The sequence below is a fragment of the Heterodontus francisci genome, chromosome 20, assembly GCF_036365525.1.
Source record: "Heterodontus francisci isolate sHetFra1 chromosome 20, sHetFra1.hap1, whole genome shotgun sequence".
Lineage (NCBI taxonomy): Eukaryota > Metazoa > Chordata > Chondrichthyes > Heterodontiformes > Heterodontidae > Heterodontus > Heterodontus francisci.
In genome coordinates, this window is record NC_090390.1 from 35,318,657 (window position 1) to 35,453,308 (window position 134,652).

General features: G+C 43.9%; 1 protein-coding gene across 6 annotated transcripts; it reads right to left on the minus strand.

The window, feature by feature from the left end:
• Positions 1–38,001: 38,001 nt before the first annotated feature.
• ppp1r3cb (protein phosphatase 1, regulatory subunit 3Cb) lies at positions 38,002–114,285 on the minus strand. Of its 6 annotated transcripts, none has more exons than XM_068052595.1 (4): positions 114,173–114,285; positions 113,829–113,979; positions 108,771–108,958; positions 38,002–39,008 (listed from the first exon to the last, which is right to left on the minus strand). In XM_068052595.1, coding segments are annotated over exons 3-4 (939 nt in total). In that variant the 5' UTR covers positions 108,773–108,958; positions 113,829–113,979; positions 114,173–114,285; the 3' UTR covers positions 38,002–38,071. The 6 variants fall into 6 exon arrangements, 4 of the variants coding, with proteins under 4 accessions (XP_067908696.1, XP_067908697.1, XP_067908695.1 ...); XR_010977051.1 differs by lacking the exon at positions 38,002–39,008 and adding an exon at positions 53,972–54,352; XR_010977050.1 differs by lacking the exon at positions 38,002–39,008 and adding an exon at positions 99,217–100,269.
• Between the last annotated feature and the right edge of the window lie 20,367 nt (positions 114,286–134,652).

The following is a 134,652-nucleotide window of genomic DNA, read 5'->3' on the forward strand; positions in this document are numbered from 1 at the left end:
CCAATCTGTCAGACTCGTAACTTTGTTTATAATTTAGTTCAAACTCAGCGAGGCTATTCAAAGTAACTTGAAATAGCACTACAACCGAGTCCCTGTTCGGGCGCCGATTATGTTGTGCCTAACACGCAGGCTACTCTTAAAGAATCCACGGAATCCGATTGGCGAAAGGTATATCAATATTTTATTCACACACTAAATCATCAAGTACAAGCTCTCACTACTTGTACAGTATACTACCCGTCAAGACACGAGGTGATCAGTCTCAGACTTGCGGCTGCTCTTCTGTTCTCTGAGCCCCTGGCTCAGGGTATCTTCTCGAATGTTATTCCTTGGGGTTCTCGTACCTTCCTCAGTTTCAGTCAGGGGTTAAATCTTGTTTCTAAGACCCGCCCCTCTTACTTACTCATCGCGGTCTGGTATAATGACAATGAGAATTCCTTATTTGGCTCAGTGAGAACCTGTTCAAAACTTCACAGTTTCCCATTGTCTATTATGAATTTAATCATATCTAGTGTCCATGACAACTCCCTAGTTTCTGGGATCCTTGTCAATACCTTTTCTATAATCATATCTACAATTCCTCGGCTATCTGTGTGCTGTGCCCCTTTGTACTCATCCCACTTCAACACACTGTTCATTGTTGTGTGCCTAGCCCCTTTGTTTTAATTAGGTTCTTATGTGTTTTTACTATATGTGTTTTTACTGGGTCTACAACGTGTGTGGCTGGCATTTAGCAGGAATCAAGGTTCCTCTCATCTTCATCCCCCATCCCACCAGCATCCACATTTGCTGGGTCATATTTTTCCATTTCTACTACCTACAACATGATTGCATCATCAAAAATCTCTTATCCCTCCTAGATATGTTTTCTGAAGGGACTGTTCCCTCTGCAATACCCAAGCTCACTTTTCCACCACCTTTAACTCCAGTTGCACTTCCCATGCAAATGCAGGAAATGCAATCCCTGCCCAGTGATCTCCTCCACTGCAGTCTTTAGGGCCCCAAAATTCCTTTGTCCTGAAATTGACCGCATATGTTGAGGTGTTAAATTTTAAAAGGTCCTCTGACAAACGTTCCAGCATTTCGTGCACCCAGTGCTGCTAGGACATGTGACAGGAAACATATTCCCATGATTTACATACTGTTGCATAACACTGCCCATATTAAGGCACTTTGCTCCCAATTTCCTGATTGTGGCCAAAGCAGAAACTCTATCCTCGTATATCCAACATCACATCCAGCAGGAAATTCTGGAAGCAGTGGGAGTGAATGGGAAGCTAGAAGAGCATCTGCCAGATAATTTCCTGCCTCAGTCGAATAATACTGGAGAGTCAGTGCAATTCCAGTGTAAAACCTAAGCCTACGAAGTAAGGAAGTAATTCCATGTAGGTGATATTTACTTTCTAAAATACTACCAGCAGTTGTTCAGGAAGAAAGCAATACCAACAGCATACAAATCTAGCAAAGTTTGCACCTGTTCAGGTAGCTGAAAATGTTACCAGCTGGTTCAGGACTGGGTTATTGCTAACATATCAGTAGTTTGAAGTTTGTATGATATTTAACTACTTAATTCAAAACAATTGTCATATATTAAGTTCAGACAAAGCGTTATTGAGGTTGTAAAGGTTGTCAAGCTTTCTGTGTTGTGTCACAGGACTAGTACTAAGTGTTCTATGTTGCCAAAACCACAAACTTATGGGACACACCCGAGTCAAGATAAAAATCAAATGTTGTCATGCCTATTATGGCTGCAAGTTCAATACTTGTCTCCATGATATTTAACTGTGCATGCTCATACAATCCTCATCACAGGTACATACTGCAACTGAAAATAATTTATTACAGAACATAAGCAGACACATGAAACAAAAGCAAATAAATTACTTAAAATAAAAACAAAGCATATAGACATAACTAATAATGAATTAAAAACAAGAAATTCTGGAAATACTCAGCAGGTCAGGCAGCATCTGTGGAGAGAGAAGCAGAGTTAACGTTTCAGGTCAGTGACCTTACATCAGAACTGGCAAAGGCTAGAAATGTATAGGTTTTAAGCAAATAAAGCAGGGTGGGGCAACAGATACAAAAGTGAAGGTGTTGATAGGACAGGGTCACAGAGAATAACTGACCAGAAGGTCATGGAGCAAAGGCAAACGGTATGTTAATGGTGTGTTGAAAGACAAAGTGTTAGTGCAGAGAGGGTGTTAATGGACAGAAAAATGAACAGCCCTGTCCCAAAGCACAAACATGAAAAAAAACAGTGGGCAGGCACATGGTAAGAAAAATGAATGATGAAATAAACTAAAATAAGGTTTCAATTTTAATCTTGAACTTCATCAATTGAAACAACCACACTAGCTAGCTACTTGTCTAAAACTACAATTACTTCAAAATGGAGCAGCCACCAATACCAACCTGGAACACCTTTTCCCCACAATAAAATCAAAGGGTGTCAGTTCTGCTTCTCAGCAAATAACTATTTCTAATGAATAATGGGGTAAGAAAACAATCCAAGAACAAAATATAACGTACTGAAACACAAGGGTGATAATTTAATTCCAGGAAAGATTTAACAGTCTGCATATCAAATCATTCAACTGAAGAGTAGAAGTTAGCAATATTGCAATATACAGTCCAGTGTTTTGAAGGACCAACAGTGTGGAAAGTGTCAGCATTCAACTGTATTGCACAAATTCTTCTGCAATAACACGAAAGCCAATTAAAGTAATTTAAACAACAGTAAATAAAAAGTCGATGCATTTATAAAAATTCGAGTATTTTACAGTACATTCACCAGTTCCAATGGATTGGAACCACAGTGCTGTAGTCCAACATCGGACCCACACTCCATTCGAGTGTGGCATCCAGCTAGGAGCACAAGATTGGTAGAATTTACCTTTATATGAAGGAAAACTAACTGGTGCACTCATTCCACAAGCCTTAAACTGGCCAATGTCATCTTCCTTGGTATGCACATGACCAAAAATTACAGTCTCAAATGAATTAATATAGAAGCAAAACTATACACAGAAGGAAATACTTAAATCTGTAAAAGCAAGATATAATTGAAGCCAGCAGCTACCCAGTGACAATAATTCAACAGTGGACACAACACAGGATAGTCACAAATCATTTGGAAATCATATAGTCTGAAAATTATACAATCAGCCTGAAACTTGCGACTGGGCAGAATCCAGGACCCAATGTCAGATCCATTTCCGGGTCCCAAACCTGCGATTTTGCCCAAGGTTTGCAGCTAATTGGATGGAGGGCGGATTTGGTGGCCAATTAGCTGCAGTGGGCATGGGATGGAGGCGGGATTCTGACAGTGCGGACCTGATTTAAAGGCATAACAGCAACCATTACTGTGGCAGCTGTCTTGCACATTAATGGAAAACCGAGGTCAGCAGGAGGAGAGGCAAGGGCCTGCACGCATGGCAGGGCTTCCCCTTGGTTTCCTGATGGAGCCCTTGAGGTTGTGTTGGAGGCTGTACACGAGAGGCGAGGAGACTTGTTCCTAGAGGGTGACTGGAGAAGGCCACCCAGCCAAACTAAGCAGGCATGGCTGGAGGTGGCAGAGCATGACAGCAGCCACAGTGTCATCCAGAGGACCTGGGTGGAATGCCGCAAAAGGTTTAATGGCCTTCTTTGTCTGGCAAGGCGGGTGCAGCGTGACACCCAGATGACAGGTCTCCAGGCCTGGAGCCAAAAGCAAACACACCAGCTGAGCAGCCTGAAGGAGCATGGTGCTCCTATACATGGGAGTGTTGTGTGCCCAGAGTAATTACTGACCTGTCAGCAAGGTTCAAAATCTAACACTGTTGAGGACCTGGCAGCACTGAGACATGCAGCTTCTTATTTAAATGAGCCACTGGCATCAGTGAGAGGGGCCAGCATGATCTTATCTCTCTCTCTTGACCTTGCAGGAGAAGAGAGCACAGAATGCAAGGGAGAGGGTGTGCACAGCAGGAGGATTGCCCAAGCTCGCCATTCTCACAGCTATGGAGGAGATGGTGATGGACATTGCAAGGGTGTCGCTGCATGACCAATTGGGTGACGGAGAGATGGGAATACCTGCAGGAGAGGGTGAAAAGATACTGACATCTGTAGATGAAGGGGATGGAGTGCACTCCTCCCCATCCAACAGCATGCAAAACCTTCAGCTGCATTGAGAAGCCATAAGTGAGTTCTCATGATCTCCTTTGGTCTCCCACAGGAGCAGTCATGTAGGTTCAGCTGCAGCATCACTGGGCAGCCTCAAAGGAGATGGAACCAAAGACCCAGCTACGGGGCAGATACACTCACATACTGGGTCCTCGCGCGTGATTAAAAATGGTAGCACTGAGTGACCATCACGAGTGAGCAGGAGCTGGTGATGGAGGCAGAGGCAGCTGTGGGCAGTCCCCCTTGGAGGATGGAGGACAGATACAGCCATGCTTTGCTGGGTTCAGATGCAGGGCCTCAGGAATCACAAGCAAGGCGGCTCCACTTTGACCAGCAGAGTGAGATGTGTGCCCACATGTCAGAGTTCCCTGAGGCAGTGTGGAGTCATGGGCTGAGAATGCAGGAGTCCATTCAGCTCATGTACACCACCACTACTCAGGGCTTTGTACGCATGAGCTCCTCCATTGAGAGAGTGGCCATCTGCAGCAGGTACTACACACTGACATGCACAGAATGCATGCAACGCTCTGTAGCATTGACCAGTTAGTGGTGCCGATGGCACAAAGAGGAAAAGAGTGAATGTTACTTGCAACCCAGCTGGTGGTCCTCTCCAGCAATCCAGATTTCCATCCAAGGGCTAAGGCAGTCACTGAAGAGGATGAGTGTGCTACCCCTCATGGGGCATCATCATCATCGGTCTCGTTGGCCCCTCTGACTCAGGGACTATCTATGCAGCCCAGCCCTGTGACAGAGACTGCCCCTGCATTGATACCAGTGCAGCAACCTCTGGAGGTGGCCCCAATGGCACTCTTCACAATGAGAGCGACTGCCATGTGCATCTCAGCTTCGAGGGGACACACATGAGCAGACTGCCTCCATCTTATCCGAGGTCACAAGTGGAGCACCGCACAGAGGCGACCACGAGCAAAGGCCAACACATCGGTGAAAGCACTAAGTGATTCACTAGGGTTTATTTCACTTGTGATTGTGCATATTGTAATTTATTAACAACATTGGAAATGCTGAGCCATGATCTCAGACATATGAGTTTCCATTCTCTAATTCTCATCTACGTGTTGTCCCTTACCGACATCATCCAAAAGCACAGCATTAGTTTTCACTTAGAGCGGAGTGTCATCAGTCTACATCTCACCACCACCTCTCTCAACTCCTCCAATGTTGCTAAATTATCAGACTGCTTATCCAACATTTCGTACTGGATGAGCAGAAATTTTCTCCAATTAAATATTGGGAAGACTGAAGCCATTGCTTCCGATCCCCACTCCAAAATCCATTCCCTAGCTACTGACTCCATCCCTCTCCCTGACAACAGTCTGAGATTAAACCAGTCTGTTCACAACCTTGGTGTCACATTTGACCTCAAGATGAGCTTTTCACCTCAAAATTGTGCCATCACTAAGACCACCTATTTCCACCTCCTTAACATTGCCCGACTGCTCCTGTCTCAGCTCATCTGCTGCTGAAACCCTCATTCATGCCTATGTTACCTCTAGATTTGACTATTCCTGGCTTCTCTCCCTCTTTCTACTCTCCATAGAGTTGAGGTCATTCATAACTCTGCTAAGCCCGTATCTTAACTCACGCCAAGTCCCATTCTCCTATCACCCCTATGCTCGTTGACCTACATTGGCTCCCCGTCAAACAACGTCTTGATTTTAAAATTCTCATCCTGTTTTCAAATCCATCCATGGCCTTGCCCCTCCCTAGCTCTGTGATCTCCTCCAGCCCACAAACCTCCACGATATCTGTGCTCCTCTATTTCTGGCCTCTTGAGCATCCCTGATTTGAATTGCTCCCTCATTCTTGGCTGTGCCTTCAGCTGCCTCGGCCCCAAGATCTGGAATCCCCTCCCTATCGCCGCTTCCCAACCTCAATTTCCTTCTTTAAGGCACTCCTTAAAACTTACCTCTTTGACCAAGCATTTGGTCATCTGGTATCTCATTTTGTGGCTCGGTGTCGTACTTTGCTTTATTATGCCCCTGTGAAGCGCCTTCCAAAATCTTATTATGTTAAAGATGCTATATAAATATAAATTGTTATTTTTGTTGCTGCTGCTGCAAGACTTGAAAAGAGGGAAGTGGTGGCGAAGGGAAGCAGTGGTCTTTGAACAGGGACAGAGATTACTGCAGGAATGTGGACTATGCATTGCTGGTAAGAGTGGATCTATCAAGGTTGTATGTTTAATGGATGTGTTCACAAAGGCAGAGCATAGAGAGTGGCAGTACATACAGTCCTGCTGGATGAGAAGCGCTCAGGTGAAACGCGCCTGGATCAGTCATTCACGCGATCCTGACGAGCGCTTTAACTTCCAAGATGTGTCGATCTAGCGCTTCACCCTCTTCAAGGTCCATTTCTCTCTGGAGGGTCATGTTATGGAGAGTGCAGGAGACCACCACAATGCGTTAGACCCTTGCAGGAGTGTATGGCAGGGTGCCACCCAGTCGAGGCACCGGAACCACATCTTCAGAAGCCTGCTGGCCTGTTCAGTGGTGGTCCTTGTGAACAGGTAGCTTCAGTTGTAGCGCCCCTGTGCTTCCATCTTGGGGTCACATAAAGGGGTGAATAGCTATCGCTTCAAGGGATATCCCTTGTCCCATAGAATCCATCCACAGAGTTTCAGTTGTGACCTGATAAGCTGCGGCACCCTGGAATGCCGGAGGATGAAAGCGTCATGGCAGCTGCCAGGATAGCGAGTGCACACATGTTTAAAGCACTTCTTGTGATCGCATACCAGCTGAACATTCAGGGAGTGGAAGCCCTTCCTGTTGGTGAATCTCACTGGCTGCTCACTCAGTTCCTTGATGGCCACATGGGCGGAATCGATGCTGCCCGCACCTGTGGGAACTGAGCAACGGAAGCGAATCCCACTGCCCTTTGTGCCTGCGAGGCTCCATCTGTTTGAAATTGTATATATTGCCTCGTTCTCGCAAATAGAGCATCAGTGATCTGCAAGATGCAATGATGTGCTGCCTCTTGCGAGATGTGAACAAGGTCCGCTGCTGATCCTTGGAAGGAGCCAGAGGTGAAGGAGTCTAACCCACAGTAACTTTAGCAGCTACTGGCGGGCATGGCGCACAGTACTGTGAGGTCTGAGGTTTTCCTCAATGAGAGTATGAATCTCAGTTACCATCTGCCTAGATAGGCACAGACTCCTGTGGCCCTGATTCTCTGACAGGTAGCTGCTTCATTGACGGTACACTCGATGCCAAGGGTATGGCTGTTGTTGTCTTCCTGATGCTCAACCCTCTCCTTTGCCCTCCTCATACCCAGGGCTCTGCATCTGCTCCTGAGGATGTTGCTCCTCATTGCTACTCATCCCTATCCGAGTACATTAATCTCATATCCAGCTGTTGCCTTGCTTGCCGTCAAATGCACTTACAATGATTACTGCACACCCCATGATGGCCCCGCGCTCCCGGCAGGCTCACGATCCCCTCCACAGACCAAGCGCACACAGACCACTTTCTCTGCTAACTCTGCTCACCCGATGGCACCTGTTTGCTAATGGATGAAGCCCCTCTCAGCCATGCAACCTTTTATGGGTCCACCTAACTGAATGGTGTGGCCATGACTGGCTCCTCCCTGTGCTGCCTTCTTCTTTTACCTGAACTGTTCTAGTTCCATCGTGGAACCCGTGCTTCCTCACAAAAATATTAAGCTAGCCCTTAGAGAGCTGACAAGCTCATGAACAAGTTTATATTGGCCTTTGGCCCAAATCGCTGAGTTAACATGTCCTGTCTCCCCACCCCCAACCCTGAACAAAATCGCTGACATTCAGAACAGCAACAGCAAACCAGCACCTCGACTGGTGGCACCAATCTGTGTGCCTCCCCACCTCTGCTCCCGTCCCCATATCAGGGCAAAAATTCTGCCCCCAGTGTCTAACATTATTTAGGAATATATTTAAATGAACCTAAACTGGATCACAACTGGTTTAATTCAGTAACCTTGGTTCAATAGTAAAAAGAAGAATTATTACTCGAATGTTTATAGCCTTGAAATTATGCTGTGGTATGGTATCCGACAGATGTTCAATGGTTTGATACAAAATTCCTTTCTCAGCTATTTTAGCAGAAGTCTTAACCTCTTTAAAATAAGTGTTTCTGTGCCACTATCCCACAGTGTAATTTCAAAGTGGTGTATACCCAGCCAGTACTGAATTATTTAAAGACATCTTTGTATTGACATAAAGAAACAAAAAGAATAGTAATTGCACTGTACAATGAGCAGACTCAGCTAACAGAGTGCCCATTAGTGGAACACATCTGTCGGTTTCACCTGACTAAAAGTGCTTCCCCATAAATTTAGACTTCTATTTTTTTTTGAAGTATCCAATAGAATAATTTTTCATTGTAGGTACTTGCTAACAATATATTTTCCTTTTAGTAAATATTTATAAAATTAATAAGGCAGATAAGCTGGATGTTTGCCTACATATCCACTATTTTTGTGTTGATATATAGTCAGAATGATATTACATGTGGTCTGTTAGTTTAACTGAGCATTCTACGGGCTGAATTTTATCTGGCCAGCAGGAGTGGCATTGGCGGCTTGAGGGGGGCCGAGAAATTGGAGTGGACACGCTCACCTGGAAACCCAACGTCGTGATGTCGGTTCCAGATTTTGTCAGCAGTGGGACAACTCCAAGGCAGCGTTGCTGCCACGAAGCAGGGGGACAGCAATTTGAATTGGTAAACAGCTAGTTAGAATACATTTGCATTGCATTGAAGCCAATTTTATTAGGAGGTTTCCAATTTAGTGAATGGTGCATGGGGATCACGTGCCTTCAGATTCCCAGCTGTTTAAAGGTGGCAGCACTGAGGCAAAGCCTCAGTGCTGCCCTGGGAAGGCATCCATGGTGAACTATGGAAAAGGGAAATTGGGTGGGGGGGGGGGGGGGTGCGAGTGGAAGCCACTGTCACCCTGCGGTGCTGGACTTTCTGCAAGGGTGGGCGCAGTTTTAGGTGCTGGTATCGCTGCAAGGCTGGGCACTGAGGGGCATTAGCACATCTTCAGAGGGGAGTAGCAATAGGAAGGTCATCTCTCCAAGAGCAGCACACGGAAAGGGCAAAGACCAGCTGGCATGGATCTCACACACCCAGTCTTTGCGGATCCCCATGCCATGCAGCAGTGGCTCAGAGGGAGGGAGGGAGGGCCAGGATCTGGATGGGTACAACTGGGTCCAATAGGCGAGCAACAACAGCCAGCCACACCAAGAAGGGCCTATCCATGATAGAGAGTGTATTGGACTTACCTCAATTACCTACAGATGTCTGAGTGGCAGTGTCACTGAAGACTACAGCTCTCCAAGGAGGCTGTCACCGATTTCTGTGCCATGCTGCAGGACGAGCAGTGGCCCATGGGCTTCAGTGGTCACCCAATGCCTGTGGCCCTGAAGATCACTGTGACATTCAATTTCTATGCATCTGGCTCTTTCCAGGGGTATGCCAGGCAGCAGCCCATCAGTGCACCAAGGAGATGACTATTGCCATGTTAAAGAGGGCCGGTAACTGTGTGCTACCGGACTGATCCTGACAGTTAGGCAGAGAGGGCCATTGATTTTGGAGCCATCGCTGGATTCCCCCAGGTGCAAGGTGTGATCGATTGCACGCATGTGGCCTTCAAGGTTCCCGCAGAGCAACCAGCAGCCTTCATCAGCAGGAAGGGCTTCCATTCCATCAACGTCCAAATGGTCTGCGATCACCGGAAGCACATCCTGCAGGTGTGTGCCCACTTCCTGGGAGGCTGCCATGATGCCTACCTACTTCGACAGTCCCAGATGTCACAGCTTTTCAGGATGCCCGTTCGCCTTCAGGGATGGATTCTCGGGCACAAAGGCTACCCATTTGAAGACATGGCTACTGACACCAGTGAGGAACCCTCGCACTGCAGCAGAAGAGAAACATAGAAACATGGAAAATAGGAGCAGGAGTAGGCCATTCGGCCCTTCGGGAAAGGGGGAGGTGCAACGAGACCTGGGTGTCCTTATACACCAGTCACTGAAAGCAAGCATTCAGGTGCAGCAAGCAGTTAGGAAGGCGAATAGTTTGTTGGCTTTCATTGCAAGAGGATTTGAGTACAGGAGCAAGGATGTCTTACTGCAGCTACACAGGGCCTTGGTGAGACCACATCTGGAGTATTAGGTGCAGTTTTGGTCTCCTTATCTGAGGAAGGATATTCTTGCCAGGGAGTGAGTGCAAAGAAGATTTACTAGGCTGATTCCTGGGATGGCAGGATTAACATATGAGGAGAGATTGGGTCGACTAGGCCTATATTCACTAGAGTTTAGAAGAATGAGAGGGGACCGCATAGAAACCTATAAAATTCTAACACGACTAGACAGGCTAGATGCAGGGAGGATGTTCCTGATGGCTGGGGAGTTCAGAACCAGGGGACACAGTCTCAGGATACAGGGTATGCCATTTAGAACCGAGATGAGGAGAACTTTCTTCACTCAGAGGGTGGTGAACCTGTGGAATTCTCTACCGCAGAAGGCAGTGGAAGTCAAGTCATTAAATACATTCAAGAAGTAGCTAGATATATTTCTTAATGCCAAAGGGATCAAGGGATATGGGGAGAAAGCGGAAACAGGGTACTGAATTAGATGATCAGCCATGATATTTTTTGAATGGCGGAGCAGGCCCGAAGGGCCGAATGGCCTACTCCTGCTCCAATTTTCTATGTTTCTAAGTTAGGTGCTCTTCTTTATACGCTTTCATATGCTTCTATGCGGTGCGACCCCTGCACTGGCAGCTGAGGTAGAGTCAGGCTGCTGACTGGGCTGTCCCTTGGCCTGGGATAACTTTGCCAGATGCCCTCTGGCTGCCTGAAGCCATGATAGAATATAGGTATAATAAGGCTTGATTAGGCAGAGTTTAGAAATAGTTCGTGTATTATGCCTTTAGAGTTAAAGATTGAATAAATGGTTAGTTTTCAGAGGTCACTGAAGTTCCCTTTTAAGATGGGTAGAGTTAAATATTTCACGGTACCTGTTAGAATAGAATCTCTGTTGTAAGGGGCTTGGAAGATAAACACACACATTGAAATATCCTGTCAGTAAGTGGTAGCAACAAACTTAATTGGTTTGTTCAGACAGGTCAACTCCGGAGGTTGCTGTGAGGTACCATGGAAAGGGCAATTAACAATAAATGGAATGTACTCATAGGAAGAAGAGAGGTCAAGTAAACACAATTATAAACATTTTGACCAGATAAAAGCTCACAATTTCAAATTCCAGTAAAACATTAAATTAAAGATATGGATTTTAAAAGGAACACAGGAAGGTCACATCTAATGCAAAAGTCATATGGCATCTTAGAAATAGTATAAAATACAAGGTTTTCAAGCAAACACTTAGGGGTGTTGTATCCTCAAATAACACTTCTCATTCCATGCCTTATTTGGGGATTTAAGGTACAAGATTACTTTAAATTTTGATGGATATTCTAAGATAATTTTGCAGTAACATTAGCAAGGTTAAACTTTTGGATTCTGTGTTAGAAATAAGAATGTGTGTTACATCTCAGTAATATTTGATATTGTGATATACTTATCCACTTAAGAAGTTTATTGCATGTTAAATTCTTTAATAAATGTATAGTTAATAAATCATCTCATGTAGTACTCTTAACAACAACAAGAACCCCCCTCTCTGTGTCACTTTAAGTGGAAAGATACGTATTGAAGAGAGTTTCCCAGACCCTTATAATATCTGGGATATTTATGACTTAGCCATAATATTAAAAATAGGCCATCCGAAAAATGGTAATATTCTGTTGGTTTTCTTTCTTTGAGGGAAAGCTAGTACAATTCTCTGGACCCAAATAGGTGTCTGAGAATTTGTCTGGTTTGAACTTGATTAAAGGAGATTTATAGGGATGTACTCCTGATTTGGTTTAGTCCCTATAAGGGGTTAAAGTCATAAATTAGTTCAAAGCCTGGACAGCCCTGGATAGCTGTGGAATTTCTGCACAGGTACAGGAGCCTCCTCAGTTGTTGCAGCTACTGGAGCTGGGCTCACTAGTGGAGGGGCTGAGGAGCCACTGTACACATTTGGAACGCCCTGAGAGGAGCCTCCAGATGTGGAGGGCAGACTCTCTTCCTCCTGTTCAAGGCTCAGTTGAGCCTCCCTACTAACTTGAGACAGGCAAGGACCTGCTGGAGAATCCAGGTGCCTCATCCTTCTCTTGCTTTGCCACTGCTGTGTTGGGCTCACAACCAAGGCAAACATGTGCAGGTCTGTGTGCATCTGTGAGATCTGGCTCTCCATGAAGATCACCAACCTCTCGATGGAGGACTCACATACCTGAGACACAGTGGCATTCATGGTACGGATAGGCTTCTCCATGGTCCGCTCATGGCCACATATTGCCTCTTGCAGCTCTGCCAAATGTTCTGCTACCTCTCTTTGCAACTTCAGATGGTCTGTGCTGCTGACACCAGAGGCTTGTCATCAGCCTGGGCACAGCATGGGCCTGGTCTCCCACAATCCTCCGACTGTCAGCGGCCACGGCTGTCACAACCTCCATCAGCTGCTCAGGCACATGTGGTGCTCTCACCAGCTTGTGACCACGTATCTAAGCCTGAGTGCATACCCAGTGATGTTAGAGTATCTGTGCTGGTGAAGGGGTGTTTGAAAATGATGTAATTGTGCATCCTCTGTCTGTTTCTCCTCCTCAGAGGTCGACAGCAGGGCCCCTGTCTCAGCACGGAGCTTGCCTCCGATGTGCTATGACTTGCATAAGAGAACAAAGATTTGTGAGTTAGGTTGTCTCCTCATGCCTACCATGCGTGATGTGGTTCTCCAGAAGTGTGGTGGAGGACACATGAACACAATGTCTCCTCACTCTCTTGTGCGGACACTCCAGTCTCACCATCCACAATTGCTCCAGCCGCGCTGGGCTCCTGCTAGTTTCAGAGCCTCCTCCTCTGCCAGCGTCAGAGGACGCACATCAGCGATCCCACTGCCAGTCCTTGATGTCTCCCTGGTGTTACGGGCCCATTTCTCCTGCAAGTGAAAAGATGGACATCGTTAGACCTTGCAAGAAGAACAACAGGACACTTATGCTCGTGGCATCCCCTCATCCCCTTATGGGATTTCCTGCATGCCTCTTCCCCATATCTGGTCTCAGGCGATGTAGTGAGGGTGAGCTCTGAAAGAAGGCAGCTGGTCACCGAGATACAGCCATGCATCTGACAGGATGTACTGATGCCTCACCCCCTTGCCACTACCTTTGCGGTCACTCCCTCCCCACGTAGTGCTCCCTCCCACGTAGCCACATGCAAGCCTCAAAGGGGAGATGGGTAAGGAGGGCTCACCTTAGCAGGAGATCATTGACCCTCTTGCGGCACTGGACCCAGTTCCGGGGGTAACCCCATAGCTGCTGACCTGCTCTGCGATCTCCATCCAGGCTTGCTTGGGCAGGCGAGAGGGTCTCTTCTTGCCATCCCTTGAGAAGAGGACCTCCCACCTTTCCCTTGTAGCCTGGAAGAGAATCTTCAGGCAGACATTGTTAAACCATGGGGCCATCCAGTGTCTTGCCTTGAACATGGTCACAGTTAGCTCCCATTCCCTCCATTCGGTTTGCAGTCCTGTGCAGGGGCACAGGGGGATCCAGCAGCAACAGCAGCAGTAGTGGGCATTGTGGTCAGCAGCAATAGCAACAGTAGAGGTGTGGATCCAAGAGTAACTGCAGCAGTCTGAGGGGTGGGGGAGTGAACGGGGAAATCCAGCAGCACTCCAGGCTCACTGCATTAGTGAAAGACAGCAGTACAAGTAGGGCTGACAGTGCTTTAAAAGATGGCACCAGCGTCTACATTTTTGTCAGCTGACACCGCCATCAACGCCATGTAGCCCCCACCCTGCCTCCATCCTACAAAAGGACGGGCTCTGCACCTCAGTTATGTTAATTGGCTGGCGGCTGCGAGATCACGGTTGGCCAGACATGTGACAAGCGGTGATGGCCCTCACTTCCGGATCTGCCACTGGGACCCGCGACGAGCTGATAGCATTCAGCCCTATGTGTTACAAAAGTTGTTATAGCATATGATCAACTATAACAAAATAGTTATATCTCCCAAGCTCCCAGCAAATGTTGGTGGGGAAATATTTGGTTTCTGTCCCTTGATAAACAGCTATAATAACTTAATTATCAGATTTCTGCTCTCTTTCAGTTTTGCAAATTGAGCTTGTTCACCCATTAGTGTGAATTTTAGTGAAATTGAAGGGACTAATTAAATAATTTTCAGTTATTACTGCACACTGAGGGCTGAGTTTTCGTTTGTAGGTTTTGATCCCGCTATCAGGAGGAAATGCGGGTCAGGAACCCACAAATGCCGGTGCCGGGTCCCAGAGTGCAATTTTTGAGCAGGCAGCCAATTAAGTGGCCATCTCTGGAAGCTCTGTCCAATTAAGGTTGGAGGGCAGGCTCTGAAGACTGGAGGGCCAATAGGAGGCACTCTAGCACTGACTCATCAGCAGCCCCACCATCAGAGGTGGAAGCTGCCAATGTAGGTAGGTGAAAGAAAGGTCGCTTGAAGATGAAGGCGACCTCTGAAGACATTTTAAAAACAGCTGCCAGGCCGTCATCATGGAGGGGGAGCCCCTCCACAGGGCGGCCTGTGGCCACAGCTGTGGTCATCTTGCAATTGCAGCCACAGTGAGGGGTTACAAATGGTAGATGCAGCGCTGGGCCCCCAGTCTGCCACTGGGAGACTACCTCCATTTGTCAGCCAGGATTTAGCCTTTGGTCGGTGTGGGGGGTGCTAACCGCCGAATGGACACTGACCTTTGTAGGCTCATTAAGGGCTTAATTGGCTACCCGCCACTTGTGGATGGGTAGCTGTCACCACCGCGCCCCACCCTCCCCCCAAACCAGGTTCTTCAAAAATGGTCCTGAAGCAGGAGCATGCTGGGAAACCAGCAAGCTGTTGGTGGCGGGAAATTGCAGCCCTGTCTACCTCCGTGGCCATTTAAAAATTCAGCCCTGAGAGTGTTTGACAAGACTATTGCGTGTATACACATGGGTTCTCCTTTGTCCAATATTCTACTTAAGTGTATAATTACCATGGGTGACAAGCTTGTTCTGCATTTCTAACTGTACTTGCAATGCAATTTACTGGTGACCCATGCCAAGTACTGAAACAACCTTACAGCTCCTTCATTGCTTATCCTGCATACCAAATACTTCAGCAGGGTACACATTTAAGCTGCAACTTACAACTGACACCCTTGACGTATACATGTTTTAAAAAGGATTTACACATAAGATCATTGTAACATAACTCACCTATATGATGTGTGATCACATAATGACACAAAAGTGGATGCCAATATTAATTTCTCTACTTTGGCAAATGCATGGCTGCAGTAACATTGGACAGTCGTTTTAGGCTGCTGTTACTAGTCTGCAGAAAGGTTGAGGAGAATGTTGATCTGTACATCAGTTACCTCTTTAAAAATATATATTCAACACATTGGGAGGATACTGCACTTTCTTTGCTAGCGTGCAATAAGGCAGGGAAAAAATTGCTGAGAGAGATGAGGAACTTGACCATCACAGGCAATGCCATTCATATGGTGCAAGTTGGCAGCAAGTATCCTTGCAGCAAATGGCACAGATCTACAACTAGCTCTGGAGCCAGGAGAACCAGTTCTTTGTGATGAATGATAATTAAGTGTGCCAGATATGGCTGATGACAAAATAGTGAGTGCAGGCTCTGGTTCCAACAGATATCATTGACATGCTTTACCTTCTCTTGTACCATTTCAGCTAGTGTTACGACCGAGGTGGGAGGAGTGGACTATTTATTTTAGTTCCACTTCTCCACAGGTCACAATATATATTTTAATTTTCCCACTTACCGATACGTTCAATCATATACTCTATTTTCCCCAGAATAAAACACACCAACCAGGTTTCTTTAATAAACAACAAAATTATCAGTTTATTATAAAACAAGTCTTAACCTGTAATGAAGTAAAGCATAAGCACACAGATTGAAATATTAAAGTTCCCTTTTAACCTTAGCCCCTCACACTCACACGCATACACATAGACCAGTTAACCAGAAAAAAAGGGATTTTTGTTTGGAGTTACAGACAAAAAAAAACACTTAGGCTGAATACTTGCTCATTGTTGAAGAAACAGCAGATGAGATATGTTGTGTTCGAAAACTGGCACAGTCTTTTAGAGAGGTGCTGGAAAGCTGAGCTGGGTTGTGGTCTTCTAACCTTCCTTGTGAATTTTCTTCTCTCCTGGGATGATCTCTCCCTTTTTATACAGTTCTCTGTTGTTTATTGAGCTGGAAGTTAGGTGGCTTCCAGGAAAAGCTTGTTGTTGTTGCTGGAAGTCAGGTGGTTTCCCAGAAAGGCTCGTTTTCCTCACAAGACCTCTCAGTGACCCTTGTAAAAAACATTTCCAGGGACTGTTTTTCAAAGTCAAGTGTCCTTTACAAGACCCCCTTTGAAAACCCCAAAATTTAACATTTCTTCAATCTTTCAAAAAGGAATCCTCAAAAAATATATTTAACAAAACACAGAGGCATTTTCGTAACCGTACGAAATGTGCTGTGGTGTTTCAAAACTAATCCCCATCATTCATTTTAACAGTAACTTGTTAATTGCCAAGAGCCACTTTATTTAAATGCCTCATTATTCCCTGAACTCTCATGAAAGCTTGTATTGTTAAGAGTTATTTTTCAAAACTCTTCCTGTTCTGCTCACATCTTACTAAAACATTCTATAAAACTGGAAAATTAATTTTATAAAAAAGGAGAAATTCCTGAACACATGAAGTGTTCCATCACAAATGGAGCTTTCTTTTGGCCCAATTCAAAGGGTTGATAGGAGCACCCAGCCCATTGCAGTCCAAAGCAGATGGAAAAAAGAAAGCACACTTGAAAGATGCTATGGTTCTCTATGCCAAAACCACTTTAGAGAAGTCTAAAAAGCATACAAGGAAACGGTGTACAGCTTTAAAGTGGTGCAAGTCTGGTTACACTGATTGGAGTCAATCCCCCAGTACATGTTCTGTTCCTGTACTTTAGTGACCAAATATACTGTGTAGCGATTACTAATAGTGGTTGCTTACAATGGGCGCGTTAGTCCTCGATGCTCATTAATTTGTTAATATGATTGGGAAAGGAGTTATTCTTCTGAACAGAATCTTACTGCATATCATGCAATGAGATGCAAAGTCTCATGTTTGGTTGTGGAGATTAAAATGAAACAACCAGGAAAATCTCACCATCGGAAATCCCAAGTGCAAGCTGCAGGTCTAAGTCCTTAAGTACCATATGATTCTAAACTTAGTTACGTCAGCACTGAAATAACATTTTAAATTATACACATAATGTGGAAAGAGAAGCAGAGTTAACGTTTCAGGTCACTGACCTGAAACGTTAACTCTGCTTCTCTTTCCACAGATGCTGCCAGACCTGCTGAGTGATTCCAGCATTTCTTGTTTTTATTTCAGATTTCCAGCATCCGCAGTATTTTGCTTTTATTTTAAATTATACACTTTATTTTTCCAGGCATCGCAATGTTAGTTTTGTTGCTATTTTTCATCAGAGCAAGCTCAATTTAAATAGTAAGGAAACCTTGAATTCCCTGAGAGCTTTTTTTGAAAAAATAAATAAGTTTCTATTACAGTGTGTTTTAAATCTGATCCCAATACAGTTGTGAGAAAGACTTATCCATTGGGAATTGTATGCAACATCTGGTGAATCCCAGAAAGCAGTTCTTAAACTTTGACATGGTCAGAAAATACCACACTCATTAGGGTTTTTTGTATAAAGTGCACATTTTCTATATTTACAAATGAAAGCATTGACTCATTAGAAGAATAATTACAGGGCCATTACAGATAAATAATTAAAGTGCTGAAAATGAGTGCACACACAATAATTGGTCCAAATTATTTTCAGTGAAGTAAATAAAGAAAAGAATTTTAATTGGAAGCTCCCATATAATTGATAAACAAACAAAACACAGCACAATGCAAATCTCTAAATACCATATCATCGAATTAGTTTAGTTCATTTGTTTGAGAGTGTGGGAAACATTTTTTTCTTTTCCAATTTTTGTCCCTCCTATGGTAATGTTCACAGATGCCAGCAGCTGTGCAAAACCACACCCAAGTGGCCATTTTCATGAGCAAGCCTGCATGGTACGTGTTGCTGTACTATTTGACCATACATTTCTAATCCTCTTTCCCCCCCCCCCCCCACCCCAAGGTCTATGTGTACCCTTCCCAGCAATGAACAGTATATAGGAGTCAAAAGTGGAAACAATGGCATTTGTTTCTTCCTCCTCCATAAACCAGTGGCATTGAGGCCATTTGTACTGCACCTCTCATCTCCCAAGCTCAGAACATCTAATAACGCTCAGACCAGGGATCAAATGTAAGACTTGTATGGCTCAACATAAGACAAGGCAGTGCACTTATTCACAAAGCTTTGATCAAATGTTCTTCAATAAAATATTGGGTTTCAATAAACAGTTCTGGAGAAAAAAAATTAAAAGGTAATCCTACTATTCATTCTTACAGGCTGTATGCAGTAGAACAGATCAATAAGGCAGCTCCCCACCACCTTCTCAAGGGCAATTAGGGATGGGCAGTAAATGCTGGCCTTGCCAGCAATACCCACATCTTGTGAATAACCAAATGGAAATGATAGCACTGATGTGATTAGGTAGTGACTCAGTTATGAAGGCGTTTGCTGTGGTCCAGAGATGCTGAATTACACATACATCCTCAGCCAAGATTTTGTTGAGCTTTATGAACTCAATGATTGGAATTTTGCTGTCTTTGAAGATTTTCTGAGATCAGGGCCAAAAATGGGTCCCAATCCTGCTGGTGATGCCTGGCTGCCTGCCTGTGCAATATTACTGGAGGCGGCCAGTAAAGAGGCCATCTCTGGGCATGCTGTTCAATTAAGGATGTGGGCAGCTGGCCTAAAGGGATGGCTTGCAGCGATATCCTGATGGCAGGCCTACTGGAAGAGGTAGGTGCTGCTGTGGCAGGCAGGCAGAACATGAGGGCAGCTCCATTTTGAGGTGCACGCAGATGTTTGAAATTCTGAAAATTATTTGTGGCCACAGCTGTCAGGCCATCATTTTTGGAGGACACTAACCCCCACCCCTCCCCCTGCCTCCACAGGATGGCCCGGGGCCTCAGATATGACCCTGTGGCACAAGGGACTCCAGGTGTGGTTGTGGGAGGTGGGGAAGATAAATAAAGTGCCGCTGGGAGGCTGCCTCCAGGGACCTGCTGGGCTTCATCCGCTGCTGGTAAGATCCTGTCAGCATCCCCACTTGGGTCTCAAATGGCCAGTTAATTGCCACTAACTGGCTACACGCTGCTGCGGGGCAGGTACCTTCTTCCATTGCTCACCCACCTCCAGCAAGATTACCTGGAGGCAGAAACGCTTTGGTCCACCGACCTGAGGGCGACTTTTCACATTTCCCTCCCGGTCCCAATTTCATGAGTCTCATAAGATTCCACCCAATGAGCTCCACACATGAATTCCCTCCCTTAAACCCCCCTTTGCTACACCTCCTCATCTTTAAAAGCATTCTTATAAAACCTAAATTTTCACCACCACCACCGGTCATCTCCTCTCATTTCTGTGCAGCTCGGGGCTGAAACTTTGAAGTGATTTGGGGCATTTTGCTGCTAAAATTTGTTGTATAATTGTGAGTAGTCATTTAACTTTCATGATGCATCTCCTTCAATGATTGACAGCCAATCTTACAAACCCAAAGTAAACAAGCAGTCAAGTCATGGTTAAAAACATTGAAATTTAATTTCAAAAATAAGTTTGTTTTCAGAACCATGATTTTGTTTGGCTGGAGATTTTTATTCCTGGTTTTCTCCCCCTTTTCCCTTGCTTTCTTTGCTGCAACCATTAAGTTTTTACTGGTATCAGTAACTCAGCACAAAACTCACTCAATAATTCACAAATGGGAGGAGCCCATGCATTATGACAATTGCAACTTTAAAAAAATTACAGGTTTAAAATCACCACAAGTAATTTCAGCAGACAGATGTTTAAGCCACTACTACGACATTCCTTTTCTTTTAGGCCAGTGTTACCTACATGGGTCATGGGAAAGAGGATTACATAATATTACTTTCAATGGAATATGAAAGCACTTATTGAATGTATTTAGATAAGTAAAAATATAATTTTGCCCCACAGCCACAAAAACATTCTAAAATACAACATTTTGCAAGAATGGGTGGCACAGTGGCAAGCACCGCAGCCTCACAGCTCCAGCGACCCGGGTTCAATTCTGGGTACTGCCTGTGTGGAGTTTGCAAGTTCTCCCTGTGTCTGCGTGGGTTTCCTCCGGGTGCTCCGGTTTCCTCCCACAGCCAAAAGACTTGCAGGTTGATTGGTAAATTGACCATTATAAATTGCCCCTAGTATAGGTAGGTGGTAGGGGAATTATGGGGATGTGGTAGGAATATGGGATTAGTATAAATGGGTGGTTAATGGTCGGCACAGACTCGGTGGGCCGAAGGGCCTGTTTCAGTGCTGTATCTCTAAATAAAAAAAATAAAATAAATAATAAAACAAGGACTATGTCCTTCACTTAATTGAGTGACTTCAATCGTTCCTCCATTGTGAAGTATATAAAATGATGGCTTTTTTGCAGCTTTTGGTGGCAAATTGAGGTCTACATCAGAACTTAGTGCCCACCTATTCATACACAATTATATGAATCATTTTGTGTCATCACATATTAGCTCATATGGATTGCACAATAGTGTCAGGTACCAAATTAGGATACAAATACTTCCTTGTCACAATGGGACCAACATTATGCACAACTCCAGCAACAGAAAATTACAATAAAAGGCTGTGGATGCTGGAAATCTGAAATAAAGAGAACATTCTGAAAACACTCAGCAGGTCAAGCAGCATCTGTGGAGAGACAGAGGGAATCAGCTTCTCTCTGCACAGATGTTGCCTGACTTGCTTCTTGAACTATGATTTTCAAACAACTAACCAGGATCCACATTTCTGCTACCAAGGAGAGAAGTTTCTTACACTGGAATAAGGGAGTCGCATTTTATTGTAAACATAGGGCGATGCCTCAAGGGCACTGCTGCTTCAATACCCAGATCATAAAGTGCTGGCATACACATACTTTTGGATTGATTAGTGAGCATGAATACAGTAGGAGCAAGCCAAGTCAGATGAATGAGCAAAAACCAGTTTCCAAGGTGGTGTTCTTTTTCACAATCGAACTGAATATTATGATTTATCTTTACAACTCAGGACCGAAAAAAAGGTTAATGATGTGGCCTCTGTTACCTTGATGCTGGCTCGCAACACTCCAAAGCTAGACAAGGAAAAACTGTTCCTATTACCTGATGGTACAAGGATGAGGGAACACGGATTGAAGGTTTTGGTTAAGAGATGCATGGGAATACGAGGAAGAATTTGTTTGTTTTTTTACGCAGCTGGTGGTAATGACTTGGAACTCGCTGCCCACAAGGGTGGTGGAAGTGGAAACAATCAATGATTCCAAGAGGAAATTGGATGGGCAGTTGGAGGAAATAGACTTGCATGGCTGCAGGGGAGTGCGACTGACTGAATAGCTCCGTGGAGCATTAGCATAGACTCGATGGGCCGAATGGCCTCCTTCTGAGCTGTAAATGACTCTGTCACAATCACTAGTTAAGAATAAGTGACAAATCAAAGTCTAAACAGGTGTCCTGAACTGGGCTATTTCAGTTTAATTCTCAAATACTAAACTTTATCCAAGTTGAATCATTCTGAAAGAGGGTAGGGGAGAGAAGAGTCTGCATCCAGTGTGCAAGGCTTATAACTGATGAGTGATTGCTTCAAAATATGGTACATTGAGGGCTGAAGTTTTGAAATACACCTTTTAAGAATGATTAATTATGTTTTCAGTGTTTTCCTGATCAAGAGCTCTTGGACTGTTGCAAATGCTGCCCAAAGGAATGATGCCAAATGTGCACCCAGTCAGTATCACTGGTCATGTATTTAGACCATTATATTTTGAGTGGCTAAGTTTAGTATATTTGGCATTGGAATCATGAGCCACAGCTTCCAGACATGCCTCTGTTATCTGAGAAAGAGCGAATGGCATTATTACACAGAACAGAAATCCCCAGAGACATTAATCACCTACTAGCAATGCACCAAACAGTTCTCTTTGCTGGGTTTGAAATAAAGGCAGTCTCTGGTTTAAGTAAGACAAGTAACGTTAATTTTATTTGTTCTTTTTTGAATTAACTTGGATCAGGATTAATTAAACTTTCCTGTGTACAGAGTTCCTGAGGATGCAAACTTACTATAGACTTAGGCTAGCCTTAAAAGCACTTTTTAAAAGCCATTTCTAATACCATACTTTCAAATGTCTAAATACCAAGGATTGCACGTGAGGCCCCCCAAAAATCCCCCACCCCGAATTTGGTGAGGCCAAGAAACCACACTCCTTTTGTAAAATTTTTCTTTATATATCACTTCGTTTATTCTTCTGTGTTTATTATAAATATACCTTCCGTTAGCTTTTTCTCTTAAAAGGTCAATTCACAACCAAACCCTCCCCCCACCCCCATAGAGACAATGGACCAGTGGAGATAGACAAACTGTGCCTGAAGTAGCAACTTTATCACTTCTTTATGCTACTCCAATCAATAAACAGTGTCTCTTCTGTTTTTCTTTTGTCTCAGACAAATATTACATCACCACCCAACTCCCTTTCGGATGAATGCAACAAATTTTGGCAACCACAAAAGGGACAGGTGTGCACATTCCTGAATGACACAGGCAGGGATGAGCCACAGTTCCTGTCCAGTGACAGGTAACAGCCCTCTCTGAAGCACTTGTCAAGGCAAAGCAGAGCATAAGTGGTAGTGGCAAAGAATGGTAGGTTCTGGGGTGATAAGGCTGTGGGTGAAAGGGATCAGTGGCAGAGTAGAAAGGGACCCCCGCCCCCTCCCCCTCCCCCACCACTGACCACGGCAGACTGGATGTTAGGAACCGGGAAGTTGGACAGCCGTAAACGCCATGGCTGATACAAAAGGTGAAGTCACATGGGATCAGAAGGGAGCTGGCAAGATGGATACAGAACTGGCTCAGTCATAGAAGACAGAGGGTAGCAGTGGAAGGGTGCTTTTCTGAATGGAGGGATGTGACTAGTGGTGTTCCGCAGGGATCAGTGCTGGGACCTTTGCTGTTTGTAGTATATATAAATGATTTGGAGGAAAATGTAGCTAGTCTGATTAGTAAGTTTGCGGACGACACAAAGGTTGGGGGGAGTTGCGGGCAGTGATGAGGATTGTCAGAGGATACAGATCGGTTGGCGACTTGGGCGGAGAAATGGCAGATGGAGTTTAATCCGGACAAATGTGAGGTAATGCATTTTGGAAGGTCTAATGCAGGTGGGAAGTATACAGTAAATGGCAGAACCCTTAGGAGTATTGACAGGCAGAGAGATCTGGGCGCACAGGTCCACAGGTCACTGAAAGTGGCAACGCAGGTGGATAAAGGTAGACAAGAAGGCATACGGCATGCTTGCCTTCATCGGTCGGGGCATAGAGTATAAAAATTGGCAAGTCATGCTGCAGCTGTACAGAATTTTAGTTAGGCCACACTTAGAATATTGCGTGCAATTCTAGTCGCCACACTACCAGAAGGACATGGAGGCTTTGGAGAGGGTACAGAAGAGGTTTACCAGGATGTTGCCTCGTCTGGAGGGCATTAGCTATGAGGAGAGGTTGGATAAACTCGGATTGTTTTCACTGGAACGACGGAGGTGGAGGGGTGACATGATAGAGGTTTACAAAGTTATAAGCAGCATGGACAGAGTAGATAGTCAGAAGCTTTTTCCCAGGGTGGAAGAGTCAGTTACTAGGGGACATAGGTTTAAGGTGAGAGGGGCAAAGTTTAGAGGGGATTTGCGAGGCAAGTTCTTTACACAGAGGGTGGTGAGTGCCTGGAACTTGTTGCCGGGGGAGGTGGTGGAAGCAGGTACCATAGAGACGTTTAAGAGGCATCTTGACAAATACATGAATAGGATGGGAATAGAGGGATATGGACCCCGGAAGTGCAGAAGGTTTTAGTTTAGGCAGGCATCAAGATCGGCGTAGGCTTGGAGGGCCGAATGGCCTGTTCCTGTGCTGTTCTTTGTTCTTTGATTCACTTTTGGAGATATACCAGAAGGTCATTACTCTGGTAAGTTATGCAGAGCTGAAGGAATTGTTTCGAGCATGCCAGCACTTTGAGCTACCTGATGGGTGACAAAACCGAGGGACAGATAGATCACTTAGAGTAAGGAGAATCTTGCGGTATCTGAATGGAGAGGAAATGGAGAAAAGGGAAGATTGGGGGTTGCTGGTTTTCAAGGAGCTAAAGGGTTTCTTGGGTGGACTCGAAGCTAAGAAGCAAACATCTGTGGAAGTGGAGGAAAAACCTTCATCTCTCCCTCCCCAACCAGTCCTAGCCCAAGCAAACTTAGTCCAAATCTCTCGACGAGTCTGCAAGATCTCAGGACAGATAAGAGGAACCTGGACAGAGAGAGATAGACTGACATTCTCCAGCCCATCAGATTGAAAGCAGCATTAACCAGGGTCACTCTGATTAAGAAATCATAGAGGCAGTGATTCATGTAGTTCCAGAGTCTTCTCTCAGAAGCTACCTTGAAGGTAGAGTTAGATTGACCCTACCTAGCCTACGTCGCATACTGATGGACTGTTCTCCTGGAAGTGGGACATCAGAATTATATAGTCTGCCTGGACTACCGCAAGGAAGTAGGGAATCAACCCAGACCTTCCTTGTTCGAGCGCTTGATCTTGGACACAGTCGCTTTTGCCAGCCAGGAGATGGGATCTGGGCCCAAGTATGACCCTATCCTTGTTCAAAGCATGTTTGTTCAAAGCATGTTTGTGCATGCTCTCTGGACAGGATTAAGGAGTGAATCAGTTAGGAATGAACTTCGTCCCTATTTGGAAGATCCTGGAATGATGGATGAAGTACTGTTTTAGAAACTGAGTGCTGCAGCTAGTCATGAGGCAGGGCGACACGAGAAGCTGGGAAGAGCAAAAAGTGCTATGATCCATGAGACCGAAGAAACGAAACAGTCAGGAGGAACAAAAAGATCAAGGGAAAAGGAAACCTCACAAGGACACTCTGATGTCTGAGATTGTGGAGTTGACAGCAGGTATGGCAGAGATCACCATTATGAAGAGGCAGCTCACAGACCTGCAGAAAGTGCTGGTCCCAGAAAAGGGTACCCCAGACATCAATCCCACAGATCAGCAAGTAATACAAGGCGAAGAGCATGTCCTGACTGCCAGCGTCGAAATAATGATAATGGTTGTGACTGTTGCTTTGTGTGCGGCTCAGCTGAGCATTATGCTAGGGAGGTGCCAACAAGAGAGTCCAGGTAATCCTGCGGGAAATGGGGTAGGGTCGCTGCCACAGAACGGGCAGTAACCACAAGCAATTCCCTACTGAAGTCCAAGATTTGTAGCATCTCCCCATGAAAGCAGGCAAACATCACCTGTTTGGCTGGGAAGAGATGTCTGCCGAGCTGTAGCATTGGGGGAGTGAAGACAAGAGCACTTTGGGATTCAGAAGCCCAAGTCTCCAATATACCATGAGGATGGAAAGATATCCAATTAGCAAATGTTCCCTTGAGGCCATTGAGGGAGCTCATAGGACCAAGCAATCTCAACCTTACTGCAGCAAATGGATGGATTGATGTCCTCTTCCAGTTGTCATCGAAACCAAATACCAAGATCTCCATTCCAATTCTTGTGACTCAAGCCAAAGACATTCCCATCATCAGCTACAATGTAATAGAAGTGGTAAAAGGACAGACTCCTGCGAGTTACACCCAGTTCAGGTAGTCCTAGCAGCATTTCCCAGAGATGAGAAAGAAAGTAGTGAATGCCTTCACCCACTTTATCCAAGAAGATGGATACAATCTACAGATCTTGGATGTGTACGAGTTGGGAGGAAAGATGTCACCCATCAAAAATGCAGTTCTGTTGCTGTGCCTTGTAGAGTTCACCCAGTCCTCCCAATTCAAGATCTCTCAACCATGTTCGAACCGACTGTACCCATGCAGTTACATGAAGACCTACATGTTGACCCTTCAGTTGTGCAGTTGCGGCAAAGGAAAGGCCCATCCGCGTACGTCTGTGTCCTGGTGTCAAACACTACCAATCGTGATGTCGTTTTGAAGATGAGCATGCCATTAGGCTCCCTTCAAATGGTTGATGCAGTCAAAGTTTTGCAGTGCACAACAGCACCAAAGACCAGTACAGGAGGACAGGGCTGAAAGTTGGGTGCCTCCTGTGGATCTTCGTTCTTTAAGAAAAGATCAACATCAGGCTGCCACCCAGTTGCTGACAAAAGGCAGGAGCAGTTGCAAGAGATTAGAATGACCTAAGATGCATCAATGACCTTCAGATGCTTATTCGCCTGTGCAGAAGACGTACATGTCTATCCCCCGATCACTGTACAGTGAGGTCAGAACCTACCTTCAAGACTTGATAAATTGAGGCTGGATCACCAAGTCCGAGTCATCCTATTCATCCCCAGTCGTATGTGTATGGAAGAAAGATGGGACGCTTTGTCTCTGTACAGACTATCATGAACTCGGTAACAAAACACCAAAAACTGGCAGCCAATACATCAGATTCAGGATGTCCTGGACAACCTTGGGGGAAGTTCATGGTTTTCCACCTTAGACCAGGGAAAGCCTACCACCAAGGTTTTGCTGCAGAAGAAAGTAAAGCAGCAACTGCCTTCATCACCCCATGGGGCTTATAGGAATAGCACCGCATTCCCTTGGGTTTAACAAATGAACCCATGATTTTTCAAAGCTGCATGTAGTCACGCCTTGATGACCCAACAGGGAAAGCTGCGGTGTATACCTGGACAATGTTCTAGTGTACAAAAACTCCTTTAAGACACACATCGTGGATCTCAAGCAAGTTCGGAGACGTCTTCAGGAACGAGGAATTAAGCTAGAGCCCAGCAAATGTTCTTCGTTCAAACGGGAGGTTAAGTACTTGGGTCAAAATATTTCAGGTGAGGACTATAAGATGGATCCTTCAGAGATAGCTGCAGTTGAGGGCCTCTGTCACAAGAAACCGACAACTGAGGCTGACATAAGGAAGCTTCTTGGTTTGTTTGGATACTACTATCAATACATCTCTAACTTTTCAAGCATTACTAAGCCTCTGTACCAACCACTACAAAAGCCCTGTGACAGCACTGAAGAGGAACCCCCACCAATGAAAACAAAGTAATTTCAGGAAAAGGCAGCAAACACAAACAATGGTCAAGTCCCATCAGGTCAACACATCAATTGGATGGAGGACCATCAAAAAGTCTTAGACGCCTTGCTGAACTACCTTACAACCCCACCAGTTGTGGGTTTTCCGGACTATAATGAGCCTTTCATCCTGTACACAGATGCTTTGAACTCTGGCCTTGATGCGGAACTATACCAAGAGCAAAAGGGGAAGAGGCAATTCATAGGCTACTGATCCCGAACACACAGTCCTTGAGAGGAACTACAACTTACACTCAAGAAAGCTAGAATTTCCAGTTTTGAAGTAGGCAGAGACTGAAAAATTAAGAGACTACCTCTACTAAACACCCACCTCAGCGTATCTTGGCATTTCTTTGTGGGCAAAAATTTTGGGAAGGTTGTCCTCATCGGTTGCAGGCCCACTGGTGGCTAATCAGGCCTATCCGTGACTGCCAGATTCTCCCACAGTGGGTGCAAATGAAGGTGTAGTCACTGCTGGGGCCAAATGGATCTATCCTTCTTCTCCTTTTCTCTTTCATGCTGGTTCTTCGCTCAAAGAGGTCTGTAGTCCTCCTGATGTAGCATCTCCAGGCATCATGATCGATGGCCTGTGCTTCCCACTGGCAGTGGTCAATGTGGCACACAGAGGGACTGCTTCAGGGAGTCCTTGAAACATTTGCATTGGGCCCCTCTGTTCCTTTTACCCGTGGCCAGCTCTCCATACAACACGATCTAGGGCAGGCGACTGTCGTCCATCAGGGCAACATGACCCACCCGTACAGTTGGCTTTGCAGGAGGATGGCCTCGATGCTGGTGATGTTAGCTGTTTCCAGGACTTCAATATTTGAGATGCGGTCATGCCAGCAGATCTTGAGGATGCTGCGGAGGCAGCGCTGTAGCAGGCGTACATGACAGCGGTATAGGACCCATGACTCAGCGCCATACAGAAGGGTAGCAAGGACTATGGCTTTGTACATTTTGAGTTTGGTCTGTGCTCTGAGACTGTGGTCACTCCACACACATTTGTAGAGTCTGCCGACTGTACGGTTTGCTTTTGAGAGCCTACGGTCCACTTCCTTGTCTATGGTGGCATCAAAACAAGATGACGCTCCCCAAATAAGTAAAGTGCTTGACGGCATTCAGCTCGGTTCCCTCGATGACAATGCTTGGTGGTCTATATTTGTGCAGGCTGATGCAAGACTTCAGTTTTCTTTAAACTTATTTTTAGTCCAAAGAGTTGTGCCGCCTCAGAAAAACGTGTTGTTATACGTTGCAGGTCTGACTGCCTGTGGGGCAGGACAGCGCAGTCATCGGTGAAAAGAAGTTCACTGATGAGTTTTTTGTGCGTCTTCGTGTGAGGGTGAAGGGTTTCAGACCTGAAACGTTAAATCAGTTTCTCTCCACACAGAAGCTGCCAGACCTGAATATTTTTGGCATTTTCTGTTCAAGGAATATTAATTCATTCATTGGTTGGAAACTTACATTCATCTTTTAATGGGAAAAATCCTGCAGTTAACTTCTAAAAAAAACTGGCCACCAAGATGGCCACCACAATTTGCATCTGAAACACCTTTTCACATTCCAAGGCCCCAACTGGAGACTTAGGTCTGAGGAGCATGGACCCAGAACAATGGCTTTCTCTAAGTACCTAATATTGCTTCATTAGCAGAGCATTCAAGGCAATCCCAACACCTTCAAGTGTAAATATTGGCACCCTGGGGAGCCAATTCCGAACCTGGAATCTCATTAGAAGGTTCCAGAGAATACACTGAGGCAGTGATGTGACCATCTGTCTATCGCTGTGAAAGTTGGGAGCTTCCTTGAACAAGGAGTCAAGTCAGTAATTCAGACTGTGCAGCAGTAGAAAAGGGTGTGTGCCTCTCTCTCTCTCCCCAGATAACACCACAAGTTTGAAAACCGTCTATGACAAGCCTACAGATTGCTACAGATAAAGACTAGAGGAAGAGAACCACCTGCAAGTCTGCCTCCAAGAAAGCCCTGAGCCAAGCGGGCCAACCACAAAGTGCACTTTGACCAGCCAAGGACTTCAAGAAAACAACTTCAGCCGATCACCAAATCATCCAACCTCACAGACAGTATGTAATTTCCATTTATTCTGGCCTCTAATCCAACCGCTAAATCTACTTTTCACTCTGTAATCCGTTTGCGTGTGTGATTCTCGTGTGAATGTGTGTGTGAACGTGTAGCTTTTTTTTTAATAAAAAGATCGGGTTTAGATGGTTAAGTATAATAAACTCACCTCTTTCTTGTTTAAACTCAAGAAAACCTGTCCGATTGGTTCTTTCACGATAACATTAGGAGGAAAAAGGTAAAACATGCAGGAGGTGGTAAGCACAGCCACTGTTTAAAAAAAAAAAAACTCTGCTGCGGTCAGATTTTTAAAATTTATTCATGGGATGTGGGCGTCATTGGCTAGGCCAGCATTTATTGCCCATCCCTAATTGCCCTTGAGAAGGTGGTGGTGAGCTGCCTTCTTGAACCGCTGCAGTCCATGTGAGGTAGGTACACCCACAGTGCCATTAGGAAGGGAGTTCCAGGATTTTGACCCAGCAACAGTGATATTGTTCCAAGTCTGGATGATGTGTGACTTGGGAGGGAACTTGCAGGTGGTGGTGTTCCCATGCATTTGCTGCCCTTGTCCTTCTACTTGGTAGATATCACGGGTCTGGAAGGTGCTGTCGAAGGAGCCTTGGTGCATTGCTGCAGTGCATCTTGTAAATGGTACACACTGCTTCCACTGTGCGTCAGTGATGGAGGGAGTGAATGTCACCCCATCCACAATCAATAAAGCGGGCTGCTTTGTCCTGGATGGTGGCGAGCTTCCAGAGTCTTGTTGGAGCTACACCCATCCAGGCAAGTGGAGAGTATTCCATCACACTCCTGACTTGTGCCTTGTAGATGGTGGACAGACTTTGGGGAGTCAGGAGATGAGTTACACGCCACAGGATTCCTAGCCCCTGACCTGCTCTTTAGCCACGGTATTTATATGGCTACTCCAGTTCAGTTTCTGGTCAATAGTAGACCCTAGGATATTGATAGTGGGAGATTCAGCGATGTTAATGCCATTGAATGTAAAGGGGAGATGGTTAGATTCTCTCTTGTTGGAGATGGTCATTGCCTGGCACTTGTGTGGCACAAATGTTACTTGCCACTTATCAGCCCAAGCCTGGATATTGATCAGGTCTTGCTGCATTTATACACAGACTGCTTCAGTATCCGAGGAGTCACGAATGTGCAATGTTCAGCACCAATCAGCAAACATCCCCACTTCTGACCATATGATGGAAGGAAGGTCATTGATGAAGCAGCTGAAGATGGTTGGGCCTAGGACACTACCCTGAGAAACTCCTGCAGTGACGTCCTGGACCTCAGATGATTTGACCTGCAACAACCACAGCCATCTTCCTTTGTGCTAGGTATGACTCCAACCAGCAGAGAGTTTTCCCCCTGATACCCATTGACTTCAGTTTTGCTCGGGCTCCTTGATGCCATACTCTGTCAAATGCTGCCTTGATGTCAAGGGCAGTTACTCTCGCCTCACCTCTGGAGTTCAGCTCTTTTATCCATATTTGAACCAAGGCTGTAATGTGGTCAGGAGCTGAGTGGCCCTGGCAGAACTCAAACTGAGCGTCACTGAGCAGGTTATTGCTCATCAAGCGCTGCTTCATGGCACTGTTGATGACACCTTCCATCATTTCACTGATGATTGAGAGTAGACTGATGGGGCAGTAATTGGCTGGGTTGGACTTGTCCTGCTTTTTCTGTACAAGGAAGGGGAAGGGCCTATGACCCCCCCCCCTTGGTCTTAACAGAAATTTGGAGGCTCTAGTCAGTAATCATAACCCAATGACAAACAAGAAATTGGAAGTGGGAAACCAAATTGAATATGAAAATGTCCACATTCGAGGCCAGTGTGAAGAAACTTGGGACAGGTTAAAGGCACTATCTATTGAAGAATTGAGGAATGTAGCTGGGCAGTTAGGGATTACCTTCCCTTCAAATGCTAGAAAATCCGAAATCCTAAAAAACTTGTGCCCAACCATTTTTCACTTGAACCTGAAGATTCAGAAACAGGCAGGATAATGTCAGATAAAATACAGTTAGAACAGAGCAGACTAGAATTAGAATTAAGAAAAACAGAGAACTTTCCAGAGACAGAGAGGGAGAAAAAGGAGAGTGTCAGGAAAGGGAGTTAAGACGGCTTGAGCTAAATAAGGGAAGATGCAGTGCACCCAGTGAAGGCACGGCTAGTGAGGAAGCTACCCCTACCCCTAGGGTGCTCAGCTCTTCAAGTTGTCCCAGTTGATTCCAAAGTTCAATTAGAGGGACATGGAAGCAGTTTTCGTCACTTTTGAAAAGCTTGCAAAACAGCTGAAATGGCCAGCTGAGAGTTGGGCGCTGTTGTTACAAAGCAAGCCAACAGGAAAAGCCCGTGAGGTTTATTCACTTTTGCCAGATGAAAGTTCAACAATTATGAGATGACTAAAAATGTTATCCTGGGCACCTATGAGCTAGTACCAGGAGTGTGCTGCCAGAAATTCCAAACCTTCTGAAAGCAGCTTCCTTTCGACCAGTGGATACGGGCATTTAAGATACAGCCCACATATGAAAACCTCAGAAAGGTGACCCTACAAGTTTAAAAACTCACTTCCCTTTTCTCTTAAAGCCCTTGTAGCGGAACAATAAGTTCAAAGAGCCAGGCATGCTGCAATTCTGGCTGATGAATTTACCCTTGTAGACAAGCCCTTACCCAAGGGAAACCCTTCCCTAGTCACCCCCACAAATCTGAAAAAGGATGAAAGGTGGGAGAGTGATAGGAACCTGAACGGCCATGGGCGATAAAGGGAAAGCTGGACACTCAGGGGGTCCTCAGGCCAAAAAGGACGGTGACAAGAACAGGAGTGAGACCCGAAGACCTGTGTACAGTTTGTTCCCACTGTAACAAGGCAGGTCACCTTCGAGCTGACTGCTGGAAATTCCTAAAGTATCCAGGGAAAAATCACCCAAGATGTATCAAAGGCCTCTAATTTTTTATGCACCCTCATCACTTTATGCTCCTAATTCCTTGCTACCCTATACAGCCCAAGAGCCTTCACACAATATAAAAAGGAGTACGTACAATTTATAGAATTGAATATAGCTAAACAAGCATCTTCTAAAGGGATTGCTGAAGGCTGCTGAAAGCTACAACAGGCTTCTTGGAGAAATTTCTGGGACCAGGACGAGCATTATCTTCTTGCGTTACCAAAAAGAAAATGCTCCTCCCTGTTTACTCACCTTCCACTATTGCCACCTCCTCCAACATTGATTTTAAAAGGGAGGAGCAGCACCAAAGAGAGTTCAGCTCAGTGAGCTGCCCATCAGCAGCGCTGTGATTGCTGATATGGTGTTGAGGCTCGGGACCCAGATATGTCCTGCCCATCCACTGGAGCGGTGTAAGCGGACCCAATGCTGTAGCTGCACAAGTTTTTAAAAAGAGCTGCCCATAAATAGAGAAGTTTAGATGTAAAGTGCTATGAAATGAATAATTTTGCAAAAGTAGCATGCTTTGTACAGTTTTGCAATGAGTGCTGATACAAGAGTACATCGATATCTAAAACATAGTAACGTGCAACAAAGTTCTACATTGCTTAAATGCAAAACTAGTAGTTACATACTTATCTGGAGTACAAACAGAATGTGCAAATAGGTAATAATGGAAACAAATGCTAATTTATTAGACATTTCCATTCAAGGATTTAACTGCATGCTGTTGACTTGTTCTGCAACTCCAGCCACACCTCCCATTTGACAGGTTTGAATTCTTGATAAGAATTTAGCAGTCAATTGCAGTTATTGGATTGGAGCACAGGCATATTCAAGTAATGGAAAATAAGTACAAGGACTATTAAACAAACTTCCAAAAGCTGCAGCTATACCACATGTACTGATCAGAGACAGGTGCACACCAGATTATTTCTGCACATAAGTGAATGGGTTGCACTCTGAAAGGGTTGGCTCCCTGGAAATGTAGATATTGCTGCGAATCTGATTACCTTTCAGTAAGCGTGCTCGGTAAGAATAGGTGTGGTCAGAAAACAGCACTGAACTCTTGAGGCACATACCTGATAAAATAAACATACTATAGTTTGTATAATGCATAGGAGCTTTAACAGACTGCTTGGGCATTTTTAAATCTGGCTGGAGACTACACTCCATTCAGCATTACAAGATGTGCCAGTCAACATATGTAAAAGAGGTGCTCACCTTAGGAGATATAACACATTATATGTCGCCAATATTATTGCGGACATATGGTAGATGTGTTTGCAAATGGTGGAAACATTTAGAATTCTAGGAATCCTGCACGGTATTGTTATTTTTTACAAATAGGTGGCAGCATAAGTACTGCAGCAAGTCATTAAATCGGCAAATTATTTTGGCCAAGTCTAAAGTTAGTAGTATGATTAAATAATCCTCCATCTAGTCTCTCATGTGGAAAGCTGCCATTTTGGGAGTTGTTGCAGAATGAACTATACCTCAAAGTGAGTCAGCAACTTTGAAGAGTTTGGTGGTGGTGGGGGAGAAGTGGGGGAGAAATGTTTGCTTTGATTAATGAACAATCTTATGAATATTTTTATCTAATCCAAGTGATCACTTAGTTGGTATTATTAGTTATATCTCAATTGCATGTCCAGTTCCACAAGAATTGATCTGTTATATAAACATATAGTACATTTTAATCGGCTGGCGTGGAATATTTTTTAGTCACTAGGTCTTGCAACTGTTGATTTTCACTGCATGACATCTTGGATTTTTGACAATGGCTGGAATGTTATCCACGTGTTTGCATTTTTGTCCATACAAATTGCTAGAACAAAGAAGTCGTACAATATAAAAGCATTTATTTTTCTTTATACAACATTTTCTTAAGGGAAAGTCTGTAGAAGGTACTTTTTACTCAAAGTATTTCTCTTTTAAAGAAATGGAATTAGTCTCAGGAGAATTTATCAAATTAAAAATTCTTATTGCCAATTGCCATGGAAACCATCAAGTAGGTTTGAAGTTATCCCTCCTGCCGATTCTAAGGTCACTGGAACAGTTGATCAACAGGGAGATCTGACTAGAGAAGGAGCAAAGAAAATGGGTGGGTTTTTTTTAAAGTTATAATTTTCTTTGTATTTTCTTCTATTAAATGACAAAGTACTTTGAATAAGATGTACTCCACTTAGACTTTTCCTCTCCCTTAAAAGAATCCTACTTTACACCAACAAATCTTAAGTACAAAAATATTTCAGCAATTAGAGTCTGTTAACCATTCTGGACACCCTTTCACATTTCACTTCAATCTACAGCAAACACAGTCAGAACAGAATTCACACTCACATTTCAAACACCACCACAAATCACATAACAAAAACTGCAATGTCAGTTGATGTAGAGACTAAACTCCAAAGAGCTCAAAAGGAAAAAAGTTACATAATGCCAAAGCAGACAATAAAGGCAATGGAGATGCTCTTCGTCATACTCAACTCAGATATAATAAAAGCAGAAGTGTTGATATTGGTTAATTGATCAGCACTCTGAAGTAAAGAACTATGATCTTAAAGGAAGTCCAGCAACTTACAGTGGAAGATAAATGTGAGTGGCTAGGAGGATTACTGTAGGCCAATGAAATGGAAGGGCTAGTACTGGATTCAGAGGGAAAGCCAAAGCTTGAAGAGGTTATCAATATAACCAAATACAGTGTCAGCAAAAAGTTGGGCATAGGGATGGGTCAAGGTAGGAACAGAAGATAAATAATGTGAGATGCTAAGTCAGGAAGTTATTTTCACAAGCAACTACCAGGGGAATTCAAAAACCAGAGGAAGAGGTAGTCAAGGTTGTCAACAAGGGTAGTTGAGCCAAGGGTGCAGACTCTCTGGATCTATCCCAGGAAATCTACTGCCCAGAAAGAATGAATAGCCACATACAACAAAGAAAACAATAATATGAAGAGTTGATTATTTGCAGCTTAAGTAGTCAGAAGGCCTATTAAAGAAAGCAGAGTTGTTGGTGTTAACAGTCCAGTAAGGGATTAATGATGTTATCTTATATTTGTTCTTGGGATTGGACACTGCTGGTAAGACCAGCATCTACTGTCTATTCCTAGTCGCTCTGATACAACAGAGTTGCCTGATGGTCTCTGAAGTAGCCTGTTTAGAGTCAAGTAGACCAACCAAAAAACAAAGTCAGTGACATGAAATTGGTCTTTTCTTTACACCAGCTTGTCAGACATTTATTCACATCCTCCATTTTCCTGGTAACCTAAATCTTTACCAAGTAGCTTTTCAATCCTCTTTACTTTAGCAACACAGTAGTATAATGGTTATATTACCAGACTCACAATCTAGCAGCGTAGTGGGAGTGTAAATCCCCCATGGCAGTTTGAGAATTTGAATTGGATGCACTGCCTTAAAGATAAAAATAAAAGCTACATCCCCTAGCACACTTCATGCATTTAGTAAAAATAGATGAGGTTAACCAAGAAAACAAAGGATGCAAATGAATGGGGCACGCTGGTGTAAGTAGTATGTCAATTGCATATCACTGATCATTTTGGGATCAAAAAGGGGTAGTATAAGGGAAGGCACTGTGCCTAAAGAGTGGGAACCACAAGACTTGAGGAGCATACATACCTTTGAAGGAGTACAGGGAACCACCATGAGACTGATTCTAGTGTCAGAGACTTGGTTCATGAAAGATTGGTGAAACTTGGGTACTACAGTCTTGAAGAGGACTTCAAGAGGGAACCTGACCTAATTAAATAGTATACAAAAGTCATTTTGTTTCAGGGTTAAGTTGTAAAAGTAGGACAAGGGGACACATGCTCAAATTGACAAAAATGGAAATTTAGGACTGATATCAGTACATGAAAAGATTTATCAATTAGAATAGACTTCCAGGTTGGTCTTTTGTTTCCACTAATCTGTCATTTACAATACAGTTGCCACTGTGTTGCATAGGGGAGCAGAAGGAATAACAAGCTTTTTCTAGATGGATGAGCCAAATGGCCTTTCTTGTCTGAGTTTACGTTGTGATCTGGTGTTGCATTACTGATCAAGAGGCTATATAAATTACTTGAAAACTTAAAACACAGATAGTAGCAAAGTTTGACTCTGCTGCTCAGTTGTAAAATTACACTTCCTGCACACCGGCAAATGTCAATACCAGAAAGCTAGAACATTAGGAGAATACTAAAAGCGTGAAGGATCCAATGGGTCCCTTCAAAATCGAGTTATTGCAGCCTCCAGAAATTTCTTATATAGTTATGCACCCATTTGTAGCCAGATACAAGTTAACTTTCTAACCTTCAATATGAAGGATCACTTCTAAGGAATACCTCAGCTATATATGTACATATTGTTAGGAAAAAATAGTGCCAATCACATTTTAAAAACAGCAGTGCAACAGGTTATAATGTTGGCTGTTTAAAAGCATTGCTACAAAAGCATTTTATCATTTAGAAATAGGCCTTCTGATGGGCAGGGTGGGGAAACCTGTCAATTTGGATACAAAAATAACAAAATGAGGTCAGCTAAAAGCACATAGAACTGAATGTTCATAAAAATGAGGGAAAACCTTTAGGTTTAACTAGTTAAACATTTCAGAAAAAATATGAACACTTCCAAAGTACAGTTCTAAATGCATCAATTGCATTCTGAGGACCTCATCCTTGTGGATCTCTTTCAACACATGATATAGGCAACTGAAGGTGAACTGAGTCAATGGTGTAGGGAGTCAATTAAACCCCAATTTTCAAATTCACCTTTTAGGAAATAATCAGCTGCCTCAAAAAAATAGCCCAATTATAAACTCAGCCAAAACAATGTATACTTATTTCGAATAAATTTCAGCTTCTCCTTGCTGCAAATTTGATTTGGTAACCTGCATATTAGCATCCAATCACTATTCAGTCAACAAAAGGCATTCATCTGATATACAATGTGCAATGGGTTTCTGGCTACTACCTACTTTCATCTGCCATGGACCTATGGCTAATCACAGCATATATGATCACTGAGATAGTATTGCAAGTTGCCTACTTCACTAACAGACTGAAAGTGAAATAAAAAGTTTACAATTCATCTTCATGTACAGTGCATTAAGTGCTCTAGTTTATCCTATGCGATTCTTTACACTCAATTTTGTACAGTTTTTAAAAATCAACATGGTCAAAAATATAGTAAGCATGGCACAAAATACCACAATTTCAGAATGCAGTATCTTCACCAGAGTCTCAAGGATCAATATGAATTTTAATCTTTTGCATATTAATTATCTATATAGGTAACTGGAGTTACACGTTAAGTGCATGATGCAGTTAGCCACTAATCTATTGAGAATGTTTTGCTCCTGTGTACTGTAGGACCAGAGAAAAATTAATAGTTGCAAAAAAGGAGCTCTTCGAAAAAAAATGTAAAGCTAGTGATTATTCACTAAGCAGGGGACTTTACAGATCCACAACATGGTTTTCATAAGTTTAATATGGAAATTGAGGCAACTCTCCACCAAACAATACAGCAACACTAACATTTGTCACCAATACGGCAAAGCCGTCTCGATCTTGCCCCAGCTATGCCATTCAGGAAACAATCCACTCGACGATCGGGGACTTCCATACTGGTCGCATTCAATCGTCTGCATCTTCCCGGGGACCTTGGTCACCTCGTCCTTGAAGGTGATCGGGGCCTGAATCCCGTCAGGCTTCCATTCGGCATGAACAATGCCGTAATTCTTCCCTTCGTTGTTGTCCCAATAGATTTGATCTCCACTCTTAAAGGAGGCGCAGAACTCGATTCTTTCCTGTGGCGGTATGGATGATGGCAGGTCAATAGCGAAAGAAAATGTGTCTGTGTCAGAACAGCCATAAATATTGTTTAGAAATGTACAGTCCACATCCTTATAACTCTTCCAAGTGTCGAATGTTATCCGGATTTGAACGACTTTGTGGTAACTTAGATTCCTCACTGTGACAGTGCCCGCGATGAATTTCTCTTGCAGCGTGCAATTTTCAAGACAGACGAAATTCTTCTTCAGGCGATTTCTGAATTCCAGGTAGTCTGCAGATGGCGGAGAGAAGTCCAGGACCAGGGGCTTTCTTTCGTTTAGTTTCAGTCCACATGTGTTGTCGAGATCTGTCAGGTCAAACTGTAGTTCAGCAAGCGAGTCTTCACATTCAGAGAAAAAGTGTACTGCCGTAAGAGAAAAACCTTTATCATCTGCGAAAGCCACTGTTTTCTTCCTTTTGCCTCTGGACTGAGCCCAGCCTTCATTACACGAGTCAGTCCCACCCCTCATGCTGATACAGGGCCGCAGGGGCTTTAGCCTGTTGAAGGTTAGCCCTCTGCAAGCTTCATAGGGGCCAAGGAAATTCCTCATAGGTGGAGAATGTGCCAAACAGAGTCTCATGGCTAAATCAACTGGCATAATAGACACAGCTGGTAACGATCTGGAATCCAAGATATGGTAGACCCTGAAACACGAAGTTCAACATGGTCATGTTTTGCTGATCTAATCTCAAAAATGCACCTAAGTGCTTCAACATCTGGAACCGGTTCCCAGACAAGTTAGTGGTTGTCAGAAATAGTTTGACAACTTTTATTACGAAGGACGCAATACACCAAACTCGTGTTATTATATTAAAATTAAATACTAAATTAAATGCAATATTAATACTGGCTATTTTAGCCACTTCCACTGCTTGCAATATTTTGCTATTGTTTCCAAAGACACTTAGACCTTGTATTTTAAAAAAACACAATTATCTTGGTTGTTTTAAAGGCACGGGACAGATTTTCCCTATCCGTCCAGTGTCGCCAAATCCCAAAGGCGAAAGCACAAGATTTCGCTCAATTCTGCAAGTCGAAAAAAATTCTAAATCTCAAGTAAAATGTGATTCCACATTGCATTTTCTGACAGCAAAATCAGTAGGAAAGTCCAACTCAACATACTTTACAAACAAGTTTCCCACCGTATGAGAGTAAGCAGACAAGGGAAGGACTTGCACCATTCCAAGCCTGCGAAGCTTTGTTAAAAGATTTGCGGTGCTGAGTATGCGATCGTTATCACTGTGACTCTCAGAAACACTTGCAATAACGTAGTGGGCTGCGAAGCTCCGACTGCCCCAGGTTCACCCTCACTCTGCTCGAGGAACACTCCCCCCAGCGGGATCTCCCGCCCCGCACAGTGACAAGAGATCCCCAGAACCTGCAGATGGCACAATTACCTGGTGCAGTTCATCGGCCTGATTAAAAGAGCTTCACCACTACAGAGATCATAGCGAAGTTACAGCGAGCTTCAGGTACAAGTCCTTCTTGCACGTGCCTCTCAGCTGTCGCTCAGAGCCACACGCGCCGCTCCCGGACACTTATAGGCGGCTCCGCCTCATTAACTCACGTGACAGACGCCGCAACCAATCGCCAGCCTCCCTCTGATCAGCCGCCGCCTATCACAGTGATGCGTGGCCTCGGCACTATGACGTGGGGAACCGCCAGGGGGCGCCACAGGTGGGTTTGAGGCGGCTGAGAGTTGCTTTAAAGTTGGAAGGCAAGTTATTTACATATAGCAGTATAAAATGTGCAAAGGGTGGGGGACGACTATCATTTATTTAGAGATACAGCACTGAAACAGGCCCTTCGGCCCACCAAGTCTGTGCCGACCATCAACCACCCATTTATACTAATCCTACATTAATATTCCCGACCACATCCCCACAATTCTCCTATCACCTACCTACACTAGGGGCAATTTACAATGGCCAATTTACTTATCAACCTGCAAGTCCTTGGCTGTGGGAGGAACCCAGAGCACCTAGCAGAAACCCACACAGTCACAGGGAGAACTGGCAAACTCCACACAGGCATTGCCCAGAACTGAACCCGGGTCACTGGAGCTGTAAGGCTGCAGTGCTAACCACTGCGCCACTGTGTTTTCATAGGGAAAACAATCATCCAGTTTTGAATATAGGATAGTTTTGAATTCTAATCGTACTTAAAAATTTGGTTTTTGTGTGATGGTCATATTTTCCAAATCAAATACAGGGACACACAGGGTGGGAGCACAGCAAAGTATCCAGGATGGAAAATGTAGGTTGCACCACAGCGGCAGCATGGATACGAAGTTGGCTGAGTGACAGGAAATAGGTCAGTAGTGGTGAACAGTTGGTTTCGGACTGGAGGTAGGTATATAGTGGGGTTCCCTAGAGGTCACTATTAGAAGCACTGCTTTTCTTGATCTATATTAATGACAGACTTGGGTGTGCAAGGAACAATTTCAAAATTTGCAGATGACACAAAACTTGGAAGTATTTTCAACTGTGAGGAGGGTAGTGATAAATTTCAAGAGGACAAGAACAGCCTGGTGGAATAGACAGGCACATGGCAGATGAAATTTAATGCAGAGAAGTGTGTAGTGATATATTTTGGGAGGAGGAACGAGGAGATGCAATATAAAATAAAGGATAGGATTCTAAAGGGGATGCAGAAGCGGAGGGGCCTGGTGGCTATATATGTGCAAAGCATTGAAGGTGGCAGGGCAGGTTGAGAAAGCAGTTAATATAGGATCATAGGTTCATAGGAAATAGGAGCAGGAGTAGGCCTACTCTGCCATTCAAACAGATCATGGCTGATCATCTACCTCTACATCATTTTTCCCCACTATCCCCATATCCCTTCTTGTCATTAGTATCCAGATATCTATCGATTTCCGTCTGAACATGCTCAATGATTGAGCTTCCACAGCCCTCTGGGTACAGAATTCCACAGATTCAACACCCTCTAAGTGAAGAAATTACTCCTCATCTCAGTCTTAACTGGCCTACGCCTTATTCTGAGACTGTGTCCTCTTGTTCTAGACTCACCAGCCAGAGGAAACATCTATCCACATCCACCCTGTCACGGCCTGTAAGAATTTTGTAAGTTTCAATGAGATCACCTCTCATTCTTTGAAATTCTAGGGAATTCTAGAGGGCAAATGATGGTGTGTGGTAATATCACTGGGCTAGTAATCTAGTGGCTCAGGCTAATCCCCTGGGGACACAGGTTCAAATCCCAGCATGGGAGCTGATGGAATTTAAATTTTATTATGGGCAGCACAGTGGTGCAGTGGTTAGCACCGCAGCCTCACAGCTCCAGCGACCCGGGTTCAGTTCTGGGTACTGCCTGTGCAGAGTCTGCACGTTCTCCCTGTGTCTGTGTGGGTTTCTGCCGGGTGCTCTGGTTTCCTCCCACCTCCAAAGACCTGCAGGTTGATAGGTAAATTGACCATTGCAAATTACCCCTAGTGTAGGTAGGTGGTGAGAGAATGGTGGGGATGTGGTAGCGAATATGGGGTTAATGTAGGATTAGTATAAATGGGTGGTTGTTGGTCAGCACAGACTCGGTGGGCCGAAGGACCTGTTTCAGTGCTGTATCTCTAAAATAACAAAAAATGAAATAAAATACAGGCCCAATTTCTGCAATCTCTCCTCATAAGACAATCCTGCTATCCCAGGGATTAGTCTTGTGAACCTCCATTGCACTTCCTCTATGGCAGTATATCCTTCCTTCGATAAGGAGACCAAGTACACAATACTCCATGTGTGGTCTCACCAATGCTTTATACAATTGAAGCAATACATCTTTATTCCTGTATTCAAATCCCCTTGCAATGAAGGCCAACATACCATTTACCTTCTTAATTGCTTGCTGTACCTGCATACTAGCTTTTATTGACTCATGAACAAGGACATCCAGGTCTCTTTGGACATCAACACTTCCCAACCTCTCACCATTTAAGAAATACTCTACCTTTTTGTTTTTTCTACCAAATTGGATCACTTCACATTTATTCACATTATATTCCATCTACCATGTTCTTGTCCATCCACTTACTCTTTCCAAATCTCCTTGAAGCCTCCTTGCATTCTCCTCACAACCTACACTCCTTCCTAGTCTTGTGTCATCTGCAAATTTGGAAATGTTACAATTGGTCCCCATATCCAAGTCATTTACATAGATTGTAAACAGCTGTGGTCCACTAGTAACAGCCTGCCATCCTGAGAATGACCCATTTATTCCTACTCTTTTCTTTCTGTCTGTTAAGCAATTCTCAATCCATTACAGTATATTACCCCCAATCCTATGTGTTCTAATTTTGTTTAATAACCTCCTGTGTGGGACCTTATCAAAAGTCTTCTGAAAATCCAAATACACCACATTCACTGGTTTTCTTTTATCTATGTTACAAGTAACATCCCCAAAAACTCGAACAGGTTTGTGAAACATGATTTCCCTTTCACAAATCCATGTTGACTCTGCCCAATCATATCATTATTTTCGAAGTGTCTAGTTATCTCATCCTTTATAATAGATTCCAACATTTTCCCTACTACTGACGTCAAACTAACAGGTCTGTAGTTCTCAGTTTTCTCTCTTGCTCCCTTCTTAAATAGTGGGATTACATTTGCCACTTTCCAGTCTGCAGGAACCCTTCCAGAATCTATAGAATTTTGAAAGTTGACCACAAACGCATCTACTATTTCTACAGCTACCTCCTTCAATACTCTGGGATGTAGCTCATCTGGTCCAGGGGATTTATCAGTTTTCAATATGGCATATGGAATCCTGGCATTTATAAATAGAGGCATAGAGTACAAAAGTAAAGACTTTATGGTGAACCTTTATAAAATACTGGTTCAGCCTCAGCTGGAGTATTATGTACAATTCTGGACACTGGATTTTAGGAAGGACGTGAAGGCATTCGAGAAGATGCAGAAAAGATTTCTGAGAATGGTTCCAGGGATAAGGGACTTCAGTTTGTGGATTGTAGTATAAGGGTTTGAAAGGTTTAATGTCTGGGACAGTGTGAGTAGCACCTCCCACTATGATGATGTAAGAGATCACCTGAAGAGAGACTTGAGAAGAAGCATGGCATCAAAGGAGTTAGACATACTTAAGTAAAGCTGTATATAGTTCTTCAATATGTAATAAATTAGTTATTGTTAAAACTTAGCAAAGACTCAGTAATCTCTCCTAGCTAGACTAACCAAATATGGTGAACAGCACTGGTTCTAGCCATACAACACGCAGTAAGCTTTGGAAAAAAAAGGTTGGAAAGTCAGACCTGAAAAAAGTGGCGCCAAAACTACAGTGGGCAGCACAGTGGCGCAGTGGTTAGCACCGCAGCCTCACAGCTCCAGTGACCCGGGTTCAATTCTGGGTACTGCCTGTGTGGAGTTTGCAAGTTCTCCCTGTGACTGCGTGGGTTTTCGCTGGGTGCTCCGGTTTCCTCCCACAGCCAAAGACTTGCAGGTTGATAGGTAAATTGGCCATTATAAATTGCTCCTAGTATTGGTAGGTGGTAGGGGAATTATGGGGATGTGGTAGGAATATGGGATTAATGTAGGATTAGTATAAATGGGTGGTTGATGGTCGGCACAGACTCGGTGGGCCGAAGGGCCTGTTTCAGTGCTGTATCTCCAAAGTAAAGAACTCGAGAACATTTGAGTTCAACAATTTCAGACCATTACCTCTGCTCCCATTTTGTTTCCTTTTTCTTTGCAAGTTTCGGTTTATCTAATTTTTCTCTTGTTTTTGCTTTTGGACAACAGCTGTTCATCATTCTGCCATTCACACCTCCTTTAGACACACTTTTTGTTTCTTTACTTGTCCCAATTACCACTCCCTTTGCCCTTGCACCACCAACACATTTGTCATTTAATCTCTCCTGTCTTCCACCCTATCACAGACCTTCCCTTTTGTTCTTTTGTCCACCCTCCCGTCTTTCACTTGCTTGAAACTTATTACATTTTTAACTTTTCCCAGTTCTGAAGAAAGGTCATTGACCTGAAACGTTAACTCTGTTTCTCTCTTCACAGATGCTGCCAGACCACTGAGTATTTCCAGCATTTTCTGTTTAACTGAATTCCCTATGCATTTTAAAGGCCTAGTTCAGCAAACAGCAGCAGCTTATGTACCCTGCGCTCATTTGAGGGAACCTAAGCCTCATTATCTGCCAACTTACACTTAAGTTTGGTGAATAGTGTATCCCTTCTTACTTTTAAGTGCAGAGATAGTGTGCACACCTTATTAAGCAAACAGGAACCCTATCTATTTGCTTGACTGAGTTGGTACCATTCTTGCTTCCAAGTCAGAAGGTTTTGCATGAAGCCCAACTCCAAGTTTTTAGCACATACTCCTATCTGACTTTTCAGTTACATGCTGAAGGAGTATTGCACTGTTAGGAGTGCTGTAGATGATACATTGGGAATATTTTTCTGAGCATGCAGTGGTAGCAGTGTACTTGCAATTTTCCAATATACATAGCTGGCGGGTGAGCTATCCCATCACAAAAGTGCACTCAGAAAATGATCTCCATTTAACCAAGACTCCATCAGCCAGTTGCAGTGGTTCTGTTGGATATGCATTAAAGATTCCTCTGCACTATTCAAAGAATGGCATGGTGCTGCCCTGACCAGCATTCCTCCTTCAATCAATACCAACAAAAAGTAGATTAACTGCTTATTCATTTTTTGCTATTTCTGGGACTTTATGTACAAATTGGCTGCTATATGTCTCAGCCCAGCATAAATTGCACAATGTGATTCATTCTAAATGAAGCACTTTGGAATGATGTGATAAGATGCCAAATAAATATGAATTATTTCTTTCCTGTATGGAAAGTCGTTTGATTTGGAGACTCATAAGCACAAGGGCTCCTATGTATGTAAGACAATTCAGCAAACCAAAGTAAAAATGGATACAAGTCATATCCAGCTAATTATATGAATTTAATTGCTACATTTTTGAATAATCATTTGGCTTACTCGTATGCTAAAACTTTTGAGTCTTTGTTGGTTTGAAGTTCAATGGGCATCAGGCACACTCTGATCCTTCTCTCAAGAGATCGTTCTTCATGTGTTAGCTTTGACATTGTGTGTTGGAAAGCTATTCAACTGAGTTGGGCCCAAGCTCAATCCTGTTCACACTTTGTACAGTTGCAACAGTACTCAGTGGATAGTAATCAAGAGCAGGAATCATGTCCAGCTTTTGCTTCCCTAACTCAGGGTGTTGAGGCCAACTGTAGCACCTTATTATCACTCTGCTTGAAACAGTTCATTCACTGTTTTGTTTGCCTTAGATATTCACTATATAAACTAATTGAGCCATTGGAAGAACACATATCATGTTTAAAACACAATCAGATTGGACCTAATGACATACGTAAAGTAAAAACATTTTCCTTCATGTCCTGGCCATTGGAAGCATTAGATAGTAGGTTTGACCACACAGAAGAAGGAGTATTAACGGAAGATAATATCCCATAGGAAAGGTGTACAGAGCCAGCATAGACAATCAAGGCTTACTGGGAGAGCAATGTATAAGGAGGTTCAAGCTTTCCAGGGAGGTACTTCCTGTTACGACCTCAGTGAGACCGTTAACATTAAAATACGAGATACGAACCTCCAGACCAATATAAAGAATTACATGGTAAGATTTCATGTTTTAAGACGTTTGTTATAACAACTACACTAAAAGAAATCCCCATTAACTAAATAGTACTTTGTAAGTAGCTGATACAACAAATTACAAATTTTCTTTACTTAGTAAAACACTTGAAAACCTCACACCACACTTATATGCTACAATATAGTCTTCCTTGATGGCAAAATCTTTGTAGTTAAAAGTTCCATACTCTTCCCAGTTGCAATAGGTTGGATCTCTCAAACCTTTTTCCAAGTAAATGCCCTCTTCGCTCACTTCTCCGAGCACTTTTGACCCGGACTTCCAGGAATTAGCCTTTTCCTATTCCACAAACTTCAACTTTCAAAGCACAGGTTCGTGTCTTCGTAGCCTTTTGCTGTATCAGTATTCTCTGAGAGCAGGTGTCCCTCTCTCTCCCTTGAGGCTGCTATCGCTGGTTATCTTCCTTCCTTACAGCCTGCTCTGAGGCTGAAACCACTGGGCTCCCTTCTTTCTTACAGCCTGTCTACCTTCAGAAAATCTGTTAAATTTATCTGAAATCAGAAGTCAATAGCTCATTGTCCTTTTCCAATATGCAAAGTTTATATGTCTGACTTTCCACTGTTTCCAGGTGTCAGCAGGTGCCATGCATATTTGCATTTTCAGAATCACTGAATTGGATTTAGTCGGGCTGGCAGGGCTCCCGGTGCCGGGCTGAAAAGGCAGTGGGAACCCGCCTCGGCCTTTTGGAGCCCCCATCCCACCCACGCAATTATACAGCGCTGAGGCACTTAAGTGCCCGGCACCGGGGTCTCTGTCCCTTTAAAACAGGGATCCCGCTTCCAAGAGCTGGCAGCCAATCAAGGGCCAGACACTTAGAAGTATCGGCAGCACCACCAGGAGCAGTAGCCACTGCCGGTAGTTACTACAGGAGGCTTGGGAGCAGGCCCAGAGAAGGTAAGTGAGGTAGGGTCGCTGGGGCCAGTCTGGCAGGCCCCGATGATGGGTGGAAGGCTGGGCGATGAGTGCAGGGAGATGGTGTTACTGGAAGTTGGTTATTTTCTGCTGCGGGCCTTCTGTGGCCACAGATTGCCGATGGAGGAGGCTCCGCCCAAGCCTGCAGGGAGGTTGCCATGTTTCACTGGACGACCTCCCTGCATGGGGGAGGCCTCTGCACCCCACCACTGGCTTAATTCCAACAGAACAGGAAGAGACCCTTAAGTGGCTACTAATAGGCCATGTAAGGGCCTCAATTGGCCTCTGGGCAGTAAGGCGGTCTTTCCCGCCCCCAACATATTCGCATTGTGACAGGAAGGTGATGGGCACTCCACCCCTGGCCTCCTGTCACAATTCTATGGCACCACCTCTCCCACCCCACCTCCTAGCCCATGTCCTGGGGCCATCAACTCCAGCTCACTGACTTCTTGTTTATGATCCGAAAGTCTGGGAGGGTGAAACCATTTGTTCTTCAGGTGTTATATCCCTGCAGTCTTTGTTTTTCAAAAAAGTCTTTGATCTTGGATCTTTGTTGTCCTGCTAACCAAGATTTCTGTTTTGCCTTTAAGCAGAGTTCATGTGACGTCACCTGACCTCTCTCCATCTTAAAAATTTTAAAAATATCAGTTTTTAACACTTACAAATGCTTGTGAAATAATAGCAGCTGACATGATGGTGTCCTTTGTATTTCAAACTGGACTGTTGTGAAAAGTCACAGCTGTTCTCATTTTCTTTAATTGCTAGTTCACTTCAGTCTATATTTATATATATTATCATCTTTTTATCCAAAATTGTTTATGGAATGTCAGTTCCCTTCTTTCTAAATCCTATTCTTCCTTGTTGTGTATGTACCATCAGTGGAGTTCATAAATAAACTATGCTCTGGTCAATCGTGGTAGCTATTATAGAACTGGTAAAGTTACCAATCATTAGGAATGGGTTTCAAGACATTAAGATTTTTCACGATCAACTTGTGTTTATAAATTCATTATTGGTCACCATGAAACATCTAGAAACTTTTTTTCACAAATTCTTCAATCAAAATAAAAAATAATCCAAATTCCAAAGGCTCAGATTGCAGCAGATATTAGTACGAACTTTTATACAGAGGAAGTGATGCCTGTTGACCAGCAAGGTGATTGGGAACTAAGGTTACTCAAAAACTCTCTAATGCGGTATCAATGTCTCCATAATCCATAAGCAAAATGACAACATTTTAGAAATATAGTTAGTTGATATAGTTAAATTATGAATTAAATACTTTTTGTTGGTAATTTTTTAAAATTTTGTTCCCCATGTCTATGTGAAACGCTAAGATTAAAGAGTCAATGTAACAAATGCAATGTAATTAATTTATCAGTACACTATAGCTCAGTAACTGCTTAAGATGGCATTTGACATCACTGCCAGTTTAGTACAGTGTAGAAGACACCTTATGGTCTTTTCTACACTGTGAGGTGTGAATGTGGCTGTAACTATAGCAAGATAAGATATGGTGATCTGTTCATTTTTTTTGTGAAGTTAAGTCTAAAAGATGAAGCCAAACAAAGATAATTTCTGCCTGTACATACTGTACTGGAAATATTCAGCAAAAACAAAGCACCTGGATGCATTCAATGAGGACTGAAATGTTCAAGTATACAAAGATAAAATAAGATGTGGATAGGGTCCCTGCAATCTAAATAGAACTGCTGCAGAGGATTTGGAGCTGAAGTTTCTCAAAGTCCTGCCAATTATTCCCTGTGAAAGGGAAATCATGTTTAACCAATTTATTGGAGTTCTTTGAGAGTGTTACATGTGCTGTGGAAAAAGGGGAACCGATGGATGTTTTGTACTTTAATTTCCAGAAGCATTTGATAAGGTGCCACTTCAAAGGTTATTGCAGAAAATAAAAGCTCATGGTGTATGGGGTAACATATTGGCATGGATAGAAGATTGGTTAGCTAACAGGAAACAGAGAGTAGGCATAAATGGGTCATTTTCTGGTTGGCAAGATGTAATGAGTAGTGTGCCACAGGGATCAGTGCTGGGGCCTCAACTTTTTACAATTTATATAAATGACTTGCATGAAGGGACCGAAGGTATGGTTGCTAAATTTGCTGATGACACAAAGATAGATAGGAAAGTAACTTGTGAAGAGGACATAAGGGGGCTACAAAGGGATATAGACAGGTTAAGTGAGTGGGCAAAGACCTGGCAAATGGAGTATAATGTGGGAAAATGTGAAATTGTCCACTTTGGCAGGAAAAATAAAAAAGAAGCATATTATCTAAATGGTGAAAGATTGCAGAGCTCTGAGATGCAGAGGGATCTGAGTGTCCTAGTGCATGAATCGCAAAAGGTTAGTATGCAGGTACAGCATGTAATTAGGAAAGCTAATAGAATGTTATCGTTTATCTCGAGGGGAATTGAATACAAAAGTAGGGAGGTTATGCTTTGCTATACAAGGCATTGGTGAGATCACATCTGGAGTACTGTGTCAAGTACTGGTCTTCTTATTTAAGGAAGGATGTAACTGCTTTGGAGGCAGTACAGAGAAGGTTTACTAGATTAATACCTGGAATGGGCGGGCTGTCTTATGAGGAAAGATTGGACAGGCTAGGCTTGTATCGGCTGAAATTTAGGAGAGTAAAAGGTGACTTGATTGAAACATATAAGATCCTGAGGGGTCTTGACAGGGTGGATGTGAAAAGGATGTTTCCCCTTGTGGGATAATCTAGAACTAGGGGTCACTGTTTAAAAATTAGGGGTTACCCATTTAAGACAGAGATGAGGAGAAATTTTTTCTCTCAGAGGGTCGTGAGTCTTTGGAATTTCCTTCCTCAAAAGGTGGTGGAAGCAGAGTCTTTGAATATTTTTAAGGCAGAGGTAGATAGATTCTTGATAAGCAAGGGTGTGGAAGGTTATTGGGGATAAGTGGAAATGGGGAGTAATCTGTTCAGCCATGAACTTATTGAATGGCGGAGCAGGCTCGAAGGGCCGAGTAGCCTACTCCTGCTTCTAATTTGTATGTTCGTACGTATGTATGTAATTTGGATGAATTGTGGTCTTGGTGTATGTCATGCATATTGTTGCTTCATTATAAAATACTTACCTCCCATTTAGCTCCTCCTTAGACATTGCAGGTTGAGATCAGAAAGTCATCCCATTTCTGAACTGTCCTAATTTTAGAGCAACAATTGCAATTTTAATATGTTTCTGGGAAAATTGCAACTTTTAGAAATTACTTTTAAGTCACAGGAGTTGGAGAGTATAGGCAATATGTTTGGTCTGTTCTTTTTTAACATTTCTCAGTCAATTAACATTTTACAGTATTTTGGATGATACTTAAGGGTAAATTCATTGAGTCTGCAATCCAGAAGAGCCATAGAACCATAGAACAATTATGGCACAGAAGAAGGCCATTCAGCCCATCGAGTCCATGCCTGCCGAGAAGAAGAAAAAATAGAAACTCGCCGCCCAATCTAATCCCACCTTCCAGCACCTGGTCGCTAGCCTTGCAGCTTGCAGCACTGCAGGTGCATGTCCAGGTACCTTTTAAAAGAATTGAGGGTTTCTGCCTCCACCACTGTTCCTGGCAGTGAATTCCAGACCCACCATCCTCTGGGTGAAAAAGTTTTTCCTCATGGTCCTAATCCTTTTATCAATCACCTTAAATCTGTACCCCCTGGGAATTGAGCTCTCCACTAAGGGAAACAGGTCCTTCCTGTCTACTCTATCTAGGCCCCTCATAATTTTGTACACCTCAATTAACTCAACCCTCCACCTCCTCTGTTCTAAGGAAACAACTCTAGCCTATCCAAGCTTTCTTCATAGCTGCAACTTTCGAGCCCTGGCAACAATCTTGCAAATCTCCTCTGTACTCTCTCCAGTGCAATTATGTCCTTTCTGTAATGTGCTGACCAGAACTGGACACAATACTCCAACTATGGCCAAACCAGCGTTTTATACAGTTCCAGCATTACATCCCTGCTTTTGAATTCTACACCTCGGCCAATAAAGGAAAGCATTCCATATGCCTTCTTCACCACTATATCTACCTGTCCTGCCACCTTCAGGGACCTGTGGACATACACTCCAAGGTCTCTCACTTCTTCTACCTCTCTCAGTATCTTCCCATTTATTGTGTATTCCCTCGCTTTATTTGTCTTCCCCAAAGGATTGAATTCCATTTGCCACTTTTTCGCCCAGTCAACCACACCATTGATGTCATTCTGGAGTCTATGGCTATCCTCTTCACTATCAACTACACAACCAATTTTTGTGTCATCAGCAAATTTGCCAATCATGCCTCCCACAGTTAAGTCCAAATCATTAATATATACCACAAACAGTAAGGGACCCAACACTGAGCCCTGTGGAATGCCACTGGAAACTGCTTTCCATTCACAAAAACATCCATCGACTACTACCCTTTGTTTCCTGTCCCTGATCCAATTCCGGATCCAACCTGCCACATTCCCCTGTATCCCATGGGCTTTCATTTTACTGACCAGTCTGCCATGTGGGACCTTGTCAAATGCCTTACTAAGAAGTACAAGTCAGAGAATCAAAGCAACAAGCTATCTCTGCTGTGTATTCCCATCAAATGTGGTTCCCTGGTGATTGATGTATTTACTTCATAGTTTATGACTTAAGTATCATCAAAAATTCAATAGCGTGATCATTATCTGATTTAATTTGATTGATGATAATGTTGGGGAGAATTATATCAGAAGTCCCTTAATTTATATCTGTAGAAACCATAACAAAGAATTAAACTTATTCATAGTACATTAACAATGATACTAAAATTAAAATCTTAGGTTATTTGAATCTTCATTGTACTACACATATTTGTAAAATAAATTGGCGGGCGGTTGGGGGGGGAGGTGGTGAAATGTAGGCACTACGTAGACTACATTGTTTCCCCAGGGGCAGAGAGTGCTGCAGGCCATTACCTGCAGCAGGCCTGCCTGGAGATCATCAATGATATCAATGAGGAAACCTGCGGGAGCCTTGCAGGTACTGGCCATGGTGCTGTCTGCCCCCAGGAAATCAATGTAGTCTCTGTCACACCACTTTGAAACAACGCTATGTGAACAAATGTTACCTGCAGGGTGTTTGATTTTTGACCATTTGTCCCTGATATAGGAATTGTAACACAAATCTTTACATTCGAAAATTAAGAGATATGGCAAGTGAAATTCATGTTCCACATAGATAGCACAAAATGGGTGATAGTGAATTGGCAGCCCGTTTTACACAACATTCCCATTCACTTCTGCCAAAGATCAATTTCACAGGAGAGTGCAGTACAGGTGTGTTAACTTTATCAATGAGAAATTGTTCGCAAAAAATTATATAATAGAATCTTACAGCACATAAGGAGGCCATGTGGCCTTTCACACCTGTGCTGACTCCCTGAAAGAGTTATTCCCTTTATCCCATATTCTTACTCTTTCCATATACCATTTTAAATGTTTTCTTTTTAAAGCTTTTATCCTTCTAAAAGGTATAATGGCTTTTCTTTCAACCACTTTTTCTGGCAGAATGTTCCAGAGAGTATTTTGATGAGGTTTCTTGGGTTGGGGTTCATCCTGTATGCTTGACACACTTCCAGCAGGGTTCTTGTCATCAAGAGGGAGTTGACCACAATCCAACTTCGGAATCTCAGTGGTTCTGCAGTGGAACTGCAATGTAATATCACAGGAAGTGGCTGGACAGTTAAAGGGCCAGAAACAGTCCACAGCTGGAAGGATCAGCTGCCCTATAGGCCTCCCAGTCACTGAAGCCTACATAAGAGGATAAGTGAGATCTGAATTGGACAGAGGGGAGTCTGCTGATGGGTTGGGGAAACGGGAGGGAAATGTCAGTCGATCACGGATGACGGTAAGCCACACAACCTGCATTTTCCACTATTCTCTCCTATAAGCCCACCTGATTTTGTGCAGGATCACAGAGAATAATCCCAGTTTCCGTGTATTAACAAACCTCTGCTTTTCTTTTGGTGATGATCTAACATTTATGCCCTTTAGATATTGAAGTACTTCCCAACTTACTTTATCAAAACCCCTCACAATTGTGAACATTTCTATCAGATTTTCTCTTAACCTTATCTGTTATAATGAAATTGAACCACAATTTTGCTAATCTCTCCTTATCGTTAAACAATCATCTTGATGAATCTCTTTTGCATCCTCTCTATGACCCTGTCATGTTTTCTAAAGTAAGGAGCTGAAAACTGGGCACAATGTTCAAATGGTATTCTCAAGTTAGAGCTGGTAATATTACTACTATTCAAGGCTGCAATACCTGCATGTTGATTTGGTACAATTTATGTTCCTGTATAAAATGTTATTAAATAAGAAACTAAGATGACACTCTACTTATACTTTCTTACCTTTGTTTAAAACAACAAACATAAAATTCTAGTCATTCATATCAATAACACATGTTTATTGTATTTGCAATGTGACCCAGACATTATTTTACCCAAGAATATTGTTTTTATGCTAGGTATTTTGGTCATTTAACTTAGTTGTTTGGCTAATTTAGTTTCAATAAAGTGTCATTTTCTGATTAATTGCTTATCTGTGAATTCCCAAATATCTTGGACGTTTGGAAACTGAATTAAAAATCACACTCGGGCGATGGGTCTAATTTCAAAATTAGTCAAAAGATTATCGGAATGACTGCCCATTTATATTTGTGCCTATGCTGTAATAGCATAAAACGATTTTAACAGGCAAGTGTGAAATTTACCAAAACATTACATCAACCTAAGGAAACACTGATTATGGATTAGCACTAGACCAAATTGCTGCAGAATAAAAGAACAAGATTATATGAAGATAGTCAGTGTAACCTTGAATTTGGTCGGATATTTTTACTATATTAGCTGACGTACTTACAGAGTTATAGGGCACAAGCTGGAATTCATGTCAGCACCTATGATTTTCTGCCTATTGACCTTAATGAATGGCAGATCACAAACTGGGGAGTGCACAATTTCCTGCAAGAAAGTGCATGATCTGTAAAATATTTGTGATTACTAAGATTAATTGACAGTTGACAACATTGGGATACCAGAAAACTCAAAAATTCCCCTTTTGAGATCAAATAGCAATGACCTTTTCATTGCATGACAACGTCGACTTGGAGAAAAGGTTCTGAAGTAAGTTGTTAGATTGGATATTTTTACAATATACGCTGATGCACTGACAGAGTTATAATGGGAGATTTTCCACTTCAACATCCTGGAATTCATGTCAGCACCCATGATTTTCTGTCTGTTAATTTTAATGGATGGCAGATCACAGGCCGTAGGGTGCACACTTTCCTGATGAGCGGCCCAGGCATGTCCAGAACAGTTGTGGAAAATAAAACTTTAGGCATGTTCCTAGAGGTAAGAAGGGAGGCTGATTAAACATTTCTACATCTGTTGTGCAACTCACAGCAATGAAAATCCCATCTGTGCCATGTGATTCAAGATTGACCTGTGTTTTTTTTTAAACACCAGCATTATCATTAAAATAATGGAGACAAAGAGGCTGTATATCTTAGCTTTATTGCTCTAAACTGCCTGAACCCATGAAGGAAATGGGAATGTAATTACCAGTGATTTATTATTGTCTTTTGAATGGTGCATGTATAACAGACAATTCCAGTGAGAAATGTGAACAGAGAAGTCCTCACTCATGTAATTCTGGGAGTGGTTCCCACACATACAGCTGGAATATTTCTCAGTAGGATCTGTTTGTCAAATAATTGTCTTAAATAAATCCCATCTAATAAATGCATTATGAAGACCATAGGACTGGTTGAAAGGAGTGTCAGCCAACTATGTCAGAATTCTGGGTGAAGATTACAGAAGCAGACGGGGGAAACAGCAAGTAAGAAAGGAACGGTACTTGGTTCAGTGGGTCAACTGCCTGCTAGCTTGACTGGATGTCTCATGACTACTTTTATGCTGTTTTACAAGAATTTCTAGTCCAGGACTACATGCTGAGGGATGCAGTAAAGCTTGGGGCAGCCACCGCAAAGGCTCAATGGGGAAAGACTGCTGTGTAAGGTCCTCCTGCCATAGTATACCGAGGGGCTGGAACCCGAGTAAAATTCCTCAGGCTGTATGCACCAAAAATGTTTTTGCTATGTACTGCAAATGTACATTGCATATAAAATGGAATGGCAAGAGTTGTGAGGCACCTCATGTTCTGTATCGAAGGAATCTGATCTCTATTGCACTTTCTGAAATGTCAAATTTGAACTGTTTTGTAATTTCTTTTTACACATTTTTAGAAATAAAGTATATTTTTGGGGAAGAAAAGGAATTTCTTGCACACTAGAACCTGGCAGAGGCAGCCAAAAAAAGGACAATGGGTCAATGATACAGAGGCAAAGAAGATGATACCACAATTTCACTGAGTCTAAACTGCAAACTTGCATTCATGCCATGTAGAAAGTGGTGACATTGTCACTGAATGCCAATTCTTTCACTGCACAGGACCACAGACCAATGCCACAAAAGGTTGAATGACATGATTAAAGTGGATAAGGTAATAAATCAACTGTTTTTCCTTTTCTTCCTTGGGCAATCTGGGCATCAGTACATTCCTCAACTTTTAAAGGTAATAGCTGTACAACTAACCCTTCACAATGCACTTTGATTGAGGGGAGCACTAGATGAGGATCTCGCAATATGATTACCCATCTCCCTTCACAGCAGTTACTTGCAAGAATACCCTAAAACCCACTTTAACAGGCTGATACCACCACATCTCTTATTTCAGCTTTCCTGTGCCACTTGGCACACACCCCTCAACTGATAGTCTTCATGTTATTTACTCAGTCTTGTTGCAGGAGAAAATGTGCACAACAGACATGAGAAGCACGTCAGTGGAAGGAATATCCCCAATGACAAGCACCTCATGGTCTATAAGGAGAAGGTCATAGAGGTACTCTGCTCTTTCAAGGGGAGATGCCAAAGTTGGGGGCATGTGACCAGTGCTAGGTTAGTGATTAAACACCTACACTTACATGCTTGTAAAGAACCATATAACCACAACCATCCACACAACCCTCCATCCTGTGAGTTGCAAAGGGGAAATGTTCACCCATTTCTAGCTTGAGCCATCATTTCCTGCAAATTGTGAGATTCCACCAAGCTGTTTACTGAATAGCCTAACTTTATGTAAATGTTAAACTACCATGTTGGAGTGTGAAATGTAGCATTCTTACAGCTCAGCAATAATTATGTTAAGTTCATTCACAGCTGTCACCTTTACATTGACACAAAGGAGAACTCAGCCCAATTTTAAAATTAACGGATAGAAAATTACTTGGGCACATTGGCCTCCACAGATGAATTTGAAGAGCTCAATAGTAAAATCTACCCATAATTTACAAATTATGGTAGAAACAGCATTTGTGATTTTCCCCAAATAGCTTCCTGCTATGTTTACAATGCAGTTAATGCATGGTAGCGACTGTCATAATCTGAGAGGGTTGAGGACATAGTACGGAAGAGTGAAGCCATTGGTTTCCCCAGAAGCTCAGGGCTGGTGTCATTCTCTTCCTGTCATTCTTCCTGCTCTATTCACTTACCCACTCACTCACATAGACCTAATCTGAAGTATGACAGAGTAATGCACATTGCTATGTAAATATCATTTGGTGGGTTATTTTTCTAACCAGCATTCTAATGTATGTTGCTCTTCTATTTCTGTTGTGCCCTTCAAATACTAGTTAGAGCTCCAAATCAGATAAGGCGGTAACACCTCACACTACTCTGCATCACCTCTGCCAAACCATCCATAACTCTAGGATAATGCAGAAGAGAAAAAATAATCCCAAATTCATGGTCTCCACGAACAACTGTCTTCTTAAACCCCTCTTCCCTGACCCCTTTACTCTCACTTGCAATAACAAGTGCGAGGAGCTCATGGATTTCTTAGTCACCAAGAGATAGATCATTAATTCAGCTGCCTCTGCTGCTTCTTCCCCTTTCCTTTGCTCACCAAGCCAATTCTCATTTTAATCCTCAACCTACCTCATCTCTGGACTCTCATCTTTCTCTAATTCTCTCCCATCTCCCCAAATGCCCTGACCCAACTCATCTCATCCATTAAAGCTATTTCCTGCTGTCTTGATCCCATTCCAGACTCCTGAGTACTCAACTCCCCTTCTTAGCCTGATGTTGGTGAACATTGTCAATAGTTTCCTCTCCTCTGCATTTGTCACTGTCCTTTCAAAGCCACCGCCATCACCTCTCTCCTCAAACCCACCTTCGACAATTCTGCCCTTGCTAACTACCGCCCCATCCCCAACCTCCCGTTCATCTCCAAAGTCCTTGAATGTGTTGTCACCTTCCAGGTTCTTGCTCATCTTTCCCACAAGTCCCTATCTGAATCCATCCAATCAGGGTTCCGCTCTTCCAATGGCACCAAAAGAGCCCTAACCAAAGCCACAAATTATATGCTGGAATTTTATGCACCCACCCCCCCCCCCACCCCTCAAAGAGCGGGCTGGTGGCAGGGTGGGGAAGGTGTAAAATGGTGGGAGGCTCGGGGGCCCTTCCCGACATGCTCCCGCTGCCATTTTACAGAGGGCGGTAGCAGCGACAAAGGGCCCGCACGGCCCGGGCCAATCAAGGCCCTTAAATGGCCAATTAACGGTCACTTAAGGGCCTCCGCCCACTGCCACGGGGATTTTACTGTTGGCAGGCGGGCAGCCCAGGCCTGAGAAAAGTTGCCTGATAGAAGTAGGCGGCCAATTGATGGCCAGGGGGTGGCTCCTCCTGATCGGGCACGCTGTGCCCGACAGAGGGCCGCCCTTGATGCCCCAGTCACCCCATTGCCCAACAGGCCCACTGCCCCTCAATCCACCCCCCTTGGCTCGCCGGGGCCCAACCAATCACCCCCAGCAAGGCCCCAAAAATTCACCTCTTTTGCAGGGCCATCCTTCCTCTTCATCTTGAAGCTGGGTGTAGTCCTGGTGGTGCTGCTGGGACTAAGAGCTGCCAGCCTGCTCATTGGCTGTCAGCTGTATTAGGTGGGACTTCCTGCCTCGATGAGGTGGAAGACACACCTTAGACTAATTAAGGGCCTAGGGCCCATAAAATCTGGTCTGGATCCCCAGACCTGGCAGAGGCGGGATCGCCACCGATTTGTTGGTCGGTGGACGGCACCTGTCTGGCAAGGCTAAAATTCCAGCCATATTTTCTGTGACTTTGGTACATTATCCCATCTTGCTCTCTTTGACCTCTTTGTGGATTTTGACAATTCAGATCTTTCTGAATTGCTGCTTCAGGAGATCTGTAGTATGCTCAGTAATTATCTTGGTGGCTGCATGTCCCTATGTATCTATGTTCAGGTGAGGTTCCTGGCTGTCACAGAGAAATCATGAGCCAGGGCTGAAGTGGGTAGCTTTTACCTCCTAGAAGGCTTTCTTCCAGTTTGACTTTCTTTTCAAATATCCCAGGTATGGAGGATTTAAGACAAAGGAATCCTGACTATTGAGACCAGTTCAGGGTGGTAGTCAGCTTCATTGCTGCTGGCAGTGCCACCCTTTTCTTTTTGGCATGGTCTGCAGGTCAGATTCCAGCAGGTGGCACAAGTCAAGTCACTTGTTCAGATTTTCTAACAATGGCAAGATCGGCAATGTACACCGTAAATTTTGATGCTTAGCTGCTTGCCAATCTCGCCGTTGATAATTTACTCCTTATTTTCCAGCATTCATAATTATAATTGCCACAGCAAGCACAGTGGCTAATTGGAAGCAATGCAACCATTTTCTACTAGTGATATGACAAACAGGTTCGACACAAAGTATTTCACCTGTATGGTGGGAGTGTGGTGGCGGACAGGGTCAGGGATTACTTGCTAGAAATAGTGACAGGAATTTGCCAAAGCATCTTCAACATTCCCAATTGATGATTGAAAAAGCATGTTAGACTGAAGCACCTTAATGGTTCAATTGATTCCAGAACTTTTCTAATGCTGAGCAGAAGTGAACCAAATTTTACTAAATTAACTAGCCCATAAAACAAATGGCAATACAGAATATTTTAATCTAAATGTGAGGGAAGTGCTCGGGCCAGCGTCATCTAAGAGTCCTTCAACTTCTTGACTTTAGGCAATCGATATTCTTTATAACGTTTTTTGCTGCACCCTCCAGGCCACTTATTGTTTGCGTAAGTGCTTCTGCTGCTGTTTTTAAATAATCCTACCCTTCACAGCAACAAGCAATGCTTCAAAAGAATCATAGTTTTAAAGAGTACTTAAAAGTAACAAATTCTGACCAGCAAACACATTAGCACATCGTTTAAAAGCAATCAGAGAATGCATTTAAAGTCATCTTGCTGCCAGGATACCAGCATCATTATTTTTTAGACTAAGTGTCAATGGCGTGAAAATTGGCTTAAATGTACAAAAATCACGATCACCACTGATTTTAATGGAGGTGGTGCTATGATAATTACAGCAAAACTTGTATTTCTTTAGTGTTTTCAATGTAGCAAAAAGTCCCTAGGTGTTTCACAGGAGCGTTATGAAACAGAATTAAACAACGAGCCACATAAGCTTGGTCAAAGAGGTAAGTTTTAAGGAGCATCCTAAAAAAGGAGAAAGAGAAGTCCCAGGAAAATGTGGAGCTGCATAATTAATACTGTGTAAGACACAGATCAAAATTTCCTCTCTTCTGCACTGTTAAGAGTTCCCACACCTGAGTTGCGCCTTCAGCAACCAAGTTCCTAAGTTCTGAACATACAAACATATGTAAGGACATATGAATTAGGAGCAAGAGTAGGCCACTCTGCCCCTCAGGCCTGCTCCACCATTCAACAAGATCATGGCTGATCTGATTGTAACCTACTCCCATCTACCCCCAATAACCTTTCACCCCCTTGCTTATCAAGAATCTACTTCTGCCTTAAAAATATTCAAAGACTCTGCTTCCACCATCTTTTGAGGAAGAGAGTTCCAAAGACTCACGACCCTCTTAGAGAAAAAATTTCTCCGCATCTCTGTCTTAAATGGGTGACCCATTATTTTTAAACAGTAACCCCTAGTTCTAGTTTCTCCCACAAGAGGAAACATCCTTTCCACATCCACCCTGTCAAGACTCCTCAGAATCTTTTATGTTTCAATCAAGTCACCTCTTACTCTTCTAAATTCCAGCGGATACAAGCCTAATCTATCCAACCTTTCTTCATAAGACAGTCCGTCCATTCCAGGTATTAGTCTAGTAGACCTGAATTGCTTCCCATGCATTTACATCTTCCTTAAATAAGGAGAGCAATACTGCACACAGTACTCCAGATGCGGTTTCACCAATGCCCTGTATAACTGAAGTATGACCTCCCTACTTTTGTATTCAGTTCCCCTCACAATAAATGATAACATTCTATTAGCTTTCCTAATTACTTGTTGTACCTGCATACTAAACTTTTGTGATTCATGCACTAGGACACCGAGATCCCTCTGCATCTCAGAGTTCTGCAATCTCTCACCATTCAGATAATATGATTTTTTTTTTTATTCTTCCTGCCCAAATGTACAATTTCACATTTTCCCACATTATACTCCATTTGCCAGATCTTTTCCCACTCACTTAGCCTATCTATATCCCTTTGTAGCCCCCTTATGTCCTCTTCACAAGTTACTTTCCTACCTATCTTTGTGTCATCAGCAAATTTAGCAACCATACCTTCGGTCCCTTCATGCAAGTCATTTATATAAATTGTAAAAAGTTGAGGCCCCAGCACTGATCCCTGTGGCACACCACTCATTACATCTTGCCAACCAGAAAGTGACCCATTTATGCCTACTCTCTGTTTCCTGTTAGTTAGCTAATCTTCCATCCATGCCAATATGTTACCCTCTACACCATGAGCTTTTATTTTCTGCAATAATCTTTGATGTGGCACCTTATCAAATGCCTTCTGGAAATCTAAGCACAATACATCCACTGGTTCCCCTTTATCCACAGCATATGTTCACATGTTACTTCTTCAAAGAACTCCAGTAAATTGGCTAAACATGATTTCCCTTCCACAAAACCATGTTGACTCTGCCTGATTACCTTGAATTTTTCTAAATGCCCTGCTATAACGTCTTTAATTATAGCTTCCAACATTTTCCCTCAGACAGATGTTAAGCTAACTGGCCTGTAATTTCCTGCTTTCTGTCTCCCTCCCTTTTTGAATAAAGGAGTTACATTGGCTATTTTCCAATCTAATGGAACCTTCCCCGAATCTTGGGAATTTTAGAAAATTAAAAACAGTGCATCAACTATCTCACTAGCCACTTCTTTTAAGACCCTGGGATGATGTCCTTCAGGACCCAGGGACTTGTCAGCCCACAGCTCCAACAATTTGCTCAGTACCACTTCCCTGGTAATTGTAATTTTCTTGAGTTCCTCCCTCCATTCCATTTCCTGATTTACAGCTATTTCTGAGATGTTACTTGTATCCTTTATAGTGAAGACTGTTGTAAAATACCTGTTCAATTCATCTGCCATATCCTATTTTCCCTTATTAATTCCTCAGACTCACTTTCGATAGGACCAACACTCACTTTGTTAACTCTTCTTTCTTAAATAACTATGAAAACTCTTACTATCTGTTTTCATATTTCTAGCCAGCTATCTCTCATACTCTAATTTTTCCCTCCTTATTTATCTTTTACTCATTCTTTGCTGCTTTTTATATTCTGTTAAATCTTCTGACCTGCCACCTATCTTTGCGTTCTCTTTAAATTTGATATTATCTTTAATTTTTTTAGTTAACCATAGATGGTGGGTCCTCCCCTTGGAATCTTTCTTTCTCATTGGAATGTATTCTGTGTATTCTGAAATATCCCCTTAAATGTCTGCCACTGCATCTCTATTACCTATCCCTTAACCTACTTTGCCAATTCACTTTTCCTAGCTCTGCTTTCATGCCCTCATAATTGTCTTTATTTAAATTTGAAAGATTAGTCTTAGACCCACTCTTCTCTCCCTCAAACTGAATGTAAAATTCAATCATATTATGATTGCTGATGCCAAGGGGCATCTTCACTATGAGGTCATTAATTAATCCTATCTCGCTGCAGAATACCACGTCTAGTATAGCCTGCTGTCTGGTTGGCTCCAGAATGTGCTGTTCTCAGAAACTATCCTGAAAACATCCAATGAACTCCTCATCTAGGCTACCTTTGTGCATCTGATTTTTCCAGTCTATATGTAGGTTAAAATCCCCCATGATTATCGCGTTACCTTTCTGAAAAGCACCCATTATTTCTTCCTTTATACCCTGTCCTACCATGTGATTACTGTTAGGGGGCCTGTACACCACTCCCACAAGTGCCTTCTTGGCCTTTATAATTTCTCATCTTGACCCAAATCGCTTCTACATCCTGGTTTCCTAAACTTAGGCCATCCCTCTCTATTGTGCTAATACTATCATTAATTACTAGAGATGCCCCTCCACATTTTCCTAGCTTCCTGTCCTTCTTAAATGTCATGTACCCTTCAAAATTCAGGTTCCAATCTGTGTCATCCTGCAGCCATGTCTCTGTAATGGCTATCAGATCGTACATATTTATTTCTATTTGCGCTATCAGTTCATCTGTTTTGTTTTGAATGCTACGTGCATTCAGATACAGAGTCTTTAGTTTTGCCCTTTTATTATTTTTGTAACCTCAAGCCTTGTCTGCTGATTTACTCTTAGATTTGTACTCACTGTCCCTTCCTGTCACGGTCTGTTTATCTTTCCCCAGATTAATACCTTTCTCTCGTGCCTTGTCTCTACTCTTTGATTTACCACATCTTCCCAGATTTGATCTTTTGCCCCACTGTTTAGTTTAAAACCCTCTCTACTTCCCTAGTTATGCGGCTCGCTGGAACACTGGGCCCAGCATGGTTTATGTGTAGATTGTCCCAACGGTACAGCCCCCACATTCCCCAGTACTGGTGCCAGTGCCCCCACAAACCAGAACCCACGTCTACCACACCATTTTTTGCGCCGCGCATTCATTTCTCTAATTTTATTTGCCCTACTCCAATTTGCATCTGGCGCAAGTAATAATCCAGAGTTAATTACCGTTGAGGTTCTGCTTCTTAATTTGGTGCCTAGCTCCTCATACTGAACATGCAGAACCTCTTTCCTTGTTCTGCCTATGTCATTGGTACCTATATGGACCATGACGACTGGATCCTCCCCCTCCCACTGAAAGTTTCTCTCCAGCCCTGAGCAGATGTCCTGAACCCTGGCACTGGGCAGGCAATACAGCCTTCAGACTCTCTCTCTTTGCTGCACAGTGGCACAGTGGTTAGCACTGCAGCCTCACAGCTCCAGGGACCCGGGTTCGATTCTGGGTACTGCCTGTGTGGAGTTTGCAAGTTCTCCCTGTGTCTGCGTGGGTTTTCTCCGGGTGCTCCGGTTTCCTCCCACAAGCCAAAAAGACTTGCAGGTAAATTGGCCATTATAAATTGTCACTAGTATAGGTAGGTGGTAGGGAAATATAGGGACAGGTGGGGATGTTTGGTAGGAATATGGGATTAGTGTAGGATTAGTATAAATGGGTGGTTGATGGTCGGCACTGACTCTGTGGGCCGAAGGGCCTGTTTCAGTGCTGTATCTCTAATCTAATCTAATCTAATCTAAACAGTGTCTATCCCCCTCACTATACTGTCCCCTACTACCACTACTTTTCTTTTTGCTCCCTCCACTTGTATAGCTTCCTGTACCATGGTGCCATGGTCAGTCTGCTCATCAATACTACAGCCCTCGTTCTTGGCCATACAAGCTGCAAAAACCTTGAACTTGGTGCTCAATTGCAAGGGCTGAGGCTCCTCCACTCCCACCTTCTCAAACCCCTTACCTGCCTGACTCACATTTACATCTTCCTGTCCCTGATCACTGACCAAAACAGATGACCCTATCCTAAGAAGTGTGACTGCCTTCTGGAACAAAGTGTCCAGGTAACTTTCCCCCTCCCTGATGCATCACAGTGTCTGCAGTTCGGCCTCCAGCTCAATGATTCTGGGCCGACGCTCCTCAAGCCGCAGACATTTACTACAGATATGCTTGCCATGGATTGTCATATCATCCAGGAGCTCCCACATACTGCAGCTGCAGCACATCACCTGTCTTCTTTATTGTGTTAATTTAAGTAAATTTATTTTTATTAATTACTTTATAGTTCCCCTCCTTATCGACCTCCCTCACTGACCAAACTCCTTTCTTCACATTCTGTCCCCTCCAGCAGCACTCAGTGCAGACAAGCAGCACTGAGAGTCCTCTGAATTTATACTCTCTGAAAACAATGATGTGTCAGCTTTGCTAGAGGTCAGAAATCACTTTAAGCTAGATAACTAATTAACTAGCTACAGCTACTCTCAGCGAGCTCGAATACCCCTGTTTAAACTGTAAGAAACTTAACTTGCCTCTTAACAGTAATTTCAGTTAACTGCTAAATGCAAACAAAACAAAAACTAGACTTTAGAGAGATTTACCCTTATAATCCCCTCACTTACCAAACTCCTTTCTTCACATTTTGTGCCTTCCAGCAGCACTCAGTGCAGAAATTCCCTCCCTAAACCTCTCCACCTCACTTTCCTCCTGTAAGACACTTCATAAAAACTACCTCTTTGACTAAGCTTTTAGTCATCTGCCCTTACATGGCTTAGTGTCATATTTTGTTCTATAATGCCCCCGCGAAGCACCTTGGCATGTTTTATTACATTAAAGGTGCTATGTAAATATAAGTTGCTGATTTTGTTATTACAATTGCACAACTCTCTAGGTAAATCTGTGCCAGTACCATCTCCCTGGTGAAGCGGTGCCTGCGAACTTTGTTGTCCTTGGACATTCCAAGCTAAGTGTGCTTGGATCAGTCACATAGGTACATGAGTAAGGGTGAGGATAGTTATTCTGCCTGTGCTACAAGCACACATTCTTTGGCTTTCTTCCCTTGCCTCGACAATACTCAAATACCATTCAATAAAGATCATGGTTGAGCTTTTACTTCAGCTACACCTTCCCACACTATCCCCATCTACCTTGATTCCCATAGTATGTGAAAATCTGTCAATCTCTGTCTTGAATGTACTCAATGACTTAGCATCCATTCTCTAGGTCAGAGAATTCCAAAGATCCACAACCCTTTGAGTGACAAAATTTCTCCTCATCTCAATCCTAAATAGTCGACCCCTTATTCTGAGTCTGTGACCCCTAGTTCTAGACTCCCCAGCCAGGAGAAACATCCTCCCAGCGTCTACCCCTTAAGAATTTTATAGAGAGGGACACTCAACCCAAAAGAAATTTTCAATTATAGTAATGAAAAATTCAATAATACAGTTGATTTCCTGAAAAACACTGTACGCTCTTGGCAAGGTAGTCAGGAAATCTCACCTTCAAATACAGTAACTGCCCTTCACTTGCACTGAACTTGTGCCTTTAAAATCACTGCTGTACATTTTGCACAAGCTTCTTGTGCAAGAGCTTTTAAACCCACGATTGCATGCTGCAGAAACCAGTTGACCATCTGACAAAAGGAATTTCCTGTACAAATATCCTGATTATTGGCTCCATTTTGTGCTTTCCAGTTACATATATATTATAGTGGCAATAACAATACTAATCACATCTACACATGTAGTAGTTGAGGTGAATAGCATAGATGTGTTTAAGGGGAACACATAAGGGGAAGCTAGATAAGTACATGAGAGAGAAAGGAATAGAAGGATATGTTGATAGGGTGAGATGAAGTAGGATGGAAGGGGGCCTGTGTTGAGTATAAACACAAGCAAAGACCAGTTTCTGTGTTGTAAATTCTAGTTAATTCTATATTGTACTTCATAGAAGCCGCTTTCCCTGAACAGCGATTTGGTAACGTGAAAAATGGGCACTCCCAATGTTACTGCTCTGTAGTCCTCCAAAGCACAGATGTTAGGATTAGCACAGACAGGAATTTCCAGGATTAGTAGCTGCAAAATCATTTTGGGCTTACAAATTGTGCTCTGTTTCAGCACTGCCTTCACCCAATCCCCATAACATCCCAATTTTGTTTGCCATGGTATTGTTGTGTAGTTATTTTAAAAATGTATTCAGTATAGAATAATTAAATAATAAAAACAATTCCTTCAAGCAAGAGCTGAATCTGCTTCTGTCTGGGGAAGTGTGCACCTGTTACAAAAGGTAGGAGTACTGCATGGAACTGTAGAGAATTATAAGGGCCAGAGTAATTTCCTAGACGGGTGTCGATTGCCTGGGGCTGGCAGGGGTGAGGGGATTGCGGTCAGAGAGGAATTTGCCAGATTTTTGTTCCCAAATTGACCTAGGTTTTTATCTGTTTGTTCACCTCTCCCAATCAATCATATATTTTTTGTATGGGATGAAGAGTGTATACATATACAGAAAATATTACAATTGTGTGGGCAGGCTGAATGGACCTAGAGGGTCTTTTGCTGTCCATCATTGTTCGTATGTATCTGTCATAAAAATAAATTACATTATAAAAACACCCATTTTAAGCCACTGATGTACAGGAATATAAAATTCATCACAACAATGCATATACATGCTTAATTAATGTTCATCTAGTGCCTCACTACCTGGTCTGGGCCTACTCCTGACTCTAGTCCCTCTGACGGAGGAAATGAAGGGATTAAAAATCCTGCATTTAACTTATTTATTTATTCATTTTGATTAGGTGTTTCTTATTGTTTTGAAAAGATCAAAGTTCAAAAAAATAAACATTAAAATACAATTCTCGTTTGACCTTTTATATATCCTTCATAATTGGCCTGAAGTACATCAATCTACACATTTTTATTGTCATGCAGACCCCCACCTGCCAAGAATGAAGCATATTAATTTTGTTACATGAACATTAATCTTAAACTGTTGCTGGAGTGAAGAAATGACTTGCTAAAGAGATCACCAGACTTTGGGCTGGAAGGACATTTGCATACAAAGAGACGCTGCTTGTGGAGACAAAGGACTGTTCTCTGATCCAATTAACCCAAATGGATTTTGATCACTAGACATTGAAGGTGTAAGGAAGCACATTCCAGGGCCTGCTGAGATGATACAATCCACAAATGCAGGAGTGGTTAAGCCAGTTAGTCACATGACTAACCTGCTGGGCAACCTGGAGTTGTTTGAATTGTGTCACACAGAAAGAAACAGAAGGCATTAGAACAAGAAATGCTGGAAATACTCAGCAGGTCTGGCAGCATCTGTGGAGAAAGAAGCAGAGTTAACGTTTCAGGTCAGTGACCCTTCTTCAGAACTAGGAACAGAAGGCAGTTTTGCAACTGAAGCTGGAACAAAAAAGCCTCTCTCCTGGCTGTCTCTCTCTTTCTTTCTCCCAAGCCATCGGACTCACGGAAGACACATAAACTTCAAGAGAGAAAAGACTCCGACATCGAAACAAGTTGAAGCATGAACTGGGCCTCAACGAACAGCAGAATTTACCAGCAACGAAAGACTCCACATTGAACTCAAAGGACAGTAAATAACAAACAGATATTGCCTCAAACTTTTCCCCTTTATTCTTTCTACTTTTTCTGTCTCTATTTGTATGTATGATTATCGCGTATGCACGCTAGCATGGTCACGTCGCATTTTCATAGTCGTTAACTAGACTAGAGTTTAAGATGAATAAACTTCTACCTTTCTTGTTTAAATCTAAGGAAACCTGTCTGATTTCTTAGCCTTACAAATGGAGCATTGAACAAGGATTCACTGAAGGGGGAGCTAAAAACATGGTGTTCCTAAAATTAAACCCTGTTACAGTTAAACCAGGCAAAACCTGAGAGACAACCCCTAGACCCCTTTTCACCTGGTCGTAACATTTATACGTAAAGAGTTACCAGTTGTGTAATGTGTGTAAAAAAGATTACAAAGCTTGAATAGCTGACTATTTAAGGGTATAAATTGCTAAATAGAGATTCTATTACTGCTGTACATTTTCTCTCTTTATATTGCACAACCATTGGCTAAAATCTTCACTCATTGATGGAAAATGTTGCCAATTCTGTTAAAACAAAACAAACCACAATGTATGTGCCTAATACCAATTTTCTTTCCTCTAGGATGATGCATTTTCCACTTGCACTTTTGTAATAAAAGGCATATAATTCTTCCATCAATGTTTTAACAACAGCAATTATATATTTATAGAGTGCCTTTAACATAATTAAAAAGTCCAAGGCTATTCACAGGAGCATTATAGAAGTATGATACTGAGCCACAGAAGAAGATATTAGGTCAGATGACCAAAAGCTTAATCAAAGAGGTAGATTTTAGGGAGTGTTTTAAAGGAGGAAAGCGAGGTGGAGTGCCAGAGAGGTGTAGGGGGGTATTCCAGAGCATAAGGCCTGGACAACTGAAGGCGCAGCCACCAATGATCGAGTGATTAAAATCAGGGATGCTTAAGAGATCAGAATTAGAGGAATGCAGGTATCACGGAGGATTGTGGGGCTGGAGGAGATTACAGAGAGAGGGAGGGGCGAGTCACAGAGGGATTTAAAAACAGGGATGAGAATTTAAAAAATCAAGACATTGCTTGGCTAGGAGTCAACATAGTTCAGTGAGCTCAGGCATGATAGGTGAATCGACTTGGTGCAACTTAAGTCATGGGCAGCAGTTTTCGATGACCTCAGGTTTACAGAGGGTAGAATGTGGGAGACCAGCCAGGTGTGCATTGGAATAGTCAGGTCTAGAAGTTACAAAGGCATGAATGAACTGAGAGAGTGGCCAAGTCAGGTGATGTTATGGAGGTGGAAATAGGTGGTTTTAGTAATGGTGTAAATATGGAGTCAGAAGCTCATCTCATGGAAAAATGTAACACCAAGGTTGCGAACATACTGGTTTAATCTCAGACTGTTGCCAGGGAGAGGGATGGAGTCAGTAGCTAGGGAACGGAGTTTGGAGTGGAGACTGAAAACAATGGCTTCAATCTCCCAATATTTAATTGGAGGAAATTTCTGCTCATCCAGTACTGAATGTCGGATAAGCAGTCTGATAATTTAGCATCATTGGAGGAGTCGAGAGAGGTGGTGGTGAGGTAGAGCTGGGTGTCATCAGAATACAAGTGAAAACTAATGTTGTGCTTCAGATAATGTTGCCAAGGGGCAACACATCGATGAGAAATAGGAGGGGGCCAAGGATTGATCCTTGGGGGACACCAGTGGTAACGGTGCAGGAGCAGCAAGAGAAGCCATTGCAGGTGATACTCTGGCTATGATTAGATAGATAAGAATGGAACCACGTGAGAGCAGTCCCACCCAGTTGGACGACAACCATTGACCCCACTGTCCCTGCAAAGTACTGTCCCATCTCAAACCCCCCTTTCCTCTCCAAACTCCATGATGGTATTTTCACCTCCCAGATCCGTTCCTATCTTTCTTGGAACTCCATGTTTGTATCCCTCTAATCAGGTTTTCGCTCCTGCCACAGTACCGAAATAACTCTTATCAAAGTTACAAATGACATTGGAGAGCAGTTGGAGGAGGATGGTGACCCTTGTCACATTCACATGGGATGTCATTTGTGACTTTGATAAAAGCTGTTTCGATACTGTGGCAGGGGAGGATATTTGATTGGACTGATTCAAACATGGAGTTCTGGGAAATATGGAGATGGATTTGGGACAAGACAACACCTTCAAAAACTTTGGAGGGGAAAGGGAGGTTGGAGATAGGATGATAGTTTGCAAGGACAGTGGGGACAATGGTTGGTTTTTTTGAGGAAGGGATGATGATGGCAGATTTAAAGGAGAGAGGGTCAACACATGAAAAGAGAGAATCATTAACAATATCAGCTAAAATAGAGACCAGGAAGGGAAGTTGGGTGGTCAGCAGTTTAGTGGGAATAGGGTCAAGGGAGCAGAAGGTGGGTCTCATGGACAAGATGAGCTCAGAAAGGGCATGAGGGGAGATGGAGAGAAACTAGAGAAAGATGCAAGTTCAGGGCTAGGGAAGAGGGGATCATTAAGATGAATATTGTTGGAAATTAATTAATTTCAATAATTTACCAAGAGCAGCATCCCAGTGTGACTTCTGTTAAACACAAGGGAGAAAGAATTTAAATGTAAAGCGTTCCAAGTGTCTGGAGTTACTCATTAACTGCTTTATTTTTATCAGGTATTGTGAATAATTTAAACTCTAAAACCTGAGCTAATTTGCTTCAGGCTTTGTGTATCTATATTCAATTTTAAATCCTTATGTACTGAAATACAGTGCTGCAGTTAGACATTCTTATATTGGGATGCATGCTTAGAGAAGTTAATTCAACAAATGTTGAAATATTATTATATTACCAGCTCACTCAAACTGCTTGAATAATTTCACTGTTCAATTATATCATCAGTGAACATCCCCATTTCTTACATTATGTTGGAGGGATGGTCATTGATGGAGTAGCTAAAGATGGTAGGGCCTAAGACACTACCCTGAGGAACTCCTGGAGCTGAGATGATTAACCTCCAACAACCAAAATCTCTTCTTTCATGCTAGATATGACTCCAACCAGTGGAGAATTTTCTGCCTGATTCCCATTGACTTCAATTTTGCGAGGGCTCCTTGATGCCACACTCGGTCAAATGCTGCCTTGATGTCAAGGGCAGTCACTCTCACCACACCTCTTGAATTCAGCTCTTTTGTCCATGTTTCAACCAAGGCTGGAATGAGGTCTGGAACTGAGTGAGCCTGGCGGAAACCAGTTAGGATCTGGAATGCGCTGGCTGGGAGTGTGCTGGAGGCGGATTCAGTTGTGGCTTTCAAAAGGAAATTGGATAATTATCTGAAGAGAGGGGATTTGTGGGCTGTGGGGAAGGGGAGGGGGACTGGAGATAGCTGGGCTGGTCTTGTGGAGAACTGACATGACGGGCCGAACAGCCCCCTTCTATGGTGTAACCATTCTATGATTCCATGATTCTATAAAACTGAGCATCGATGAACAGGTTATTGCTGAGTAAGTGCCACTTGATAGCACTGTCAACGACACTTTCCATCACTGTGCTGATGATTGACAGCAGACTGGTGGGGCGGTAATTGGCTGGATTGGATTTGTCCTGGCTTTTTGTGACAAGACAGGCTTGGACAATTTTCCATGTTGTTGGGTAGATGCAACCGTCTGGTCGTTGGGGCGAAAGGGATCAAAGGATATGAGGGAAAAGCGAGAACAGCTAACTGAGTTGGATGATCAGCCATGATCATAATGAATGGCAGAGCAGGCTTGAAGGGCTGAATGGCCTACTCCTGCTCCTACTTTCTATGTTTCTATGTTTCTATGCCAGTTTTGTAGCTGGACTGGAACAGCTTGGCAAAGGGCACGGCTAGTTCTGGAGTATGTCTTCATTAATACAGCCAAGATATTCTCAGGACCCTTTTTCAGTATCCAGTGCCTTCAGCCATTTCTTGATATCACTTGGAGTGAATTGAATTGTCTGAAGATTGGCATCTGTGATGTTGAGGACCTCCGGAAGAGGCTGAGATGGATCATCCACTCAGTACTTCTGGCTGAAGATGGTTGCAAATGCTTCAGCCTTGTCTTTTGCACTGATGTGCTATGCTCCCCCATCATTAAGGATGGGGATGTTTTTGTAGCCTGCTCCTCCTGCTAGTTGTTTAATTGTCCACCACCATTCACAACTGGATGTAGCAGGACTGCAGAGCTTTGATCTGATCCGTTGGTTGTGAAATCGCTTAGCTATGTCTATAGCATGCTGCTTTCACTGTTTGTGGTCCTGTTGTAGCTTCACCAGGTTGGCATCTCATTTTTAGCTATGTCTGGTGCTGCTCCTGGCATGCTCTCCTACACTCTTCATTGAACCAGGATAAGGTGAAGAGGTTTGTCCTGAATTCCCTATTGCATATCTTCATTCAGGACTGAGATGAGGAGAAATGACTCACTCAAAGGGTTGTGAATCTTTGGAATTCTGTACCCCAGAGGGTTGTGGATGTTGCATCATTAAATACATTTAAGGCTGGAATAGACAGATTTTTGGTCTCTCAGGGAATCAAGGGATATGGCAAACAGGCGGGAAAGTAGAATTGACGTCTAAGATCAGCCATGATTGTATTGAATGGCAGAGCAGGCTCGATGGGCCATTTGGTCTACTCCTGCTCCTATTTCTTGTGTTCTTCTTGTGTGCTCTTATTCTATAAGGTTCAACCAAATTTGCAGTAACATTTCGCATTGATAACTCTTTACCGCATATTTATCTTCAGAAATCAGATGATGTTGAGCATGATGTTGGCCATCAATATCTACTTAACAAGTGTAGCAAACTTTTAATTAAATCAAAATAAGGCTGAGGCAAACAACAACAACTTGTATTTATCTAGCACCTTTAATGTAGTAAACAGCCCCAAAGTACTTCATAGGAGTGTTATCAGACAAAATATGACATCAAGGGAGATATTAGGGCAGGTGACAAAAAGCTTGATCAAAGAGATAGGTTTTAAGCAGTGGCTTAAAGGGAGAGAGACATGTAAAGAGCAATGTTTTCTCTAAGCTGTCCAGCCAGTGCACAGCAACCCTAAAGTTCCCGCACAGACTGTGTATATGTCCGCCCCTTTAAGTTACTGCACGTGCACAGCTGTGCAAAGAAATTTAAAGGGCCCATGCACTTAAATGAATCAACTGCGCACTACAAAGAAAAAAATTAGTAGAGAGGCAGAGATGTTTAAGGATGGAATCACAGAACTTAGGGCCTAGACATCTGCAGGTGAGGCCACCAAAGGAATGGTGTAAGAAATCAGGGATGCACAAGAGGCCAGAATTGGAGGAACACAGAGAGCTCGGAAGGTTGTAGGACTGGTAGCGATTACAGAGATAGGGAGAGGCAAGGCCATAGATGGACCTGAACACAAAAGTGAGAATTTTTAAATTGAGTTGTTGCTGAAATGGAAGCCAAAGTAGGTCAGCGAACAAAAATGGCTGAAAAACCTGTTGCAAGAGTGGAGATCTACAAAGTGATGGAACCTTGCAGCCAAGATGCAAAAAAAAAACAATTTGCTGCCCCTGAATTCAACAGTCCAAACATTAACTCGTCTATGAATGTTGATAACACCTAACTTGACCTCTTCACTATTTCTGTCCAGCCCATGACCACCTTCTTGCTATTAGGTTGTTTATTTGACATCAAGTTATGAATAAGTCACAACTTTCTCCAACTTGTTGCATGTTCTTTGAACCTCTGTACACAAAGACTGACCACTTCAGATGGGATCAGTAACACAATATAATGGGTTCTTTATTGAATACTGAGAGAGCAGCTACACATGGAGGTGTTGACTGTACAGTACTGCTTAACACTCAGAATCATGTGGTGTGTTACAACATAGCTTTTACATGACTAACATGACCTTGTCGCCACAGCCCTTAAAAGTGTACACACAAGGTTATGCTGCAGCTCTATAAAGCCCTGGTTAGACCACACTTGGAATATTGTGTTCAGTTCTGGTCGCCTCATTATAGGAAGGATGTGGAAGCTTTAAAGAGGGTGCAGAGGAGATTTACCAGGATGCTGCCTGGACTGGAGGGCATGTCTTACGAAGATAGATTGAGGTAGCGAGGGCTTTTCTCATTGGAGCGAAGAAGGATGAGAGGTGACTTGATAGAGGGGTACAAGATGATGAGAGGCAGAGATAGAGTGGATAGCCAGAGACTTTTTCCCAGGGCGGAAAAGGCTATCACCAGGGGGCATAATTTTAAGGTGATTGGAGGAAGGTTTCGGGGAGATGTCAGAGGTAGGTTCTTTACACAGAGAGTGGTGTGTGCGTGGAGTGCACTGCCAGCGGTGGTAGTAGAAGCAGATACATTAGGGACATTTAAGCGACTCTTGGATAGGTACATGGTTGATAGTAGAATGAAGGGTATGTAGGTAGTTTGATCTTAGAGTAGGTTAAAGGGACGGCACAACATTGTGGGCTGAAGGGCCTGTACTATGCTGTACTGTTCTATGTTCTAAAACACAACTGTCCACTAGGAAGAGTGAAGCCATAATTTTCAACCCCAACCTCAAACTCCACTCCCTTGACACTGAGTTCATCCTCCTTCCCAATTCCTTAGTCAGGCTGTATCAGACCTTACAATTCTGTTCAATCTTGAGCTGATCTTCAAACCCCACAACCCATTCATAACCAAGACTGCTTACTCCTATATTCGGAACACTAGCCATCCCTATCCCTACCACAACCTCTCTGCCACTAAAATCCTATTCACATATTGCTCAGCTCTACACCCATTGGGCCGAAATTATAGTCCCGCTGTCGTAATTAACGGCGGGCCAAAACAATGGTGGCCTGGCCTTGCAGGCTGCACATCGCAGAGCAGCCACGATAGTAAGTGCGGTGGCTCATTTAAATAGCTGAGGCGGACCACCCACCCTGATGATGTGGAGGGGGCGGGTTGTGCATCCCTGGCAATGTGTCAGCTGCCTTTGCACAGGCGCTGATGCCATTTTTAAAGGGCTTTAAGCCCTACATTTCAATGTAAATATTTAAAGAGAGAGTGATTTTTAAAAGTTAAATTAATTGATCTTGCCCCTTTCCCACCCCCGCAACAACCATAGATTTGACTGCCTGCCCTCTCCCTCCACTAAACACTGACCTTGCTCACCCCAAAGTGCATCATCTTTACACTTTACAGCTTCCACCATTTCCTACACTAATGAGATGATGGTGACCCCGCTCCCCCTCCCCGCACAGAGAAACCTACCTGCTCCCCTCTCCTTACCAGTCTTCCACCTCGGATCTCCGGACAGGGATCTGAAGGCGCGGGAGTGCCGGCCACCGGCACAAATATCACACCAGGACAGACAGCAGGAGCGTGAAGGTAATTTATTCATTTATTTGATTTAATTTACAGAATTAAAGAAGGCTCCTGTCGCCGAGCGGCGCAGGGGGGTGCCACCATGAGGCATCGCCGCCGGCGGCAATATTGGGCTGGCCCTTCCCAGCATCGAGCCTCACCTGGAGGCATTTTCCGCACCCCCCCACCGCCTCGACCCTTGACGTTGGGGGGGTCAGTAAAATTAGCCCCAATGTCTATCATGTCCTCCCTCTCAACCCTCAATCCTCCATCCTCCATGAGCTGCAACTGTCAGATTGTGTGTGTTCAGGCCCCTCAGAACCCTGGTGCTGTTGAGAAACTGTAACTACCGAAACATGCAGCTTCTAATAAAGAGGAGCAGCTGGCATTGGCCATAGAAGACAGCAGAGCCTTCTCACACTCTCTTTTTTCTTGCAGGAGAAACAGGCTTGTCATGCCCAAAAGAGGACCTCGATGGGTAGAGGGATCCCCTACCTTCAAGTCATCACACTCAGGGAGGATGGAGCAATGGAAATATCCAGGATCGCAGACTATGAGGAAGTCAGCCATGCCAAGATGGGCACTCATGATGGTGAAGATGGTGATTAGAGAGGGAAATGTGCTCATCAAGGGGGCACATTGCATCCCACCCCATCCGACAGCATGCTGAGCACTGAGTTGCATTGGGAAGCCTCAGCACTGCAGAGGTTTCTGCTCTCCAAGGTTAGTTCCCATGATCTCTTGTGTTTCCCATCAAGCCAAGGTGACCTTCTTCCTCAGCATCCCTGGGCTAAGAGGAGCAGCAGAGCTCCGAAGAAGCACCATCACGCATTACAAGCTCAACGTACACCAGTGCAGACACAATCATTTCGATCGGTCCTTGTGCGTGGTTAGACAGGGTGGCACTGGATGAGAAGCACGCCACTAGTGTGCAGGAGGAGGTGCCAGAGGAAGAGGCAACTGTGGGAAGCTCCCCTTACAGGAGGGAGGACAGACATAGCCATGCTCAGCTGGGCACAGATGTAGGGCTTCAGGAGTCACTGAACAGGAAGCATTACCTGGACCAGTAGCAGCAGCAGATGTTGCTCCCACATGTCAGAGTTCGTTCAGGCAGTGCGGAGTGATAGGCATAAACTGGAGGAGTCCATCCAGCTCATGTGCACCACCATGGCTCAGGGCTTTGAGCATATGAGCTTCTCCATTGAGAGAGTAACCAACCTTATGGAGAGCCATATGCAGCAGCACTTGGAGTGCATGCAGGAACTGTACACTGATGTGCACAGGATGCAGGCCACACTATGTATACTGGATCAGTCAGTGGCGCTGGTGGCGTAGAGATGTTTGGAGGGGATGCCAGTTCCACTCTGCTGGCGCTCTCCTTCAGCCATTTGGAGCGCCTGCCAAGGGCTGAGGATGCCACTGTAGTGGATGAGGGTCCCACCCCTCAAGGGTGCCATCATCATCTTTGGCCTCTTTGGCCCCCCTGACAGAGGGAGCAACTGTACAGCAGGGCCCGGTGACAGAGACTGCCCCTGCAATCATTCAGGTGCAGCAATCTCTGGAGATGCCCTAGGGGCACCTCCATGATGAAGACAACCACCACATGTATCTCAGCTGCTGACCGAAACAGCTGAACAGGTTGCCTCCTCCTCCTCCATGGCCACAATGGGAGCACTGTGTAGAAGTGACCGAACGTGGAAGCCACCTCGTCACTCAGAGCACTGAGTGGGTCACTGGGGTGTCTTTTTTATGTGCACCATGTAAATAATGATACTTGGAGCCAGATGTGTGAGCCTCCTTTTATTAATGGCAGGACAAGAAAAGAGATATGAGATGGTGAAGGAGAGCAAGGGTTCCTCAGCGGTGCCAGTGAAACCTCTGGGCAAATGGGCATCCTTCATTGGCAGTAAGAGTTTACATGTTCCAGGCTGCGTCCTCACTGCAAGTATTAGCACAGGCAGCTCAGAGTGAGTTCCATACCATGTCAGTCATCCTGGGTCAGAGGGGGCTAAGTTGAAACGTAGCTGAATCAGATGATCCCTGACCTTCATGGCATCCTGACGCGACCCGCACTGGGCTTGGCCATCTCCCTGTGCGGCCCAGAGCACCTTGGTGATCTGCAACTTCACCCTCGGCCTCCTCCTCCTCTTCCATGTTCTGCTCTTCCTCTTCCTCCCATGAGTTGTGTCCTACCAGGGCCTCACTGTTATCAAGGCCCACACCACCCTGAAGGGCCATGTTATGGAAAGCACAGCAGACCACTACAATGACCAAGACCCTTGCAGGACAATATTGCAGGGCGCCATCTGCCCAGTCCAGGCACCGGAATGATTCAAGTTTCAAGTGTTGACACAGTGCCAATACTTGTCAATACATTGTTCATAACTTGTCTCTGTGATACTGTTTCATCCTCTAAATCAGGGCTACTCATTAGTTTTGACCAAGGCCTTCATTATCACGTAGTAACTCTTTTAAGGTTCTTAAAACTTTTTCCATGTGTCCTCATTTTACCATGTTTTCCTTTCCTCCATTCCTAGGTGTCAGTGAATTTTAAAAGCCCCAAATCTCTATCTAACTTGCAAAAGTAAGTGACAGGGAAACAAACAGCATTGTGAATGACTGAAAATAGAGACATGTTGTCGAAGCTTTTCATCTTGCTCGCATCAGAACGATACGCAAGAGTAACCAAGGGAAAACAACAACTTATATTGCATGAGAAGAGAGTGCTGATTGGTTGGTAAGTGAACTCTGATTGATAGAGGCATTGTCTTAGAGAATGCACTAGTTAGCGGTGACTGACAGTTAACTGCCAAGCTTTGTTTAAAATTTAAACCAGGCAGCTTGACTCTGATTGGTCAAGGCATTGCCCTGAGGAATGAACCAGTGAATGGCTGTCACTTATTTTGTTTAGCTGAAACAGTTGCAATGTGTGTACATGTTCTTTCTGTCTGCAAAGAACAGGGCCCTGAGTATTAACATATGCAGATTCCAGTGTGTACAAATGTGCCACACTGCGAGCCCTACTGACAATCTTAAATTGATTGTCAGCGTATTTCTTAGCACACTGCGGATTATTTAGCAAATGTTGTCCAATCGCGGAATCACATCTAATGTTGGACACTGTGTTTCGAGATTGCAAGCATGGACTGGTTGGGTATGGCCTGTATCTTGCCTGTTGTGAACAGCAGAAGGGACATGTTGTTTGATACGATCCGCCAGTCTTTGGGACGTAACGTCTATATACCTAGCATCAAACTGGCATTGAAATTCATATATCACAATACTCATTTGTGTGATAGGCAGGACGTCTTTTTGGCTTGACGACAGCATCCTATTAGTGGCGAACACCACACATGTTGCTACTGCATATTAGCAGCGTGAAACAGCTAGCTTCACCTGTTGCTCAAATTTTTGGGATACATTACCCTTCCAGGGTAATTTGAGGTAGACTGGGCACTTTTCAGGGCCGAAAATGATGGCCTTAGGCCCGTTCATAAGTTTGTGTGATATACAGAGAGAAATGATCTGATCAGGGTAGCCATTGTCACGCAGGATGTCTTTGATTCACCCTATTTCAGCATCAAGCTTGCATTGTGAACAAATGGCTCAGGCCCTATTTACGAGGTTGCCGATAAGGGCAATCTTATAATGTGTGGAACTGTAAGAATCCCACTGTATTGTGTGTATTGACCATTGAAGGTAGGTTTGCAGTAGACCGTGGTAGAAAACCCCTTAACAGATTTCTCAACTAGTACGTCAAGAAAGGGAGCTCATTGAAGGTGGATAAATCGGCAGGGACAGATGGATTGCATCCCAAGCTGTTAAAGGAAGACAGGAAGGAAATACAGATGCACTGAGGATCATCTTCAAATCCTCACTAGATATAAGAGAGGTGTCAGACAATTGGAGGTCTGTGAACGTTGTACCATTGTTTAAAAAGGGTGCGAGGGATAGACCAAATAATTATAGGCCAGTCAGTCTGACCTTGGTGGTGGGTAAATTATTAGAATCTATTCTGAGGGATAGGATAAACTGCCACTTAGAAAGCCATGGATTAATCAGGGATAGTCAGCTTGGATTTGTTAAGGGAAGGTCATGTCTTACTAACTTAAATGAGTTTTTTGAGGAAGTAACAAGAAGGATTGATGAGGGTAGTGCAGTGGATGTGATCTACATGAATTTTAGTAAGGCATTTGACAAAGTCCCGCATGGCAGACTGGTCAGTAAAATGAAAGCCCATGGGTTACAGGGGAATGTGGCAGGTTGGATCCAGAATTGGCTCAGGGACAGGGAACAAAGGGTAGTAGTCGACGGATGTTTCTGTGAATGGAAAGCTGTTTCCAATGGCATTCCACAGGGCTCAGTGTTGGGTCCCTTGCTGTTTGTGGTATATATTAATGATTTGGACTTAAATGTGGGAGGTATGATTGGGGAATTTGCTGATGACACAAAAATTGGCCGTGTAGTTGATTGTGAAGAGGATAGCCGTAGATTCCAGAAAGATATCAATGGTTTGGTTGAATGGGCAGAAAAATGGCAATTGGATTTCAGTCTGGAGAAGTGTGAGGTAATGCATTTGGGGAGTCAAAAAAAAGAGGGAATTCACAATAAACGGGAGGATATTGAGAGGGGTAGAAGAAGTGAGAGACCTTGGGGCGGCACAGTGCTGCAGTGGTTAGCATCGCAGCCTCACAGCTCCAGCGACCCGGGTTCAATTCTGGGTACTGCCTGTGTGGAGTTTGCAAGTTCTCCCTGTGTCTGCGTGGGTTTCCTCCGGATGCTCCGGTTTCCTCCCACATGCCAAAGACTTGCAGGTTGATAGGTAAATTGGCCATTATAAATTGCCCCTAGTATAGGTAGGTGGTAGGGAAATATAGGGACAGGTGGGGATGTGGTAGGAATATGGGATTGGTGTAGGATTAGTATAAATGGGTGGTTGATGGTCAGCACAGACTTGGTGGGCCGAAGGGCTTGTTTCAGTGCTGTATCTCTAAACTAAATTAAACTAAACATTCTTATAAATCTCCTCTGTACTCTCGCCAGGGCTCGAATGTTGCAGCTACGAGGAAAGATTGGAAAGGCTAGGGTTGTTTTCCTTAGCACAGAGGAGGCTGAGGGGTGACTTAATAGAGGTGTACAAAATTATTAGTGCCCAGATAGAGGAGACAGGAAGGAATTGTTTCCCCTAGTGGAGAGATCAATTACCAGGGGGCACAGATTTAAGGTGATTGATAGAAGGATTAGAGGGGACATGAGGGGAAACTTTTTCATCCAGATGGTGGTGGATGCCAGGAATGGTGGTGGAGGCAGAAACCCTTAATTCTTTTAAAAGGTACCTGGACATGCACCTGAAGTGCTGTAACCAGCAAGGCTATGGACCAGGTGCTGGAAAGTGGGATTAGATTGAACGGCTAGTTTTTTCGGCCGGCGCAGACATGATGGGCTGAATGGCCTCCTTCTGTGCCGTAATTTTTCTATGGTTCTATGGTTCTTAGTTGATATGACTCTACTGTAACAATAAACTGCTTTCATTTAGTGCAGGTTAGCAATCTCACTTACAATAGCCAGAAGAATGGTTGTTATAGGAAATAAACATATCACACCAGTGAAGTTTGTCATGCTCTTTTGGAGTAGAGGTTCAGGAACATTATGAGGCCAATATTAAACCATGTCGAGCTTAACTCTATAGGAGTCATTTTTGACTTCATGCAACCACCAACATAAACAAATATTGAAAATTTGGGCATACGTTTGGTGCTTGCCCAAATTTGTAAACTGCATTCCCAATGGACTATTATTTCAATTGATGTGGTTAACCAGGATAGAACAGTGACAGTGACAATTTTTCTTCCTCTCTCCTGTCAATCCCCATGTATCGTGCACGTTAAAACTACAGTGCAAAATCAATAAAATGTTAATGAAATCACGAGTCTTGGCACTGGAGTATGAGGGCAAATTTTGTGAGGCTCCTTTCCCACCCTTGATAGATTAGAGCAAACATCACAGAACTAAGCATGGAGGTTAATGCTCCTGATTTGTGAGGTTCTTGATTTTCCCATGATGCTGCAATCCATGCTCCCATCAAGCCTTGAGTGCTGGAAGTGCAGCAATCAAAGTTTAACATGCCTCGCAATCTCCAGTATTTCATACAAGTGGTCATTTTCTTAACATAGGAGCCTATACAATGATTGCTGACTTATTTTTCAGATCTTAAGGCACCACAATAAAGCTTGATGCTGTCACCAAACAATATCCAATGTGCACTTTCCAGAAGGGGCTTGGGAAAGCAATTCCTTCCTATCTTTTTCCTTAGTCTAGAGTCCTAATGTCAATTTTAGAGCAACACTGCCACGTTCCCACCCACCACCACCACCACCCCACCCCCGACCCGGGCTAAGATGAGCTAATTCAGTACAGATCAGGGATTGAACCATGACCTCCCTGAGCTATATGCCTCAATTCCATATACCATCCATTTGTCCAATGATACATCAGGATAAACATGTGCAGAAATTTGCTACTCCTCAGCTGAAGCTGTTGGTGTGGAACGATGCAGTACGTTTTATGACTTGGCACTTTTGGCATATATCAGTAATTCACCATGGAGGTCAGCATACCCTGTTCACTCTGCATGTCTTTCTTTCCATTTTAATTTTGATAGATTGAAATTGTGCAGCAGCAAATAGGGCATGCTGGCTTCTGTACTTGATATGTGTTTCTGTCACTCATAACATATAATCCAATGCCTCTACCATACACATTAAACCTAAATGCTGCAGGTTCTTTGTGAACCACTAACCAGCCAGAAAAAATGTGAAAGTAGCCATAATCTTTTTAAGCAAAATTGAACATTTTGGCTTTTCTTCTTCAATTTCTTTTATGTTTTTCCGGTACACGTTGAATGATAAATTTCTTTAATGTACTGACTGGAGATCTGAATTTCTATATTTTTTAAAAAGACATTTAAAAAAGAAAAGCTACAAGGATGACTTTGCTGGCAGCTTAGGATGGTCACCTAATTTGAAACACCGTATCCTACCCTGCAATGCTTGTGAGGAGGGAGACGAAATGTATGCTTATGCCCCAGCAAGAACGAAGACCCAGAAAGTTTGAAGGAACTACCTGTTCTTTTTAACAAGAGGGAAATAATGCTAACTGCTATGTTTAAATGACTGAGCAACTGTCATGTGACAAGCCCCTCCCCATCTGTGATGTTAAGCTTGTGTCTTTCTGCAGCAGAGAGAGGAGAAGCAACTGGACTCTGGCACGTGAAGACCCAAGTGGGGGTCTATGATGGAAATCACACCTGCTAAATGGAAGCATATTTAATTTTGTCATATGGAATACTGCTTGAGAACTTTTTCTACTGGACACTACAAATGACCATTTAAAAGAAAACAGCAGAACTGAAGAGCTATAAAGATGGTCGCATATTTGCATTCTGAGAAGACAAGGGCTGGCTGAGTGACAGATGATTAGAGAGACAATGGGAGTGCTCCTTGATTCAGTTAATGAGATTGGTTTTGCCAATCTTCTTCTTCTTTGGCCTCCTTGTCTCGAGAGACAATGGGTAAGCACCTGGAGGTGGTCAGTGGTTTGTGGAGCAGTGCCTGGAGTGGCTATAAAGGCCAATACTACAGTGACAGACTCTTCCACAGGTGCTGCAGAAAAAATTGGTTGTCGGGGCTGTTACACAGTTGGCTCTCCCCTTGCGCTTCTGTCTTCTTTCCTGCCAACTGCTAAGTCTCTTCGACTCACCATACTTTAGCCCCGCCTTTATGGCTGCCTGCCAGCTCTGACGATTGCTGGCAACTGACTCCAACGACTTGTGATCAATGTCACAGGACTTCATGTTGTATTTGCAGACGTCTTTAAAGCGGAGAAATGGACGGCCGTTGGGTCTGATACCAGTGGCGAGCTCGCTGTACAATGTGTCCTTGGGGATCCTAATATCCTCCATGTGGCTCACATGGCCAAGCCATCTCAAGCGCCTCTGACTCAGTAGGGTGTATAAGCTGGGGATGTTGGCCGCCTCGAGGACTTCTGTGTTGGAGATACGGTCCTGCCATGTGATGCCAAGGATTCTCTGGAGGCAGCGAAGATGGAATGAATTGAGACGTCGCTCTTGGCTGACATACGTTGTCCAGGCCTCGCTGCCATCGAGCAAGGTACTGAGGACACAGGCTTGATACACTCGGACTTTTGTGTTCCATGTCAGTGCGCCATTTTCCCACACTGTCTTGACCAGTCTGGACATTCCCATGCGCTTGTTGATTTCTGCATCAAGAGACAGATTACTGGTGATAGTTGAGCCTAGGTAGGTGAACTCTTGAACCACTTCCAGAGTGTGGTCGCCGATATTGATGGATGGAGCATTTCTGACGTCCTGTCCCATGATGTTCGTTTTCTTGAGGCTGATGGTTCGGCCAAATTCATTGCAGGCAGCCGCAAACCTGTCGATGAGACTCTGCAGACACTCTTCAGTGTGAGATGTTAATGCAGCATCGTCAGCAAAGAGCAGTTCCCTGATCAGGACTTTCCGTACTTTGGTCTTCGCTCTTAGACGGGCAAGGTTGAACAACCTGCCACCTGATCTTGTGTGGTGGAAAATTCCTTCTTCTGAAGACTTGAACACATGTGAGAGCAGCAGTGAGAAGAAAATCCCGAACAGTGTGGGTGCGAGAACACAGCCCTGTTTCACGCCACTCAGGATAAGAAAGGGGTCTGATGAGGCGCCGCCATGTTGAATTGTGCCTTTCATATTGTCATGGAATGAGGTGATGATACTTGGTAGCTTTGGTGGACATCCAATCTTTTCTAGTAGTCTGAAGAGACCACGTCTGCTGACGAGGTCAAAGGCTTTGGTGAGATCAATGAAAGCAACGTAGATGGTCATCTGTTGTTCGCGGCATTTCTCCTGGAGCTGACGAAGGGAGAACAGCATGTCAATGGTGTCGATCTCTCTGCTCGAAAGCCACACTGTGCCTCAGGGTAGACACGCTCGGCCAGCTTCTGGAGCCTGTTTAAAGCGACTCGAGCGAAGACTTTCCCCACTATGCTGAGCAGGGATATTCCACGGTAGTTGATGCAGTCACCGCGGTCACCTTTGTTTTTATAGAGGGTGATGATATTGGCATCGTGCATGTCCTGTGGTACTGCTGTGCATACTGTCCATCCGACTGCTCACCGCCTCTGGTCCAGTACACCTACTCAGCATCTATGCTCCAACACTCTGCTCCCCACCTGAAGATAAAGACCAGTTCTACAAGGAACTCCATAGTATCATTAGTAGCATCCCCAATACCGAACATCTGTTCCTGCTGGGGGGACTTTAATGCCAGGGTTGGGGCCGACCATGACTCATGGCCCTCCTGCCTTGGGCGCTATGGCATTGGAAGGATGAATGAGAATGGACAGAGACTGCTTGAGTTGTGTACCTATCATAACCTCTGCATCACCAACTCGTTCTTTCACACTAAACCCTGTCACCAGGTTTCTTGGAGGTACCCAAGATCACGTCGTTGGCACCATCTGGACCTCATCGTCACAAGGCGAGCCTCCTTAAACAGTGTTCAAATCACACGCAGCTTCCACAGTGCGGACTGCGACACCGACCACTGCCTGGTGTGCAGCAAAGTTAGGCTCAAACCAAAGAAGCTGCATCGCTCCAAGCAGAAGGGCCACCCGCGCATCAACACGAGCAGAATATCATATCCACAGCTGTTACAAAAATTTCTAAATTCACTTGAAAAAGCCCTTCAAAACACTCCTACAGGGGATGCAGAGACCAAGTGGACCCACATCAGAGACGCCATCCATGAGTCAGCTATGACCACCGATGGCAAACGTGTGAAGCGGAATGCAGACTGGTTTCAATCTCACTTTGAAGAGATGGAACCTGTCATAGCCGCTAAGCGCACTGCACTGCTGAACTACAAGAAAGCCCCCAGCGAGTTAACATCTGTAGCACTTAAAACAGCCAGAAGCGCTGCACAAAGAACAGCCAGGCGCTGCGCAAATGACTACTGGCAACACCTATGTAGTCATATTCATCTGGCCTCCGACACCGGAAACATCAGAGGAATGTATGATGGCATTAAGAGAGCTCTTGGGCCAACCATCAAGAAGATCGCCCCCCTCAAATCTAAATCAGGCAACACAATCACTGACCAATGCAAGCAAATGGACCGCTGGGTTGAGCACTACCTAGAACTGTACTCCAGGGAGAATGTTGTCACTGAGACCGCCCTCAATGCAGCCCAGCCTCTGCCAGTCATGGATGAGCTGGACGTACAGCCAACAAAATTGGAACTCAGTGATGCCATTGATTCTCTAGCCAGCAGAAAAGCCCCTGGGAAGGATGGCATTACCCCTGAAATAATCAAGAGTGCTAAGCCTGCTATACTCTCAGCACTCTACGAACTGCTTTTGCCAACAGGGGTAATCAAAAGACATCAACACTCCTTTGACTTTGTAGGAGCCAAACTCTACCCTCCACTGAGTATGTCTGAAAGACTCTAAATTCCAACACCCCTCCAGGAACTGTGGTTTCAAACACCTGCTGGGGTAAGGCTGAGGTTTTTTGAATTGTGCCTCAGAGTGAACAAAAGACTTCAACTGGACTGGCAGAGAAAAGTCTCTCTCTCTCTGTCTCCCTCTCTAGCAAAGTCCCAGGGAAACCACGGTGGCAGCTTCTAAGCTTCAAGACTGCAGAACTTTACACACGACCACTAAAAAGACATTTGAAACCTACCTCCAGCCTTCTGGTACCAGAGAAGCAAACCTGAAATTGGGCACACGGCCCCAGTGAGGACTCCGAGACTTAAACTTCAATCAAGTACATTACATCAAAGACACTAATGACAGTATCTGTATTCCATTTATTGCCAACTATACTTCAACCTCCAATTCTTTCTTCCCCTCTGTATCTATTTGTATGTGCGTGTGCCTCTTGTGTGCATCTGAGTGTGGATGCATCATGTATTTTAGTGATTTTAACCAGATTAGAGTGGTAAGGTTAAAAAAATTACATCTTTCTTATTTAAACTCAACAAAACCTGATTGATTGGTTCATTTGCAATTGCAATTAGAGTGCAGTGAGCAAGGGCTCACTGAGGTGATAAGCTTAAAATCACTGTGTTTTAAAGGATAAACCCTGTCACAGCCAAACCAGAGAAGGGGCAAAAGGGGAGCCTGAGACAACTTCCTCATTTGGTTGTAACAGGGTCTCTCTCTCTCTCTCTCTCCATTCCAGCTTGAAAGCTTTCAAATCCTGCCTGTTGACAGACCCCCTTTGCATACTCCAGCTACAATCAGAAACCCCTTTGGAGGAAATCATCCGCATCGCTGTCTCCAAGAGACCCACTGAAGCAGTCATCTACCTCTTCAAATTAAAAGCCTCAGGACCACTGAATTCAGCTAGAAGCCAGACGAATCACAAAATGTGCAGACTGTATCCTCCTTTATTCCACAGACTGTAACTCAACCAATCTACCTTTCCCCACTCTGTAACTTCTTTAAGTGTATGTAAACCTCCAGAGTGTGTGTATTAGTGAAAGTTGGAATGTTGTTTATTATTTTTCATTAGTTTGGTTTAGGTAAAATAAAGTTAACCTCTTTCTTTGTTAACTCAAGAAAACCTGTCCAATTGGTTCTAGTTATGATCATAGCAAGTAAATAATCAAACACCTACTGAATTGGCCAGTATTTCTACTTTAAGAAACAATTAAACCTGTTGTGGTCAAACAAGGAGAGGGAAAAGAAGGAAGCCCTTTGACCCCTCCTCTCTTGACCGTAACTATATATATAATATATATGTGTGTGCCTGGAGTAACCTAATCACTAGCTTCAGATTTACTGCAATCTCTAAAATAAAAGCAAAAAGATGCTGGAAATCTGAAATAAAAACAGAAAGTGCTGGAGATACTCAGCAGGTCACACAGCATCTGTGGATAGAGAAGCAGAGTTAATGTTTCAGGTCTGTGCCTGACTTGCTGAGTATTTCCAGCACTTTCTGTTTTTATTCCTGCATGCTTTGTTTTATATCTTTCAACTTTGGTATCGTATTTCATTGTGAGCATTAGGTCGGAGTTTTGGTTTCTTAATTTAAAGAATCATATTCTCTGGAGAGAACCTGGACATCTGGGGTATTGGAGTAGTCAAATTTACTACCCTTAATATATATACACTTATAGAAATAATGAGCAGTGGCAGAGGTCCAAGACCAGCAGCCAGAGCGAGACTGATGAGGAAATAAAGTGCAAGGGAATCAATGTGGATTGACCGCATTCAAAAAAAGAGAAAACAAGTCTGACATCACAGGAAAGCAGGTAAATGATTGGTTAGTACGTATTTCTCTTCATCTCTCTCTAACCTAGGGCATTCATTCAAACTAGGAGCCATGAAATTATACATTTCAATTGGGGTAAGTATAACTGTGTATCTACCCCACATGGACTGCAGTGGTTCAAGAAGGCAGCTCCCCACCAACTTCGCAAGGGCAATTAGGGATGGGCAATAATTGCTGGCATAACCAGCAATGCCCACATCCCATGAATGAATAAAAATAAACTGTAAGTGAATTAATAATGAGTATTTGCGCACAGCAGGTCTCGAGGCATTAATTAAAATTAACGGTTAAACAAGGTACTAACTAGATTCTAAAAGAGGGAATAGAAATTTATTTTAGATCATGAATGGGCAGCTGGCAGCTCTTGCTTGCAATTCCTACATCAGGTAGGGACTCCAGGACACTTCATGGGTGGGATTTTATTTGGAAGCCGTAGGGCTCAACATCTGGACTGGAAGTGGCTGCGGTTTCTGTCGGGTCACGAGCGGCTGGCTGCATGCGATCAAGTGGCGGCCGGCCAATTAAGGTGAATGAGGCACGGGGACCATCGAATGAAGTTGTCGGTGGTGGAGGTGGAGGCGGAGACGGCGGCACAGCTTATGCTGCAGCAGGTTCTGGTGCCATATTTATAGGGTTGCTAGCCCTGCGTTCACTTTTGATTGCCAATTGTAAGGATTTCTTCAGGGGAGAGAGCCAACACAATGGTGGCAGAAGGAAGACCCCAGGTGGCCCCACGCTTTAGTGATGCCTCCCTCCAGAATCACCAACAGACTGCCAGGGAGAGGCCGGAGGTCCTCTTCCGCAGGGATGAGAGGAGGAGAGCTGGGCACCTTGCCAAACAATCCTGGCTGCAGATAGCGGAGGAGGTCAGCAGTCATGGGGTCACTCTAAGGACCTGGATTCAGTGCTGCAAGTAGATCAATAATCTCATCTGGAGAGCGAAAGTGACTACTTCATGAACTCTTGACCTCTTAGGACTTGTATTTGTCAGAGGAGGTGGATGCGTTGGGTGGAGAGGGAGTGCCCATCCAGACATGGGCAAAGGGTCAGGGCTTTAAGACAAGTGGCCTGAAGAATAGCTAAATGGTGCTGAATGGCAGCCATTTGTTATTGGAGACCCTCACGAAGACCCTGGAAAGGGGCGACATGCATGAGGCATCTGTGTGCCACTATCAGTAACCTCTGGACTACCACCAGCATATGTCTGGGGCTTGTCCCTGCTGGGAGACGAACAACATTCAGCTTTGTGTCTGCAGGAGAAGATTGTACACATGGGTGATTTCATCTACATATAAACTGGAAAAATCACTTTGGCAATATTAGCCTTGATGAGGAGTTCATAGAATGCTTTCGAGATAATTTCTTAGAGCAGCACGTTCTAGAAACAACCAGAGAGCAGGTTATATTAGACTTGGTATTGTGTAATGTGACAGAATTAATTAATGACCTCAGAGTAAAGGCACCTCGAGGTAGCAGTGACCACAATATGATTGAATTTTACATCCATTTTGAAAGAGAGAAGAGTGAGTCCAAGACTAGAATTTTAAACTTGAATAATGGCAATTATGTGGGCATGAAAGCTGAGCTAGCTGGTGAACTGGGTTACAGGCTAGGAGATAGATCAATAAAGAAGCAGTGGCAAACATTCAAGGGGATATTTCAGAACACTCAAGATAAGTATATTCCTACTATAAAGACAAATTCTAAGGGGAGGACCCACCATCTGTCGTTAACTAAAGAAGTTAAAGAAAGCATCAAACTTAAGAAAAAGGCATATAATTTTGCAAAGATGAGTGGCAGGTCAGATGATTGGTCAGAATATAAAGAATGGCAGAGAATGACTAAAAGGTTAATCAGGAGAAAGAAATTAGAGTATGAGAGGAAGCTAGCTAGAAATGTAAAAATGGATAGCGAGAGTTTCTACAGGTAGTTAAAAAGGCAAAGAGTAAGTAAAGTGAGTGTTGGTCCTCTAGAGAGTGAGAATGGGGAGTTAATAGTAGATAATAAGGAAATTTCAGATGAAATGAACAAATATTTTGCTTCTGTCTTCACTATAGTGGATACAAAAAAACATTCCAGTAACAGCCATAAATCAGGAGGTGGAAGAAAGAGAGGAACTTAGTGAAATTACAATCGCCAGGGAAGGAGGTACTGACCAAACTGATGAAGCTGCAGGCTGACGAGTCCCCAGGTCCTAATGGGCTTCATCCAATGGTCTTAAAAAAGTTGGCTAATGAGGTAGTAGATGCGTTGGTGTTAATTTTTCAAAATTCACTAGATTCTGGAAAGGCTCCATCAGACTGGAAAATAGCAAATATAACCCCTCTATTCAAGAAGGGAGGAAGGCAGAAAACAGGTAACTATAGGCCAGTTAGCTTGATGTCTGTCATGGGGAAGGTGTTAGAATTGATCATTAAGGAGGCTATAGCTGGGCACTTAAAAATACTCAAGGTAATTGGGAATAGTCAGCATGGCTTTGTGAAAGGGAGGTCAAGCTTAACCAGTCACTGACCCGAAACGTTAACTCTGCTTCTCTTTCCACAGATGCTGCCAGACCTGCTGAGTCATTCCAGCATTTCTTGTTTTTGTACCAATTTATTGGAGTTCTTTGAAGGAGTAACATGTGCCGTGGATAAAGGGGAGCCTGTTGACGTACTGTACTTGGATTTCCAGAAGGCATTTGACAACATGTCACATAAAAGGTTATTGTGCAAAGCATGGTGTAGTGGGTAACATATTAGCATGGATAGAAGATTGGCTGGCAAAAAACAGAGACTATGCATAAATGGGTCCTTTTCTGATTGGCAGGATGTGATAAGTGGAGTCCTGCAGGGGTCTATGCTGGGGCCTCAACTTTTTACAATGTATATCAATGACTTAGATGAGGGGAGCGATGACATGGTAGCTAAATTTGCAGATGACACAAAGATAGGTAGGAAAGTATGTTGTGAAGAGGACGTAAGGAGGTTGCAGACAGATATAGATAGGTTGAGTGAGTAGGAAGAAATCTGGCAGATGGAGTAAAATGTGGGAAAATGTGAAGTTGTTCACTTTGCAGGAAAAATAAAAAAGCAGAGTATTACATAAAACGGAGAACGACTGCAGAACTCCGAGGTGCAGAGGGATCTAGGTGTTCTAGTGCATGAGTCACAAAAAGTTAGTATACAGGTACAGCAAGTAATAAAGAAGGCTAATGGAATGCTATCCTTTAGTATGAGAGGAACTGAAAATAAAAGTAAGGATGTTATACTTCAGTTATACAGGGCATTGGTGAGACCACATCTCGAATACTGTGTGCAGTTTTGGTCTCCTTATTTAAGGAAGGATGTAAATGCGTTGGAGGTGGTTCAGAGGAGGTTTACTAGATTGATACCTGAAATGAGCAGGTTGTCTTATGAGGAAAGGTCTTGTTTTCACTGGAGTTTAGAAAAGTGAGGGGAGACTTGATTGAAGGATATAAGATCCTGAACGGCCTTGACAAGGTGGATGTGGAAAGGATGTTTCCTCTTGTGGGGGAGTCCAGAACTAGGGGACACTGTTTTAAAATTAGGGGTCGCCCTTTTAGGACAGAGATGAGGAGACATTTTTTCTCTCAGAGGGTTGTGCGACTTTGGAACTCTCTGCCTCAGAAGGTGGTGGAGGCAGGGTCATTGAATAATTTTGAAGTAGAGGTAGTTCGATTCTTGTTAGACAAGGGAATCAAAGGTTATCAGGGTTAGATGGGAGTGTGGAATTCGAGACACAAACAGATCAGCCATGATCTTATTGAATGGTGAAGTAAGCTAGAGGGGCCTGATGGCCTACTTCTGCTCCTAATTCGTATGTATGTATGATAAGATGGAAGTGTCTACGTTAGACAAGGAAGCGGAATCGTTTGTGTGATTGTAATGGCACACTTGACACCCACAGCAATGACAATTAGGGAGATAGAGAGACAGTTAGGCAGAGATTCGGAACTAGAAGACATCAGGCAGAAGATCTAGACAGGAGAGTGGGAGAAGTGTATATGCAAGTCCTATGTTGCTGTGAGGGATGAACTGTGCACAATGAGGAAATGTGTACTCAGAGGCAACAGACTTGTAGTGCCAAGGCAGTTAAGGAATAAAATGGTGGCTTTGGCTCATGAAGGTCATTTAGGAGTGGTCAGTGCAAAGCAGAACCTGAGAACCAAGGTTTCGTGACCTAGAATGAAGAAGGATGCAGAAAAATTGCCAAATCCTATCATGGATGTCAAGTCATTAGCCGACCCAATCTATTGGAACCAGTATGTAGCACATTGCTACCAGCCAGGCCAGGGAAAGATGTAGATGTAGATTGTTTCAGGTCTGTTTCTGTCAGAACGGTCAATTCTGGTTGTGATTGACTATTATAGTTAGCACTCTGAGTATATTATGATGAAGTCTACCATAGCAGAGAAAATGGTGACAGTACTGATTGGGATATTTGCAAGGCATGGTTTGCCAGTTACTTTGTACTCAGACAATGGGCTACAATTTATCTTACAGATGTTTGCTGACTACATGCAGACATTACGGAGTGACGCCATAATGGTCACAAACTAATGGAGAGATGGAACATCAGAACCAATTTCTAGAGAAGTGGATGAGAATTGCCCAAGCTGAAGGCAAAGACTGGAAGGAGGCACTTCTGCCATATGTGGCTGTGTACAGAGCAGATCCCAGCAGAGCTGCTGTTTGGATGCAAAATCTGCACCAAGATGCCAGAAATCAGAGATATCATTGATGATCAAGAGGTTCGAGATCATGATGCTGAGAACAAGGGTGTGTCAAGTTTTATGCAGATCATAGAAGGTGTGCCAGAGAGTCTGTTGTAATGCCAGGTGATGAGGTCTTGGTTAGACAAGAGATTCCGAGCAAGAGGGATACAATCCTGTTTCCAGAACTGTATATTGTTGTTTCCGACTGGAAATTGGGTGACTGTGGAGATCATTAAAAGGAGTAGAATTTGACAGAAATGGATCATCTATCAATAAAAATCAACATCGCAGTAGTTTGGTGTTGCAGAACCCAGAGTCTGAGCTAAATCTGGTTCCAGATCAAGATGCACAGATGGTGGAACAACAAATAGAGTTCGACATCGAGATGGGGTGCAGATAGCAGCAGGGACTGATGAGGTACCAGGATCGTGGACCAGAGACTCCAGAGTTTCTGACAACAGGCTGACAGCTTGCAGTCCAGAGGTACAGATGATGGCTCGTGAAAGATAAGCTGATATCCTCAAGTCCAGGGATGATAAGTAAGTGCCTGAGATGGCAGGCAGAATCAAGCATCAGAGGAGACCACCCAACAGATATGAGGATTTTATCTAATGTGCATGTATTCATTTGTGTAATGCCAAAAAATCATGGACATGTTTTTAGTCTGATAAAGGAGGAATATCATGATGATAACTAGGTGTTATATGGACTTGGTAACAACTAATTTAATATCATCAGTCGGGCTCGCAATGTGGCTTACTTATGCTTGCTAGAAGCTACATATATTCATATGCAGGGGCCTGTCCTCTGCAGGCTAAAGGAACATGTCCAGGTGTTGCATGGCAATGCCTCAACCAATCAGAGTCAACTTGACACCCAAGCAGCACCTTGTCTTATGCAGTATAAATTGCTGTTCGCTTTGAAATTTGGCATTCTTGCATCTGTCCTGATTAATGCAAGACGAAAAGCTTCAGTAGCATATCTCTTTTTTTCAGCAGTGTAAGGAAAATATGAACCCTGTCAGAATAAATAATATCAGCTATTTAAAAAAATGTCCACTAGAACAAAGTTTGAGTTCATATCTTAGGCTTGTTTCCTTTTGTAGGTTACTCACTTAAAGATAGCTCCACAACAAGAAAGATCAACTCCAAAGACAAGTTAATGCGCACTGCTCATGGGCTGATTATTACAGCTGGGGGCAAAGTGACTAAAGTCTGGGAGCTGTTGTCTGCCAGCCTGCTGGGTGATGAATGATGTATACTGCAAGGAGGTCAAAAATGGAGCAGAAAGTAAATTGTGGAAAAAAGGAATAATGTATGAGGGTGCAATTTAGCTTTAAAATCTAACATGGTATTTCAAAGTTGCTGGATCTATGTTTATGTTTACATGTGCAATTGTCAACACATGTCTGACGTCACTTGAAATCTGAACTTTTGATTACAATTAAATGAAGCATTTTGAAATTATTTAAGTAACAAGTTAGTGTTCAGTCACATGAACAGATGTTTAGACAAGACAATGTCCAACATAAACACCTTCTAGTATTACCTGATTAAAAATGGAATCAGTTTTCATGGTGGAGGACACTTGTACCATCCCAATAGTAACAGGTAATGCAGAGGTTATAGAAAGGGAGGAACTTAGAACAATCATCATCACTATGGAAAAAGTACTGAGCAAGCTAGGCCTGATGGCCTACATCCTAGGGTTTAAAGAAAGTGGCAGCGGAGATAGTGGATCCATTGGTTATAATATTACAAAATTCCCTGGATGCGGGGAAGGTTCCAGTGGATTGGAAAAATGCCAATATAACGCCTTTATTCAAAAAGGGAGCGAGGCAGAACGTAGGAAACTATAGACCAGTTAGTTTAACATCTGTCATTGAGAAATTGTTAGAATCCATTATTCAAGAAGTAATAACAGGACATTTAGAAAGTCAAAACGCAATCCATCAGAGTCAACATGGTTTTATGAAGGATACATCGTGTTTGGCTAATTTGCTAGAGTTCTTCAAAGCTGTAACAAGTAAAGTGGATAATGGGGATCCTGTAGATGTAGTTTATCTGGACTTCCAGAAGGCATTTGATAAGGTGCCGCACAAAAGGTTAGTACACAAGGTAAGATCACATGGGGTTGGGGCAATTTATTAGCTTGGATAGAATATTGGCTAACCAACAGAAAACAGAGAGTCAGGATAAATGGTTCCTTTTCTGGTTGGCAAGATGTAACTAGTGGGGTGCCACTGAGTTCGGTCCTTGGGCCCCAACTATTTACAATCTATATTAATGACTTGGATGCAGGGATAGAAGGTACTATAGCCAAATTTGCAGATGACACTAAAATAGGTGGGATAGTAAGTTGCAATAAAGAAATAAGAAATTTACAAATGGATATGGATAGGTTAGGTGAATGGGCCAAAATTTGGCAGATGGAGTTTAACGTGAATAAGTGTGAGGTTATCCATTTTGGTCGGAAGAATAGAAAGACAAATTATTATCTAAATGGAGAGAAACTTCAGAGTGCTTCGGTGCAGAAGGATCTGGGTGTCCTTGTGCATGAATCGCAGAAAGCTAGTATGCAGGTACAGCAGGTAATAAGGAAGGCAAATGGAATTTTGGCATTTATTGCTAAAGGAATGGAATATAAAAGTAAGGAAGTGTTGCTGTAACTGTACAAGGCATTAGTGAGACTGCACCTGGAGTATTGCGTACAGTTTTGGTCCCCTTACTTGAGGAGGGATGTAATTGCATTGGAGGCAGTTCAGAGGAGGTTCACTGGATTGATTCCAGAGATAAGGGGTTTGTCTTATGAAGAGAGATTGAGCATGTTAGGCCTTTACTCTCTAGAGTTTAGAAGAATGAGAGGAGATCTAATTGAGATATATAAGATGATTAAGGGGATTGACAAAGTAGACATAGAGAGGATGTTTCCTCTGGTGGGACAATCTAGAATGAGAGGCCATAGTTTTAGGATAAGGGGTAGCAGATTTAAAATAGAGATGAGGAGAAATTACTTCTCTCAAAGGGCCGTGAGTCTGTGTAATTCACCACCCCAGAGTGCAGTGGATGCTGGGACATTGGGTAAATTTAAGGAGGAGATAGACAGATTTTTAATTAGTAATGGGTTGAAGGTTTATGGAGAACGGGCAGGAAAGTGGAGTTGAGGCTGAGATGAGATCAGCCATGATCGTATTGAATGGCGGAGCAGGCTCGAGGGGCTGAATTGCCTAGTCATGGACCTAGTTCTTATGTTTTTATGTATTTTTCTTGACTATCTTGGATAGTGGCTGGTTAATGATATGATATAACAATTTGACCGATATTTATATTTTACTTGCTGTACCTCTTTGAACCACAACTCTTAACCGATCGTAAAGGAAAATATTTGTGTACTGGATTACCTAATCATTAGTAAATATTATTTTGCACAATGCATTCTATATATGGAAAACAATTTGAAGAGCTAAAGTTCTAATAATATATTTTCTGAGAATATGCAGACAAGGCAATCACAGGCAGTTATTTCAAGTAATTGCCTGCAACTCTGGTCCACTGTTGCATGATTAAATACTTCTGTTTGCTTGAACTGACAAAACCTTCTTGAACTGAAGCCAGATAATTGGTCTCCTCACGTACTGCACGACTTTCATTCCAGCTCCTGGGCCTTGTCATACAATTTATAGGGGTATTGTTGTCATGAAAAAGAGTTTTGCCATTTTTGATCTATTTGGGGAAGAGAAAGAAGCAAGAAAACTTCTCTCCACTTTTGTTATGTGAACCGCAATCACAAATTTTGACACCATTTAAGGGAAGATTGCCTAGCGTTCTGTAGAGGCCACACAGTCCATTGTGACTGTGCTGGCTCTTTGCCAGAAAAATCCAACTCTATTCCTATTTCTCTGCCTTTTAGCCACTTCCCAGTATTTTACTCAGATAAATAGATTTGGGAAATATGTGAAACTATGCTGTGAATGGAAAGACTTAGATGGAAATGTACCCATGAGTAAAAGAAGTTTATTCATAAATTAAAATATTCCTTTATTTTATTGTTAAAATATTGTGATGGGGTCAGATATGAATGTGGCTTAAGTACATAGTAGTACCAGCAGTGTGAGTGCAGTACAAAGCAGAAAAATATGCCAAAGTTATTTCAAAGTATAGGGGAGGTTTTCCACCTTCATACACAAATGTGCATTTGCGTGCCAGATAGAGAGAATGCGGCTATGCATGTGTGTGGCAGAAATATGCAAGGAGCATGCTGTCCAGTGTTTGCTGACCAAGAAGTGTTGAGGGGGCAGTCGTCTCATATTGTTGGATGGCAAAATCATATTGAGTTTTTAGAAGTATGTTAATCGAGAAGGGAGTGAGGTTTATGCCCCACATTTTCCATAGGTTTGCTCCATCAGCTTTACAACTTCACTGTGTATAAACAAGCACAGTGCCAAGAAAAGTTACTTTTAAAAGATTAATTCATAGTATGTAGGTATCGCTGGCACAGCCAGTATTTATTGTACATCCTAACTGCCCTTGAGAAGGTGGTGTCACATCTCAGACTTGAAGTTACAGGTTTAACGTTAACAAAGATTTAACCAGCTTTAATAAAAAGACTTCTGTAGACTTCTTGCTTACTGCTATTCACAACAGGAGCATATGCTTATCTGACCTTACAACAACCCCCGGGTCAGGTGTTTTCCCCAAAACACTGAGTTCCTTTCAATTTCATACTCAAGCCCACACATACAATCATGACATTCCTCCCTTATCAGACTAAAACATGTCCATGATTTTTGAACATAATCATAACACATAATTTTCATATCATTTTGTTGGTTTCCTTTCGCAGCATGGTCTTCCTGTTGTCTCAGGCACTCTGGTCACCACATCAGGGTTAGGAAATATAGTCAGCCCCTCTGGATCGATGATTCTCCCTCTGGATAGCAAGCTGTCTGCCTGCCAACAGCATCACTGGCTTGGATGTCTGAATTGCTGGATGTCAGCTTTGCCTCAGTTCCTACATCTGGTTCATCTGCTGTTGTGTCTTTGTCATCATGATACTTTTTAACTCATGAAGAATTTCTGTCCTGCAGCACTTCTTCTGGCGACTGCATAATCACACTGTTTCCCTTCTTGGTAATAACAGTGTTTCTAGGCACTTCTTCACAGACAAAGATTTTGGGAAGGTTGTAGTTATCAGTTGCAGGCCTGCTGGTGGCTATTCAGGCCTATCTATAACCGGCAGATTCTCCCACAGCGGGTACAAGTGAAGGTGTAGTCGCTGCCGGGGACAATTGGATCTCTCCTTCTCCTCCTTTTCTCTTTCATGCTGGTTCTTCACTTAGTCTCAAAAGTGTCTGTAGCCCTCCTGATGTAGCATCTCCAGGCATCACGATCTATGGCCTGTGCTTCCCACTGGCGATGGTCGATGTGGCACACAGAGAGGCACTTCTTCAGGGAATCATTGAAACTTTTGCATAGGTCCCCACTGTTCCTTTTATCTGTGGTCAGCTCACCATACAACACGATCTTGGGTGGGCAACTGTCATCCATCCGGGCAACGTGACCCGCCCAATGCAGTTGACTTTGTAGGAGGTTGGCCTCGATGCTGGTGATGTTGGCTGTTTCCAGGACTTCAATATTTGAGATGCAGTCCTGCCAGTGGATTTTGAGGATGCTGCGGAGGCAGTGCTGATGGAAGCACGCTAGAAGGTGTACATGACGATGGTATAGGACCCATGACTCTGCGCCAAACAGAAGGGTGGTGAGTACTATGGCTCTGTACACTTTAAGTGTGGTCTGTGCTCTGAGGCTGTGGTTGTAGAGTTTGCCGAATGTACTGTTTGCTTTTGAGAGCCTATTGTCCACTTCCTTGTCTATGGTGGCATCAAACAAGATGATGCTCCCCAAATAAGTAAATTGCATGACGGCATTCAGCCTGGTTCCCTCAATGACAATACTTTATGGTCTATATTCTTCTTGGGATGTAGGCAATAACAGTGTATGGCTTGGGATAATATGGTGTATCCATCTCACTCGGACTGTCCCGTTTCAGCAATACTTCATCACCTGGCATCACATCGGACTGTCTGGCTCTCCTTCTGAGGTCTGCATAAACCTTTGCAGCACCCTTTTTCTCAGCATCATGATCTCGAACCTCCTGATCAACTCTAATGTCCTCAGCTCTAGTATCTTGGTGCATATTTTGCATCTAAATAACAACTCAGCTGGGCTCTTTCCCTTCATTGTGTGTCTAATTGCTCTATACATAGCTACAAATGACAACAACATCTCCTTCCAGTCTATACCCTCAGCCCTGAGCAATCCTCATCTGTTTCTCTAAGGATTAGTTTTCTCTTTCCACTTCCCCATTTGCCTGTGGCCATTTAAGGTTTACTCTGTGATGGTGAATGCCTGTGACTTGCATGTAATCTGCAAAGGTCTGTGAAATGAATTATGGCCCATTGTCTGAATACAAAGTAACTGGTAGACCATGCCTGAAAATTTTTCATTCAATGCAAACACCGTTTTCTCTGCCATTGTAGAGTTCATTACCACATACTCATAATAACAGCTGTAATAGTCAATCACCACTAGTATGGACCCTCCTGATGGAAATGGACCTAGGAAATCAACTGCGACATCCTCTCATGGTCCAGCCGGTAATAGTGTGCTGCGTACTGGTTCTGGTGGATTGGGTCTACTGACAAGCTGACATCCATGGCATGTTTTGACAAACTGCTCGACATCTTTCTCCATCCCTGGCCACTATACCTTGGTTCATACATTTTGCTTAGTACCAACCACTCCCAAGCGACCATCATGAGCTATCATTACCAGTCTAGGCCTAAGCTTTTGTGGCACTATAAGTCTGTTATCTCTGAGAATACACTTCCCAATTGTGCACAGTTCATCTCGTATAACAATGTATGCTCTGAATGGGAAATTCTTGCAATTTCCAGCTTGGATTTTCTGTCTGATGTCATTCAATTCTGGATCTTTGTCTGACTCTCTTTCAATCTCTCGAGTTGTCATAGCTCTGGCTGTAGCATGAACTGCCACAAACCGCACAAATGATTCAGCTTCCTTCTCTAGTGAAGATCTGTGTGTTTGTCCTTCAACTGGCTGTTTGATGTCTTGGTCAACCTATTCCTTGATCTTTGCCTCAACTTTCCCCCTCAGGTCAAAAGGTGTTTTGCGTACAGTCTGAGCTACAGGCTTCAAGTTCTCGTCAATTGTTAATCTCACTTGGTGGTTGTGCAACTTCCCAATTCCTTGAAACACTGGTCCAAACTCCTCTCAAAGCACCACATAGGATTTCACAGAATTCACTTCCAATCCAATTTGTAGCACGCCCAAGGCTTGGCCAGTTTCTCTGCTCAGAAAAGGCTCACCATCCTCCTCAATCACTATGAATTCTGCCTCCACGCTCTGATTCCCAGCTCTCACACTCGCAGTGAAATATCCAAAAGTTTGAAGTGGGGTTTTAGATGTGTAAGGATAAAGCTTTTTGACACATTGTCAAGATGTGCACCTGATTTTCTTTGTCTTCAGTACTTCCCACATAATCTGCAGATGACATTACTGTCACTGCCTGAATCTACAATAATGCTCATTTCAACACCCCCAACAGTCACTGGAACTTTCTCATGGTTGTTTCCATTGACAGAAAACATGTATCCATAATTGCTATTTGTGTCCTCACTCACTGCATCTTCTTCAACTCATTTCACAGATGTACTACTTCCATCTCTCCTTTCCATGGTTTGCCAGGCTTCCCACTCTGTTCAGCTTTGCTTCTGTACTTCTTGGCAAAATGGTCTCTGCCCCCACATTTTCTGCATATCTTTCCTTTGGCAGGGCAGTAATCATCTCTACTATTGTGCCCCAAGTTGACGCATCTTAAACACTCTCACGCTTTTGCTGTTTACATTTACGTGTACCTGGATTCCATTGTGTCACTTGGTTAACCTCAGACTTTGTTGTGCCGATGGCGGAAATGGGACCAAGTTTCATGCTGTGAACTTGTCCAGCCACTGCTTCCAATGCAGCCGCTATCTTCAAAGTGTCATCCAACGTTAAGTCACCTTCTCTTTCCAGCAGCCTCCACCTCAACTTATCCAACTTGCACTGTTGGACCACCTGATCCATTATTTGGTTATTCAGATCCATCGCAACATAATTGCATCCATCCATCCATCCTGCCTGCCTCAAACGTGTCACAAATTGGGCTACTGTTTCCCTCACTTTCTGTCTCATTTGACAGAAATCATGTCTTTGGAATGTGGCATTTGGCGCCACCATATAATAATCCTTCAAAGCTTTCACTGCACGTTCATAATCCACCTTTTTTCCTGTGTCAGGCAACATCTTGAAAGTCTCTCTCACCAATGAACCGGCATTGAACAGCAATAAGGCCCGTCGCTGTGCTTTCTGCACCTCCGTAGCCCTGTCCAAAAACAAACCATGACTGTCAGCATAAGCTTCGAACTCCTCCAGCCACGCTTTCCATTTCACGCTGACAGAACAGACATCATCCATCGGATCAAATAGCTCAATTCCCCAGACTGCAGACTTATCAGCTCCAGCAAATGCCATGATACAATCCTAAATATCTCTGAATTTACCTCTGTATTGATTGTCTTCATAACCTCATTGCCAATGTCACATCTCAGGCTGAAGAATCACATTTGAAGTCACAGATTTAACTTTGACAAAGACTTCTGTCAAGTTCTTGCTTACAGCTGCTCACTATAGGAGCATATGCTTATCTGACCTTGCAACAACCCCAAGGTCAGGTGTGTTCCCCAAAACACCGAGTTCCTTTCAGTTTCACTTCCAAGTACCATATAGTCTCTAATATTCAAGACCACACATACAATTTTGACAGGTGGTGGTGAGCCAGCTTCTTGATAAGCCATTTCAGAGTACTGTCAAGAGTCAATACATTGCTGTGGGTCTGGAGTTACATGCAGGCCAGGCCAGTCAGGACAGCAGATTTCCTTCCCTAAAGGACATTAGTGAACCAGATGGGTTTTTACAACAATCCAGTAGTTACATGGTCACCATTAACGGTACTTGTTCTTTATTCCAGATTTAGTTAATTAACTGAATTTAAATTCCCCAGCTGCCGTGGTGGAATTTGAATTCATGGGTAGAATCGTTGCTTCCACTGGCAAAGGAATCTGGAACATGGGGGACAGCCTCAGGATAAAGGGTTGATCATTTTGGACTGAGATAAGGAGAAATTTCTTCAGTAAGAGAATTGTGAATCTTTGAAATTCTCAACCCCCACAGGGTTGTGGATGCTCCATCATTAAGTATATTCAAGGCTGAAGATAGATTTTTCGTTTCTCGGGGGATCAAGTGATATGGAGTGTGGGTGGGAAAGTGGAGCTGAGGCAGCAGATCAGACATGATCATATTGAATGGCGGAGCAGGATCAAGGGGCTATATGGTCCACTCCTGCTCCTATTTCTTATGCTCTTATTAAACAGACCTGGTCACAGCAGGGGTGCTGGTAGCAGGTCGGGAATCCATTTGTAAGTGGAGCGGGCTTTGCCATTGCTATTTTAACTCAACTGCAGCATTAAGATCCTGTCTTTGGGCTTCCCAATCAATCACAGAGGGTGAGCATGATGACAACCCACTACTGTCATTGAAAGGCTCTGTATCTAAAGGAACCATAGCAGGGGTCTGAATGGCCGCATCTACATTGTTGCTGAAGGCACAATAAAGAAAAAGGATAGCAGGAAGATGTGGGAAGGCTGCCCTCTACTGCCCCACCTCCCCCCCCGCAACCACTCTCACCCCAGTTCTCTGACTCTGCCCTGGAGGTCATGCTTGAGGTGGTGAAGGACAGACAGGAAGTGTTGTTACTCGTACAGGGGAGAAAGAGGCCAGCCACCCAAACCAGACAGGCTTGTCTTGAAGTTGCTTAGGTAAGCAACAGGAGTGTGGTCACTCACAACTAAACGCAGTGCCATAAAAGGTTTAATGACCTGATAAGGGCAGGAAAGGTGAGTAGCATAACACTTTTAAGGGGCCAACTACCACATGCTGATTTCCCCAGCATTCTCCTGCATAGTACTCCTCAGACCGACGTAACTTGCAGCTCTACTCATTCCTTTCTCTTCAGGCACCTCCTCATATTCCCATCTAAATGGCCAACATCCTCACACAGCGTCATCTTATCGACATCACACACCCGCCCCTCACAATCACTCTCCACAAATGTTCTCATTCCATTGTCTCCAGACATTCCACTTCTCACACTTGCAATTCTCTGCTTTCTCTCATTGCAGAAGAGAGCGCACAACTCCAGGGAGAGACAGAGAACCAGGGGGATGGACCTGCAGTCCATGCCATATTGACTGTTGCAGAGGAACAGGCTCTAGACATTGACAGGGTGAAATAGTACATGGGTGTAGGTGATGGAGAAATGGGGGTCTCCCACGTACTTGGTGACAGCATGTCACAGTGCCACTGTCCCATTACACTCACTCATACTGAATTGATGTCACCACGAACTGAAATGTCATGATATGCACTATGAAGAATTTCAATGCTTTCCCCATGTCAGCACTCAATCATTGCCAGAATTTTACACCCTCTCCCCCTCCCTGGAGAGGGCTGGGGACAGTGCATGGGCCCTTGGCCACCTGAGGAGGCTGCCCAGTAATACCTGGCAGCCTCTTTGTGGGCTAAGGTGGGGGTGTGCTCTGGATTGGGAACCCTGTGTCTCACCGAGGGCTCCCCTAGCAGCATAGGCTACCCCCCTAGATCACCACCCCACCCCCGCTCTCTCAATCAACCATACCCCCTTGCCGGGGATTGGCCGATTGGCCCCAGCAAGTCTCAACCCAACTTACTTCTTTCGAGGCCTGCATCCATCGTGGCTCTTCCCACTGTGGCTCTTCCCAGCCGTGGCCACCGCTCCCAGTGGTGCTGCTGGGACTAAAGAGCTGCTGGCCCTCTGATTGGTCGGCAGCTCTTGGAGGCTGGATATCAGAGGGGCGGAAGCCATGAATGCAGGCAATTAATTGCCTGAGCCATGCAAAACAGCAGCGAGGCTTCCAAGGCCGGTGGAGGCAGGCTCACCCTCGACTTTCTAGTTGGTGGGCGGGGCCACCACCTCATTGCTAAATTCCGGCCCAGGGCTTTTATCCCCCACAGAGCCTTCAAAGTGGATGGTGGAGTTACAGCGGGAGGAAGCTGAGGAGTCCACAGAGAATGGTGAGCACTCTGAGGATGCACATGACTCATGCGCACCCTTCACCAAGATACACACACTTCAGGGGATTCCTGCATTAGAGATGGCTAGGTTGTCACATGGTGAGGCGCACATCACATGTGAGCAGGTGCATGTGCTGAAGACAGGGACAGTAGTGCAGAGTCCCCTTCGGAGGGTGTAGGACATTCCAAGCTCTGCTCAGCTGGAAGTAGCTGCTGATCATCGGGGATCATTTGTGAAAAGAGAACTTGTGGAGCAGCAATGGGAAATGTGTGTGTTTCTGTCAGTGATTCCAGAGGCAATGTGCACCATCTCTAGCATGAGTTCCATGATGTGTCAGGCATTTGCACTGATGTCCACCTCCATCGAAAGACTTTGTTTCCAATTTCCACCCTTCTCCCAGCTTCACATGGTCCATCTACGACTTTTCCCTTCCCTTCCTCGACTTCTCTGTCTCCATTTCTGGGAAGATTTATGACTGTGTGAATGAATTGTGATGTTGAGGGGTGGGTGGGGGGGGGGGGTGCGCGGTGGTGAGAGGGACAGAGGGTTTAGCTGAGCACCGACATGTGGCTTCATGCGGTCACATTATCAGAGCCCATTGCAAGCTTCTCTGGCAGCCAGGTAAGTGGCTGCAGCCACCGTGGCCACATCATGCTCCTCCTCCTCCTCATGTTCCGCCTCCTCCTCGTCAAAGGATACCAAGTGCGCGGCACCTTCCTCCTCCTGCAGTTCTAGTCCTCTCTGCAGAGCTATATTGTGCAAAGCGGAGAAGGCGCTTGCTGGTTTGCCCCCAGATTGGGCGGCACAGTGGCGCAGTGGTTAGCACCGCAGCTCACAGCTCCAGCGACCCGGGTTCAATTCTGGGTACTGCCTGTGTGGAGTTTGCAAGTTCTCTCTGTGTCTGCGTGGGTTTTCTCCGGGTGCTCCGGTTTCCTCCCACAAGCCAAAAGACTTGCAGGTTGGTAGGTAAATTGGCCATTATAAATTGCCCCTAGTATAGGTAGGTGGTAGGGAAATATAGGGACAGGTGGGGATGTGGTAGGAATATGGGATTAGTGTAGGATTAGTATAAATGGGTGGTTGATGGTCGGCACAGACTCGGTGGGCCGAAGGGCCTGTTTCAGTGCTGTATAACTAAACTAAACTAATCTGTCCAGGCACCCGAATCGTATCTTCAGCAACCCAACGGCTTGGTCAGTGCTCTTCCTTGTGGTAATGTGGTGCTTGCTGTTCCTCTCCTCTGCATTAGTGGTAGGGGCTTCTCACAGGTGGGTCCTCAGAGGGTAGCCCTTGTCTCCAAGGAGTCACCCACTCTGTTGGAGTGCGAACACCAATGGGAGACTTGACTGATGCAGGATGAACGAGTCATGGCAGCTTCCATGATATCTTGCATGGACATGCAGAATAACCTCCCATGGTTACATAAGAGCTGAACTTGAGGATGTGGAATACCTTCTGATTGATAAATATTCCAGGCTGCTCTGAGGGTACCTTGATTGTCACATGTGTGCAGTCTGTGGCTTCCTGTAGCTGTGAGAATGCAGCTACTGCAGCAAATGCAAGAATCTTCTGACCAGGATCTTGTAGAAATGGCAAGGCTCCTGGTGCCAGGCTGAAAAGGCAGGGGAAACCCCACCTCTGCCTTTTTATGCCCACCACCAAGCCCCCAGCCCAATCCTCCATTGTTCCAGAGGCGAATTTCTTGCACTGAAAATCTCTTTAAAGAGGGCAACCTTGCCTCCAAAAGCTGCTAGCAAATCAGTGGGCCAGCAGCTCAGCAGTATCAGCAACGCCACCAGGGTGGTGGCTACTGCCGATACTGCAGAGGTCTTGGACCCAGGCCCAGTGCTGGAACCCCAGACATTAGGTAAGTGAGGCGGGGCCAGTCTGGAAGGCCCTGGTAAGGTGGGGTGGGGGGATAGTCATGAAGTCTAGGGGGATGGGGAGTCCATGGAGGTGGAAGTTTTGCCTGCGGGGTTACTCCGTGGGCCACAGATTGCCTCCAGAGGAGGGAGCCCCACCAAGCCCGCAGGGAATGCACCTCATTTTACAAGGTGCCCTCCCCGCATGGTGGAGGCACTCCCCACCGCTGGTTAGATCCCAGCAGCGGCAGGAAGAGGCCCATAAGTGGTCATTAATAGGCCACTTAAAGGCCTCAGTTGGCCTCTGGGTGGGAAGGCCATTGTCAGCCTATCCCGTCCCCGGCAAAATTGCTTGGTGATGGGGCAGTGACTAGTCCTACACCCCCAACAACCATCGTGAATCTGGGCCCCAGCCCCACCGCCTCCAACCCTGCCTCAGGGTGGCTGATAAAATCCAGCCCTCTGTGGCTGACTGGTCTCATCAAAATCAAAGTGGACTTAAGTGGCAGCCTTGGCAAACAAACCTGGGAGATTCACTTGTGCATAGCAGATTGTGAAATCCTGAAGATGTCAGCAGCAGATCCCTGGAAGGAGCCAAAGGCAAAGAAATTCAGGGCGGTGGTAACCTTGATGGTCACTGGCAATGCCTGCCCACTTTCTTCACTGGGAAGGAAGTTTTTTCCAGGAGACTGCAGATATCAGCAGTGACCTGCCAATGAAAGCCTGAGCCTCCTGAGGCACTGTTGCTCCGTCATATTGAGGAAATTGATCTTCTGTCTGTGTACCCTGTGCTGGTGGTACCGCCTCCTTCGAGCTAGAAATACTCAGCAGGTCTGGCAGCATCCATGAAGAGAGAAACGTTTTAGATCAATGACTGTTCATCAGAATGGGAAAAAGCTAGAGACGTAACAGGTTTAAAGTAAGTACAGAGGCAGGGAAAGGAGTGGAGGTGGGTGGGGGGGGTGGAAGGAAAGGACAAAAGTGAAAGTCAGTGATCCCATGACCACATCATTTTGCTATTTAATCTCACCTGACTTCCAACCTATCACATACCTTCCTTTTTGGTTCTCACTGCACCACCACCATTCCACCCTACCCCCGCCGCCCCGTCCTTGCCTAAAACCTGTTACATCACTAAGGACTGAATTTTCTGAACCTAGTCCTTGTCGGAATGGTGGGACCATGTGTGGGTCGGAAACCTAATTGGCTCAGGGAAGCACCAATGCATGAGCATCCCAACTCCGGGTTCCCCGACCAATCAGGGACGGCAGGCATGATGACACACCCGTTCTGTCAAAGGAAGGATTTCTAATTAAAGGGACCACGACATGGGTTAGAAAGGCTCACCAGCACTTCAATTTCTGAGGCTGCAGCAACCACAGGAATGGAGAGAAAACCTGGGAAGGTAGCTCCCTGGGTCCCTCAGCCTTATCTGGAGGTCCTGCTGTGGGATCTAAGGGGCTGCAGTGAGGTGAGGTTTCACTGAAGAAGCTCTTCCCGCTGTGCACTTGCCTTGGTGACCCTGCCAAGTTGCTAACAGGTCAGGAAACAGGTGCCTTGGCTGTTAAATTTAGACTAAAGGGTTAAAACAGTTCTTACTTGACTTTTTAAGCACCTTAATTACTTACCTGACAGATCCAATGGGGTTCCCCACTCACCTTCAATCCCACCCCAGTGAAACGTGGAAGAGGGCGCGATGATGTTGGGATCCCAACCCAACGTCACTTTTCGGGGATTTAACTCCCCAAATGCACACAAACCCGCTTCCCTTTGCCTGGGAAAATTCCCCCCAAACTATTTCCAGTTCTAGTGAAGGGTCATCAACCTGAAAAATTAACTCTGTTTCTCTCTCCGTAGATAATGTCTGACCTGCTGAGTATTCCCTGCGTTTTCTGTTTTTATTTCAGATTTCCAGCTTCCACTGTACTTCGTTTTTGTAATCGTCCTTTCTCCAGGTTGGGCTTTTCTGGTATCATCTGGTTGCACAGGCAGAAAAGCAACCTTTGATGCTGGAAGTTTAAGAAGCACCCTTGAGTAACAGACATGTGCAAATCCTACGTGCCAATCTGAATGTCAATAAGTGACTGCATCATGCAGCTAGACTTGAGGAGTAATAGCGTTGGAAGAATTCAGCATATTTTACCTTGTACCTTGTATCTTGAAAGTATTGCACCTGGTTACTATCAGGGTACTGCTGTCCTTTGGGGAGGATGCCATGAATGGCATGTCATATCTATTTAGTCATCTGGAGGGTCAGGTACTATACCACTCTATCACTTACTCATGGAAAATGTTTAATGCCCCAATGTTGAATTTCCTTTAACTTCATTTACGCCTGTAACAGATGAAATCCCAGCATTCTAATAACCAGCATATTAAACTTCTTAGACAATCCAGGGAAGGTTGGTATGAGTTAGTCTAGCACCAAGTAATCTTTGGAAGCACCAAAGAATTGATTGATCCATGGGACAGTGGAAAGAGATATCTGCATTTGAGGTGTGGCAGTGTGGAACTGAGTATTTTACCTGTGATTTAATTGTGGAGGCAAAGAATATTCTGCGCTCTCAGTCTAGTGAGAGTACGCCTGACAGTTTTATGCTGATAGTGTTAATGTTAAATTAAATTAAACATTAAGAATAATAAAAAAAGGAATTGAACTTATTCAGCCACCTCAGAGCAGATAACTTGCTCCTAGCTCTATATTTAGCACAGTTTTTTGAGTTATCGGCTTTCATGGGGCTGTGTCAAATTTGGCGCGTTTTCTCGGTTGGTGTGTGCTTCCTTTCCATTCTTCATGTTAAATTTGAATGACTTTATTCAATAACATCTACACATATGCAGCGATGAAAGTATGTTGAGTGCAAATACTTTAGCTTATGAGATAGAATGGACAGTCTCCTGGCTGCTCATAAATCAACACACTGGAACAGTTCTCATTTTGCCCATGGCTAGCTATGCAGTTTCCCTTTGATCAATATAAATTTCAAACAAAATGAGGGTACATATATAAAGACAGTCAGTGAATCACAGTAACTTTAGTAACTGCTTAAACCTGCAGTAATATTTACACTATTTAACTTCTACATTATGAACTTTGTTTTGTCAGCAAGGTTAAGTTAAACAGTGAAACAATGAAGTCCACCATGAGACTTGTCTTTCACTACAGATTAACTATGAAGCTCTCCATAAAAGTTTGCTTTTCACCAGCTTTCTCTTCAGTTTCAGTGCACGGGAAAACAATGTAAATCAAAGCCTTCTAATGATCAATAATCTCATATACAGCTGTAACTGGGTCAAGATCCTGGAACTCCTTTCCTAACAGCACTGTGGGTGTACCCACACCACATGGACTGCAGCGGTTCAAGGAGGTGGCGCATCGCCATCCTCTCAAGGGCAATTAGGAATGGACAATAAATGCTGGCCTAGCCAGCAATGCCCACATCCCATGAAAGAATTTAAAAAAAAACTTGCTCTACATATTCTTCATGAGAGAAATTGTAGTCGGTTCCTTTGTGATTACTCTAGGCTTCTCCGGAACCTGATATGGAGCGATGACAACCCCCCCAAAAAAACCTTATCAGCAAATCTACACATAGGGACATGAGAAAAATATTGGGATTTCTGGAACAACTTAGTAAGAGTGCCAGAAGCAGTGAAATCATCCAGACCTACTTGGACCCAATTCACAATGCAATTATCTCTATTCCTTTAAATTTTACTTGCGTTCAAGCTTCTGCTTCCACTACTAGTGGCTTTACCATGCTACTACGCTGGTGTAAAAAAATTTAGTTCAACCAATTGTTACAAGTACAGTGATGATAGCCACATTCTTAAGTGGTCTGAGAGCCTTACATTTAGGGGTGTGCTTGTATTATCCACAATTCGACCAGCATATCCCAAAAGTGTAACATTAACATCTCCTTGTGATCTGAAGTAGATTTTTGTGTCTGTTGCAGATCTCCTGCCTGTGCCTCTGCAATCTTTTCAAATGCAGACCAAGGAAACACTTGGTAAAATGAGGTTGGTTGTAAATCATCAAGCTGCAAGTGAACATAAAAAGTAACAATTATGATTGGACTCATTTGTTGAATCAGTACAACTTGTGGACACATAATAATACAAAATAATGAAAACTTGCCACATTAGTGGTTTGTGTATCAAAATATCTTCAAATGGCCCTTCTGTATTCTTTTTCGAAGCCTGGCAAAATCTTGTTCATACAGCTTTCTGTTTAAAACCTGGCTGACTGCCTTTGTCTCTGTCTGTATTTTTTAAAAATCTCTTTTCATAAGCCTCTCCAGATACAGGCCTGCTACCTGACCCGAACCCGACAGGATCCGACAACATGTGTCGGGTCGGGCCCATCTTCCAGGGCCGGCTTTCAGGCTCGTGTCGAGCCGGGCCAAGACCAGGTCTAGTCAGGTCGGGTCGGGCCGGACACACACGGTAAGTGCTTTGCTGGTAAGTATTGAAACTAAAAAAAAAACTTACCTGAGCTGGGAGTCCGGGACGAAACTGAGTCTGCGCAGTGCGTGATGACGTCATCGCGCATGCGCTGCAGCTCGTTGGAGCTTCCCAGTGGGAAGGTAAGTAAATTGATGGTTGGGTCGGGCTCGGCTCGGGTCGAGTGGTGGCGAGTTCGGGTTGGGTCGGGCTCAGGGCAAAATCGGAGGGACTCGGGCCAGTCCGGGCTCGGGTCTGCTGTGGTTCGGTTGGGTTCGGGTCGGGTTCTTTTTCCCGACCTAAAGCAGGCCTCTATCGCCAGATGATTCCTGCCAAATGCTCAGAAGCAGGAATGTCTTAATGTACAAAGCCAAATACCATGGATGCTGGAAATCTGAAATAAAAACAGAAAATATCGAAAGTACTCAGCAGGTCTGGCAGCATCTGTGGAGAGAGAAACAAAGTTAATGTTTCAGGTCGATGACCTGATGAAAGGTCATCGACCAGAAACATGAATTCTGTTTCTCTCCCCACAGATGCTGCCTGACCTGCTGAGTATTTCCTGCATTTTCTGTTTTTACCTATCAATATGAATGGGTATATCTGAGATAGGCTAAAAATTGATCATTTACAGTCTTTGGAGAAACAATATCAAAGCTCATTAGCATTTTAACCTCCTTTTATCACTGCTTTTTTTTGCTTTTAAAACACAATTAATAAGTGGGTTTTTGCACAAGGTAAAGAAATGATATACTTTCAGAAAGCCTGCTGGCATATGGTACATTACCACACACTGCAACATGGAGTAGTGAGATGTGTGTTTGCCTTGATGTTGTAAATTTGCAATTTCATACACACTTCTGAGAGACACAACAGTGGGGGGTGGGGAAACAATTGAGTTGCAAAGGAACTGGAGGAGAAGGCCCTCAAGCTCTAAAACACTGGAAGCAGCCAGGGGCACAGCGCACCCCAACCCCAAAGCACCAAGTGCAGCAAGACGTCCAGCACAATGCAGCTCTGGGAAGCCAGGAGCAGCAACATCTTCAATGAGGAACAGAGGGGAAAGACATAACCAGTGGAGGACAATCCAAACCTCGCTGCTTACAAGACTCCCAGGTGTCACCCCAACAGAACAAGCCTCCCATTGGTGACCAGGACAGTTTTCTCAGCCCAACAACAGTGCAACAGTTTGTGAACACTTATGGGTATGCAGGAACATACCCAAAGGCTGGGACTAGCACAGGCACCTGGAGTGTAAGTAACATACAGTTTTAATGGATCTAAAGATTGCTTCTATTAACGTGTGTAGTGTTAAGTCCACTATGCGATGTGTTTCGATCTTGGGGTACCACACCAAAGTCAAGGCTGACCTGTTGTTTCTGCAGGACTGTGGAATACCACACCTCAGCGCCAACAGGCAATGGTCGCGATGGTGGCCCCAGGGGCCATCGATCTGGTCAGGAGGAAACGATTCCCGTTCCTCTAGCCTGGGTATTCTGCTGCGCGGAGGCAACTTCACCATCTCTGAAGTTAAGCAAACGTAATGCACAAAAATGCTGAGCTCCAGTTAATCAGCATGTATGCCCCAGCTCAAAACAATGACTTCCTCTAGCAGTTCCCACTGCTGCTGGCGACGATGAGGCTGGTCATTCTAGGTGGTGACTTCAACTCCACCATAAATTTAGCTGGACGATCCAGCAGGGCCAACAGAAAACTGGATGTCATGTCCAGATTCCTGATGGAAATGGTAAAAGACACTAAACTGCACGATGTCTTCAGCAACCCTGCAGACGGAGCGCAGCGTAGATACACCTGGTCAAGGCCAGACAGGTCTGTCCGTTGCAGGATCAACTTCCTGTTTGTGTCCCAAGAGCTCACAGTCAGATCCACTGACGTCAATCTGGTGTTCTTCTCTAACCACTGGCCGACTGTCACCTACAGGAAGACCAGGGGGTTGGTAGGGGGACGTGGAATGTGAAACTGTTGACCCCAGAAAACAATTCATAAGGTATTACAAAGGTTGGAGAACTGTGAGACCCCACTTTGAGACCCCACACACTGCTGGGAAGCAATCAAAGTGAACATCAAGAGATTCTTCATCATCAAAGGTGTTCAGAGAGACAGAGAATAATGTCCTGACTCCAGAAATGCAGGAATCTGCTTCTGCTGCAGTCGATGGAGGATCTTCAAAAGGTGAAGAGCCAGCAGGCCTTGCTCTTTGCTGCAGAGGCCTCCAAGATCATCTTCCGGTCCAGAGTTTGCTCCGTGGAGCAGGATGAGACGTGATCGTGCTTCTTCTTCCAAAAGGTACACAAAGCGAGCTTTGTGATCATCAGTTTCAAGGAAGAGGACGACTCGGTAACGTCATCACAGCCTGGCATACTAAGGAGCAGCAAATACTTTTATGCTGGGCTGTATGACATGAAGCCTGCAGACAGCACAGCTTCCCAGTTCTTCCGGTCCTCTATCACAGAGGTCTTAGATGACAGTATGCAGGAGAGTCTGGGTAAACTGCTAATTCTGGATGAGCAGAAAAAGACCGTCAGGTCCTTCGAGATAAGTAAAACTCCTGGAAACGATGGCTTACCTGCTGAGTTGTATTCAACTCTCTGGGACTGAATTGGCCCAGACCTGCTGGAAGTGTACGAGAGTATGCTACTGGCTGACAGCATGTCAGAATGCATGAGGAAAGGCATCATCACCCTCATCTACAAGTGGAAGGGGGAGAGGGAGGAAATCAGAAATTGGCGGCCCATCTCATCGCTTAACGTGGACTACAAAATTCTGTCCAAAGTCATCGCCAGTCGGATCAAGTATGCTCTGATCACCCTGATCAGATCTGCATTGTACCCGTCAGGAAGATCTCTCATAGCCTCGTGCTGTTCAGGGATACGATGGCATATGTACAGAAGAGGGAGTGGACACCTGCCTCATCAGCTTAGACCAGGAGAAGGCCTTTGACAGGAAATTGCACGCCAACAAGATGGACATGCTCTCCAAAATGGGGTTTGGGGAGGGAATCCGCAATTGAATCCAACTGCTCTGCACAAACATCAGTAGCACAGTCTCAATTAATGGGTGGGAATCAGAAAGTTTCCTGATCAAACCTGGAGCCAGTGCTGTCCGCTTTCCCCTGTCTTATTTGTTTGCTGTATCAAACCATTTGCTGAGTCCATCAGGAAGGATGCGGGCATAAGAGGGGTGACAAGCTCGAGCAGCGGAGGCACTCAGGTCAAAGCCTCCTATACTTGGATAATGTCTCTGTCTTCTGCTCATCTCCGCTGTCAGTTCACAGACGAATGAGCATCTGCAACCAATTCAAACTGGCCTAGGGTGCCAGAGAAAATTGTGGCAAGAGTGAGGCCATGTTCTTTGGGAACTGGGCTGACCGATCTTTGTCCCTTTCACTGTCAGGTCAGTCTACCTGAAGGCGCTGGGGATATGGTTCGGAGGGGCCGGGGCGTGCGCCAGAAACTGAAAGGAGCATATAGCTGAGGTGAAGCAGAAACTGGTCATGTGGGAGCGATGCTCCCTCTTCATTGTGGATAAGAACCTGGACATCAGGTGTGAGGCGCTCTCTGTGTTGCTGTATGTGGCCAATACCCCACTCCTGTGCCATGGCTTTTACCAAGCCATCTTCCGCTTTAAATGGAGATGGAAAATGGATGTGTCCGCAGGGACAAATTGTTCAAACCTCCAGAAAAAGGGGCAGAGAAAATGCATCCAACGATGCCCTGATCCTGATGGCCACCTCTGTCTGCAGCTGCACCAAGCTGTGCGTAAACCTCCAGTACACAAACACCAAGGGGGGGGGGATTTTATCCTGTTGGCGGGGGTCTCAACGTCGGGAGAAACCAACGTCAAGATCCCTGCATCACCTTTTTTCCAGAAGGCCCGCCAAATTTAGTGCCAATCAAGCACTTAAATGGATAGCGGCGAGCCTTCCATAGATCTAGGACCCCGTCGCTGGAAGTCATGCCCTTGGAGAGCTATTGGCCAATCAGAGACTGGCAGCTGCAGCGCCACCAAGGAGGTGGTGTCTGCTGCTGGAGGTGACCGTCCTGAAGGATGAGGAGTGTCGCTGGAGCCACGTCTCAGGTAGGTCAGGGTGGGAGGGGTTTCATGGGGTGGGAGTCGTGGGGGAAGGGGAGGGGTGTCGGCAGCAAGAGCAGGGGTGTGGCTCTCAGCGGGCACTCCCTTCCCAATGCCTGGTCCCTCGTTCAGGCAGTAAGTGCCTTTGAATGAAGGAAACCCTCCCCCAGAGCCAGGAAGCAGCCCACATGGTTTTCCATGGGGTGCTTCCCGTGCGGCAACAGGGCTGTCCACTGCACGGCTAATTGCGGCTGCGGAAGGAAGAGGCCCTTAATTGGGGGGTTAATTACCCAATTAAGGGCCTCAATTTGTGGCAGGGTGGAAAATTTTAGCAGAGGTCCCCCTCCCCCCCCACCCCCGCCGCCACTATCTCACCTGATTTTATGCACTCCCTGCCTCCAAACCAGAGTTGGTTGTCAGCATGAGATTCCCCTCCAAGTGTCACTATGTACGGAGGTTATATCTGTCCCAGGTGTTACAACACAAATCCATCAGGAAGTTGTCTGCACATAACATCCTCAAGGCCCTACGGGAAAAGGAGATGTCAAACTCATTTGGCAAAATGCATCATTGCCAGAACTTTCAAACAAGCACCAAGATGTAGCTTGCCTGGTGGTGAGAAGGGGCTCCCTGTCAGATCCTTCCAGCACACCTGGAGTGTCACCACCTCTGCATGCTGCCCTCAAGGCGTCTGTGATGGGAAAGAGACTATCACTCACCTCCTTCTAGAATGTGCCTTTGCAAACCAAGCCTGCAAAGAGATGCTGCGGTTTTTGTCCAGCTTCATCCTGAGCAGCTCCGTAACACAGGACTCTGTGCTCCACAGGCTGTTCCCAGGGACGCACACTGAGATAAACATCAGCTGCTGCTGGAGAATCATTAACACCGTGAAAGACGCACTTTGGTCTGCCCGAAACTTGCTGGTCTTCCAGTGAAAAGAGCTGTCTACGATCAAGTGTTGCAGACTTGCACATTCCAAGGTCCACGACTACTTGCTGAAGGACATACTAAAGCATGGGGCGGCTGCCACGACAGCTGAATGGGGAAAGGCTACTGTGTAAGGCCCTCCTTCCATACTATACCGAGGGACTGGAAACCGTGTAAAACCCCTCAGGCTGTATGCACCAAAGAATGATGTGTAATGTAAATGTATATTATAAATATAACCTGTAAAGGCAAGTGTAGTGATGGATCTTATGTACTGTATTGAAAGAAACTGATCTGTATGGCACTTTATTTAATGTCCAATTTGAACTGTTATGTAATGCATTTTTACAAATTTTATGAATAAAATATATTTTTGGAAAAAAAATTGAGTTGCAAAGAATGGGTCTGGCCATGTTGCCATGGAAACACTCCATTTAGTTGGACTGTGCAGTACCACCTGTCTCGCCTGTGGAAAAGTAAGTGCAGAAAAACCCTTTTGACTACAAGTCCATCAGGCAGTGGTCTGCACATAACATCCTCGAAGCCCTGCGGGAAAAGGGGATGGTGAATCCTGTCTTATGGTTCCCTGAGTAGACTGCCAACGTCATTTGGTAGAATGCCTCATTGTCAGAACTTTCAAATAAGTACCGAGACATAGCTTGGCTGGAGGTGAGAAGGGCCCTCCTTGTCAGATCCTTCATGCACATCTGGAGTCTCAGCGCTACCACATGCTGTCATCAAGGCAGCTGCGTTGGGCAGGAGACCAATTGCCCACCTCCTTCTGGAAGGTATGTTTGCAAAGAAGGTCTGGAGAAAGATGCAGAGGTCTTTGTTGAGGTTCATCCCGAGCAACTCTGTAACACAGGACTCTGTGCTCTATGGACTGTTCCCAGGGATGCATATTGACACAGACATCAGCTGCTGCTGAAGGACCATCAACTTGGTGAAAGAGGCTCTTTGGTCAGCCCGAAACTTGTTGGTCTTCCAGTGCAAACAGCTGTCCATGACCAAGTGTTGCAAACAGGCACATTCAAAGGTTCAGGACTATATGCTGAGGGACGTACAAAAGTTTGAGGCAACGGCCGCAAAGTCTCAATGGGGAAAGGCCACAGTCTAAGGCCTTCCTGCCTTTAGTACACCAAGGGGCTGGAACCTGTGTAAAACCCCTCGAGCTCTATGCACCAGAGAATGTTTGACAATGAATGTACATGTATATTGTAAATATAAGTTCTAATTGTAAGTGTAGTGAGGACCTCAGAGTAACATGTACTCTATTGAAAGAAATTGTACTGTATTGCACTAATGTATTTTCAAATTTGAACTATTATGTAATGTCATAGAGTCATACAGCACTGAAACAGGTCCTTCGGCCCACCGAGTCTGCATCGATCATCAACTTGACCATCAACCATTCATACTAATGCTACATTAATCCCATTTTCCCTCTCACATCCCCACCTTCCCTCAATTCTCCTACCACCTACCTACACTAGGGGCAATTTTTACAATAGCCAATTTACCTATCAACCTGCAAGTGTTTGTTATGTGGGAGGAAACCGGAGCATCCGGAGGAAACCCACGTGGTCACAGGGAGAACTTGCAAACTCTGCACAGGCAGTACCCAGAACCAAACCCGGGTGGCTGGAGCTATTAGGCTGTGGTGCTAACCACTGCGCCACTGTGCCGCCCTATGTATTTACAAATTTTACGAATAAAGAATATTTTTGAAAAAAAAATTGACATAGTACAAGAATGGCAATTCCCCACAGGCAGACTTGAAAAATCATCTAAAATTTACTGGCTCTTCCATGATGTAGTTCACAGGAAATCCTATGAGAGAAATGGGGCCGCTGCAGCCTAAACTGTCATTGGAACAAAATCCTGGATCTCCCTCCCTCACCACATGAGTGACAGGGGTTCAAGAAGGCAGCCTATCACCACCTTTTCAACTTGCCAATGATGTTCATATCCCAAGAATAAAAATTTTAAAAAACACTACAGTGATTCACCCATAGCGTTTCTCAGATATAATGTTCATAGTGCAATTTACCGAGTGCTTTACAAAACTAGCTTAAAATACAAGTATCTTTCTTTGTTCTTCAGTACCCAAAAGCAAACTTGTATGCCTGTTATTTTATTGTATAAAGTATTTTATTTTTAGTTCTGCTGAAGCTGCCACCAGTATAGTACTCTACCAAGGGAACTTCGCACTGTACAGTCTCCAGTGACCAGTACAAGAAAAGCTCATCAATCACTATGGTCTATAGGTCTGGCTGATTGAATGACTCCATTTAAAAGTTCAAGGTCGGTTTCAAACCACCTCATAAAAATTGCTTCAGAACAAAAGCAAAATACTGCAGATCCTGGAAATGTGAAATACAAACAGAAAATGCTGCAAATACTCAAGCAGGTCAGGCAGCATTCGTGAAAAGAGAAAGAGTGTTAACATTTCAGATTGATGACCTTTTGCCAGAACTGGAAAAGTTATTTTTGAATTTTATTATGCTGTATGAGGATTTCTCCTGTACAATGATTTTTAGCTACTATGTATGATGAGTTTTTGCTATGCAATGGATTTTTTGACGTACAATGATTTTTGTTGTGCTATGCGGTAGCTGTACAAGAAGCAGTACAGGGTCAAACAAGATCTATCCTTTAAAATAATATTAAAGGCATCATACTTACTAAAAGTGTTTGGAAACTTCTTGATGAGACAACTGGTAAAAGAAAAATTAGGAAGCTTGGACTGCAAACAATAATTAAATATATTTTATTGGGTTAAACATCAGGTCAGTGCAATCCAAAAACCCATGTAATTTAAATTCTGTGCTCCTCTACTAAAATCCATTAAAATGTTTTATGCTAATTCTTGGAATACAATATGGTTATAAGAAATGTTTATGAAAACTGAAAGTATAAAAGTAAGATTTTGTCACGGACCTGTAATTATTTTTCTCCTTGGATTAAAAACAGTGTGTGTGCCTTTAAGACTCTGTTAAAAATAGTGCACCTTTAAGGGAGAGAACGTTCTGAGACAGTGTGCAGCAACTGCATTTTTCTTACCATGGGCAATAGCAGAAGAGAGAGAGGTCACATGATGATTCCATTTAGTGTGTGGAACTGGCAAAACCAGTTGAAACCAGTGAGTTCTGAGAGACTTTCCAGCGAAGTGTACTGAAGAAAGGAACTGTTTTATTCTCAGAAAAATTCTACAAGGTGCTACAAGCCAAGTTAATTCCCTAAGAAGAAAAGCTTTTTTTTTCAAGAAATTATTTGTATTGCTGTTTAATGCCTACTGCATCTGAAGAGTTAAATGCCTATCTTCTGAAGGACTATTTTCATCAAATCCGGATGAAGACTTCGAGTGACCTTTGACCATTTCCACATTAGAAGACCTCATTCATCAGGAACATAACCTGCAAAGACTTTATTTTATTTCTTCTTAAGAGACAGCTAATTTTAAAAACTTCACTTCTTTAAAAAAAAGTTAACTATTGCTATTTTTGAGTGTGTGTGTGAACGCGGGTGTTCGATTAAATTAAGAAGTTATAAGGTCTTTAGACATAGGTTTATCGTAATAGCATTTAAGATTTAGTTTTTTGTTAAATAGTTAATTTGTTGTTGTCTAAAGATACCTGGTTTGGTCTGTTTCATTCTGGGGTTACTAGAGTGTTTAATCTGGCTGTTTTCCGATTGGGTGTGAAAGCTTAATAATATGCTGCGACCTGTGGAGTGACAGGACTGAATTGACAGTGTGTTGCTCCCTCTGCTGTCATAACAATTTGCATTTATATAGCACTTCATTACATTTCTCCAAAACATCCAAAAAAAATCACACACAGAAAGAAAGAATTATTCTGAAATGAAACAACTGTTATTATGTAGGGAAACAGGATGGCCAATTTGCATATAGCAAGATCCCACAAACAGCAATTAGATGAATAACCAGTTAATCTATTTTTGATGGTATGAAAAACACAGGCTAGAATAACTAGAGAAATCCCCATCTTCAAACTGGACCATGTGATCTCTGACATCCATCTGAACTACAGTAACAGGCAGACACCACCTCAGTTACAAGTCTAATTCAAATTATGGTACCATCAACAATGTAGCACTCCTGCAGTACTGCACTGTACACATGATATCAGTAAAAATTACATAATGAAATTAATGAATTGAATTTGCCTATTGCACATTTTGTGTTGATTGCCTCAATTGCTATTATTTGGCATTGTAAGGGTAATTTTTCAGCTTCCTGCTTCTGGTGGGGCGTCTTGCAGACCAGAAGTGCCTATTGAAAATTTTAGCATGCGCAGGAAACAATTTGCTAGCCATTCATTTTAGCGGTTGGAAAATTACATGCAGCCGCATGGGTATTTGTGTTGCTTTCTTGATGGGTTAGGCTTCTCGACAGCAATTCAATGTCAGACAGCACTCCTAAAAAAGCTGAACACAAACAAGTAAAGCAAGCAAAGTTAAAGCAGCTGACGAAAGCCCTGCACTCAAAGAATACTTTATAGAAACAAGTGTTAAAAAGTAATAACGCTGGACATCATTTAAGTAAAGTAAATAAACACTAACAGTATACCATTTTTAATTCAAATAAAACAAATGGACAGTACACAACTGCACCCAAGTGGTCAACAAGAAGACTACATGTTATTCTAGTTGATAGTCTGCTTATAGACTATCTAAATTTTTTGTGTTGGGTTGGACAAAGATATATGTAAGACAATGTTTATTAAAAATACAACCAATCAAAAACACTCAAATGTGACATTCACCAAGAACTAAACAAAAACACCGGATCCGATAATAGCTCAGGGCTGGAAAGGGAGCAGGGAAGGGGGGACGATTTGTGGATGGGAAACCAAAAGTAAGGATTTCCTGCAGGTCCTCCCAAATTTAATGGAAGGGCCTGTTTTAAATTCTCAATAGGTTTCCCACCTGACAGCCAGCCACATTCATAAGGCTGGTTATCTGCTCAGCTGGAAAGCAGCTGGGGTTCAGATGGCAGCTAAGTCCATTGCATATAATGGGTGTTGTGGGGCAAGGCAGAGGGAAGTTGGACACCAAGGGGAGGGGTAAAATTGTACATTGCAGGGCAGAGTGGGAAATTGGGCATCACGGGGTTGGGGGTGCCTCAGCCAACTGCTTCATGAGAGTGATTGGTTACCTGCCCTGATCACACCCGTTAAAGCCAGAAGTGGGCAGGTTGGGCTCAGGTATCCTATGTTTATAATGTTAACCACCTAAAATAAAATAAAATTCCATCGATTAAAAAGCAAGCTATGAACAAGCAACAGCCATTGCAAAGCAATCACATTCCTGAATATTAAATGGTCAGAAAATCAAGCAGAGTGTGTATGGATTTTTATTATGTGCTCCCAGCATGTGAGACTCCTGTTTGCGAACATAGTCAGAATATTACACCTATAATTACATAGTTGATATCATCATATACGTTAGGGTGACCTGAATTTACTACAGTTTCTATGGCATGTTTGTTTAAAAGTGGCAATTCTTAATCTTAATTCTATAATGGAGCAGCCTCCTCTGTTGGAAGCTATTAGTATAACAAAAGTAGAGTATTTTCTAGCTAGGAAGATGAGAATTATGAAAGGTTTGATTTCAGGCCTTATAATTGAGAATCTTGTTACTGCTCCCACCTGATGCTGGTCAATCATGTCAGAGATCTTAGCAATAAGACAATGGAAGCGGTGTAATTTTCCTTCTGCCTTCTGTTTTCCTTTGCTTCCTAAGATAGTGACCAATGATTCCATGGCTATTGGTTGGCCTTCAGTACTTCAGCTAAAGAGATACTGATTTAAGGCTTTTTCAGACTTCATGTTACCAAAGAACAAGGCTCCCGCCGATAGTGCAAGCTCAGAAAATGATCTCCCATGTGAATACAGAGTGCGACTACTAAGATAAACAACAATCATGCCACAATCAGTGCTTGATTGCTAAACCTGATGTCTGTTTCAGCATCTCCAGGCAAGTTCACATTATGGTAACCAACAATTAAGCCTAAAATTGCTTGCTAAAACCAGACTTCCAATTAGGGCATGTTTTAATTGCACAGCGTCCACTTAGTGCCTGTTTTCACCAAAACAACCCCCATAGTAGAGAAAGTAGCAGTATATTAATATACCTTTGATACTATAAACTATATAATTAAGACAAAAATATTATAAAGTGTTTCAAAATTATTATGGATCTGCCTTTCCAGTTTCCTTCCTACCTTCCAAATTGTAGCATGGGCACTTCTAGCTCTGTGGAGCTGTGTCTTGTGATTATTTGCACCTAGGCCTGCTGTTCACAGCCAACCTTCATTTCCGTTTAAATGAAGGACAACTTATTTGAGGAACACGACATCCTCTTGATCAAAGCAGGCCTTTCTTGTCACAGATATTACTTCAGAGACAGCGTGTTGTGTGGCACTCCAACTGTGAAAAATGGGATAGATTCAGAAAAAATCTAGCAGCCTAAAACTGGGCATCCATGAGGCACTGTGGGCCATCAGCAGCAGAATTGTATTCAACCACAATCCATAACCTCTTGGCATGGCATATCCCTCACTCTACCATTATCACCAAGCCAGGGGACCAACCCTGATTCAACGAGGAGTGCATAAGAGCACGCCAGGAGCAGCACCAGGCATACCTAACAATGAGCTGCCAACTTGGTGAAGCTACAACACAGGTCTACATGCATACTTAACAGTGGAAGCGGCATGCATTAGACAGAGCTAAGCGATCCCACAGCCAACAGATCAGATCAAAGCTCTGCAGTCCTGCCACATCCAGTGTGAATGGTAGTGGACAATTAAACAACTAACCAGAGGAAGAGGCTCCACAAACATCCCGTCCTCAATGATGGGGAGACCAGCCTATCAGTACAAAAGACAAGGCTGAAGCATTTGCAACCATCTTCAGCCAGAAGTGCTGAGTGGATGATCCATCTTGGCTCCCAAGCATCACAGATGCCAGTCTTCAGCCAATTCAATTCACTCTGCGTGATATTACAGACCTGTTAGCCTTACACCAGTCATTGGCAAAATGCTAGAATCTATTCTAAAGGATGTGATAAATGGACACTTGGATAACAATGATCTGATTGGGCAAAGTCAACATGGATTTATGAATGGGAAATCATGTTTGACGAACATGTTGGAGTTTTTGAAGGATGTTACTAACAGAATTGATAAAGGGGAGCCGTTAGACGTGGTATACTTAGATTTTCAGAAGGCTTTTGATAAAGACCCCCACAGGAGGTTGGTTAGCAAAATTAAAGCACATGGGATAGGAGGTAACATACTGGCATGGATTAAGGATTGGTTAACAGGCAGAAAGCAGAGAGTAGGAATAAACGGGTCATTCTCACGTTGGCAGGCTGTGACTAGTGGGGTACCGCAGGGATCAGTGCTTGGGCCCCAGCTGTTCACAATATATATCAATGATTTGGATGTGGGGAACAAATGTAGTATTCCAATTTCGCAGATGACACAAAACTAGGTGGAAATGTGTGTTGCGGGGAAGATGCAAAGCGGCTTCAAGGTGATTTGGACAGATTTAGTGAGTGGGCAAGAATGTGGCAGATGGCATATAATGTAGAAAAATGTGAAGTTATCCACTTTGGTAGGAGGAACAGATGTGCAGATTATTTCTTAAATGGTAAGAGATTAGGAAATGTAGATGTACAAAGGGACCTGGGTGTCCTGGTCAATAAGTCACTGAAAGCTAACATGCAGGTGCAGCAACATTTAAGAAGGCTAATGGTATGTTAGCCTTTATCACAAGAGGATTTGAGTACAGGAGTAGTGAAGTCTTGCTTGAATTGTCTAGAACCTTGGTTAGACCGCACCTGGAGTACTGTGTGCAGTTTTGGTCCCCTTACCTTCGGAAGGATATTATTGCCATAGAGGAAGTACAACAAAGCTTCACCAGACTTGTTCCCAGGATGGCGGGACTATCCTATGAAGAGAAATTGGGGAAACTGGGCCTGTATTCTCTATAGTTTTGAAGAATGAGAGGTGATCTCATTGAAACCTAAAAAATACTTAAAGGGATAAACAGAGTAGATGCAGCTAAGATGTTTCCCCTGGTTGGGGAGTCTAGAACCAGGGGACACAATTTCAAAATAAGGGGAAGCCACTTAGGACAGAGATGAGGAGAAATTTCTTTACTGAGAGGGTTGTGAATCTTTGGAATTCTCTACCCCAGAAAACTGTGGAAGCTCAGTCATTGAGTATGTTTAAAGTAGAGATTGACAGATTTCTAAATACAAATGACATAAAGAGATATGAGGATAGTGTGGGAAAAAGGCATTGAAGTGGATGATCAACATGATCATATTGAATGGAAGGGTAGGTTCGATGGGCTGAATGGCCTACTCCTCCTCCTATGTTCCTATATCAAGAAACAGCTGAAGGCACTGAATATAGCAAAGGCTATGGGCCCTGACAACATCCCGGCAGTAGTACTGAAGACTTGTGCTCCAGACCTAGCCGTGCCCCTAGCCGAGCTGTTCCATTACAGCTACAGGACTGGCATCTACCTCACAATGTGGAAAATTGTCCAGGTATGTGCTGTCCACAAAAAGCAGGACAAATCCAATCCTGCCAATTCCCACCCCATCAGCCTACTGTCAACTATCAGCAAAGTAATGGAAGGTGTAATTGACAGTGCAATCAAGCGGCACCGACACAGCAGTAACCTACTCACTGATGTTCAGTGCCAGAGGCACTCAGCTTAAGACCTCATTACAGCCTGGGCCCAAAAAAGCACGAAAGAGCTGAATTCAAGAGGTGAGGTAAAAGTGACTGCCCTCAACATCAAGGCAGCATTTGACCGTGTATGGCATCAAGGAACCCGAGCAAAATTGAAGTCAATGGAAATCAGGGGAAAACTCTGCACTGGTTGGAGTCATACCTAGCACAAAGGAAGATGGTTGTGGTTGTTGGAGGCCAAACATCTAAGTCCCAGGACATCACTGCAGGAATTTTTCAGGGTAGTGTCCTAGGTCCAACCATCCTCAGCTGCTTCATCAATGACCTTCCCTCCACCATAAGGTCAGAAGTGGGGATGTTCGTTGATGATTGCACAATGCCCATGAGAAGGTGGTGGTGAGCTGCCTTCTTGAACTGCTGCAGTCCATGTTGGGTAGGTATACCCACAGTGCTGTTTGGAAGGAAGTTCCAGGATTTTGACCCAGCGACAGTGAAGGAACGGCAATATAGTTCCAAGTCAGGATGGTGTGTGACTTGGAGGGGAACTTGCAGGTGGTGGTGTTCCCATGCATTTGCTGCCCTTGTCCTTCTAGTTGGTAGAGGTCACGGGTTTGGAAGGTGCTGTCTAAGGAGCCTTGGTGCGTTGCTGCAGTGCATCTTGTAGATGGTACACACTGCTGCCACTGTGCATCGGTAGTGGAGGGAGTGAATGTTTGTAGATGGGGTGCCAATCAAGCGGGCTGCTTTGTCCTGGATGGTGTTGAGCTTCTTGAGTGTTGTTGGAGCTGCACCCGTCCAGGCAAGTGGAGAATATTCCATCATACTCCTGACTTGTGCCTTGTAGATGGTGGACAGGCTTTGGGGAGTCAGGAGGTGAGTTACTCGCCACAGAATTCCTAGCCTCTGACCTGCTCTTGTAGCCACGGTATTTATATGGCTACTCCAGTTCAGTTTCTGGTCAATGGTCGCCTCTAGGATGTTGATAGTGGGGGATTCAGCAATGGTAATGCCAATGAATGTCAAGGGGAGATGGTTAGATTCTCTCTTGTTGGGGATGGTCATTGCATGGCACGAATGTTACTTGCCACCTTTCAGCCCAAGCCTGGATATTGTTCAAAGTCTTGCTGCATGTATACACGGACTGCTTCAGTATCTGAGGAGTCACAAATGGTACTGAACATTGTGCAATCATCAGCGAACATCCCCACTTCTGACCTTATGATTGAAGGAAGGTCATTGATGAAGCAGCCGAAGGTGGTTGGGCCTAGGACACTACCCTGAGGAACTCCTGCAGTGATGTCCTGGAGCTTAGATGATTGACCTCCAACAACCACAACCATTTTCCTTTGCGCTAGGTATGACTCCAGCCAGCGGAGGGTTTTCCCCCTGATTCCCATTGACCTCAGTTTTGCTAGGACTCCTTGATGCCATACTCGGTCAAATGCTGCCTTGATGTCAAGGGCAGTCACTCTCACCTCACCTTAAAGAGTTCAGCTCTTTTGTCTATGTTTGAACCAGGGCTGTAATGAGGTCAGGAGTTGAGTGGCCCTGGCGGAACCCAAACTGAGCGTCACTGAGCAGGTTATTGCTAAGCAAGTGCCGCTTGATGGCACTGTTGATGACACCTTCCATCACTTTACTGATGATTGAGAGTAGGCTAATGGGGCGGTAATTGGCCAGGTTGGACTTGTCCTGCTTTTTGTGTACAGGACATACCTGGGCAATTTTCCACATTGCCGGGTAGATGCCAGTGTTGTAGCTGTACTGGAACAGCTTGGCTAGGGGCTCAGCAAGTTCTGGAGCACTGGTCTTCAGTACTATTGCCGCAATATTGTCAGGGCCCATAGCCTTTGCAGTATCCAGTGCCTTCAATCGTTTCTTGATATCAAGCAGAGTGAATCGAATTGGCTGAAGTCTGGCATCTGTGATGCTGGGGACTTCAGGAGGAGGCCATGATGGATCATCATCTCGGCACTTCTGGCTGAAGATTGTTGCAAATGCTTCAGCCTTATCTTTTGCACTGATGTGCTGGGCTCCCCCATCATTGAGGATGGGGATATTTGTGGAGCCACCTCCTCCAGTTAGTTGTCTAATTGTCCACCACCATTCATGGCTGGATGTGGCAGGACTGCAGAGCTTAGATCTGATCCGTTGGTTATGGGATTGCTAGCTCTGTCTATCGCATGCTGCTTACGCAGTTTGGCACGCAGATAGTCCTGGGTTGTAGCTTCACCAGGTTGACACCTCATTTTGAGGTATGCCTGATGCTGTTCCTGGCATGCCCTCCTGCACTCTTCATTGAACCAGGGTTGGTCTCCTGGCTTGATGGTAATGGTAGAGTGGGGGATATGCCGGGCCATGAGGTTACAGATTGTGGTTGAGTACAACTCTGCTGCTGCTGATGGCCCACAGCGCCTCATGGATGCCCAGTTTTGCATTGCTAGATCTGTTTGAAATCTATCCCATTTAGCACGGTGGTAGTGCCACACAACACGAAGGAGGGTATCCTCAATGTGAAGGCGGGACTTCGGCTCCACAACGACTGTGCGGTGGTCACTCCTACCAATACCCAATACTGTCATGGACAGATGCCTCTGCAGCAGGCAGAGTGGTGAGGACGAGGTCAAGTATGTTTTCCCCTCTTGTTGGTTCCCTCACCACCTGCCGCATACCCAGTCTAGCAGATATGTCCTTTAGGACTCGGCCAGCTCGGTTAGTAGTGGTGCTACCGAGCTACTCGGTGATGGACATTGAAGTCCCCCACCCAGAGTACATTCTGTGCCCTTGCCACCCTCAGTGCTTCCTCCAAGTGCTGTTCAACATGGAGGAGTACTGACTCATCAGCTGAGAGAGGGCGGTAGGTGGTAATCAGCAGGAGGTTTCCTTATCCATGTTTGACCTGATGCCATGAGACTTCATGGGGTCCAGAGTCGATGTTGAGGACTCCCAGGGCAACTCCCTCCCTACTGTATACCACTGTGCCACCACCTCTGCTGGGTCTGTCCTGCCGGTGGGACAGGAAATACCTGGGGATGGTGATGGCAATGTCTGGGACATTGCCTGTCAGGTATGATTCCATGAGAATGACTAGGTCAGGCTGTTGCTTGACTAGTCTGTGGGACAGCTCTCCCAACTTTGGCACAAGCTCCCAGATGTTAGTAAGGAGGACTTTGCAGGGTCGACAGGGCTGGGTTTGCCATTGTCGTTTCCGGTGCCTAGGTCGATGCCGGGTGGTCCGTCCGGTTTAATTCCTTTTTATTGACTTCGTAGCGATTAGATACAACTGAGTGGCTTGCTAGGCCATTTCAGAAGGCATGTAAGAGTCAACCACATTGCTGTGGGTCTGGAATCACATGTAGGCCAGACCAGGTAAGGACAGCAGATTTCCTTCCCTAAAGGACATTAGTGAACCAGATGGGTTTTTACAACAATCGACAATGGTTTCATGGCCATCATTAGACTAGCTTTTTTTCCTGTACATAAGAGGCATTATAGTAAATTATTTAGAAAATCTTTTGTGGGAACGGAAAAGAACCTTCATCACTATAACATATTGATTGGTCATTAATCTTATTTGCTGTTTGTGGGACAATTTAGCTTCCAAATTTGTCTACCAAATACAAGTTATTGGCTGTAAAGCTCTTTGGGATTTCCTGAGGGTAGGAATGTAGGAACAGAAGTAGGCTATTCAACCCCTCGAGCCTGTTCTGTCATTCTATATAGGAAAATTAACTATTTAACTAAGGGCTGATCTGTATCTTACCTCCATCCACCTCTTTTGCTTCCATGACCCTTTGTACCCTCGTCTAGTAAAAATCTATTTATCTCAAATTTTAAATTATTAATTGAGGAAGCTACTACTTCTGGTGCGAGAGAGTCCATATTTCCACCACTTGTAGTGGACTCTTACATCTCTGAACTGATTAATATGAACTGATTTAAACATGGAGGATTAATTAGCTAAGTCACTGTACATGTTAAAGTGTCTTCAAGTAATCAGTTGTTCTTTCTTTCTCTAAACTGAGCTTACTGATCCTCTGTTGTTGAATTTGTGTATGCAAAAGGTGGTGAGATGCCATATCTCGCCAAACCCTTTCAGTCACAGGAAATCTTTTGTTTGGATATTTGTTCTCAGTATCTGGAGACAGGAGATGTGTTTTACTGCCAAGCATTCGACCAGCATCTCAGACAGTTATGATTACCAGTAATGGTTAAAATGATCACCAGTAATTGTTAAAGCATTTTCCCTGATCACAGACATCCTGGATGCATGCAAATCGAGACATTTACGGGATGGGCTCCATTATGAATTATTGTAACAGCCAGAGGGGGGGTCTTGTCTTATTGTGCAAATGTCAGCTTAAGAAAGGGCCCCTTAACACGAAGGGTGATATCATATCTGGCCATTCAGGGAGCTGATCATGCAGGGGGAAACCAATCACTGATAGCCACAAGGTCTGAGTATGAGGACAGTTGTGCAAGGAAGTGGATGAAAGGACATATCCCTTTGTTTCATTGTTGTACAGCCAGACTGTTGGCCAATGCGTCAAGCAACAATTCCCCCCGAGCAGGATGCAGGCATAAGAGAGGTGACAATCCCAGGCATTGGAGACACTCAGATCAAAGCCATAGATAATGTCACCGTCTTTTGCCCAGATCTGCTGTCAGTTCACAGGCTGATGAGCATCTGCGACCAGCTAGAACTAGCCTCGTAACCAAAGTAAATAGCAGTAAGAGCGAGGCCATGTTCTTGGGAACTGGGCTGACCGATCCTTTTCCCCCCTTCACCGTCAGGTGAGACTACCTGAAGGGTTTGGGGATATGGTTTGGAGGGGCTGGGGCATGCGCCAAAAACTGGAAGGAGCAAGCACCGATGATGAAACAGAAACTGTGGTCATGTGGGAGCGATGCTCCCTCTCCATTGCGGGTACGAACCTGCTCATCAGGTGTGATGAGCTCTCGGTGTTGCTATATGTGGCACAGGTCTGGCCCATACCCCACTCCTGCATCGTGGCAGTCACCTGAGCCATCTTCTGCTTTATCTGGAGATCGAAAATGAACCGTGTCCACAGGGACAAGATGTTCAAACCTCTAGATAAAGGGGGTGAAAAACTTACTCAATATCACCCTCATCCTGATGGCTACCTTTGTCTGTGGCTGCCTAAACCCCTGGTACGCAAACACCAAGTCTCACTATGTACTGAGGTTCTATCTGTCCCTGGTATTGCGAAGATGGGTCGGGCCATGTTGCCATGGAACATTCCATTCGGTTGGACCGTGCCGTACTACCTGTTCCTCGTGGAAAAGTTTGTACAGAAAAACACCTTTGACCACAAGTCCATCAGGCAGTAGGCTACATATAACATCCTAGAGACCCTGTGTGTAAAGGAAATGGTGGGATCCTGTCGGATGGTTCCCTGCAGACTGTCAAACTCATTTGGCAGAATGCCTCATCACCAGAACTTTCAAACAAGCACCAAGACGTAGCTTGGCTGGTGGTGAGAACGGTCCTCCCATCAGATCTTTCTTGCACACCTGGAGCCTCACCAACTCCGCATGTTGCCCTCAATGTGGCTGCTGTGTGGAACAGACTGTTGTCTACCTCCTTCTGGTATGAGCCTTTGCAAAGCAGATCTGGAAAGAAATGCAGTGGTTTTTGTCAGGTCCATCCCGAGCAGCTCCATAACACAGGAGTCTATGCTCTATACGCCGTTCCCAGGGACACACACCAAGATAAACATCAGCTGCTGCTGGAGGACCATAAACTCAGTGAAAGACGCACTTTGGTCTGTCCAAAACCTGCTGATCTTCCAGTGCAAAGAGTTGTCCATGACCGAGTGTTGCAGACTGGCACATTCCAAGGTCCAGAACTACTGCCGAGGGATGCACTAAAGCTTTGGGGCAGCCGCTACAAAGGCTCAATGGGGAAAGACCACTGTGTAAAGCCCACCCGCCAGAGTATATCAAGGGGCTGGTATGTAATGCAAATATACATTGTAAATATTACCTGGAATGGCAAGAGTAGTGAGGCACCTCATTTCTATATTGAAACTGATCTTTATTGCTCTTTATGAAATGTCCAAATTGAATTTTTTGTAATGTATTTTTATAATTTTTTATGAATAAAGTATATTTTCGAAAATTAAAGAAAAATGCCCTTGTGTGTCTGATCAGCACATGGAGCAGGAGTCGGAACAAAGACTAAAAGGCCTGAGCTGGACTGGACAAGAGAAAAGCTTGTGGAATCATACCAGGCAACTGGGTGAGCAAAACTTTAATTCTCTGTGGTTTAATCAGTAGATATAGAGTTGGGTGAGAGAGAGGAACCAGTTTCTGTGGTTAAGTAACAGTAACGACACTGGTTGGACAAAGAGGTCAGTTTTGTGGGGTAATGATAAAGTTAAGACACGGACTAAGTGAGGCAGATCAGTCTGTATCATTGATAAATTCTGTGGTGATATTCGCCTGTTCATCGGCTATTAGTGTGCTATTTTTATCCTTGTGGTTTTGAAGCGTAGTTCAATAAAGTTAGTTCAAGAATTTTGCAACACTATACCTTTTGTCAGTATCGCCATTTCTTCTATCCGAGTTCGAATCTGAGTGACAGTTAAACGTGTTACACACCGTTCCTAACTTCTCTCCAAAATGAGCTGGCTCTGATTTTAAGGTTATATCCCCTTGTCCTAGACTGCCACACCAGCAGTAAAAGCTTATCTCTATCTACCCTATCAATTCCTTTCAAAATCCTAAAAACCTCAATCAAATCATCCCTTACCTTTCTATATTCCAGGGAATACAAGCATACTTTATGTAATCCTTCCTCATAACCCAACCCTGGTAATATTCTGGAGAATCTGTGCTGCGCTCCTTCCAAGGTCAATATATATTTTCTAAGGTATGGTGTCCAGAACTGTACACAGTACTCCAGATGTGGTCTAACCAGGTCTTTGCATAGCTGTAGGAAAACTTCCTCCCGTTTATATACTAGCACTCTAGTTATGAAGGCTAACATTCCATTAGCCTTTTTGATTATTTTTTGTACCTGACTACTACATGACCTGTGCACATGGATCCCTAAATCTTTTTGAACTACTATTGTTGCTAGCTTTTCATCATTTAGGTAATACTTGGACCTAAACCTTTCTGATCCAAAATGGATCATCTCATACTTTCCTGCATTGAAATCCATCTGCCACACCTCTTTGCATTCATAATCTATAATCTTTGTGATTTTACGGTCCCTTCTACGCTACTTATTATATTACCCATCCTCATGTCATTGGCAAACTTTGATATATGGTTCTTTATTGCATTATCTAAGTCATTAAGAAATATTGTGAATAGTTAAGGCCCCAGCACAGATCCTGGGGGACACACTAGTCAACTCCTTCCAATTTAAGTACATAGCCATTATCCCTATTCTGACTTTTACCACCTAACCAATCTCCTCGCCAGGCCAATAATTTGCCTTCAGTTCCATGAGCTTTAGCCTTTTGTGGAATTTTATCGAATGCCTTCTGGAATTAGATATTATTACAACCAGGTGAGAAAGAGGTCTAGGGTTCCCTTTCAGTCTTCACCTTGTCTTACTGTAACAGGGTTTTAAATATTAAACACACCGTGTTTTTAGCTCGCCCTTGCTGAATCCTTGTTCACCGCTTTCCAATTATAAGGCAACGAAACCAGCACAACAGGCTTTCTCAGGCTTAAAGAAGAGAAGTGAAATTTTATTAAACTTAAACTCTAATTCGGTTGACTCCTACGGATACACGACATGCCCACACAAGCGATACACACATGCAGATAGAGACAGAAAGAAAACAGAAGAAATAAAGTGGAAAAGTTTGAGGCAATATCTTGTTACGACCAAGTCAAAAAGGTGTCTAAGGGTCCCTCTCAGCCTTCACCTAGTCTTACTGTAACAGGGTTTAATTTTAAACATACTGTGTTTTTAGCTCCCCCTTGGTGAATCTTTGTTCACTGCTTTCCAATTATAAGGCAAAGAAACCAGCACAAACAGGCTTTCTTAGGTTTAAAGAAGAAAAGTTGAAATTTATTAAACTTACTTAAGCTTAAATTCTAATACAGTTCACGCCTACAGATATACAGCGCACCGATGTTAGCATGCACATGCAAAATACACATGCAAATGAGGACAGAAAAGAGAAGAAAAGATAAAGTGGAACAGTTTGAAGCAATATCTTGTTACTGTGCTTCGAGCTCGCTGTCGTCCTTGATTGAAGATATGGTCTTGTGTTTCGTTGGGGCCCAGTATTCTTCTTAAACCTTGTTCGCTGTTGGAGACTTTTCTCTTTTGGGGTTCATGTGTCTTCACTGGATTCAGAGGCTTGGAAGAAAGAGATGGGAGCAGACATGAAAGAGATCTTCTCAGTCCAGGAGCAAACAGACACAGCAGAAACTGTTTGTACAAATTCAAAAAACTCACGTTGCTCAGCAGGTTAGTCATGTGACTAGCTGGTTTGACCATGTCCATTTGTGTATTTGGCCATCTTAGCAGTCAACAAGGAATGCAAGCTCCTCCACCTTCACTGTCTGGTCAGTCCATTGTGGGTTGAATATCAGGGAATGGCTGCTTTGTCCTTCCAAACACTGTCTGTTAATATGCAAACGTCTTTTCCAGCCATGGCTGATCTGTTTAACAAGTCCTTTCTTAACTCCAGTAACAGTTTAAAATCAATGTTCATGACAAAATTAATGTGCCTCGTTCTTGGCAGGTGGGGGCCTAGCATGACAATATAAATTACATCCATAGATATTCTCCTGTCTACTACTTTACTTCCTCAAAAAATAAATTAGGTTTGTTAGACATGACCTACCTTTTATTCACATTGGTTCTCTCTAATCAGCCCAAATTTCTTGAAGTGTTTAGTCATTCTGTCCTTAATTATAGGTTCCAAGAATTTCCCTGCAACACTTTTGACTATAATTTTCTGAGCTGTATTTGAGCCTCTAATTAACCCAATTTATTTCTTATACTCCGTGCAATAGTATATAAAACTCTAGTTTTGGCCAGGAACCCTAACTTGTCCATTTGCTCTGATGCCGCCTTTTTCACACCATTTAACTTATATGTCACTCCTGCTATAACTACTTTAGTTATTTTAGTATCCCGTTCACCTGGAGTATCTATATCACTGTTTGTGACCTGAACTCTGATTTTATCCATTTTGTAATTGATCATTTTTGTTATTATTTCTGACTGAGCCCTTACCTCATTTATTGAAGTCCTTTTTGCCAGTCTATATATCCTTTCTGCTAGGACATTGTTCCCAATGGTACAGCTCACTCCTATACCAGCACTGTTGCCAGTATCCCATGAAATTGAACCCCTCCTTCTCACAGCACTCCTTTGGCCACCTGTTTACTTTCCTGATCTGTTTGTCCCTATGCCAATTAGCACATGGCTCGGGTATTAATCTTGAGTTACCACTCTTGAGATCCTTTTTAATTTATCTCCTAACTCTTGATACTCCCTCCTGCAGATGTGGCAATCTGGGATATACTCATTGTCCACAAACACCCACATAACACAATCCCAACACATAGTCTGCTCTGCTATTTCTAGTTTTTATTTATTTGTCAGTAGCAATTTCATTCTAGATGTAATAGAATTACTTGTGATCGCCATTATATTTAGGAGATAGCTTTAGCTTGATTTCAGGGTAATTTGTAACTAATGTGCAAGGTGTTATATAAAAACTTGTTATTTCAATTGAGAAATTTTATCAGGATCAGTACATTATTGCATGTCTAAGTGATTTACATAATTGCATTGTACTTTAATAAACAAAGAGTTACCAAACATTTGTCATCAAGACAGTGGCTTTTAATGAATAAGGGTACATAGTGGAAGGAGTCATAATTCAGCTGATTTCCATTTCTGGAGCACCAACTTGAAAAGAAGACTGTTCAGGTGGATGTAAAAGATCCCATGGCACAATTTTGAAGAAGAGCAGGGGAGCTGTCCCCAGTGTCCTGGCCAATATTTATTCCTCAATCAACATCACAAAAAACAGATTATCTGGTCATTATAACATAGCTGTTTGTGGGACTTTGCTGTGCGCATACTGGCTGCCGCATTTCCAGCATTACAACAATGACTACACTGCGAAAAGTACTACATTGACTGTAAAGCGCTTTGACATGTCCGGTAGTCACGAAAGGTGCTATATACATGCAAGTCTTTTTTTTTCATAGAATCATGGAAGATTTACGGCACAGATTGAGGCCACTTGGACCATCATGTCTGTGCCGGCCGAAAAACAAGACACCCAGCCAAATCCCACCTTCCAGCATTTGGTCCATAGCCCTGCAGGTGCATATCCAGACACCTTTGAAATGAGATGAGGGTTTCTGCCTCTACTACCCTTCCAGGCAGTGTGTTCCAGACCACCACCACACTCTGGGTGAAAAAATCTTTTCCTCATCTCCCCTCTAATCTTTCTACCAATCACTTTAAATCAATGACCTCTCTGCTAAGGTAAATAGGCCCTTCACATCCACTCTATCCAGGCCCCTCACAATTCCGTACATTTCAATCAGATCTCCCCTCAGCCTTCTCTGTTCCAAGGAGAACAACCCCAGCCTATCCAATCTTTCCTCATAGCTGCATTTTTCCAGTCCCGGCAATATCCTCGTAATTCTCCTCTGTACTCTCTCTAGTGCAATTACATCCTTTCTGTAACAGGGTGACCAGAACTGCATACAGTACTCAAGTTCTGGATTAACCAATGATTAATACAGTTCCAGCAGAACCTCCCTGCTCTTGTATTCTATACCTCAGCTAGTAAAGGAAAGGATTCCATATCCCTTCTTAACAACTTTATCGAGCTGTCCTGCTACCTTCAGGGATCTGTGGACATTCACTTCAAGGTCCCTCACGTCCTCTACACCTCTCAGTATTTTCCCATTAATTGTGTATTTCTTTGCCTTGTCTGACCTCCCCAAATGCATCACCTCACACCTCTCCAGGTTGAATTCCATTTGGGACATTTCTGCCCACCTGACCAGTCCATCAATATCTTTCTGCAGCCTGCAGCTATTCTCCTTGCTAAGTACCACATGGCCAATTTTTGTGTCGTCTGCAAATGTCTTGATGATGCCCCCTACATTTACGTCCAAATCGTGTATACCACAAAAAGCAGGTAATCCAGTACTGAGCCCTGCGGGACGCCACAGGAAGCAGCATTCCAGTCGCGAAAACACCTGTCAATAATTACCCTTTGGGCGGCACAGTGGCGCAGTGTTTAGCACTTTGGCCTCAAAGCTCCAGGGACCCGGGTTCGATTCTGGGTACTGTCAGTGCGGAGTTTGCAAGTTCTCCCTGTGACCACGTGGGTTTTCGTCGGGTGCTCTGGTTTCCTCCCACAGCCAAAGACTTGCAGGTTGATAGGTAAATTGGCCATTATAAATTGCCCCTAGTAAAGGTAGGGGAATCGAGGGATGGTGGGGATGTGGTAAGAATATGGGATTAATGTAGGATTAGTATAAATGGGTGGTTGATGGTCAGCACAGACT

Coding starts and splice junctions, on each gene's coding strand:
- ppp1r3cb (XM_068052593.1), bottom strand. CDS start 39,545: ATGGTGCAAGTCCTTCCCTTGTCTGCTTACTCTCATACGGTGGGAAAC. Junction 39,009..39,486: donor GTGGGAAACTTGTTTGTAAA/GTATGTTGAGTT, acceptor TTCGTGTTTCAG/GGTCTACCATATCTTGGATT.